Below are 144,179 nucleotides of genomic sequence, written 5' to 3' on the forward strand. Positions count from 1 at the left end.
AGTTTATGGTCAGTCAGAGCTTCTAACCCCCCCCCCCCCCCCCCCCCTCTCTGTAAAGCCCTGCTCTCCTCAATTGTTCCTGCTTTTGTCCTGCAAATGAGTGTGGGGGAGGAAACTGAACTTCTTCACACCCAAACCAGTTTCCTGTCAAACACTCACACGCATACTTTCACACCGAGGTTATTGCATCATGAGCAGATCTCCCACTAACAGCAGCACAACTCAAAGTTCTGTAATGAGCTCAAAATGGAGCCGCCCTCCCTTCTTCATCTAAGTCCAGAATGATCCATCTGTAGGCTGGATGACCTTCACAGATGCATCTGTATCATTGTTCTACATGTTACAAAAAAAATCACCCAAAAGTCAAAATTCATTAAAAAGGTTTAATAAATACTGAGGTAGTTGTAGTTATTGTTTACATTTGATATTCAGTCAACACTCTTGGCACAAAGTCTCAACACTCTCAGAGAAGTTCAGTCAGCTGTTTGGAGCAGACGAAACTGCTCTCCAAACGGGTCTTGAGTTCAGTTTAAGGCCTCATCCGGATCAACCGAGATCCTTTAGTTCCGCTTTGGGCCGGCTGCAGTCCCTGTAATGGGCCGCGGCCCACAGCTAGGCCAGCAGTCACTCACGCTCCTGCGTACAGACCGGACTCCTTCCTGGAGCATGGCCCTGTTTGGGACCTTTTAGGGCTCAGTGTCCCGGGTCTTCTTCCAGACCTGTCCTGGCCCTCATGTTGAAAAGTTTCACTCCAGTTATCTCGCCAGGGTGACCAGGGGGCTTCAACACGCTGCAATGATTCTCTGTGGCGCTATGGGGGAGGGGGAGACACCCAGCTCACTGCTGCAGTTCACATAGTCTATCAACACGGAGCATACAATGATCTGCTGTGCAGAGGTCCCTTGCTCCAGTTTAGCCTTCTTGCAGGGCAGAAAGTCCGGCTCCACGGCTGCTTTGCCCCCGTCTCTTCCTCGACTGTTGGGTTGGGACATTCAGGTCTACATTCTCCTTGTTTCAGCGCCGGGACGGCGTCTGTGCGTCATGGCGCAGCTCTGTGGGAGAACCAGTGGACTCCTGTTCGGGGAGAGGAGCCTGGAGTCCCGGCTGAGCCTCGGCAGGATGCGGGATCTCTTCTTCCACTGAGTTCTGTTGGTCACATCCTGGTTCGGCGCTTTCTTCGGTCGCCTGGGCCGCGTGGTAAATATCCCGTGCGGATTTCATCACCATGGTCAGGAGCAGGCTCCGGTGGAGACGGAGACCCCCTCGTGGGTGCGCGAGCTGTACAGTTTCCCCAAAGCCACGACCATGATCCTCTTGGCCTCCGCGCTGACCTCCATGTCGCAGTTTGTTTTGAAACGAGTCCAAATACGGAAAAGGATGAGAATAGTGATAAGGGACTCTTCCCCCTTTGACTTCTTACACAGACACAAAACGAGCAGGCTGCAGGACAAGTACTTATCACCTCGGTGACGTCACGCACACAGCATCATTTGAAGTTGCCCCGCCCACCGGGCACATACCCGGTCATGTTGCTATTTCAAAACAGCCCTGAAACAACTGGTTGGACAGCTGAGAGTGAGCAGAGCTCTAAAATCAGATATGGAGGGGATTTCTAATGTGATCAATATCTGAGAACAAAAAGCAAACTGAATGACCTCAGAGGCGGGGAAAAAAAACAAGCAAGAAAATGACTTTAACAAACAACTAGAGCATGATGTCATTTGACTTAATTTGCTATTAAAGGGTAAAACAAACCCCTGTGTTCAAGAGAAACCCACCGAGCGTCACATCAGACTCAGACTGGAGAAAGGTCAGCTGCTGGATGCTCCACAGACACAGTTTGGATCTGCACCACATAAAAAGATAGACAACATGAAGAGTCTACATTTAACTCTAAACAACAACATGTATCATTTAAAGCAGGAAACAAAAGATGTGCATAGCTCAATATAAAGTGCTCACAACGAAGAAGGGTGCTTCTTAGTAAATAAAGAGCAGAATATAAATGTAGATATAATAAAGAAATGTAGCAGGAAATATTGGAGCCTGGTTTTCATACATCATGAATCATGTGACAGAAGCTTAAAACAGAATTACCTGTATTACAAGGTACGATTACACACACAAGGATCTCGTCTTGGTGCTTTTGGTGCCAAACAAACAAAGTAGAATAAAGGTGTAAACAGAAACACTCCTACTGTGAAGAAACTGAAATGTTAAAGCTTAAAACTGAACACAAAGTGAAACACATGAGCTGTGTAGGTGTGTGCACAGTGAAGGAAATATGACGCAGCATTAGCAGGAAGTAGTTAAGTCTAATGTGACCATAAATCTGATGTAATCACTGGGAGGTCTGGTGTCTCCAGGAAGCTTTAAAGGCACGTTTGAGGATGATTGACACTTTCTACATTTCATTTGATGAGTGAAAATTAGAGAGGCAGTAAAAGTTGAATCTGTGAAACATCTGTCAGTTTTCAGTCTTTCTCTCACAGCAGAGATCAACTATTCCTCCGGTGCCTTGAACAGTCACAAGCCCACCCATCCCCCACCGTGCTGCTTCCTCTGGAAGGAAATAAGAAAGGGAGGGGGAGGGGGAGGGGGGGGAGGTGTGGAGTCAGATGCCCATATTTAGCACATCCGGCTCCTGTGGCACAGTCAGAGGAAAACCCGTGACGTGAGGGAGCCCTTGTTTCCTGAAGCCATTTAAAGTAACAGCGCGGACGACTGCGTCAGGGTGGCTACTTCCTCCTGACCATATATGGGCAATGGAATCCATTCCTTTAGGATGCGCCTCATCGGAATCTGTGGAACATGTTTGTAGTTTACTGACGGTGTACAGAGTGTGATCACAGTCAGTGTGTTGCTGCAGCAGAGAGACAGACAAAGGCCGAGTTTTCCCTTTTGTTTCCTGAATCCCGGTGAACTTCCAGAGGAATGTGTGGCATGCAGGTGATCATGCCTGGTGTTTAAAATCTGCCATAGCAGTCAGAAATAGTTTGCTCCTCTCTCATTGGGTGGAAAAGATTAAAGTGAATATCTTCATGTTAACATATAGGAGAAGGGCAAAGAACAGAATCACTCTCTGTTAATGATGATGATGATAATCCTCTTATTTTCACCTGCTCAGTGTTTCTCCTCTGACTGGGACCTGACTTTGTTTTCTGACTTGTGATCAACAGTTTCCTGAAACTCTGCAGAGTTTCCTCCTCAGCAGAGTTCAACCCTGAGTGTGAAGAGGTAAACAGACTGCTGCTCCAACATCTCAGTCCAGTAAGGCAGTAAAGAGCGCCCTCTTGTGGTCGCACCGCGTAGTTGAAGCAAAGCGTTGAAGACTCGAGATCAAGAGGTGACAAAACAGTTTTACCTTCAGCCTTCATTCATTCACAGCCTGAAATAGTGTTTATTTTATTTTATTTTATTTTATTTTTTTTATATAAATATTTGGTCACTACTGTAGTTTTTCATGGTTCTAATTTAATCCTAATCCAGCACCTCGGGCGTCTCTGCCCCTCTGTCAGCGACATCATCAAATAAGATCTTCAGGACATTTAAACAGCTTCATTATCAAGACTGGGATTCAAACATGTTTTTACTTGTTGCGCTCCAGCTCATAGATTCCAAATATAAGGCCTTGAACATGTATTAATGACTGTTTACCACTAGGGGGCAGCATCACAACGCAAAAAGCAGACATGTAGATGCACTTTGAGCTTCTTAAAGGATGCATTTCTTTCTGTGTCATGTTAGAATCACCTGGTTCAGGGTGTTGATGGTGCAGTGGTTAGTGCGTGCGGCTGTCGTCCTCCAAGTGGTCCCCACCAGGTTCGAATCCCACCTGTGGCTCCTCTCCTGCATGTCATTCTCTTCTCTCTCTCCCTCCCTGATTTCTGACTCTATCCTATCTACACCTCCATCTTTTTTTGTTCAAGATATATTTAGGGGTTTTTTTTGTCTTTATTTGATAGGACAGTGGAGACAATATGACACCCTTTATTGTCCTCTTGTGGAAATGTGTCTTGGACTCAAGGTGCTGCTGCCATTCCTCTGCTTTAGACTAAGACCAGCAGAAAGCAGCATGAGAGTTCAGGTCCAGGTTCTTTGACATACACATGTACACATTCTGCACATCATGTGCTGCACAGGAGATTTTACAGATATTGTTTTTGCATGCTGTAGCTCAGAACGAGGTTGATGACGGTGAGTTGACACGTGCAGAAAGTTGCTTGATTGGGTGCAACAGGAACGCTCCTGTGTGACTTTGTAAAGTCTTCATTGGTCAAAGAACGTTTTGTTTTGTGTGCAGAGTGGATGTAACCATAAATCACATTACAATTAAAAATTAATACAGATATGGATAGCAGAAAGTGATGACAAAACATATTTAGCTTTTACCACCAGAGGGCGCTGTTGGCGTTCAGTGTCTCCTGTTCAATGTTGTGAGATGAAGAGAGGCAAACAGAGATGGCAGAAGCCAGACGGTGTTTTCCTCAGACATAATCAGTGACTTTGTTTTAGAGTAAATATTATTTATTAGGAACTGTGCTTCCTCAAAATGACAATAAATGACTCTTTTTTTTTTTGCATTCACGTCTTTATAATGTTTGAAAAATGTGCAAAAATAGAAGTGTGAGTCAACACTGAAATATCTGATCACAACTCGGAGGAAACGTGAGTGTGTATTAGAGGGTCATTGTAGAAACACAACTCATTTAACCACGTGGTCAGACAGAATGAGCTCTCTGTTTTGGGCCGTGATTTGAAGGTGTGGAGAGAGTTGACGTCACGGGTCGTTTGTGGGAGGCTAAAGGCTGGACGCCCTGTGGATGAGAGGCGGGCAGGAGGTGAGGTGAGGGGCATGGAGGTGGCAGAACGGAGGGTCCGAGAAGGACAGATGTGGTCTCTATGGAGCGGGTTCTGGTGAGGATCCGGGCTGCTGAGTTCTGGACTAGTTGGAGTTGATGGAGATTTTGATGGTTTTATTGTGCGCCTTCCTGGGTAGCGATCCAAGTCAGAGGAGCTGCAGGCGAGTGCTTGGGCCCCGAGACCAGTAGAGGGCCCCCAAGGACTGAAAAACTTAAAACCACAGGCTCAAAATGGACACACTAATGCAATACTGAATACTTGTCTAGTCCTCAGTATGGTCGAGAGGGGGGGGGGGTTTGTTCACCACCTTATTTGCCTCTATGAAGGTTTATTCTCTGATGGGCCCACTGCCCAACAGAAATGTAGTTTTGCTTATGTAAATTATGTAATCTGATTTTTTTTTTTCTAACTTGAAGTCAGACACTGACAAGACAAAAACAAGAAGATACAAAAAATAAAAAATCAGATTACATAATTTACATAAGCAAAACTACATTTCTGTTGGGCAGTGGGCCCATCAGAGAATAAACCTTCATAGAGGCAAATAAGGTGGTGAACAACCCCCCCCCCCCCCCCCTCGACCATACTGAGGATATACGGTCCACTGGACCTGGACCTGGACTCAAAACCTCCCCTGATCACAGGGACACGTTGTAAAGTATGTTTGTGCCCACATCCATCAGGCTCATCTATGAATTTATTTATTTATTTATTCTTAACACGTCTCTTTTAACTTAATTAACACACTTTTATTACAGTTCACAAATTAACTTGTGCATTTATTATTTATTTTTTTTAACACATATTCGACTCTTTATCGTCATTTATTAATAATCTGTCATGCAGCATTTGATACGGTGTACAAGCTGCACTTACTCAGTGCTCTTTGGCTGTTGATGTGTGATGAAGGAAGAAGTATTAGAGCCACATAAAGGAGGTTTTTTTGTTGTTGTTTTTTTTTGTCGAGATTGAAAGATTAAAGTCGTTATTTTAGTCTCCAGTTAGATCAGAAGAGGAGCTGCTGCCTGTTTAAAACATGAGGAAGATGGTGCATCTTGTGAAGTCTCACAGTGTTTACAAATCTCCTGCATGTAAAGTCCAGCGAGCAGTGATGTCATGGATGAAAGAAACATGACTGGGATGTTTTCTGACTGTGGGCTTCATGAGGCTGACAGCTGAGGGGAAGAAACGGTCCTGATGGAGCCTCTGAGAGTCTCAAACAGTCCACGTCCAGCTGAGTTTGAGGTGTTGACTCGGGTCCTGGAGGTGCACAGCTCGTGGAGATCACCTTCTGATTGGCTGCAGTCGTCCTTTGCTGTGGCTGCAGCGCTGCGGCGGCGGCTGCTGATGAGCCTCCTGCAGGAACAGACGGCTGACGTCACTCAGACTCTGGTGAGCATTAATTCATTTTATGCATAATTAAAGTTCCCAACGGACAAATATGATTATTTAATTTTTATCATTATAAAGTAGAAACACCGTCTCAGTTTAAGGCCTCGTCCTTCCCGCTGTATCTGCAGCTCATCATTTAGTTAACCTCGTGTTAACAGATTAACTAAAAAACTAATGAGTGATTTTTTTATCGTTAAATATTCGTTCTGTTGTAAATAAAACGTTTAGAGTCTTTGCACTAGTTTAGTTTTAATCCATTAAAGGCTCCAAACTAAGGCGGGGTCATTTCATAGAAAACCCGGGCTGCTCGTTGAAGCGTCACGGGGTGGCGTGTGACCTTGAAACCTTGATATGTAAAGTCGTCTATTTCAAAGATATGAGAGCGAAGCTGCAGCCAAATGAAGGCAGAAGCAGCTGTGAGCTGTGTGTGTGTTTATAAAGCATAACGAATGTAAACGCATCAACGCGTGCAGGTGTGTGTGTGTGTGTGTGTGTGTGTGTGTGTGAAGAGGAACGACGTGCACTTTTTTTATCAGCTGATTTATAATAACATTTAAATTAAAACAAAAACATCCAACAAGAAGCTTTTCAGTAAAAAAAAAAAAAAAAAAAGATTCACAAAGAAATTGTTACAAATCTTTTATTAAGATATTTATTATTTAATCCATGTCGACGTTTCTCTATGATTTGTATTTATTTATCTTACAGTCGTTAATGTGCAATTACCTTTGATAATGTTGGGTCACAGTTACAGGGCTTTCACAAAGTTATTGGCACTTGGAACACGGAGAGAGGAGGATGACAAGTACAGGATGTCCACTGGTGCTACGGGGTTACACAGGGAAAGGAGCAGGGGTCAAGACACGGGCAGACCAGATTCTGCACAGGTTGTGAAAAAGCGTCGTTTCTGGGTAAGTATATACCTCATGCTGCGAGTGCACAACAAACAATCTGACCTCTATGTGTGTGCGTCTATATATAATATACAGTATTTATCTATACATGTGTATTATCATATTTATATATGTACTGCTCAGTGACAGAAGGTTCCCCACGCCGCGCCGCACCTTCTCCGTCCACGTGTGTCGTGAGGTGTAAACGCATTCATGGGAAGGTGAACATGTTTCACTCCTGAAGATCCGGGAAGGAGAAATAAACCAGAGCGATCAAACTTGAGTAATACCCCTGATGTGGCGTAACCACGGTTACGTCTGCTGAACCCTCGCCCCCGCCGTTTAAAAGCGCTGCTCGTGACACACACCGACGGATGAGCTGATGGATCAGTGCTTAGAAACCCTGTTTTAGACGGCGCCTCGTTGTGAACGGGGTGACGGAGTAGCCCCGCCTCTGCGCCGCCCGTCGGAGGTAGCAACGGAGGCGTGACGGACTCTGTGGAAGACAGCGGAGCCAGCAGGAGAACAGCGCTGCGTGCATGTGGCGCCCCCTGCTGGGCCACAACAACAACAAAAATCACACACCGGCACGCCAACATCACGCCATCGTGTGGACGTGACGGTGCAGCGTCGTTGCGGGGGAAAAAAAGCTATCTGGATTGGTCAACAGACTCACAGTTGAATGGAGCCGGCGAGGCAGAGCGTGTATGTGAAGCTCCCACCGTGCGCTCACACGCCGGGACGCCATTCTGTCCCCGTCACAGATGCAGCGTGTGTGCGAGCACAAAGGCGTTTAAAGAGAACTGCGATCCGTCGAGGTGTTTCCTCACAAGCGCTGCCGAGTCAGCGGAGACATTTCAGCAGCGGCGGCGGCGGCGTGGCGTCGTTGAGGAGGTCACAGTGGAACGCAGTTACTGTCAGAAACCCGTGTGAGCCCTCGTTCTCATCTTTAATGACGAGTCTAAAAACAACCAGACACGTCTCGACTTGAGTTGCATGAATCAATAACAGTCCTCTCATGGATGAAATCCGAGCGTCTGCACCGCTTTTATTTCCGTTTTATGGGGCCGGAGTGTCGCTCGATTATGATGCAATACATCTACTTTAAACTAAGAGGTCCGGGTTTTCTGACTCCTCCTGGTCCCGACCTCTGAATCTGCCATTAAGCTGAATTCAGTTGAGATATTTTTCAAACCTAAAATCTGCTTTTCCGTGTCACAAAATGTGAAAACTTGTCACTAAAGTAGCAGAATAATTCCAAGTGTTAGGATGAAAACCACAGACTGTAAACACAAATGGACATCAGGTCTCAGCCTCCTGCCCGCGGCCCGCTCTTTAAACAGTCCATGGGAGAAACACACACAAGCTGTAACTGGAGTTTTGTAAACTTGACGAAAAGCCGCTCGGCGTATTTAGCATTAGCGCTCTGATTAAACGGCTGCTTTGCATCTGTGAAACACATGAAGGAAGTGAAACCTGAAACAGCTGCGTGAAACAGTCTTTGAAGAGGTAAGTGGGGGAGGGATGCTCATGTGGCATCTACAGTCAAATGCAAAGCTTACTGAGGTTTTGTTGGTATTACCCTTAAAATAATTCTTACTGCATTTTTTGATCTCAGTCCTCGGGACAAACTGCTTGTTTTGGATTTAATGAATGCGTTAGCTAGCATGCCTGTTCCACTAAAGCTGTCGTCAGAAAAAATAAACCTTTACAGGAATTAATCTGTCGTCTCGGAAAGCTTTCAGCTCACTGTAACTTGATTCGGTCCTCACTCAAACAATAACCCCCCCCCCCCTCCCCCCCGTACCGACCCGTGTCATCAACGTGCGACCACAAACACCGACGTTCACATAAAAAGGTCAGTTACCGACACGTCGTAAAAATCAGGTGCATCCAGCAACAGAAAGGAAGAACACTTGGGTTTACAACTCAACAGTCTGGTGGGTTATTTACAGTCGGGGGGGGGTGGGGTGGGGGGGGTTTGTGCCACTTGTCAAACACAGGCAGACATGAGAGTCAAATAAAAGAAAACAAACATCTAAAGGGCTTCAGGTGCTACACAACAACATCTCTGAAAAAGGTGCATGAACCGCTGGTTCTTCTCGTTAAGGTGCAGGAAGCTCCGCTCGACCTCTCACAGAAGGTGCAAAAATCATAGAGGTGGTGCGTCGGATACATGAATAAACGACATACTGAAACACACACACACACACACACACACATGATCGTACCATAAAGCCTTTTTGATTCAAGCGACCCCCCCCCCTCCCCCCCCCCCCTTCTTCTGCTTGTTCGTTTCAACTTAAAGGCACATTCCAACAGATTTCAGGAAAAGAGAAGAAACTAGCTGAGTGTTTGTCACATCATGATGACCTTCGTGTTTCTGCGGGCCGATGTTTAAGAAGAGGGAGGCAAACAGTCGGGCCGGCTCGTTCACTCTTAAATCTTCCTTTTCAGACGGCCGACAGACAGACGATGAAACGCTTTTAAATTTAGCACTTGTACCGCTCACTCCATCCCTCGCTTCTGTCAAGTGAGATAAAAATAAACAACTATGGGTCCTATGAGAAGACTGCTTTTATATACTGCTTTTTTGTTTTCTGCAAAAATAGCACTTTTCCTCTTTTTTTTTTTTGTTTGTTTTTTTTTCCTCCACAAGACCTCTTTCGATAAAACACGAAGATCGAGATTTTAAAACAATCCCTCTCACTCTCCTCGCTCACGCCGTCTTCTTGGCGTGGGCACTTGTATAAATATAGTGTATCCTCTAAAAATATGACCATCTGTGATAACCTGTCGCCCTTCAATTATCTTTACATCAGTAAAAAGCTCGTCCCTTCTCTCTGCTTCTCTTCTTTTTTTCAGACAGAAACAATTTTTGGAAAACCAAAGATGAGATGGATTTGTGTAAGACTGCACAGTGAAACACTCGGGTGAGATTCTCTGGTCTCGATAAAGGATGCAGGGTGAAGGTTACTTGCAGGTTGATGAGTGGAGGGTGCACGGGGAGGAGAACAGGAAGTCGTCTTTTACATTTTCACTCTACTTCGGTTCCCTTTCCCGACGCTGAAATACAAGTTGTCAGGCTTGCATAGAGAACACTGACACTCTGACACTTACATTCAATAAACTCTCCCCCCTCTCCACCCAGCCAGCTTTTCCTCGTCGGGCTGCACACGCAGCTCCCCCCACCTGCAGGGAATGTATTTAATATGCAGCCGTGGATGCGTTATACACCTTAAAAAGACAAGGGGAGGCGGAGGGCAGTTAGAAGAAAACTCAACATCCTCTGACTCCCTCCCTCTCCTCAACTAACTCCATCCTACAGTCATAAAGCAAGAATTTAAGTTTTCACGTCCTGGTTACGTCAGGGTGCCAACAGCTGTTGACCCCGCGGTGTGGTTCAGACAGTCACATGTGAGAAATCAGCGTGTGCCGAAGAGTGAGGAGGCAAGCTGGGGAATACTGGTACGTGTGTCACCAAATTTTCAACCTCCTCCTCCACAATGTTCAAAACAAGGGTCCTCCGTCCCCGCCCACGCCTGGTAGTGATTCACCTGAAGAGCCGCCAGACTCCATGCCCACGCCGCCAGCCGCCTCCAGGGAGGCGGGGTCGAAGGTCTGGTCCGTCCCCAGGGTGTCGTCCTCCATCTTGACTCCGTCAGGGAGGAAGGCGGTGTAGGCGTCGCTCTCGGCCATCAGCAGCTTCAGCTTGGGGATCCAGCTCTTGCGGACCACCCGGCGGGCGTTGGTGCACATGTCGGCTGCGATGGCGTTCATCTCGCTCTCTTTGAAGCTGGTGGCAAAGTTCTGGCAGTAAACTGATGAGAGGAGGGATGAAAGCATTTGTCATGAACGGACCGGACTCTGATGCTAACTTTTATATTTCTGAACATTTAAAGGCGATCCTCCTCGACCTGCAAAACTCTGCGTCTCGTCGGTTCAGGGATTAAACTCCCAAATGATTAACGTACAGACAAAATTCTTACAAACAGAAATGATTAAATCTGCCTGCTCAGACATCGATTCTAAAAGGAACGTTTGCAGGCAAAGTTTAACGCAAAATCACAAATTTAACGGACAGATTGAGATTATAATATCTGCAGATCAGATGCTGGTTCTGCTCTGATTTATAAACGCTGTGAGTATAATGATGTTTTCTGCATGGAGTATTGAACCCTCAGCTTTACAGAGCAAGCTGAATCACTGAAGCATGGAGCAGTCAGAGTCAGGAAGATGGCACCATCTAGTGGTCACCACATGTTGGTACAGCAGGCTGCTCATTATACAATCATCTCCTCTTTAAGGAGCCTTAAATGAAGACGTTTACCAATCTATCATTCAGTATGTGTTACATGTTCATGCTCAATGTCGAAGCATGCACATTCCTCCCGTGTACGTTACATCACATATATGTTGTTTGCATGTTTGAGGCTCACATTTGACCGCGTGCAGAACTCTGTTGTCCAGGGGTTTGCGGCTCGGGTCGTTGGTGGACGAGCGGATGCCAGTTCCACAGCTGTTAGCCAACGTGTTCCTGACGCATGAAGAAGAAGAAGGGTGAGTAACGCCGAAGCGAGGAGACAGAAATAGCCGTTTAATCCCGGCGGATAAAAGAAATGCATTGATTTCTGTATAAATACGAAGCTCAGCATCAAACAGCTGCAGAAATAGACGCAGACACACAGACCTGTCAAAGAAGGCGGCCAGCAGCCTCCTCAGCAGCACCTTGTGTCGGGTCCCTGCGCTCACATGACAGTTCATCAGCTGGGCTCTGGATATATACACAGAAGTACCTGCAAACACACACACACACACACACACACACAACAGGTTATACGTCTGATTCTGTCATCACAGCTGATCGATTAAACTTTAAACTAAGAGTGCAGATTGACAACAGCAGGCTGAATGACGTCCAGTAACACGGTTTTGTACGTTTCTTTTTTTTTTTTTGTCAGAAATAAACTCAACTAACAGGTATGTAACTCTAATCCAGCCTGTAAGGTATCACAGGACTTCCCTTACATAAACGCACTGAGTCACATGTGCAAGAATGCAGCATGCCGGGTCATCCGAGGACAGCTTCTTCTGCATGTCACTGGCCCTGTCCTGCTTAGAGTCCTTTTTATTTTGCATGATGTTGTGCAACTTGAATCAGGATGCAAACACTCTGTGCACGTTGTTGTGTGAAACTCAGATTTTACTGCAAAGTCGTCTGACGTACCTGAGACTAACTCGAGTTTCTCCGCAGGGTCTCCTTCCTCGTACAGTTTGGGGTGACAGCGGTTTCCGATCTGAGCGATCAGTTCGGCGGGGAGACACGTGAGATCCCTGCCTCTCATCCGTCCCCGTGTCTCCGTGTGGTCGGGCAGAGCTTCCACACGCTCCCCAGCAGCTGCACGAACACAACGCACGCACAAAACTTTTACCCACAAAGAAAATAAGAGCACACAATGCAGCGCCAGCTGAAACCAGAAACACACTGGATTACTGCTAAATCCCTAAAACCAGAATGAAATAAGCAGGCCTCTAAAGCTCAGAACAAACATCACGTGAACATAAAGACTCCGTCTCACGTTTATCACCTGTGGCTCCCATGTTGAGCATGCTGTACATCGTGTACATGTTGCAGATTTGCCTGTACTGCTCTTCAGCGCAGTCTTCCGTCCCTTCTTCCTCCTCTTCATCGTCATGGTAGCTGATGGGCGAGTCACTGGCGTAGGTGCTCAGGGTGCCGGGGCTGGCGCCCTCTGACACGCCGAGACCTGCTGCAGAGCTGCCGTTGGTGCCGGCGTTGCTGCTGAGCCCACCGCCGGCCACCATCCCGGCCAGGCTGGTCGCCGTGGCACCCATTCCCATGGCCAATCCGAGGCTTCCAGGACTCTGGATGGCGCTGCCACGCACTGCCTCCTGGGAATAACGAGCCGCCTTCCTGGCCCCTCCTCCTCCCGAACCCATCCCTCCTCCGTCTCGGCTGCTGCCTCCCTCCCACAGCCTTTTGGCGACAGGAGTGCAGACCACGGAGTAAGGAGTCGCTGCTTCTGGCTGGCTCGCTGGGTGCTCCGTCTTCACTCGGGACACCAGAGAGAGCGGCGTGACGCAGGACGTGGGTCGGGCTGCACCATTACCGGTCTGTGTTACAGGACTCTGGGGCTCAGAAGGAGGAGCCTCTTCAGCCTGGAGTCCCTGAGAGTCACAGCTGGGGGAGGAGACCTTGAAATGGACAGAAATAGAAACTTGATATTAGCATAGAGGCTGAGCTGAAGAATCCTTCAGTTTGACAATTCAGCAACTATTGGGTCAGATTTCTCTCAGATTTGAAACAGTTATTAATGAATTTCCGTTCAGCTTTCCCAATGATTAATGCAATGCAACAAAAGCCTCCAAAACTTTTATTCCCAGGAGGGATTTAAAGGTTCCTCAGGTCCAATGCTCCGTGAATTTCCATCAAGTTGTTTACACCCGTGAAGATTAGGGACTCCCTGAAAATACTTTTGGGGGCGGGACTTTCAGAAAGTTCATCCCCTCCAGCAAGGACCTTTATGCAGGCTTAAAGATCTTTAGCTAGACCCGGTTAGCAAAGGTGAAAATGCACTTTATACCCTTAAGAACCTGAATCACACTATGAGGTTATTAGGTCAGTCATACAAAGCAAACAACAGACTTTTATTTTCTCTCTGCAGATGATCCTTACTTTCAGGAAGAACTCGGTGCCCTTTTCCATGATCTGTTGGATCTGCAGGAAGCCTGCAGTGTACATGAGGAGAAACTGGTCCCCCACTGTCATGCTGAGACGGCCCGTGTAGCAGAAGGATAAAATCTGCTGGAAGCTCTGCGGCTGCACAGCTGAAGGAAGCTCCACGACAGTCGGGCTGCTTTCACTGCAGCCAACTCCTCCGTTATTGCTGCTGAAAAGGTCCCGGAAATAAGAACTGCTCGCAGCCAGAACGGCTCGATGGGCCTGCCACAAAAGCAAACGAGCAAAGTGTTTGTTAGACTTCATGAGCGTAGAGCAGAGTTTGAATGTTAACTGTAGGAGTGGTGACATCAAACGATTCCTGAACCATTTAGGATCGGCGCTTTTTGGATTTGGTGTGTGCTCCATTGATTCCCATTTTATCAAGTTTAAAAGCGCTTTTTAAAACCTTCCAGGTCCTTCCGTTATTATTACCTTATTTTAAATGGAGAAATGTGGCTCAGACTTGAACCCTAACCACTACAGCCACGGTTCACGGGGCGCTAACTGTCCATTTGTTTTCATCTTTTGAAGGTAAATTCCTTTGAACGTGCATTTCCTTTGTTTCCCTCTCTCTTCTAATCAAGGTTTGAGATGTGTTTTTAATACGCTCATCGATGCAGGAAATCGTCGTGTAACCGCAAATCCAAAGATGCATCTTAAGACGAGAGGTGGGATATGACAGTAGTGTGTATTGTAACAAAACCAAACCATCAGTTTCAGTGTGAAAACAGAGGAAGAATGTCGAAACAATCGGAGAGTTTACGCCTCACAGTGAAACATCACACACGATGCATCGACCTCACAGTGAGGAAATTAAAACAGAAACGACTTTTCACACCTGCAGAAAACATCCTGATGTTTCCAGGAGGAGCTCGATGCGCGAGGAGCTCCTCCTGCAAGACCCCGAGCATTTCTAATGCAGCACGTGCGAGTGGGCTGCTATTGTCTGGAGCATTCAGCCAATGGGAGGAGGGAATGACGTCCCCACCATGTGACTCGGGTCGCTGCATTGACTGTCTGCCCACGACCACTTCGATCTCGGTGCACGTTGTTTAACTGTTTTCTGTTCGTCAGTGTTTTGTTGATGTCATGACTCCTACAGACCAACCTACCGAGGAAGCTAAAGATCCACGCTGTAAGGTGCATGTGTGAACGGTCAGGTGCAGAAATGAGCTCGATAGATGTGAAAAAGTCAGTACAGTCAAAACTCCCTGATACTGAAGCTGCCTCCTCATTACCTTGAAGGCGTGACCTTTGACCACCACGGAGACGTCACAGTAGAGGCCCTGCAGCCGCTGCTCATTCAGACACTCTAAGACATTGTTGCCGAAGTTTGGGATCGCCATCTGGAGGGTCTGGGCCATGGTGCGCCAACGCACACCACCAAAGGGTCTGTACGGGGAGAGAAGAGCAGCCAGGTGAGAAAAAAGATGAAATAAGGGACAGCGTCACATCCCGACCTGCGTGTTTGTACGACACCGGGTTTTAAACAGAGGGGTGGTCGATGTTTAAACCCAGGGTCAGCAGGTTTAGTTTCATTCTGTAATTCGGGTTCGACACACAGTATTAGTCGTGGTGATTAAACCAGATGAACTTGTAATCTCACACGGCGTTGCAGTGAAAGCTGCATCGTGTCGAGCAAGAGATGTTTAGAAATCCTCACCAAGAAAGCAAAACAGAAAAAACTAAACACACTGGGGAACTTGAAAAGACGTCTTCGGATGTCCTCTGAGATTTTAATGAGCTGGAGGACAGGAGTCAGGAAATTCAAGCTTCAACCGCAAATCAGTATATTTTTTTAATTTGCTCATAATCTGTGTGTTAATCCATGACTGTTGTAATCTTTATAACGTCAAACATTCAGATAAAATGATCAATATGACACCCAACCTACAAAAAAACTTCTTCAAATGTGATTCCATGTGGTGTTAAATAATTCCCTCCTGCTTTCTCCCTGCAGTGCACGCTTATTTTCCTGCAGCAGAATTATGTGCAACACATATAATATACATATAATATGTAAGTATAATTTTAACTCTGCGACATGCATCATCTCCTCTTACTTCAGTGCAAGTAGATTGCAGCTGTGGACACCTGCATGTTTGAGCACTTCATGGTGAAGCATGTTTGAAGTTTTATTGATGCTAAGAGCGGGAAAGAGGGGAGTGGGCATGGTCGCCTCACCACTGCCGCCCACCGAACAACCAAAAGAATCTCCATTTACTGCAAAAAAAAAACATTTAAGAAGACGGACCAGCGTCTCTGAATTTAAACCCAAATAGTCAGTTTTCATTTGATGCAGTCCTGGATTCATGGCAGCTCTTCACAGTTTGCCTCTTCATCTCGGGATGTTTGAGCAGGGGGAGCGGTCACGGGTGGGAAAACCTGGGCAGACCCGTTTAAAGCCCTCGTGTATACAGTGTTTTATTTGCTGCTATTGTCTTTGTGTAGTGGGGGTCGGCAGGCCATGTGGGGCGGGGGTGTAATGTAACAAGCCAACGTTAAATGACAGGAAGTGGAAGGGAAACAGACCTAAACAAAACAGGCGAGGAATGTTTAGCCTAACAATAAAATGGCCGACAGTCTTCAGCGGGCAAACTCAATCAAAACAATTCAAGTTTATGTTTTTATTAGCTCCAGTCCATTTTATTTGTCATTGTTTCCTCTATCTGAAAGAAAGGTAATCCTGAGTTTTATCCCTTGGCACGTCCCGCTGACAAAGGCCAGACACATTTCTTCAGCACGTCCCACTGAGGGATGTTGATATTTCAAACAAAGTTTTGTCGAGGCTTCCATGGATAATCTACATTGCATTAATCCTATACGTCACTCCCAGCCTCCCAGAAGTTGTTATTGCCAGGAGCAGGCTCAGTAAAAGCCTTTTTATTTTCTGTCTTCTATGAGCTATAAAATCCTGCTGTCCTTGGATAACTGGGTCACATTCTGTTATTCTATGTGCAAATGAGTGTGTGTGGCCTAAACAAACACCGCATAACATGTTTCCAGGCACTGCTCTAAAACAGTAAGAGGTAAATATACCCCTTTGCCCTGCATCCGCTTGAAGATTCCTATATTATGTCAATATAACTTGAATTTCCCTCGGGATCAATAAAGTATCTATCTATCTATCTATCTATTAAAGTGAATCAAAGCTCGACACGCCGAGAGCAGGCGGCCACATGTCCGCTGTCTTCTCACTACTTCATATCGTTTCTTTTATGACTCAGGGTTTGTATACGTTACCTTGTTTTCCCAGAATCACAGTGGGAGGAAGTAACTTTCTAAGTACTGGGACTTGACATGTATACGCATTAAATGCCCTCTGTACCCATAACGATCATATAACCTCCATAAAACTACACGGAGATAAGCACGCGTGTGGCATTTGCATCCACCAGAAAGCAGAACAGCAGTCCGGACCGTGGACTGTATATAAAGATGGACGGAGTGCATAGGTGCCTGGGAGTGAAGCCAGACAACTTAGAGCTCCCCTCGCCGACTGGTTGGTTGCTCTATAGGTCATAAGCCCCGCCTCCTCTACGTTAACAGATACATGTGTTGTGTAAGACGTTTCCACGCTGTATTGTGTTCTCGTCCTCCTTTTGATGGATGTTTGATCCATGAGACGTCTGTTTTCTGACCTGCACACCCTGGCTGAAAACATCGGGATACGTCCGCTTCCATCTCATTGTTATTCTGGCTTCATCCTGTTTTATGGGAGGAGGCCGAGACACGCCGTCCATTTATATACACAGCCTTCAGTCTGGCCTGTTTTCACATATGATGAGCACATCTATAAGCCTGCACTGTGCAAATGTGTGTATGCAATCTCGAGACAAAGCTCCTTTTCACACAGCTGCTTTACCTCTTTAAGGTGTTGCACTAATCTATGCAAAGCACACACACACACACACACACACACATATAATTGTAGATACCACACAGCGAGAATCTCCGACAACACGAGAGCAAACTGGTTGAAGCCCACCCTGGAAGAGGCACACAACCAACTTCGGTGTGCCTGACTGATGAGGGCAGGAGTGAGCCGCCCCATCATATCCAAAGCCTTTCATTTGGGACCTCGCCAAGCTCCGGGGTAAAGAGAAATGCTCTCTTTGTCTCTGTCTCACTCAAGCTCTCTCTCCCTCATACTAAAACACAGATGCGCACACACAAACTCAAACAAACCCACAAAAGGCACACTGAGTCACACACAGGCATTAGACAATACTGCTTGTTTACAGTTTGGCGAGCCGCAGTAAGCACACATGCGTGCACATAAAGACACACAGGCACAGAGCTGAGAGCAGGGAGTGTTTGCACAGTTTGTCCTGACAGTGAGAGAGAATGTGACTCTTGTGTGTGTGTGTGTGATTTTGCATGTGTGTCTTTTATGCACCAAGGAGGGGCATTGAGGCCTGCAGAGATGAGAGGGATCATCTCAGGTCCTTTATTCCATTAAATATATAGAGCGCAGCCATGTGAAAGAATCAAATTCACCCAAACTCACCCTGTGGCTCAGATCTCAAACCAACCATCCTGTGAGGAAAGTAGGTCAAACATACTCACAACATGCTTAAGACCAAAGACTTTTCATAGCAAGCCTTCACAGTGTTTTGTTAGCCTTCACAGAGCTTATGATGGGACAGCTGTCAACACACATTTCCAAATTTATACCGACTTTTCAGTTTGTCCAGTTGCCCTATTAAAAACAGCAACTTGCTTTGCTAAGAGCATGATTACTGTGGAGTCATTGGTGCAGCTGGCACACAATGCATTCCCTCTATAGGCATTTCCTGGTTTTAATGTGCTCATGCCTGCATGGCTGTGCTACTCCTATCAAGTCAGACACAACCTGCACACAGGCCTAGTTCTTGGCTTATTCTTACATAACAGGAACAATGTGAATATCAAAGAGCACTGACATCAAAAACTTCAGAACTCCACATAACTGGAGGAATACATGATGAGCGTCCCGACCCACAGTCTGATGCCGGGTAACGGGGGAGCAGACACGGGGCTCTGGACGCGCTGTGTGCCAGGCTACCCGCCGGGAGAGCTCCAGTGTCTGCTGGCAGCGGAGCCGGGACGCGGCAGGGGAGGGGGGGGGCGACACAGGATGGCAGCAAGCCCCGGTGATACCCGGGTGAGGGCGACGCTGTGTTCCTGTTTACGCGCCGTCTAATGACATGAACGCAAATCCATCTGAGTCATCTCCAGTAAAGTGATCTGTAGTAACTTCCTCATCTGTCCCCTCTAACTGTCAAAGCTGAAATGTTTGATGTCCTCTCTCCCATCTGCAGCGGGCCTATAGAGGTGGCTAATGGCTAAGCTAACAGCGCTGTTAAATATTTTTGGGTTGGCCCCGGCGCACCATCCACCTCATGCACGCTCAGCCACAGCTGCACAATGTCGCGCATTTCCGCGATAACACACACAAATACAAACGAGACACACTTACTGCCTGTGCAGGACGAGGTGGCTGCGCTGCGACGCCGGCTGTCAAGCTACAAATGTTGCTTATTTAAATATTTTGGTGATGGGGGAAATCGCTCCCCCTGCCATTCTCCATTCTACCGACATCAACAGGTCATCCCAGGACACGCAGCAGCTGAGGGCGAGCCAGACGGAACCAGTGCGGCACGGAGCGGAGGGGGGGGGGGGGGGGGTGAGGTGGTGGAGGGGTGGGAGCACAACAAGGCACAATTCTTTTACAACCGGCGCTCAAGAGCTGCCGTGCCAAAAAAACCTGACTGCCACCGCATTTTCGCATATTTCAGAGAGTGACTGCAAGAAATTAACCATTTAAGTACGAGCATCTCAGTGCAAGCTGATTATATGTCAACGTCTGTGATGCAAGAAAGTTTAGGACTAGGCCAAATACACAGCAGACTTTTCCCAAACCTAAACTGTCTGATGGACTTGTCTTAGTGTTCATCATCAACCCAAATCCAGAGCTCTAACTGAGGACACCAGCATAGACTCCTCATCCTCCTCCTCCTCCTCCTCGATCCTCCCGGTGGATCCTCAGACGACCCCGGCAGGGCGCCTCACGCAGCGGCAGACATGCACTCACCCCCTCGCTGGGAAGTCGCTGGTTCAAAGGAGGAGAGGCAGCGCTCTTTCTCCACGCGTTTCCTCGCTCCGGGCAGCCATTCAGTGTGAGCGAAGCGCCGATAGCAGAGACATGGAGGGCGGTACAGTATCCCAGGGGACTGAGGAGCACAGAGACACTGATCGCAAAGAGCAAAAGACCAGGAAGACACGCATGACGCGCTCGTCGATCAGTCTCATGTTCGTGTCCAGCGCACAGTTTGGAGGAAACCAAATCCCTAAAAGTGTTTGCGCATTGGCACCTCGGCAGCCTGCGAGAGAGCCGAATCTCACTCTTTCCTCTCTCTAATTCTCCCTCCCTCTCTCTTCTCCGCAAATGAGCGATAGATTTGGGAAAAGTAGGCCGTGTGTGTGTGTGTGTGTGTGCGCGCGCGTGTGCGTGCGCGTGTGTTCTTATTTAACTTGGATGAACTCAGCGCGCGCATATAAAGTAGGGATAAAGCCGCGCCTTCTTTGGCTGTAAACAAGTAAAACCTTATGAGAAAGCTGCAGGGTGCTATATGATGCCTATCATACACTTTCACCTGTTTTCTACTGATAAAGCCTGCAGAAACAGATTGCGCTCATTCGTGTTGTTTAGTGAATGAAGGCCTTACACCACAGGTCATACAATATCCACACATGGCATTATGTGCATGCATGTCCTTTGTGTAAATACAAGCATTTGATCACACAAAACTGGAGGTTCATCAGACCTTCAACTGTATACCTATAGATTTAGAAACGTCAAAGTTTATTTAAAGTATCACTAAAGGCATCACAGACTGAAAATGCTGTGTGACACTAACAGGCCATTTTGAGTGCAGCAAACAGAATCCCAATTTTGATTTCTCTTAACGACGATAGGGGCCCTATCGGAGACTTGATCAGTTATTTTCGTGCAGTTTGAATCTCATGTTCATTGTTCTGTATTCAGACTCAGAATATAAAGGTCAGAGGTCACAGACATCTCTTTGTTCCTAACTCAGATATTAAACAGAATATATTCCCTATAACATATAAGCTATACATGTTTTAGATCACTGTTTGCAATAAGTCGGAATTTGTTTTCAGTAACAAAAAAAAAAGAAGTTTAAAGGGAAATTATTCTGTAATTATATAAAGTCAAGCCTCAGTGCACTACAGACCAGGCCTAATAGGTCACATACATCCATTAGCATTGAACAATTAAATGAATGAAAATGCATTTATTTTAATTAAACCTGTTTAAGCGAATGTGAAAGTAAGGCTGGCTGCAGAAGCAAAGGAATTCACATACACACCCATTACAAAAAGCAAGTTTTTATAGGAGAAACTAACATGCATGGTTCAAAGAACTATAGATCTTATTAGCTCATGTTGGAAGACTTATTCAGGACTGCATGGTGGTGCAGTGGTTAGTGCTGTTACCTCACAATGAGGAGGTTCCTGGTTTGAATCCTCATCTGACAGTTCTCCCCATGTTTGTGTGGGTTCACTCCGGCTCCCTCCTATTGTCCAAACACATGCTCTTTGGTTAATAATTCCTTTATATTATTACAAGCTATCATACAGGTTTTATACATTAACAGCCTTTCTTAAATATGAGATTAAGAGATTGTTGTGATTATATATACTATGTTTATATGAAAAGCTTATAATTATCTGTGAAACTACTGCGAGATGTTCTCACACCTCTGTTGTTGCTTTCACAAGTCCAGTCACACATTTGCTTGAAACACCCACCCAGAAATGACAGAGGATATCCTGGAAATACTCAAGAGTAAAGAAAAATAATCTGTTGCTGCACTGGTAGTAAGTCTATGTTTCAATGGACTCACTGAAATCAAAGCAGACTCTCTTAGTTGCCTTTTGAAGGCACGTGGTCAGGTTTTAATTTCTCAATGCTGTACATTTCACATTGCAATTTATACAGAGGGATTCTGTCTCAGAGTATCTGCAGTGCAGCAGATACTGGGCATCAATTCTCTAATTAGCTGACAGGTATAGACTCCTTTTATTTGAACCATTATTGCTTGAAAATGCCCCATGTGATTTAAAGAAGGGAAAGCAAGTGCACACTGAAAATGTCATTGTAATAGGCAGGCTACTTATAGCAGAGAGTATAGGCTGTTTATGTTTGTTTAAAGTTTTGACTATTGTATTGTACTTATGTTTTTAACTTCCGGTAAATAAAAAGGCTTTGGTTCTTACTGTATATTCCTCCTATATATGTCCTCTGTCGTTCACATTACATAAACACTTGAAGTTGTTTTTTGTAGTTCTCATGTTTTACTATTCGATCCATTTTTTTAAAATTATTTTTGGTCATTTATTCTCACAGTGTATTTTTGTGTGTTTTAACCTTGTTCTCACGTTTTACTATTCTATCCATTTTTTTAAATTATTTTTTGTCATTTATTCTGACGGTGTATTTTTGTGTGTTTTAACCTTGTTCTCATGTTTTACTATTCTATCCATTTTTTAAAATTATTTTTGGTCATTTATTTTCACAGTGTATTTTTGTGTGTTTTAACCTTGTTCTCACGTTTTACTATTCTATCCATTTTTTAAAATTATTTTTTGTCATTTATTCTCACAGTGTATTTTTGTGTGTTTTAACCTTGTTCTCATGTTTTACTATTCTATCCATTTTTTAAAATTATTTGTTGTCATTTATTCTCACAGAGTATTTTTGTGTGGGCTTTATTGAACAGATCTTGATTTACAGATTCCACATAAAAAAGGGGAAAGATGAAAAAGAATGAAGATGATTTTGTTTTATTAATCTCCATAAAAACAAAGCGCAGCAAACGATCCATTCGTTTACATTGTGTGGACGTCCGTCTCCATGATCGTGTCACACGTTTCTCGTCGGACTGCAAACAATGTAGCGCATTAAGTTTTGACCGCGCGGAAGTTGATCGCTAATGAACGACCACACCTGAAGCCGTCTGTCATCACACTGTAGGTAAGTAGCCCATAATGTCCGAGACTAAAACAGATGTTTACATCGCATCTCTTTTTTTAAGAGCAGAAGAAACACATATATAAGGTTTTTATTTGTATTTTATTTTATTTTTTAATATAGTTGGGTCCAGAGGGGTTAACCGTTAGGCGGAGACGTTGACGGTTGGTGGAGGAGTTAGCATCTTCTGGTAAGTCAGTCACGTGATGGTTACTGACAGGCTACAAAGGTTTACACTGAAACGTTATACTGAAAAATATTTTTTTTTGAATAAAAGTCATGATGTGTGGTTTGTGTTAAACATGAGAAGATTTATAATCCAAGGTGTTGTCTTGGTTTTATTAAAGTAATTCTCAATTCAGTTACCCGCCTATATTTTATCTTCATAATTTTAACTTCTACTCTTTGTATGTGTATATATTTTTATATATATGTATATATTTTTACATATAGTATATGCATTAGGACTGTGTATGGAGTACGTTTATTAATCAGAAAAATTCATTTGTTAATCGCAATTAATTAAATTTTCATTTTCTGCATTTACTAAAAAGTAGTTAACTGGCCTGGTAGCTGTTGGGAAATCTGCCATGATTATCAAATATTTAGTTTTAAAAATCAAAAGAAGTTTCCCCCAAGTTGTCCTGTGAACCTCTGAGGAAGCAGCGTGGCATTGCTGGCATTGTCTGATCATAAACTGGTTAATGAAGGATTCTTAACTCCTTTTTTTTTTTTTTTTTGAAAGTCATTTAAAAAAATTCCCGTACAAAGAGCTGGACACTTACTCTGATTGTTTGTAGTCATCAGAGCTGAGTGTGTGTGGTGGGAAAGGACACCGACCAGCAACGTGGAGATGTGGAATTGGACCCTGACTCAAACATCCAGAGGTACACAAAGGTGTGTGTGTCTTTCTTGTTGCCTAATAGTCTCTATTCTATGCTTGATGTCAGCTGGTCAACAAATTATTCACATTTTAAAGATTATTTTGGTGTTTTTCTGCCTTTAGTTAGATAACAAGACAGTAGTAGAGAGCAGGAGCGAGAGCGAGGAATGACATGCGAGAAAGGAGCAACAGGTCGGATTCTGCTTGGACGAACATCGACTCCATACATGGTATGTGCACACTGACCACAAGGCTACCGGCGCCTCCAATGAATTATTAGGATATTAATTTGATTTTTAACTAGAACAGCATGGAGAGTCATGTAACTTTGGCCCCCTGAGCTGCAGCTTGAATACCTTGTAGGTGAATGAGTTCGTCTCAGGTTTCTCACTAGAAAACTTTGTAGCGAGTGGAGCATGTTTTTGTGTCTTCATATGTAGTAATGCTGCATAAAATAGATGCTTTATTCACCTACTGTCACCAACATAATATAATGGAAACTCCACCTTCCTGAAAGGTAAGTGACACTAGGTCTGACAGACACTCAGACAACAGTTGATGAAACTTCTGGATGACGTATTAAGCTTGAAATTCGATCAGATATTGAGCTTCATGTGCTTTATGTGTGACGTCTTTAAAAATCCTTCATCGGAAAACTTTAAGAACATTTTAACAAACAAATCACTTTCCGTGTATTTACCGTATATGTCTGACTTTGGCCGTTTGCAATGAAAATTTTAAAAAAAATACGCACACATCCCTCATTGAGTGCTGGATCCAAAAAACCTGAAAGGTAAGCAAAGCAATACAATACCCGCACACCTAGTGGCTCCTGTGAGAAGGATTTTTGTGAAGTGACGTTCTCAAGCGAACATGCTCTTCCTCCGACTCCCCGTCTTGCCCGTCTGCAACACACCCAACCTTCAATGGAACAAAGAACAGGAATTTCCAGGCGAGTCGACCCAGCTAGCTTGATAAAAGCTAGCTAAAACTACCCGAAATCATCTTCGCTACATGTCTCGCTGGGATTTTACACCTTTATCCGTCTGGAAGAAACTTATGGCATGTTCAGGTAAGTCGAGCAAGCTGGCTTTTATCCAACTGCTTAAAAGCCAGCTTGCTTTTCTCTGCAATCATAGAAACAAACAAAATGATACCGGCTGCCTGACTTAATCTAACAACCGTGATTCTTCATGATTTTTCATTTATTTTATGGTCTTGATATTGTCTCTCTCCCGGACTCGTCCTGCTATGATTACGGTCTTGACTCGATTTCGTTCCCTATGTTTCTCGATCTTGTCTCGTTCTTAGTTAGTGTGGTCTTGACTACAACACCATCTATAGCCTATAATGTTTATTTTAAGAAGCACCTGATAAATAAAAAAAACACCCACTACAAAGTAAAAACATAGCAGGGGTTCTTTTAATAACAGCGTACAGGCTCACTGGGGCGCTTAAATCTAACAGCTATCATTAATTTGACCTCTAACACACCTGTGTATTTGTCGAGTCAGATTGTATGTACCAGTTAATACAGCCTTGTTTTTATATTGTCGAGTTGTTTTTAATTGTGAGTACTCCATGCACTGGGTGTCTTTTTTTAAACAGCATTGTTGATGTTTTGTAGGAACCCCAAAATAAGACATGTCTCACCTACTGTGATGTGTTCACCAGCGACAGAAGATCAAGGTTGGTCTGTTTTTTTTTAAGTATCATTCATTTTCCTAGCTTTGCCTTTAACAGCTAATGTACATGTACGTTTGGTAAAATAAACGCTTGCTCATTAAATAACATTCCCTATTAAGAAGCCAACAGCATATAGCTAATATAGCCATTTATTTTAGCATTGGCCACTATAACCTCCATGTCGTCCATACTTTTAAGACAATGAGAACGCATTCAGGATTGGTGTATGACCAGGATGTTACTTTAAGTCCTGCATTATTACTTATCATTTTTATTGAATGACTCTAAATCAATTCTTTGTCTTTAATGTCTCTCTCTTGATTCTCTTGCTCTAAACCTGCATCATGTTTGTGTTGTATTTTTTTTAAAGAAAAATCTTCTCCTTAAACTTGGTTGTTAGCTTATCTTAATTATGTAAATCTTTTAAAGGCCTATATCTTTGTGTCGGGTTCAAGTCCAATATTGGAAAAGTTTCACAACCTCTGTCTCCCAAATAGATCACTAAAAACTAAAGTTCAAAGTCTCATTGGTTAAACTTTAGGAAAATGTGATTTATATTTTAGTGTTGTAGTGCTTTTCTCCCTGTCTAATCTGACATCAAGATAAATCTTTATTTTCAGAACAAGCCGACAAGAGGGTACATGTAGTATTCAGAACTCCACTGCTTCACATTCTGCATGTAAAACTGGAGGCTGCTCAGTAAAACCTCAGCCCTCTACTGATGGCCACTGGGCAGTTTGTGGTTGAGTAGCTGATTGGAGCTTCATCAGTAGTTGTAGGAAGAATATTTCTCCTATATGTGTGAGGATGTTTGGTTGTTACTTGTCACTGGTTTATGTTGACACAGCAAAGGGGTCAAGCAAGGACCCAGAGGGAGAGGGCTTGGCATTAGAGGATGGAAGGGGAATGGCAGTGTTAGACATGGAGGCACTCTTAAGACAGCCTGCTAGGCATGGTGTCCTGCTTTCCTGTAGCTGGTCCCTTGGCACTAAGACTGGCAGCAGCATGGAGGGACTCCATCCCAGCAACAGCGTCATAGATTTGGGCTGGCAGCCATGGGTTCCCTAGCCAATCAGGGCACACACAGTGCCAGATCACTCTAGAGGTAGCCAATAGTAAGCCTGGGTGTGCTTTGTGTCATCCCTCCCAGATGTGAATTCCTTCAGACCCACAAGGTACACAAATGCAGACACAGACATGCAGTTGTAACTCAAAGACAGAGTGTGCACACATTGAAAGTAACTGTATGTACAGGAAAGGTAACAAAAACAGTCTCTGTTTTTCAAGTGAATGTATTCCTGTGTCGTAGCATTTATTCAGTCCAGCTCAGAGCTGACAGTATCTTGAAATGACTTCTCAACTTGCCTTGCACAAACAGGACGCAGCCCACTACTGCTGTATGTGGAGCTTTGTCTCACTCTTGTGGACAATCTGAGTAATACTGGAATGCTGATACTATGAAACAAATATACTGCATTATTAGCCTATCATCAGGGGAAATGATTTGCAATTAAAACATTTCTTTTTTTTATAAAGCAAAGACATTATTGTCAATCTTTGTTTCCCATTTGTGAATCTTTATTTCTCAATATAATACAAATGATACAATTTCAATTTCAGTTTTTTATTTATTAAGTGATTAATTATTACATGCATTAGGTTATACAAGATCTAATTTATAATTGGCATGTGGAAAAGTAATGAGCAGTTGTATGTAACATAACAATGGAAAAAATTGTTATTCCACTAAAAGATTAACAAGACCAAAAACTTTAAAAAATGCTCTGAAGTGAAATTCAGCTTGACATTTTATCTGTCCCTTGGTCATCTTAATTTAGTCTGAAATGGAAAAAACAAACAAAAAATGGTAGTGGTTAAAGATGTGAGAAAGTTATCACTTTATTACAACAAGTTACAGTTAAACACCCAAAAGACTAAAAATTACTGGAATAAACAATTTAAAAATTGCAGAGATGTATGGATAACCTAAGCAATACAAAATACTAGAAAATGAAACCTAACAATGCTGTGTCTGGAATCAGTCCCTTTTCACTATATCGTGAATACAAAATGTTGTACTGGTGTCCAAATTCTGTGATCAGCATGATCATACCGTATATAGTCCACTCATTGTATCCCACAATGCATTGCAAAATTAGTGTACAGATGCGCAATACATTTTTTTGTTGCAATGATATGTTTCACTATATATTCAGAATTAAATATTTTGTGTAGTCATTCAGTATAATATAAGTTTTCAATGAAATTGATGTCATTATTTACTGTTGTTATTATTGAACATCAGCTGGAGTTAAGACAACAATGACATCACTGCCAGTGAGTCAGCGACTAGTGTCCTGAATTTCTTTTTTATATTGCTGAGTGAGTGCACTATATAGTCCACGACATGTAAATCACTATTTATAGAGTAGGGGTAAGGAAAGAGTGTGTGATTTCAGACAGCCCAGAACTTCTAAAACTGCTGTTGCTTACCTTAAACAAGGTGGCAAAGACACCATAGACGACGGAGATGAGGAATAAAACGAGAAATGTTAAAGCCATAAACCAGCTCTCCTCGTCTTTGCCCTGGATATTTTCAGCATGCACAATATCCTCCAAATAATCACAGCTCCCCAGTACGTCTGTGAAAGAAACCAAAGGAGATTTGTAAATCAATTACTAACAATTATCAACTCATAAAAGTACACAAGTTATTTTTTCATTAACTGATAAATCTGGCGAAGGTTATCTGGAACAGGTATTTTATATTTTCATAGAAAACAATTGATATTTCTGTAAGAAGTCAGAATCAGAACATTTTTTAACCTGGGCAGGCTTTTCTTTTTTTTTTTTTTTTTAGTCAGTAGCTACTAGGGATTATTCCCCTGAAGTCAATTAAAGTATTTGTTTTATAAATGTTCTTCTGTGGCATTTTTTCCATTATTGACAAGACAGCTAAAGACAGACATAAAATGTGGGGAGGAGATAGTGGAGACATGCACCAAAGGGATAGGGCTGGGAATAAACCTATGACGTGGATGTCTCTGTTGTGCAGGATGTGTCAAGAATAAAAGCCTCTGTACAACCCAAACATATGGAGTTCCAGCATACTGTGTAACTTATAAGTTATAAAAGCTGTAAGATACCCAGGAAGCCTCAAGTACAAATTCGTAGGCTCGAGACCGTTTCACTACAGTATAAAGAATGACATTATACTGCAGTCCTGCTTGATATATAATAAACAGCTTACCAAACACATCCGTTATACTGCTTTCAAGGGGCATTTCGGATGACTCATGTCTGACAACACAAGAATATATGGACTCCTCGTTCATTGTTTTGGTTATATTTAGTCTGCTGCTCATTGAATAAGTGCTGCTCCCGGTGTACTTCCATGCAGGGCTGTTTGTGTAGCCAGTTGAAGGAAGTCTCTGGCCATCTTTTCTCCAGTAAACTATGATATTGGATGGGAAAAACTCAGAAACCAGACATGTAAGTGTGAGGGAGTGTGACATGGTAGACTGAGAGGCACTTGGTTTTATAATCCTCACTGTTGGTGGACTCATGTCTGGAAAAACACAAAACACAAAAGTTATCACTTAAACCTATGATATTTGCGCAGCCATTGTAAGTTATGTTTTATCATAAGGCTTGCCTTTTTGAGCTATACTGAAGAATTTTGGAATTGACAAATGGCTATAAGTGGTTAAGAACGAGGTAAATCCATGTTTGAAAGTATAGCTACCTTTGCATTTGTTTATATGGTCACTGTAGCTCAGCTTGGAACAGGGGTGCTTTCCTTCACATGAAACTGTTTTAAAAGAGTTCCAGTCCTCTGCTGACACGTTTAGGAAGCTCCGCATTGTTTCTGTACCGTTGCTGTGACTCACTGGTAGCTCTATATGGGCACGATGGGTATAGGTGTTTCCATCTACTTTCCAGAAGATGGAAATGTCTTTTAGAAAAGGGCCAACCAAAAGACAGGTGACAGTCACTTGTCCTGTGTTCTGATTCTCCTGGAGTTGTGGTCCCTGAATATAGACTCCAACTGATTGAGATGCGGCAATAACTAAAAAAAAAAAAGACCATGTCATTAATTGGGGGAATATGCTCTATCAAATGGTAAATCTGGAAATAATATATTATATAATAATTGACTTGAAGGTTATTCAATTATGCTTTAGTCAACTATTGGATCATGGATTGTGGTAGCTCTTTTTACCTGAACAGACGCTGATCTCCTTTTGAATATTTTTCTTCAGCATTCTGTCAGAGACTTCACAAGTGAAGCTTTTCCCCTTTTTCCACTCAGTTTGAGGAACAAGAAGTCGGCTGGTTACTGTCACTCGTCCATCTGCACCCATGCTGATGTCATAGCTTGAAGGAGGTTTTTGCTGAGATTCAGAGGACCATTTGATTTGAGGGTCAAAGCCCCATCCAGAGCATGACAGTCTCTGTTGTGCAGACTCTTCACCTGGGACCAGTAGGAGCTCCACTGATGGGTCCACTGTACAGGAGATGAACCAATGCATCAGACAATCAAGCTATGCTAGATGGAAAATTATAACAGATTGAATTACCATAGTAGGAATAGTTAGTCCTCTCACCAAAGATATTGCCAGTGGAGTTTGATATAGAACTTCCAGAGAAACCTTGGTTTACTGTGCAGGAGAAAGTTGTGTCTTTCTTCCAGTGTTTTTTAGGCACAGAGAAGAATCTAATGATTGAATGTGGTCCTGTGGTTTGAGACAATTCAACAATCTGTGTCTCAATAATATCCACATTAGCCTGCAAGGTGACAGATAGATCCCTGGAGTCGAGCTGTGTGATGTCACACTCCAGTACAGCGCTGTCTCCCTTCAGCAAATGTGGGAGAGATCTTCTGATCTGAATCGTTGGAGCTGTGCTTGATCGCACTGGAGAAACAAAAAAAATGTTTTTCCTACTTTGCTATAAAAAGAAAAACATTGCATTTTCATGTTCTAAAATCCACTTACCTGCAACAGCCACAGTCCTCTCAACATATTTGAAGCACTTGTGCTCAGCTTTACATGTTATAGATAAGAGTTCTTTCCATTCACTTAAAGGAAGAGTCACTTCACTGATTACATGACTTTCATTTCCAGTCTTCACTGAGCCTCGTTTAGTTTCTGATCCGTTCATCAGCCACGTCACCGTTGCATCAAACGCAGTGCGGACCAAACATCTAGCTGTAACCTCAGATTCTGCCATCATTGCTGTCTTGAAGCTGGGAGTTTCCAGGTGAATGGAAGGAGGGATGGTGGAACATGCTGTGAAAGTCAGAGGAAAAAAGGACCATTATTAAGATTGAATCCTGAGCCACCTTGACATTTTTAAAACTGTTGTCTATGCATGATAAGACACTTCAAAGGATTGTCAAATGGTTTTTAGCCATTCAATTAAAGTGTCTCCACTTAATTTTACCTGAACAGATGCTAATCTCCTTTCTGACATTTTTGTTAAGAGACCTGTCAGAGACTTCACAAGTGAAGCTTTTCCCCTTTTTCCACTCAGTTTGAGGAACAAGAAGTCGGCTGGTTACTGTCACTCGTCCATCTGCACCCATGCTGATGTCATAGGTTGAAGGAGGTTTTTGCTGAGATTCAGAGGACCATTTGATTTGAGGGTCAAAGCCCCATCCAGAGCATGACAGTCTCTGTTGTGCAGACTCTTCACCTGGGACCAGTAGGAGCTCCACTGATGGGTCCACTGTACAGGAGATGAACCAATGCATCAGACAATCAAGCTCTGATAGATGGAAAATTATAACAGATTGAATTACCAAGTCATAATAGAAATAGTTAGTCCTCTCACCAAAGATATTGCCAGTGGAGTTTGATATAGAACTTCCAGAGAAACCTTGGTTTACTGTGCAGGAGAAAGTTGTGTCTTTCTTCCAGTGTTTTTTAGGCACAGAGAAGAATCTAATGATTGAATGTGGTCCTGTGGTTTGAGACAATTCAACAATCTGTGTCTCAATAATATCCACATTAGCCTGCAAGGTGACAGATAGATCCCTGGAGTCGAGCTGTGTGATGTCACACTCCAGTACAGCGCTGTCTCCCTTCAGCAAATGTGGGAGAGATCTTCTGATCTGAATCGTTGGAGCTGTGCTTGATCGCACTGGAGAAACAAAAAAAATTGCTTTTCCTACTTTACTATAAAAAAACATTGCATTTTGATGTTCTAAAATCCACTTACCTGCAACAGCCACAGTCCTCTCAACAGATTTGAAGCACTTGTGCTCAGCTTTACATGTTATAGATAAGAGTTCTTTCCATTCACTTAAAGGAAGAGTCACTTCACTGATTACATGAGTTTCATTTCCAGTCTTCACTGAGCCTCGTTTAGTTTCTGATCCGTTCATCAGCCACGTCACCGTTGCATCAAACGCAGTGCGGACCAAACATCTAGCTGTAACCTCAGATTCTGCCATCATTGCTGTCTTGAAGCTGGGAGTTTCCAGGTGAATGGAAGGAGGGATGGTGGAACATGCTGTGAAAGTCAGAGGAAAAAAGGACCATTATTAAGATTGAATCCTGAGCCACCTTGACATTTTTAAAACTGTTGTCTATGCATGATAAAACACTTCAAAGGATTGTCAAATGGTTTTTAGCCTTTCAATTAAAGTGTGTTTCTCCACTTAATTTTACCTGAACAGATGCTAATCTCCTTTCTGACATTTTTGTTAAGAGACCTGTCAGAGACTTCACAAGTGAAGCTTTTCCCCTTTTTCCACTCAGTTTGAGGAACAAGAAGTCGGCTGGTTACTGTCACTCGTCCATCTGCACCCATGCTGATGTCATAGGTTGAAGGAGGTTTTTGCTGAGATTCAGAGGACCATTTGATTTGAGGGTCAAAGCCCCATCCAGAGCATGACAGTCTCTGTTGTGCAGACTCTTCACCTGGGACCAGTAGGAGCTCCACTGATGGGTCCACTGTACAGGAGAGGAACCAATGCATCAGACAATCAAGCTCTGATAGATGGAAAATTATAACAGATTGAATTACCAAGTCATAATAGAAATAGTTAGTCCTCTCACCAAAGATATTGCCAGTGGAGTTTGATATAGAACTTCCAGAGAAACCTTGGTTTACTGTGCAGGAGAAAGTTGTGTCTTTCTTCCAGTGTTTTTTAGGCACAGAGAAGAATCTAATGATTGAATGTGGTCCTGTGGTTTGAGACAATTCAACAATCTGTGTCTCAATAATATCCACATTAGCCTGCAAGGTGACAGATAGATCCCTGGAGTCGAGCTGTGTGATGTCACACTCCAGTACAGCGCTGTCTCCCTTCAGCAAATGTGGGAGAGATCTTCTGATCTGAATCGTTGGAGCTGTGCTTGATCGCACTGGAGAAACAAAAAAAAATGTTTTTCCTACTTTGCTATAAAAAGAAAAACATTGCATTTTGATGTTCTAAAATCCACTTACCTGCAACAGCCACAGTCCTCTCAACAGATTTGAAGCACTTGTGCTCAGCTTTACATGTTATAGATAAGAGTTCTTTCCATTCACTTAAAGGAAGAGTCACTTCACTGATTACATGAGTTTCATTTCCAGTCTTCACTGAGCCTCGTTTAGTTTCTGATCCGTTCATCAGCCACGTCACCGTTGCATCAAATGCAGTGCGGACCAAACATCTAGCTGTAACCTCAGATTCTGCCATCATTTCTGTCTTGAAGCTGGGAGTTTCCAGGTGAATGGAAGGAGGGATGGTGGAACATGCTGTGAAAGTCAGAGGAAAAAAGGACCATTATTAAGATTGAATCCTGAGCCACCTTGACATTTTTAAAACTGTTGTCTATGCATGATAAGACACTTCAATGGATTGTCAAATGGTTTTTAGCCTTTCAATTAAAGTGAGTGTCTCCACTTAATTTTACCTGAACAGATGCTAATCTCCTTTCTGACATTTTTGTTAAGAGACCTGTCAGAGACTTCACAAGTGAAGCTTTTCCCCTTTTTCCACTCAGTTTGAGGAACAAGAAGTCGGCTGGTTACTGTCACTCGTCCATCTGCACCCATGCTGATGTCATAGGTTGAAGGAGGTTTTTGCTGAGATTCAGAGGACCATTTGATTTGAGGGTCAAAGCCCCATCCAGAGCATGACAGTCTCTGTTGTGCAGACTCTTCACCTGGGACCAGTAGGAGCTCCACTGATGGGTCCACTGTACAGGAGATGAACCAATGCATCAGACATTCAAGCTATGCTAGATGGAAAATTGTAAGAGATTAAATGACCAAGTCATAGTAGGAACAGTTAGTCCTCTCACCAAAGATATTGCCAGTGGAGTTTGATATAGAACTTCCAGAGAAACCTTGGTTTACTGTGCAGGAGAAAGTTGTGTCTTTCTTCCAGTGTTTTTTAGGCACAGAGAAGAATCTAATGATTGAATGTGGTCCTGTGGTTTGAGACAATTCAACAATCTGTGTCTCAATAATATCCACATTAGCCTGCAAGGTGACAGATAGATCCCTGGAGTCGAGCTGTGTGATGTCACACTCCAGTACAGCGCTGTCTCCCTTCAGCAAATGTGGGAGAGATCTTCTGATCTGAATCGTTGGAGCTGTGCTTGATCGCACTGGAGAAACAAAAAAAAATGTTTTTCCTACTTTGCTATAAAAAGAAAAACATTGCATTTTGATGTTCTAAAATCCACTTACCTGCAACAGCCACAGTCCTCTCAACAGATTTGAAGCACTTGTGCTCAGCTTTACATGTTATAGATAAGAGTTCTTTCCATTCACTTAAAGGAAGAGTCACTTCACTGATTACATGAGTTTCATTTCCAGTCTTCACTGAGCCTCGTTTAGTTTCTGATCCGTTCATCAGCCACGTCACCGTTGCATCAAACGCAGTGCGGACCAAACATCTAGCTGTAACCTCAGATTCTGCCATCATTGCTGTCTTGAAGCTGGGAGTTTCCAGGTGAATGGAAGGAGGGATGGTGGAACATGCTGTGAAAGTCAGAGGAAAAAAGGACCATTATTAAGATTGAATCCTGAGCCACCTTGACATTTTTAAAACTGTTGTCTATGCATGATAAAACACTTCAAAGGATTGTCAAATGGTTTTTAGCCTTTCAATTAAAGTGTGTTTCTCCACTTAATTTTACCTGAACAGATGCTAATCTCCTTTCTGACATTTTTGTTAAGAGACCTGTCAGAGACTTCACAAGTGAAGCTTTTCCCCTTTTTCCACTCAGTTTGAGGAACACGAAGTCGGCTGGTTACTGTCACTCGTCCATCTGCACCCATGCTGATGTCATAGCTTGAAGGAGGTTTTTGCTGAGATTCAGAGGACCATTTGATTTGAGGGTCAAAGCCCCATCCAGAGCATGACAGTCTCTGTTGTGCAGACTCTTCACCTGGGACCAGTAGGAGCTCCACTGATGGGTCCACTGTACAGGAGATGAACCAATGCATCAGACAATCAAGCTATGCTAGATGGAAAATTATAACAGATTGAATTACCAAGTCATAGTAGGAATAGTTAGTCCTCTCACCAAAGATATTGCCAGTGGAGTTTGATATAGAACTTCCAGAGAAACCTTGGTTTACTGTGCAGGAGAAAGTTGTGTCTTTCTTCCAATGTTTTTTAGGCACAGAGAAGAATCTAATGATTGTATGTGGTCCTGTGGTTTGAGACAGTTCAACAATCTGTGTCTCAATAATATCCACATTAGCCTGCAAGGTGACAGATAGATCCCTGGAGTCGAGCTGTGTGATGTCACACTCCAGTACAGCGCTGTCTCCCTTCAGCAAATGTGGGAGAGATCTTCTGATCTGAATCAATGGAGGTCTTCCTGCAGGCCCTTTATGATACAGAAAAAGCACAAAGCAGAATAACATGTCAAGAGTTCTTAGTTTAGCACAATGCCCTACAGGCGATGACCTGTAGTAAGTCATATTTGTGATTAAAATGTTTATTTTTCTGAGCCTATATACCTGCAACAAATGTTGTAACTTCAGTAGAGGAGAAGCAGCGATGTTCAGCTTTACATTTCAGAGACTTCAGTCTTCGCCAGCTGCTTGATGGAACGATCAGAGTGCTTATTATATGACTTGCATTAGTGATCTGGTTGATGCGTTCTTTGGCGGGAGGTTCCACATCCAGCTGCCATGTCACAGTGGCATCCAGACTAGTGCGGACTGAACATGTTGCTTTGATGTCAGACCTTGCCCTCATTACCGTCGTGAAGCTCGGGGGTTGTACATGCATGTCAGGAGGGGTGCTTGGAACAACTGCAGGAAAAACAAGCATTCAGTCTGATTCAAGCTGCTCAATTTGCTACAGCGGGACTTTTAAATCAAAGGGTTCAGGAAATGCAGCTTTCATATTTTGTGCGACACATACTTACTTTGACAAACGCTTATTGTCTCTGTATATTCTTTGTCGTTGTGAGTCGCCTTGCATGTATAGCTTGAGCCTTTGGCCCACTCCTTGCTCTTTGGCTCAATCTCACTGCTAAAAGTAAATCTCTTTTCCACTCCCTCCATGGTCTGCAGCTTCCTTTCACTTGGATTGATCACTAGAGGTTGTTTGTCCTGCTGCCATTTCACACTAAGTTTATCTGGAAAGAAGCCACTCAAGGTGCAGATGAGTCTGACCCCTGAAGTTTTGATTTCACCTTCCCAGACAGGTTGTAATGTGATGTTTGGAGATACAACCCGTGGTGCTGTAATACAGAAAACAACATTTTATGACTTGCTTCCTTCTATTGCATTTAAGCATAAAAAGCAATATGAGCTGATTTTATATAAGTAGTGATACATACCTCCAGTTAATCAGGTTTGTCACAGTGCTAAGTGTAATATCCTTTTTTCAGGCTAGATGGCAGAGTTGTACCTTATTAAATTGTATCTTAAAAGTTACGTGGAGATAAGGCTGGGAGTGTGTTGCACAGATGTTGCAGTATGACAGGGCAAAGGGGTCAGGGTAAGCAGCAGGCGGAAGCATTGAGTAACAACCAGCTCTCAAAAAAGCATCGATTTAGAGAAGTGAAACAAAGACAAGAGCAACGGAGCATCACTGAGACCAGGTGTGAGGTGTGGTTATGCCAGTAAAAGAAACAGAATTCACATTTAAATATCTCATATCATTTTACTTGCATGATAAAGTAGGTTTCAAACGTTGCTAAAGGTTTAATAATAGATTAAAGAACCTGAGCAAGTGTAAAATGTTCACATTTATGTATTTAATATCTCATGGGTTGATGAAAAGATTCTTGAAAATTGATTAACAGAAAAGCAATTTATTACATGGAAAAACAAATTACACAAATGCAGATTGTTCATAACAAGATATTGTACCAAAGATTATTATGGGATAGTATTGATAAAGAATGAAAACGGAAAAAAAATTGCTGGTTTAATGTCAATAGTTAATATTTAAAAAATATCATTATGACATGGCTTTTTGTTATAAAATAAATGATGAGGATTACTTACATGATACTTTGAATTTATGCAATAACACTGTGAAAAATATGTTCAACAGAAAGTTCACCTTGTTTCATTTAACCTGAAAAGACAAAAGAAACAATCATTAAAAATGCACCACAATGATTACATCCCTACACAACAAAGTATTACTTTTGGATTTTAAAAGGGCCCTTGGTTATTTTTAGTGATATCTACATCTGTTTTGTATGAGCAATTTTTTTTTTTTTTACAGTATTAATGCTTTTCAAATGAATTGAATCAACACTGATTTGACTTTCGTTCTTTCAGCATCTTTTTTCTCAGACAAGTGCTATACACTGTCTAATGTATTATCACTTTTTCAGTTAAGCCTCAGTAAATGGACGAGGGATTCTCAATCTTAGCCCTGAACAATTACCATGAATTTGGCTGCAATCACTTTGGGGATTTATTACCAATAAAAAAGTGATATGTAAATGATAGTGTAGTCGATGTTAAATAGTATTTTAGTTTGCTTTAGAGTGTTTATTTAAATTCTTTGACAACACCAAGAGGTTTAGCATTCTTTTTTTCTGGTTAAATGAAATCAGTCCATGATTACCTTGAAAGCAGTAGTTGCAATGGTGAAAAGCAGAGTAATGAGGAAGAGAAAGATGAAGGTAAGGGCAGTTTCGACCATGTTGTCTTTTTCTGCCTCCAAAGCATCGCTCCATTGTTTGAAGTCTGCATGAGGTTAAAAACAATTATTGAGTTTATACTGACTTTTACAACTTTGAGACAATGACCAATTTCTGCTGTTGTCTAAAAATCTCTTAATTTACCCAGTAGTGTTTGGTCTAGGCCGTACTAACCTTGACCAAGACATGGAGACCAGAGTGCTCAGAGACCAAGAAATTAAGGGATGAAAATCGATTTCAAAACAGAGACCAAGGAAGGCCATGACCAAGACGACAAGAGCAAGACCATAAATATCAATGAAATATAATCTTATGTGCAGGGGGAGCCGAAACACCAGGAAGGTATCGGCCATGACCGGGGGTTAAAAATCCAATTAAGAATGAATTTAAATTTCTTCAAATAACCGTTATCGCGTGGAAAAATAGCACTTTTGGTCTTGACTAGTCCTGATTTAAAATCCTGAGTCCGCCCAGTCTGGGGGCGGGATAAGACGCAATAAAAATACTTAATAATAATTACGAGACAAGATTTTTAAAAACTGGTCTTGAGATCAGACTACAACACTATCTACTTCGAAAATATGTTTCATAACTTTGTGGTAAGACTGGAGTTAATCAATGAGTTAATTAATCCCACAATAAATCAGTAAAAGACAGTACTGGCATCTTTCTTGTCATCAATGTCACAATCAGGAGATCATGTTAATTAAAGAGGCCTCTTGTTGATCTTGAATTGCTTTTGAAAGACCACTATTTTTTTGTGTGGCTTGTCTTTTCAGTCAGGTTATTGGTCACTTAACGGCAGTACCACAGACCTGCATTTAGACCTCAAGTGATCATCTCTTGTTTGGGGTGCAAGACCCAGCAGATAAAACATGCATACACACACACAAAGACAAGTACTACACATACTGTGAATGCATATCTACAAACAGTGTAATATGTTAAAATATCACTAGCCTAAACTCTGCAAGTGTTTGTTGTTCTACTGAATACAGTATCTTTTAATTACATTTAATTTAGTTTAAAGTTGATACTTTGATTTGTTGTTATTGCAAACAATGCTATAAATCTGCTGAGTTGTTAGCCTGATTTTTGTTTGGATAGCACAGTGACAGTACACACATAACAAACATGTAGCTTGAAATCCTGAGTAAGTAAAGACGTGGACAGAATGCAACATAAATCGACAGAGTTCAACCTTTTTTTTTCTTTTTATTTTGCATTTAAAGACAAACACAATGTCAAATCACAAGCAACAAACAACAGCAGACAGATGAAGACAAAAAAAACGTCTACTGAGCCTTGCACGTTTCAGGGACATTCATGTTGAGGTTGACCAGGTTGATGTTTTTAGAGGATTTGGACCCAATGGACCTGACAATAGCTTTAGTTGTGTTAGTCAGAGACTCATGGTATACTACACAACTGAACACTGCATCACTCTTGTTCCACTGCTCGAAGCTGAGTGATAACTGGCCATATGCCGAATAGGATCCTTGGTTTAATACAGGTTCTGTTGTATGGAACTTGTACTGTGAGTCTGGTTCCTCATCATCAACAAGCCAAGACACATAAACCTCTTTGGGGTAGAAGTCTTTCACATAGCAAGACAAGGTCACCATTTCTTTTCTAGTATGTTCTAATGGAGGCATCATGAACACTGATGGACGTTGAATCTCTCCTCCTGCAAGCATGAGAGAACAATTAAACCTCCTGCCAAAAATTCAAGAACATGCTTTTCTAATGGAAATCTCTACTACTAATCCCACCTAAAAAGATCATCAAACCATTAACAGCATCAACACACAGTATTTTAGTGCATGACTAATAACTTTCTTACCAATATTCCTCTCAAGCTGTTTCTTGATGGGGTCAGTATACTCAGAATGTGCAACATTACAGATGGGCTTAACCCCACGGCTCCATTCGTCAAAGGACATATCAAGGGGAACTCTGAATGTGCCTTGACGTCCTTTGCTGACAGTTGTGGAGGCATCAGCCATGTCCTTTCCTTGCTCGTCTGTCCAATAAATCTTCTCTGCAGAGGGCTTATTTATCTTGACTTCACACACTAGTTTTCCTTTTCCTTGTACAAACAAGTCCCCCATTGACGGTGCTTCGATATTGATGTCCACATCTGCCTGAGGACATACGCCACCTTTGAGAGAGGCATAAGGGAGAATTATTACAAAGAAATGGCTAAAACAATGGAGATAAACAAGGAATCTGATCACAATTTACTCAAAGTGCATAATTTACTCACCATTAGTGCACAGCTCGTAGGTCACAGAGGAACTCTTGTTCACATTATCTTTCCCCTTAAACTGGCATACATACGTGGTGTCTTGAGTCCACTCGGTGGCTGGCACTGAGAGGAAACTTGCTGAACTGTACAGAACTGTTCCATTCTGTGTCTTTCTGTCGCTGGCAGGAGTATTGACCACATACATGCCATGGGGGACTACATGACCGTTTTTCAGCCATTTGAACTCATGCTGCTTTGGTGAAAAATCTTTGGCAAGGCATGAGAAGGAAGCGAAGTCTCCCTCCTCTTTTGAGGAAAACACTTTAAGAGTTGGCTCCTTAATAAACGGCGCTGTAAAACAAAGATATACACAAATATATGTTTGCGCAAGCAGGGAATCAAACGTACAAAGATATAGTATATGCAGAAGCCATTTTTGCAAAATGCAGTTGACTTCGACGTTAACTGAATTTGATTTTTTGACTTTGGGCATCTCCTCAAATGACCACTTTGAAACAGAAAGACTCGGGAGGAAAACAACATTTCTAAACAGCAGAGCTTTAACGCTCACTTCTGCATATACATTTACTGCCCCAGCAAGCAAACATGGATCAACCCAAAACTTAAATTATCAGCATACAGGTCAATCTATCTGCATAACTATGATTATGCAGATGGATAGAAACAAGCATGGCACATTGCAATGGTATGATTTTAGACAAGTGCAGAGAACATGCAGAATATTAGTAAGAAGTCAAATAGACCGAGTCAGCAGCAGAATATGCATGAGAAAGTGTTAGCCTTGTTATTTCACCTCACTCTTTCGTTTACCTGCGAGGTCCATTAATTATTAAAGTAAAACTATTAAAGGATATTTTCCACTATCTCGCATTAAAAAAATTTTTTTGTTAATGTTATTATCTCCTTTGATTTATATTATTTTGAATTATTTCTTTAGTATACTGACAGAATTGGGTTAAAGAATACACCAATAAGTTGCACAATTATTTAATTTGCTCTTTGTAGTAGAAGTATTTGTAGTAGCATTGCTATTATAATCATTACAGTACTATTGTAGTTCTTTGTAAGTGAACAGTAAAGTACAGATCTTCCTAATCTACATGATTATTTTTTAGGCAGATTTTTTTTGTATTTTCTATCTATATTGCATTTTCATAGTAACACTGTAATACTTTAAGTTAAACTCAAATAATTATTTGATACTATGTCCATACACATTTTACAGATCACAGTGAGCCTATCATGTACGACAATTTTTACTGCATATACATTTCTACCAATGCAAATTTAAACAACATAAAAAAAAACGAGTTTTAAAAAGCATAATAATTTACGTTATCTCTGCCATCTTAACCTGCTACATTTAAAAAATAAGCTGCTTTAAGATATTTATATGACTTAACAGAAGTCTTACGTGCAAAGATGAAATTCCCCTGTCCTTGTCCCGCTGTGTTTGATGCGATGCAGTTAAAGGGCTGCTTTGCTTCCCAGTCCTGTTTGGCCACTCTGATTTGACTGACTCCTGAATAAACACCATTCTTCTCTACTGGAGGATACTGGATGAAGTCCGTCAAGGCAGTGCCAGCTTTATTCCAAGAGTAAGTCACAGAGGAAGGCGAGAAGCCAGTGGCAAGGCAGCCAAGGGTAACTGTGGCAGCGTCAGACCCGCATTGGATCAGAGGAAACACGGTTGGTTTGGATGTAGCGGCTAAAATAGAAAAAACAAAAGAGCAGGAAAAAAATGCTGAAATAAAAATGAGTCATTATAGAAATCCATCATCAAACATAAGTTGCAGATTAAGACAAGTTGGCTAACTTTCAACAGATGGCTTAAAGCATTACATTGATGAATACATTTGCGCACCTTTATCTGATGTGGAAATGATGCTCCATATTGTTCTTCCATCTGAACTCCTAGCTGTCTTTTTGACGTTATATGAAACAACCTTCCCCAGTAATAGGTTTTTTGTGGTTTTCCTGTTTGATTTTTTGATTAAATTTTTTTTATTCTATAAATCAGACTAACCGTTCTGAGTTATTTTTGAAACTGACTAGATGAAGATGTAAATTCATTGAACTCACAGCTAATGTCTTTGGTCATAATTATTTGTTTGTAACACATACTTCTATTGAACATAAGCAAATAATTTAGGGATTAAATTATTCTTACCTTACGTAACGGTTACAGCACAAACTATTTAAACATACTTTACTTTTAAAGTGATTTAAAATCCCAGGTGCAATTACCTTAAATGTAACTTAAAAAATGACATTTTTGCGTCGCGAATCTTACCTGATGTCACTGTTACCATAGTGCCTCTACCCCAGTAGTCGAAAGCATCCCAGTTATCACAGTAAAGAAAGTCAAAAAGGACTTGTCACAAAAACCTATCACTGTAATATGTCACATCCTCTTGTCGAACATTTTGATATCGGCGACAGTGAAACATTTAAAACTGAACTCTTCAGCCAGGAGTCTTAAGTCTTGCACAAACTCTATATCCAGCTACAAAAAACTGTTTGCTGATTTATCACTGACCACTTTCCCGTGACCACGTCAAAAAGATCTCATTGCATCAGTAATTGGATAAGATATGTTAAATGTTAAAGATACATACCTGAAGTTACAGTGACCATGGTGCCTTTACCCCAGTAGTCAAAAGCCTCCCAGTTATCACAGTAAAGAAAGTCAATAAGGACTTGTCACAAAAACCTATCACTGTAATATCCCACAACCTCTTGTTGAACATTTTGGTATCAGCATCAGTAAAAAAATTTAAAATAAATAAAATGCATCTTTGAATAGAAGTAGTTTAAAACTGAACTCTGCAGCCAGGAGTTTGAAGTCTTTCACAAACTCTATATCCGGCTACAAAGAACAGTTTGATGTTTTATCGTTGGACAATCACATCAAAAAGATCAAATTGCATCCGTAATTGGAGAAGACATTAAATCAAACAATGTTAAAGATACATACCTGAAGTTACAGTGACCATAGTGCCTTTACCCCAGTAGTCAAAACCGTAGCCCCAGTTGTCACAGTAAAGAAAGTCAATAAGGACTTGTCACAAAAACCTTTCCCTGTAATACCACAACCTGTTGTCGAACAATTTGGTGTCGGTGTCAGTGAAAAATATGAGATTAAAAAATGCATCTCTGAATAGAAGTAATTTAAAACTGAACTCTGCAGCCAGGAGTTTGAAGTCATTTACAAACTTTATCACCGGCTACAAAAAAACATTTGGCTGTTTTACTGCCGGCCCATTTCCCGTGACCATGTCAAAAAGATCAAATTGCATTAGTAATTAGAAAACACATCAAATTCAGAAATGTTAAAGATACATACCTGAAGTTACAGTGACCATGGTGCCTTTACCCCAGTAGTCAAAAGCTCCCCAGTTATCACAGTAAAGAAAGTCAATAAGGACTTGTCACAAAAACCTATCACTGTAATAGCCGACAAACTCTTGTCGAACATTGTGATATCGGAGACAGTAAAAAAATCTAAGTAAAATTTGCGTCTTTGAATAGAAATAATTTAAAACTGAACTCTTCAGCCAGGAGTTTGAAGTCTTCCACAAACTCTATACCCGGCTACAAAAAACAGTTTGCTGTTTTATCATCGCTTGATCACATCAGAGATGTCCCATTGTAACAGTAATTGGATAAGACACTAAATTCAGAAATGTTAAAGATGCATACCTGAAGTAACGGTGACCATTGTGCCTTTACCCCAGTAGTCAAAAGCGTAGTCACAGTTTGACAATTTATTAACCACGGCATACAAAAACCTGTTCTCAGTAATCTACCTGTTCAAGGCTTTGTAATTTCTTGTTTTAAAATTTTACACCTTTTACATTTGTATATCTACCTCTGAAAGCATCAATAAGAACATAGATTCAGGCATGCTTTCCACCACATAACACAATTAACATACAGTATTGAAGGACTAAATTGACTTATTGGTGCTTAAAGTAATAGAAAAATCTGATTTTAAATACAAACTGTTCAAAACAAAGGGTTGACTTACCTGATGTGATGGTCACCATCGTTCCTTTTCCCCAGTAATCAAAAACACCGTCACAGTGTTATAGGTCGCAGCATTTATCATGCAAAAAGTGAACCAACTACTGAAGTCGTTATCTAAATTTGTCTGTGTCATCACCGCAATTTCATGATGAAGACTAAAAAGGTTTTTACCTGTTGTGACGGTCACCATCGTTCCTTTTCCCCAGTAGTCAAAAGCAGCATCACAGTGTAAGAAGTCATCACATTCAACATACAAAAACACACCTTAATGAAGATCCTCATGCCTCTGAGATCTAAATATGTGAAATAATACAGCATTTTTTACTTTCTTAAAAATGATGACCAAAAGAGCCTTTTTTTACCTGCTGTGACGGTCACCATTGTTCCTTTTCCCCAGTAGTCAAAGTAGTAGTCACAGTGTTATAAGTCAACACATTCCACATACAAAAACACACCATGACATTCTTCATGGTACTAAGGTCTTAATATGTTATATTAAACAGTACATTACAATTTCTTAAATATGGGAACAGAAAAAGCCTTTACCTGCTGTGATGGTCACCATGGTTCCCTTTCCCCAGTAGTCAAAAGCACCGTCACAGTGTAATAAGTCAACACATTCAACATACAAAAATACACCATGACGATGTTCCTCATGCCACTCAGGTCTTAATGTTATAATAAACAGTATATTACAATTTCTTAAATATGAGGACAGAAAGAGCCTTTTTTTACCTGCTGTGACGGTCACCATCGTTCCTTTTCCCCAGTAGTCAAAGTAGTCGTCACAGTGTAATAAGTCAACACATTCAACATACAAAAACACACCATGACGATGTTCCTCACACCACTGAGGTCTTAGTGTTACATTAACCAGTGCAATTATTATATTTTCAATATGACGACAGAAAGAGCCTTTTTTTTTTTACCTGCTGTGACGGTCACCATGGTTCCTTTTCCCCAGTAGTCAAAGTAGTTATCTATCACAATTTACTGCAAAAATCCTCTAGCGCTTGTATCATCAAATAAATCGATGTACTTCATCAGTAAACCAGTCTATATACTTTTGTTTACCCTAAAGTACATGCTGAAGATTGTAAGTTGGTTTAAGTACACAATAAATCAATATACATTGAATAAAAAAATCTAAATATTCGACTACATTCATTAACGTGTATTTGGATTATTACTTACCAGAAGTTACTGTGACTTGGGTCCCTTTCCCCCAGTAGTCAAAGTAGCCATCACAGTGATACTTTACAGTCTGCTTGTAGTATAAAAACTAAACATGTTATTTAATCAATGAAAAGCTAACATGTTCCACTGACAAAAGCTATTCCCACAGTACCATTTATTAACCACGTCCCTAGAGATATTTATTTCCTGTGGGTTATATAATATTAAGTGTGTTTGACAACGGTTGGTGTTCACTTCCTCTTTATCATATTTTCCTGTCTCAGGTCCTAGTTGTGCATTATGGAGCTAACAAAACCAGAAACCTATTAAGTTTTTGGAATGAAATTAAACCTGCAAATGTGTATGATTTTATACCAGTTATAAATAATAAAAATAAAGTCTTTGCATATATCTAATGAATTTCACATAGCTAATTCAGTCAGCAACACTATCCATACTTTTGATATCCTCTGTTCTAGACCTTAACTTAGGTTAGGATAGCGTACAATCTTCAGTCTTGAACACATCTTGGTTCCTTAATTACTTGATGTTGGAGGACTCTGGTCTCCGACTCTCTTGAGCCCTGTTTCCACCAAGCGGTTTAGTTTTGTTCGTCCTGGTACGGCACGCATTTTGTGGCTTTTACATAGGCTAAAGCCAGGAAAGATCCCCAAATTACTGACCCGTACAGTCTTACTTTTTGGTACCCTTCTTTTGGGGTGCCAAGAATATTGATCGACCCTAAAAGGTGGAGCTAAACAATGCAGTCTGTTGATTGGTCCCGTAGACAGCAGTATTGAAAGACAAACAACGCTATAAAGTCACGCTATTACAAAGCTGATGTGGCTATCGGCATCTGGCTTAGACGCCAAACAGGGCACGATTGGAAAGGGCTGTGGAAACGCAAAACAGGATCAGGCTTTACCGAACCAAAACTGTACTGATCCATGCCGGACTGCTTAGTGGAAATGGGGATTTGGTCTCGGTTAGTGTCTTGACTACACCTCTGTTCTTTTCCCTAAGCTGCATTATTAACAGTCCAATTAGCAACTTGGGAAGCACCTATGTGTTCACATCAGAGGCACTTTTATAGTTTAATAAAGGTTGACGAGATGGTTGGATCAAGATGTTGGACAGAACATGTAACCTCGTCCTGACTCAGTTCAAGCACTCTGTTTTATTTCGCAATTGCCCAGAGGCAGGAGATCTGCAAAGGGCCCATAGCCTCTCTGCCCCCGTCACATTAGCTTTTCACACGGTACCATTGCATACGCCTTCTCAGATTCTGTGGTAGTGGGAGCTCTGATGTTGGTGGGGTTTGGTGGGCAGCAGATTTCTGGAGGGGCACTTGTAGTTGTTGCCCAGGGGCATGTTGTTGCGTTATTTGACCCTGCTTTAATGGCTCCCTATTGATTTTAATATTCTTATAAAGGCACCACATGGGCTGGCCCCTTCCTATATTTCTGAGCTTTTTACCCCTGATGAAACAGGACTCTGTCTGAGATCCTCTGGTAGAGCTCTAGATAGATAGATAGATAGATAGATGATAGATAGATAGATAGATCCATCCCTCCATCCATCCATCCATCCATCCCTCCCGACCGAGGGAAATTCAAGGCATCCAGTAGCAGTATACAGACAGGCAGGACACAAGACATTAGGTACAATACACACCCGCTGTCCCCCTCCCCTCAGTATACAATAATCCCCATACAAGATTTAGCAGCCTCTATGTGACTAAGAGTAAACATAATTACAGGTTAAGCCTGTGCAGTTAACATTAGCATTGGATTCAAACTTGTATAGCATAATGTACATAACCTGTGAAGGAGAGAAAACATGTGCTGATTAAAAGAGACCTGTAAACAGTTAAAGAGCCTTAGAAACAAAAAGTGCTGACCTTCTAGAAACAAGTGTTGTTTGTGCATGTACAGAGGTAGTGCCAGAGGTGTGAGTACAGTCATTAAACAGTCAATGCAGACAGTTAGGGATGCAGATTGGGCCATTAAAATGCTCAGCAACATAAAGGAGCAGTGATTAGCATTAAGTGTCCAAAAAAATAAGGTGAAACCAGCATTAAGTGTCCAAAACAATAAGGTGAAACCAGGAGTGATAGGGTGATTGTCCAATGTTCAATGTCAGTGCTTATTTCTGAGCTTTTGGCTTTTTGTCCCAAGTTTCCGTTCAGTAAGTGGATGAGGAAGCACCTGCTGTGGTGGAGGTTTCCTGTGTTTTACATAAATAGTAACCATAAGTCCAAAGCGTGCGGAAATTTCCATAATCGGTTTGAGAGTGTCTCGTTCATGTCAAATCTCAAAATGTATGAGAATTTGTTTAAAGTGCATTATAAGTGTTTGTTAACAAATATGTGTTATAACATTGTATTAATGATGTTTGAGCATTTGTTATCCTTATGTATTTAAGCTCTATAATTAAAATGATCTACTGTCTGTCTGTTCTATTGTTTGGTTGTTGAAAGTTTAATTTGCTCTTAAAAGTACGGGAGAGAAATAGCTTTACTTCGGGTTTTTAGAATAAAGTTTGAAAAATTACAATTTAAAATTAGGTGAGATATTTAAATTCTTCAGGGTCTGAAAAGTCTGAGCCTGGATTTGTAAATATCTTCTCCTCTTCCTTTTCTTTGTATACCGTTAAGTACAGACAGGTTTTTGTATTACCATTTATCACTGTGCCCCCCCATTACACAGTGTTGCACACTCATACAAAAACCTCTGCCCAATACAGTGTGTGGTAACTGTGTACTGTATAATCCTTCCCACTTTATGCAATCTAACCCCGATGTACTTGTAAAACACAAAAAAAAATTTAATCTTCCTTTGAGCCTTATAATTTCTTAAAACAATGGATAATCACAGTTTCACTTCACACATTAGCTTCACTGCTAGTGAAATTGATTATCTTGAAATTGTAGGGAAATGCATAGTTGGAAGAGTAAGCTAATATACATAATAGACTTTGTCTCATTAAATATGACCAATTATTCAGTGGCTTTCAAACGGGGACTGTGGCTATTAGGTGTGGGAGTTTTCAATAATATATGATGAAATCATGAAACAGATATATTTATACAGCCAAGGTCAGACAACAACAACACACCGCTGACAAACTTTTCATGTTAACAGTTTTTGCGTGTATTCTTTTTCAAAGGTACAACCTACAAATTGCTTTTATTTGGATTAACTGTTAAAAAGACATTACCTTGACTTGTAAATAGAGACATTTTTTTCAACTTCATAGAATCACATTTGCTTTTTAACAAACAACATACACTTGGCTCCAATCCATATGTAGCTCTGATGTTTAAGGTGTCTCATACATACTGTGTATTATGAGACACCATTTATTTTAATGGTATATTTACTAAATTACCAAGATGAATGATTTCATGAAAACTCGTACTAACAGAAGAAGGCATTTTGTGAATGCCTTCCTCTGTACAGTTTTTGTTTGTAGCTGGAAGTTGTCTGACCAGGTGGTTTAATCTTCAACTCCATGAGAAAAACTTTTTTTTTTTTTTTTTTGGCCATGGGATTTATCACTGTGGTCGCCATATCGCACTGTGATATGAGACCATCCAAAAAAACTACACTGTACACTGACGCACACATGCTTTAACTTAAGCCAGTGTGGGTTTTTTTTTACATCTATATAATGAATTTAAAAGGGATCAGCAGGTTGAAATATTCCAATGAGCTGTTTTTGTTCAATAATTATGGAACTTAAAAAAGTGTAAATACAAATAAAGAAAAGGATGAAACTTAATGGTGTCTAGTGCTAAAACCATGGACAAAACACATCCATACTTTTGTGAGTAACATTATCATTCTGGTGTACTTGGCTTATTGGGCAGTTGCTTTTAAATTTCTCTTCTCTTTTCGTTTTAATATTTTTTCTTTGTATAGGTAGCTTATTCTTGCGAAAGCATTGCCTGAGGAAATGAGCCTGGCCTTGATTTATGAATATCTTCTCCTTTTCTGCAGACAAGTTGACTGTGTGCTTGTTTAGTTGAGAATAGGTTTTTGTACAACCACATATCACAGTGGCTCCCACTCCATACACGTTATTAAATGCTCGTACAAAAACCTTAGCCTCATAGGGTGCATGGTTTATAATGTTTGTACTGGAGAATCTACCACAGTTCCTTTTTTCTGTTATACCACAACATTATGATACAACTTTGTACTTTTGTAAACTTTCATTTGTGTAAGAACACATTATTGTCCATTTTACCTTAGAGTCGAATTGTTTGGCTGCAGAACGTAGCGTCACCCACTTACTCGCTTGTGTGACAGCATTTTATGAGTCTCTCAGCTGATGGAGGTTTTTGTCATTGAATGTATCACTGTGGCTGCTGCTATAGTCTACACTGTGAAATAGCTCCATACAAAAACTGTGCTCTGCACACTGGATATCCCATCAAACAAATTCCAGCAATTTAAAAGTAGCACTTTTCATTTTTGTTAAACAACAAATATCATAATCTGGTTTGGGTCCGTGTCTAACATTTATTGCAATCCATTCAACCGAACCATAACAATGAGCTGTAAAATAATCGAACAGCAGCAGGAACCACTAATCAGCCTTACAACAGGAGGAAAAAATGGGACAACACATAGCCTCATACATCACACACACTTTGCAATCTATACAACCTTCTCCCCTCAGACCACAGATACAGATTTCTCACCTTCAGGACTGTTGTCAAAGTTTTTTCCCACATCCAATAGACCCATGAATGGCTGATCTATTTATTTTAAACACCACTCTATTTAACCTTTCTTGACCTTATTCATTCACCTATTTATCAAGTTCACAAACTTCAATGCTTTCCTTCCCCACCCTAGATTTTTCGTTTTAAGCAATATTTAATCAATTTTATTTTATTTATTCTAATCTGTTATGCATCATTTGTTATGTCTTACAAGCTTCACTCGCTCAGGAATCTTTGATTTCACTTTGGATGTTGATAAGTTTGTGGTTTGTTTTTTTGGTGCTTTGCTGTCATTCCTGTGAGCTGTGCACACTGCTGCTTTTTCCAATTTATACAATTTAAGCAGCAGCAGCAATCGTGGAATTTTTGCTTACTCTTTGAACTACAGTATTCGGTGTCCCTTTTAAGCCTGATTAGCGTCCTGGGTGCATTGATGGGAAAGTTTGTCTTTTGGTCTGTCCATGTACCCAACTCTGGTTCTCACAGTCTCGTAATAATAATTTAATGGATTTGAATGATCCTCTGGTCACATGTTCATGTTAACCAGAGGATCAAGTTAAAATGACTTTGCTGATCACTGTTTATTAAAATTCCACCTGAAAGGTAATGCTTTCTGCTTTCTATGTTGTAATTCAACAACTGCTTGTCAAATTGTCCTTTTTGGTACACGCACATGTGCTAAATAAAGGCCATTAATTGCATCATGAAAAACTAAAAAAAGATACATTAATCATAGAAATTTAAAAAATCACTTAAACAAACTTAACAATCACAGAGAAGACTAAATACAAATACAAGTTAAAAAAAAAAGTGCACACAAGATAGATCCAAATGAATGTCTGGTTTAGGTTGTTAGGTTTTCGTCACAGGGTGCATCACTGTGGTTGTTATAATACACTGTGATATGACTCAGTTCAAAAACTCCACCCTGTAGACTCGCTTTCTCGATATACAGCAGACACATTTTCTTCTGTTCAATTTTTTTTTTTTAATTTCATCATATCTTATCACTTATGTTAAGCATCATTTAGCCATTCAATGACACTTTTTTAAGGATATATTTTTTCTTTTTGTCCTTTTTTGTATGCTGGCTATATTTTGCTGAAGCCAAATAATTTCATAATTGTATATAATCTTTATATACATAATTCTTTTTACAAGAAAAAGACTGTTGTGTCTGTTGAGAGGTTTTTGTATTGGTGTAAAACACTGTGACCCCCCGTGTACACAGTGAAACACCACAGCACAAAAACAGGGTGGCTTTGTTATCCTGTACTGCAGTGCACAAAGAAACTACTCCGGTTATAATTATTTAAATAATTCAAAACTATCACAAGCATTTTGTGAGTATCCAATCTGGTTTTTATTAAATTACGTTTCTCAATGTTCGGGATAGCTATTTAATTCTGGACATTAAAACTGTTAACTCTGTTAAATCTGTTTCTTAGTCCCAGCTAACGCCAATAACTACAGTGACTAGAGTAAATGGCAAAGTCTTTCCAGACTCTGTTTTCTTTTGAAAAATGTTATGCATATTAGAAATAAACATTGTTGAACAAAAAAAAAAAATAGGAGTGATTGATTCTCTGCTTGTTTTAATCTAATATTTGAAACTTCAATTTGTTTATCCTCTTAAAATTTTTTTTTTTTTTAAGAACTTTATTAAGAAAAAGTTGAACTCTCATCTAAAGCTCAACATGATGAGTCGAGTTGCTGCAGTTCACTTTGGGATATTTTCTTGCTCGGTGCCTTCTGCCTGAACTGCTTCTGGTACAATAAGTTTCTTTTTTTTACTCATGAATCCCAATTTATATGTCATAGAAATGTAAAAATGTCTCACAATGTTAGAAAATTCCTTATTCCTAAGCTATTGAATAGTTTTTTACATTTTTTAGGTTAACTGAATCAAGACAACATATCATTTTATGCGTTTGCCACTAGATGGCAGTCTTTGCTTATTTTTGTCAACTTTAAAAAACAGCTTGCATGTGAAGCATCTCAACCTCAGCTGCTAAAATAATCTTTCCACACCCAACCTAACAGAAGTCAACAACAGGAGCATCAATCATCCCCCCACCACATTTCCCTTGGGATGGGGATACAGAGCACCGCAGGTGCAGAAGAGCCCACCGTGGGAAAAGCCTGATCCTTGCTGTTCAAGCTGCCCTGACAAAATGCCTCGTTCAAAAGACTGTGTTTTGGTTATTAACTGTAATTTGGTGGGAATTGTCTGTTGGAAAGAAATTGCGCAAAGTCAAAAGGATACAGTCTGAAGTCTCTAAAATGTTCTCCTGTATGTCAATAAGCTGACATTATTGCAGTTATTTACAAGTCAAGTGTAATAAAGAAATTTGTTGTGAAGAAAATGGTGGTTTAGACACTTAATGTTAACTCTTGTTACTAGCCTTAAACACTCTTACTGTTTTTTGTAGATTGCATCCCCGTTCAGTTTGCTAAAAGAATGTAAGAAGATAAACAAGAAAATAAAAGAATGATACAATAAAAAGACAAAAAACAAGAAAAGTGGAAATAAGGTATAAGATAAGTTTTTTTATTTTATTTTTGTGTAAAATGCATTTAACCAAAACATTGCAGACATAAAATACATAGTATTTTTTAGACTTTAGACTTTGCTTTATTGTCCCCAAGGGGAAATTCTTTTCCAATATACAATACATTTAAGGGCTGGACGCCAACAGAAGAATAACAGGGGAACAGAAATAGAAGACAGCAGGACATTCAGTGCATATAGTTATGAAAGGAAAGCTGATCAGCATTATGTCGGCCTGTTGTTGAGGGCTGCAGGCACTAGGCTTTTGCCATATCGCACCCTCCTGCACAACAGGGACCTGTAACTGTGTCCGAAGGGCATGATGGTGAAGTGGCAGTTGAGAGTTGAGTGCGTGTGTGATGTCCAGTGCTATTGTGCGTGCAATGCGTGAGATGGCCTTTGAGTTGAGCTCTGACAGAGTGGGTGTGGGGAGACCAATTAACTTGGCTGCAATGTTGTTTGGCAATTTTAATTGTAATTTGTAATTACAAACAAATATCAACATGTCCTGAGTCACCGAGCAATAAGTCATTTGTCAAAGCATCTGAAGCATTGTCCTCCAACACCTTCAATCTACTTTTAAAGAGATTTTAAAGACACCAGCTCCCCCAGACACAGATAACCCTGATGGAAAATGGTAAATGGACTTGAGCTTGCATAGTGCTTTTCTAGTCTTCAGACTACTACTGTGTAGGTCACACCTACACATTTTCACACTGATGGTAGAGACTGCTGAGTGAAGTGTCCTTTGGTATTAACTAATCCCATTCATACACATTAAAATGCAACCAACAAACCAGCGAGAGCAACTTGAGGTTAACTGTCTTGTCCAAGGACCCGGACAAGTAGCTGCAGGAGATGAGGATCAAGCCCCCGACTGTCCAGTTTAGAGATGACCGACTCTACCGCTGAGCCTGTCCACAATATTTTTCTGGAGAGTTGTCATGGGGGGGCAGTGTCTACTGTGTACACGTTTGCCTTTTCATGCTTGGATACATGTTGGTTTGCAAATTTACTGTATGCAGTGGAGGATGAGTCTCTCACTTCGAGGAAGTTTATTTCTAGCTCAGACAGTTTCTACAAAGTTTCAGTGCCACAGGTGTGGTCCCAGAGGTGCACAGAGAAAGGGGAAGCGACTCTCTGAAGATGATATCTTTAGCAAAGCCAGAAAATTAGAAAACCCTTCTGAACTTGATTGACATAGACATTTGCAACGGTTAACTTGATGTGGGGTTATTTTTGATGTTCTTCGATTCCGTTGTTGTCCCTCGAAATATGACAATATCCTCAAAAGCTTTTCAACACTGGCACATCATCATTTATAGTCAAGGTCGCCCAAAATAGGGGGAAAGGGAAAGCTTTTGTATGGTGGGCCTATTATGATTACGTTTAACATTGTCCATCCTCATTTTAAGCAATATGTACAGATTTTACTCAACATTACTTATTGACACAACTAAATTTGACATTTTATTTTGTGTTGTTTGTATCAAAATGCTATCCCCCTATTATTAAAATGGGACGAGCCTTTTATTTTGAAATCTTTATGTTCTGTGCAATCGATTGAATTTAAATATTAAGCCAGCAATGTTGGACTGTGGATTGCCATGCCAGGACCTGGACAAAAAAGAGAGACAGCGAGGGCATTTGCTGATTAGCTTTTTTCACTCTTCTTCAAAAGCTGATCACTAACTGCTGTCACTAACGCTGCAGATCCAACACGTTTATCTATATTACTAAGTAACATCTGTGGAGAGTCTTTTTACAAAGCCTTTCAGGGGTCCAGTCATTTCTGGTTTTGGTTTATATCTTTAAACAAAAACATATGAGATATCTAAAATGTAAAGACATGAAAATCATGGCTTACGTTACAGAAAATACACTTTAATAGAGTTTTTAAACAGCATGTATGACAGTTTTTATGATTAAAATATACAATAGTTTGAAGCTTGTACACTCAAAAGAAATACCGAAAATCAAATGAAGACATTTACTTGTCTGTGTTGTGTATCCATTCCATCAATTATTGACTCCTTATCTGAAAAATAAAGTAAAACAATAATTAACAATACATGACTTGAACTTGTCAAAGACACATTGTTGAACAGTGATTTGAATAGTCATTTCTAACTGGAGTTCAGCTGGCAGGAGATTTAAATGAAATTAGGTCCATTTTTAAGATAGACAGTGTTGGCTGATAGATTTTATTGATTTTTTATTGGGTATAAAATTGATTGGAAATTTTCATTGCACTTAATATGAATTTGCATCAAAGGTTCCAGGATTGCCCCTCGACAGAATAACATGAGTTCATCAATTAGCTTTGAAGATTTTTGGTTAAATATTATGTGCCTCATCGTAGCATTTTAAAACGATACAGTCCGACATGTTTCCCATTCTTATTGATAAAACAGAACAACTTAGCCAACACTAAGAGCCTGTGTCCACTAACTCAGTCCTTTTTTTTTTTTTTTGTAGATTTATATTATTTACGTCACTGACATCGATTTGATAAATATGGTAAAAAAAAACTGTAGATTGTAAAGATATATAACTTGGTAAAACGAATGTGTAAAAAAAGCCTTCACATTTACCTTGACCAGGCTGATTATCATGCTATAGAGGAGAGAGGAAATGAAGAGGAATATGAAAGAGGAGGCTGTGGACCACAAACTGCTGAACTCGTCCTCTTCAGCGGCATCATCTAAACCACAACTCGTTATTGACCCTGAAGGGAAATATAAGAGGAAGGTATTGGTGGTTAGATAAGAGGGGTGTAAGTGTGTGTGTGTATGTAAAGAAAGTCTTGTACATTATGGAATAGTGCATACACACTAACATTTATATCGTAATGTTGCATTGTGAAACAGCATTATAAAAACCCCTGCTGTTTAATGCTTGTTCTGTAATTTATTTGATTTTATAATTCATTCATGAACATGCAACAAACTTTTTCTCAATGCAACATTTATTTGAAACACATAGCACACGTGTCAGGCTGTTAGATCACTTGACAAAGACAGATTAAAACAACATTTTATGACAAACAGAACAAAATCAAGACATTGAATGTTAATTTTTGTACAAAGACAGACACTGGTGACATCACAGGGTGCTAACATTACATATTTTGCAAACGCGGACAGAAGAACACATAAGCACAAAAAAAAACATAGCCAAGTCTTCTATTTTTTACATTCTATGGAGTTATTCTGGGCCTTAGACACGGTACTTGAATTCATGGATTTATTGCTGCCAGCAGGCCAGACGTTGCACTCAAACTGGTAATTGTTCCACTTGTCCTTGGTTGTGTAGTAAATACTTGTTACTGAGTAGCCTTGTTGGGTCTTCTGGGATGGGAAGTTAATGCCATCAACATAGTTTCCAGTCTTTTGTATGATATACTCAGACCAGGCGATGTAGTAATCCTGCTGTTCAGGACTGGAGACCAGACACACCAGAGTGACCTCGTCTCTGATTTCCTCCTCTGGGAGGACATGAACCGTCACTTTTGGTGTCCCCCCATCTGAAAGAGAAATCGGTTTTAGTGAAGGATGTTAATTTACAAGATTTATAGTCCTGCGTCTCCATCACTCGGTAACATACCTCTGTGTACAGTCAGTTCTTGATTTACTGGGGTCATATTGTCTCTCATGGCAGAACATGTTACTTTGTTGACCCTCTGCCACTCAGAGAGACTGTGAGTCAACGTGCTGATTTTGCTCCGCTGACCATTGTTGCTCACAGTAATGTTGTCAGACACCATGTGACCATTAATTTGCCAAGTTATTTTAACTTCATTTACAACATCACTGTCCTGTCCATTAACGATACATTCCAACTTCACCAGGTTGTTGTTGAACAGTTCTTTGGGACTTGGTTGGTTCAGTACCACTTTGACAGCAGCTACAAAAAAAGAGAGTTTGAGGAATTCATCCGGTATCACCTTGAACAGTTGTTCACAGTTTATTTGTAGTAAAAGTACAGAAGCATTACCTTTTGAGACCTTCTTCATATGTGTTGTTCCTTTGTGTTTCACCTCACATGTGTACACGGCTTTACTGTCCCAGTCTGTGTTTCTCACATTCAGAACACTAACAGCAGAAAATGCTTCTCCAACTGATTGAGGGGGCCAATTAGTGAAGCCAGTTTCTTCATTTCCATTTTTCTTCCATTTTACCGTCAAGTCTTCAGGGTAAAAATTCTCAATTGAACACACCAGAGCCTGAGTGTCTCCTCTTGGCACAGATCCCAATGTTAACTTTAGAAGGAGTGGGATTGCTTTTGAATTTGTAGGTGGGAAAGAGATGGAGATATTTTTAGATCTCAGATATATCGGAAATAAACTAAATTAGAATTTTGGGATAAATGTAAAAAACTTGAATACATATATAGTAACCCAAGAACAATAAAATTGATATGGATGAAGTAAAAGCTTAAAAATCCCCACCTTTCACGTTGACACTTTCGGATCCTCCAGGGTATGTTAAAGAACAGTTAAAAGATTTCCCTGACCTCCAGTCAGATTTGGATACTTGGGCCAGACTAAGACCTGTCAATTTGTTGTCAATAACAGCTGTAGTATATTGTGCAGAAATGACATTCTTCCCACTGGCATCCGTCCACTGGAAAGTACTCTTTGGGTTGAAGTCATGAGCCAGACAACCGACAGTGATTTCATTTCCAGTCCCAGAGCCGCATTGAACCACAGGGAACAGAGTCGGTGCAGCTCCTTTAGAAGAGATTTAATACGGTTAAAATAAAATGAATATAAACTACTGTTTATTATCTCAACTACCTTTTTTAAACAGTGATTAGATTCTTTGATGACAGAATTATAAACGAGAGACCCAAAGTGCTCTTTAGTTAGATCAATCAATCACAGTGTCAGAGTAAAGGGGCTGCCCAAAGCGATAGCTCTTGATCTGGTGGGTGGTCGCTGTCTTGCTCAATGGCACTTGCACCGCTCAAACTTCCAGACCAATTTCCAGACTTTGACTCTCAGGTTCCCAACCCAAGTCCCTACAGACTGAGCTACTGCCGCCCCATCTCAAAACTATCTCACTATTATAAATCCTTTATTGATTTGTTTTACCCTGCCATTTTTTTTTGCTTTACATGTTTTATATAATTTTTTTTAATACTGAATATTAGTCGATGTAGTATTTTAAATAAACGTGTTGTCTTTATTAAAACTTACATAATCGTGGACACCAGATTCTCTGTCATAGCTGGAGAAAGTAGGTATTATGAAAACCCATTCCTTTTACCTAATTTCTTGTCGGGGGAAAAAAACTATATTTTTTTAACATTAACTAATAAAGAAACGGCTACTGATTAAATATAAATGTTGATCAAATGGATGTCAAAAATCCTCACACCTTGAAACTTTTTAAAATTGTTGAGCCATCTTGCTTGGTCAAAAAACAAATATAAGACAATATCTTGAAAACAATATGAGGAAATCTAATATACACTATTTTTGTTTGTGTGATCAACACAAGTCAACGGATTAGATTAGAGGTAAACATACTAATGAAAAAAGCTTACAAGCAATTATTAATGAACTTTTCCAAGACCGCAAGATATCATGAATGTAACTAATTTATATTTAGTTTGTATTAAAGGAGTATTTAGAATATTTGTGTGGGCCGATTGTTTAATAGTTGAATTTCTCAAATTCGACGATCAACAATTCAACCTTCAGTGCAAAAATAAAGTCCTACGAAAGGTCAATTTTCCTGCGATTAACTTGATATTTATATTATACTTTCACACAGAGACCTTCTATTGAAACACAGAAACTTAAATATATCTCAGCTCAACGGTAGTCTTACCACTCATCATGCAGTATGAGGTCTTGTGTATATCCAGAAAATAAAAAGTTGGTGAACGTTAATGTGGGTAAAAAATACTGAGTTCTTCACCAGCAGCAGTTAAAATCCAGACAAAATGATGTTTACATAAAACAAGGTACTTGCCTAGAGTTTTAATGCCAAGAAAGCCGTTTTCTGATGCTTTCAAGGAAACAGCTGCATTACCAACCAACTGTCTCTGCTAACTGTAAACTTAAACATTATGAACGAGTCCAACTTCTCAAGCATCAAAATCAGTTTAAAAGAAAGATAAATATAGTAATCACTAAGAATGATGTTTTTAAAGTGACTTACCTGAACTCACGGTGACTGCAGTCCCTTGACCCCAGTAGTCAAATGCATCACAGTGTTACATCTCAACTCAATGCCTAAACAAAAACCTAAAGAACCAGAAAAAAGACCTTATAAAAGGTTTGAAATCCACCAAGTCCTGATCAGTTGCAAACTCTTTTGTCCCCGGATTAACATGTTTGTTTTGACTCTTAATGACTCTTTTAAGGTTGAGATTTACAAAGAATAACACTTACATACGTGAACTACCTACGACTTTAAACAATGAAAAAGACAACTTTTACCGAAAAATCTGCTTATGAAAACCCTTCCACATTAGTTTCCTTTTAGTTCAAAGTGAGATATTTTGTCCTGTCTTCTTTTGTCCATTATTAAAAAAGAAGAGTTTAAGATTGTTGCTGTCAGGTTTTTGTACAGCTCTACATCACAGTGCCCCACCCCATAATCACCGTGATAAAGACTCGTACAAAAACCAAACACAGTTTCCTGTATGGAGCATCAGGAAGCATTTATTATTAGCAGCTGGTAACAATCACATTATTTAAATTCTGTATTTTTCTTTATCTTTCAAATCATTTTTTGTTATAAATCATTGTGATACATTAAATGTATGCATTTTAATCTGAAATTTTGAGAAACAAGACTTCAGATGATAGTGAATAGAAAATTATTCTTTTTCTTTAATGATCGATGATATTCCTTTAACTAAAGCGTCACAATCTTTTATTTTAGCAATCTATGTTTGTTAAAAATATATTTCCTTTTTTCGAAATTTCAAAACAAATCATCAAACATTTTGTAATGACAATTAAAAATGTTGCAAGTTTGCATGGGCCTTAAGTACTTTTGAGAGATCAATCATGAGTATGGCAGCTGTGGCTTCGTGGGAGAGTTGGCCGTCTCTCAACAGAAAGGTTGGGGTTTGAGCCCTCAGCTCCTGCAGCTACATGTCTGTGTCCTTGGGCAAGACACTCTATTTCAGTGGCATGTTACGTCTGATGGTCACTTTACATGGCACCTTTGCCGTCAGAGTGTGAATGTGTTGTTGGGACCTGCAGTGTAAAAGCGTTTTCAGTTATCATTAGACTAGAAAAGTGCTATACAAGCTCAATTCCATTTTCCATTTTCTTGTGTTGGTACTGTTTCCGAAGTGCAGCTAAGCCTCATGAGGGCAGATTGTTAAAGAATGATGTATGAATTCAATTTATGGTGGCGGACAACGTACGATCAGGACATGGCATTTATAAAAGGGAGAATCTAAACAAAAACTTCAGTCAATCACAGTTACATCTGCAGCAGTTTTTGTAAAGCTTTCTTACTTCCTGTTTCACTGTGGGGCTCTGGCACAATAATAAACAGCAGAGTCTTCAGTTGTCAGGCTGTTCATGTGCAGATACACCTGGTCCACATTGTTGTCTCTTGAAATGGTGAAGCGATTCTTGACCAACGTGGAATAATACTTATCACTTCCACTTGGAGCAGAAATGTAGGAAACCCACTCCAGTCCTTTTCCTTCAGCCTGTCTGATCCAGCTGATACGTGCAGCATCATCTGATATTCCTGTGTATGTACAGGTGAGCTTGTGGGATTCTCCAGGACTTTTCACCACCGGTTCAGACTCAGTCAGAGTCTGACTGCGCACCACTGTGGAGAAAAACAGACTGATCAGAACAGAACCACACAAATCCTGACCGAAACCAAAGAGTATGTGTGCGTATTTACCAGAAACTGATAGCATGAGAAATGTGAAACACCCGGATAAAGTCATGGTGTACTAGTCTGGTTGTTGGATTGGTGGGTCCTCAGTTTGCAGAGAGATTAAAAGCATTGGAAGAGAGGAAGATTTGCATGTACCCACCTCACAGAGCTAAAAATGAAAAGCATGAAGATTCAACGTCAGCTTTAACATCATTTGACTGGTGCACAGTCGGACAGATGTTGCTTCCTCTTCTCTAGAGTCTTGCTTGTGTTGAACTTACTCTCTATGTTCGTTTCTTTGGAAAAAAGTGTACATAAAAGTTAGATTCTGCTTCATCTTTCTACACCAGATGTGTTTTTTAATGAATAGAGTTTTCAAGACAGGTGAGACATGAAGCACACATGAATGATAATGTACTTGTCATTGTTTAATTCATTTTAATGTGCAGCATGTTACATCAAAGCCATGTTTAAAAGACGGGAGTGGTTTCTGTTTTATGATTCTGGTTGAAAAGAAGGATCTGTTCTTTGCTTTCATAAATGTGGGGGTCATTTTAATTAGTGTTTGATATTTGTCATCACAGCATATGTCTTCTCCTTTAGCGGATCCTGTCTTTTGCTGAAAAAAGTTGTTTTCTGATAAAAGAAATCCTCCTGCTGTCTTTAAACTGTCAAAAGATCGCTCATGAATATTTGTTAGACAATGTAAACAAGTGCTAGTTTGGCAGAGTGTCTTATATTTCCTTGCCCAACTCACACCATTTGGCTGCAGTGGATGGGTTTACAAATGACATCAAATTGACATGAAATTTAATCAATCTAATTCCTGATCATCTTATTTTATTTTGGACGTTCAGAGGAACATTACTTTCAATCCGTTTAATAATCAGCCAAAAACTCCTCACAGGAACTTAAAATACACTCCTGCATTATCTGTTGTGGTTCTTGTTGTGATTGTTTGTAGGACATGATTGATATAGGACTTTTGGGGCCAACACCAATATTAATATTAGGAAGAGAACAAATCCGATACTGATATTTTGGACTGTATTTTAAAAAAAAAATCTATTTTCTATTTGTAGAGCTGGATAGATAAAGATATAGATTTACAAATATATTGTGTTTATTCCCTAAATGCAGTGATAAGTCTTCATTACTTGACTCTTTTAAGAGTAATCATTCTTATTGTGATTCCTATAGCACCCTCTGCTGGTGAAATAGAACTGCTGATGTAATACAATAAAACTCAAACTAAAATGCTATTTGACTAGCGTTGATATAGACGCATATCTGCAATAAGATTAGCCAATACTGATAGTTACTTGATATTCTAATATTGCCCATATTATTGGCTGAATTACTCTGTTGTGTTGTAATTGTTCCACTTTCTCTGCCCAGCCAGGTTTCTTCCTCTCTTGTATCTGTTGCCTTATGTTGCTGACACTGGATTTCACACTTGCACTATGATTTATGCTGGATCTGTTTCAATAACATAACTAAGTGAAACTGTAGACCTTTCTTGTGTTCCCTTTTTTGTTATCCTCATGTTTCATGTTTCCTGTTTTACTTTGATACATACCCCGTGTCTCGTTTCAGATCCTTTCCTTTCTTCCTCTCCTCATGTGTCTCAACTGTGTCTAGCTGTGTCCTCTCCCCTTAAGAACTTAATCTCCTAATTTCTCTGTGTTCATCCTCCTTTGATGTGAGTTTGTCTCTTTTCTTTGTGACAGTGTCCCAGTGATTCTTAGTGTTTTGTCTCTGGTTAGCCTTTTTCTGAGCAGTTTTTTCCTTTTCTTATTTTGACCAGCCTTGTTGCCTCAGTTTTTGGATCCCTCTGCCTGTGCTCGTCGGATTTCTGTGTACTGACATTTTCTGATTAAACAGACGTTGAATTTCGCTCTACGTATTTTAGAGTTGTGTATTTTGGGGTCTCAGTTTTATGGTTCTGTCTGACATCTGCTCTTTTTGAGGTGTCATGCGATAAGTTGGTAATTATTTGGTGGTATTTCAAAATAATTGATTGTTGTTAATGATGGAAACCTTGTAACATAGATAAGTGATATTAAGGCTTTACAATTTAAAGTTGAACAATTATCTCTACGTGAACAAATAAATTCAAAGTAAACTTTACATCTTAAGCGAAGCTACAAATCCTTTGAGAACGATGGGAACAACACGGAGAACATGACAGCTATTTTGTGACTTCTTTTTAGTCATTTTAATCAGATACAGCCATAAAACTCTGGATTTCTCTACTCTGTCAGCGTTGTGTACCTGCGTGCTTGTGCTCGTGCATTAAGTGTACCATGCCCAAGCCCAGCTCTCTGAAGTGTGTCAAAGTTAACGAAGTGTACGGAACAGAGCGGAGCGGACACACTTGGTCAAACAAACTGGACATTGGGGGTGAAGTTTGCTTGACAAAGTACAAACTGCCAGTGTGACCACACCCTCAGAATCTTGCGTTGTCTTGGGTGGTACATAAAATCAACAACTCTTAGAATCATGGTATGAAAGAACAGATGTCATTGAGATCACACTGCTGATTCTCTGTGGAGGTTTTTGTGCAGCTGCTTCACTGTCCTCACTCACTGTGTCTTCACGAGCACAGAAGTAAACAGCAGAATCTGCTGCAGTCAGAGTCTGGATCTGGAGGAACTGAGTGCTGCTGGACACATCTTCTGTCATGCTGAAGCGACTTTGAAAGGAGTTTGCATAGCGAGGAGAATTGTTGCCAGTGTCCATCCTCCCAATCCACTCCAGAGCTCTCCCTGGTTTCTGTCGGATCCAGTGGATATAGTTGCTCGTCATGCTGTATCCAGATATGATACATGACATCTTCACTGTCTCTCCAGGTCTCTTCACCTCAGAGGCCGGCTGCTCCAGTCTGATCTCGCTCCAAACTCCTGTCAACATAGAAATTTTGATCAGTATCAACAAAACTTATAAACAGGTTGAACATCAAAACAATCAGAATCAAAGCAGGATTGATTTTCTCACCATGAATAGTAACTACAAGTAATAAACTCCAGATATTACTTTTACCCATTCCTCTGTTCAGTGATGTCTGATCTCAGATTTAAAAAAATGTTCAGAACTGTCTGATTGATCTGCCTCAACTTACTGACGGAGTGTTTATAAGAGAGGATGAGTTTGCATAGACCTCCCTCTACAGGATAAAAAGAGAAACTGTGACTGATACATTTACATAAATAGAGAATCTCTTCAGCAACAGAGCAAACTCTGACATATCACAGTCATGACAAAACTGAAACTGAAAAACTTTGTTTTTTAAATGTTTTGTCTTTTTTGACGATATACTGAAGGAGATGTTGTAGCTTATGTGTGTGAGACTGGGAGCTACATTGTTAATGTATGTATGTTATCAAATGATATGTTTTACCCCATTCAATAAACACTAAATTAAATGTTTTTGGGAGCATTTTTTTAGATCAAAATACACAAAATAATTTATAAATATTTTGGAAAATGAGAGCTTCTCTGTTTTTTTCTGTACTGATGTAACATCAGGATAGGAGTCAGTGTTGGCCTGGACGTGTGGACGTTTGTGGGTCTTGATTTTTCATCTAAGTGGTGAAGCCTAATTACAAACTTCTACAATTATTCTGACAGGGAAAGTATGTATGTGCTTCATTCCAGTTTAATTTATTTTGAAATGTAATTCAGTAAAATGAAGAACTACTGATATACATGTGGTTGACATTAGTAGTGTAAGAGAGAGGACCCCTTGATGTAGAGAGTAATAACTCATACATCAGGTCTCTCATTTTCTCGTGACTTTGTACCTGAATTATTTTGTATGTTTAGTCTCTCTATCTTGGTTTTTATGTTACGGGTTGTGTCCCTGTTTCTAAATTGAACGAGCTCCATAGGTTCACTAGACATAAATATCAAAGGATTTTACAAAACTACTGAACCCATCCCTGTCAATGAGGTTTCTGGTGAAATGCTCAGAGTAATGTTTGACATGTTATGTTTTTGTACAGCGTTACTTCCTCTTGTGTCACTGTGGGTCTCTGGCACAATAATAAACAGCAGAATCTTCAGTCTTCAGACTGTTCATCTGCAGATACACCTGCTGTCTGCTGTCGTCTCTGGAGATGGTGAACCGGCCTTTGACTGAATTAGAGTAGAATTTTCTGTCATTGTCCTTCTCAATCCAGGCGATCCACTCCAGTCCTTTTCCAGGAGCCTGTCTGACCCAGCTCATATGGTAGCTCCTCATTGTGAATCCAGAGGCTGAACAGGTCAGTGTGTGGGATTCTCCAGGCCTTTTAACCACTGGTTCAGATTGTGTCAGAGTCTGACCATCAACACCTGAAGAGACAGAAAAGAAAACCATCAGATGTGACACTTTCAGAAGACTTTTTCCAGTCAAGATGAGTGATGATCATCACCTGCCCAGCAGACAGTAAAAAGCAGCAGTCCTGTCCTATAGTCCATCATGTTCAAGTGTGTGTCCACTGTCCTCTGTCGTCCTCTCAGCACTCACATAAGTAGAGGAGGAACACATCACAGATTTGCATTGACTCCTCCTCAGAGAGAGAAAGGAAAATCATTTCACTTGGATTTTTCTTTTTTACTTTTGGACTTAGATTCTAAACTTGTGTCCTTTCAAGATGTTAAACTTCAGATTTTCAGTTATTCAGTAAAAACACAAAGCAGAATAACACTTAGCTCCACTTTTTGACTGTTAGGGAACATACAGTTACATCTGTGATCACATGTACCAATAATATTCACATTTAACAGGATGTTAATCCTCATCATGGTCTCTGATGGTGTCTTCTATTCTCAACATTCACTGAAGGATTTTGTCACATGGGTTTCAGTGTGCAAATTAACATGATAATCTATTTTTCTAAAACTTTGATTAAATAACATCAGCATGGAGGGAACTCAAGACCTCTTGTCCACTTAATAATGTGAATGTAGTCCTGATAATCAGATATACTGTTGAAAACAACGGTATCTTCATATTGTCTTAAAGCTTTTTTTTCTCTTCTCTTTAAACGTGTTCTGGTGTTTATTATGTTTAATGATAATAATAGATTTTATTCATCTTGTTTTTAAAATACTCATTAACACTTTACAGAATCACAAAAAGTTTTTTTTCAGTGATTTGAATTGTGGCAGGTCGGTACAGTCTCAGGTGTGTTTGGAGAGAGATCCAGAGGGAGAGGGGCAGCAATGAGAAAGTTTCTGTTCCCCTGGTTCAGTGCTTGGTGTTCATCATTATTGGTGTGAGGGCTCCTCCTCTGGTGGCTTCATGTTACTGCTGTTCAGGCTCTGAGGGGTTTTTGTTCAGCTCTACTGATGGTTTGTGTCACTGTGTCTCTCCTGGCACAGTAATACACTGCAGTGTCTGCAGGCTGCATATTCTGCCCGTTTAGAGTCACTGTTTTTGTGGAGGTGTCCAAGTCAATACTGAACTTGTTCTTCAGTGAATCTTTGTAGTAGGCAGCTCCAGTGTCTCTCATTCCAATCCACTCCAGTCCTTTCCCTGCAGGCTGTCTGATCCAGGCTGTGTAGTAGGTGCTAACAGAATAAGAGACCTGACAGGTGATTGTCAGACGCTGACCTGGCTGCACAGTCACAGAGGCTGGCTGTGTCAACTGTTCACCCTTCACGCCTGTTAAAAAGATAACATGTTTAGTCAGAAATGATCAAGTGAAACTGCAGAAGAAGAACTGTTGACTTTGACAGATGCAGACAGACTCACATCCAGCTGCCAGCAGCAGCAGCAGAGCTACAGAAAACATGGTTGATGTTGAAAGTGAGGTGCTGTGAACTCCACTGACGGCCTGATGGGAAGTTTTTATAGCTGAGTAACAAGGAAGCTCACTGAGTTTGCATACAATCAAACACATGAAGCGTCAGTGATGGTCTGACTGGAGCCAATCGAGTCAGAGAGGCAGGTCCTAGTTTAGACTATGACATTCAAAATGTTATAGTCATGAACGTCAGAAAATTTTCATTGAAGACACTGTTTTCATTTGTATGTTAGACTTTCAGCATGTGGGATCCAAAGCAGAGATGCTGAATTGTTTTCTGGTCCAAGAGTAAACTGTCATCAACTAAAAATCTGAATTAATAGAAATTAAAAGCTGTAGAACTACTTATCTACGTCCTGTTCTTTTAGAGTGATCGGCCATAGATCGAAAACAGATAGAAAATTATCTTTTATTTACTTTATAGCATTAAGAAATGATTTTGATAAATCATGAAAACTTCTTTCTATTTTTTTTCCTGGTCATGCTAAACTTGATGTCCGATGTCACCTTCTCAGCTCAGTTGCTCGATTGGGCATCCTTTATGGTTATAGATCTTTTTGTACTGGTCAGAGTTCAACCCCTGATCCTGAAGCAGTCCCATAATTTCCTGTCTGTCTAAAGATGTCCTGTCTCACAAAGACCAAGAAACCCTTTCATAAAACTTCTGTTCCTACTAGCTATATTCAATTGATTTCTGTTTGTTGTCTTTGTTTAGGAAAAGACATGGAAAACCCTGCATGTATAGAGAAGTACCGTAAATTCCGGACTATAAGCCGCTACTTTTTTCTCACACTTCGAGCACTGCGGCTTCTACTCCGGTGCGGCTAATGCATGGATTTTTTATGGGGGACAATGAGCTTCTGCCGCAAAAACATTTGACTTCGTCACGTCGGATCTTAATATCAGTCATTTTGCGCTTCATGCACGCACCCTCATCATGGAAAACACACGGAGAAATACATATGATGCAGCTTTCAAGTTAAAGGCGATCGAGCTGGCTGTCAAAGAAGCTAACAGAGCTGCTGCACGTTAAGATGACACTGACAGCGACAACAGAGACTGAGGAAGTGAGTAATGAAGTCATTCTGAGGCAGTGAATGGATGGACTTTTTCTTGTGAAATATATTACGGTCATCTTTTTCATCAGCCGTGTTGGCTAGGCTTCGTATTGTAACGGTTCATGTTGTAAAGTCAGTAGTTGATAATGTGTTCATAATTCCGATTATGTGGAGAGTCAGTGAATGCACCAGCGAGAACGTGTTGAGTGGCTGTATGAGAGAACGCTGGGGGAGAGAGTTGGATTGTTACGGCAAGTTATGTGTTGTTCTCTGCTGTAAACGGCGTGGTCACGGCCGACAGTGATCGGGTTATTAAGTTATTATTTGAACGCTCTCGTCGTCCTTTAACGTCCGTACGGACGCTACAGTATTTGCGGATGTTACCAGTAGCCTACGTCTGTGTAAATAGCTCTTGTTATAGCGTGGACACCTGCGGCTTATAATCAAGTGCGGCTTATATATGTACAAATACATTTATTTACTTATTTTTAGCCGGTGCGGCTTATATCCAGGTGCGCTCAATAGTCCGGAATTTACGGTAGTATTTATAGTTAACAGAGATCCACCAGGTCGTGAAGAAAAATCTCTCTGCACTTCTATATAATCTGTTGGATTCTTGTGTTCGTGTTGACATGGTCTTATCTGAGTAAATATAACATCGTGTTAGACCCTGACTGACGTCAAACATTGATGTAAATGTCATAAGTTTAAAATTAATTTTAATGAACCCTGTGTGAAGAGGCCCTGATCATGAATACTGAAAACCATTTTTCGTTCATACCAGCAGTGTAGTACGATTGGTACTGGAACATCTGTCAATCCACACCTTTACTTCTTCTTATTCCAGGTCAGGTTGCGATGGCAGCAAGTTCATTAATGTAAGTCAACCCGGACTTCCCTCTCCAGCTAGTTTTCCAGCAACTCCTGAAGGATTGCTAGGTGTTCTCAGGCCAGACAGGATATTTAATCCCTCCAGCGAGCTCTTGGTCTACCCAGGGGTGTTATTCCAGTTGGGCATGCCCCGCAAACCTCAACTGGGACTCACTCCCCACCCATAGAGAGCAATCTACCTTCATCGCACTGAGCTGTAAACCGCCCCAATGCCTGCTGGAGGTCCCAGCATGAGGAAGCGAACAAAACTACATCATCTGCAAAAAGCAGATTCTGAGGCCTCCAAACTAGAAACCCTGGATAATGTTTGATAGTTTTAAGTGATGTAGTGAAAAAGAGGAAGTCGTTTTTGTACGACTGTCCTGCTCTTGTCTCTCACTGTGACTCTCTGGCACAGTAATATACTGAAGTGTCTTCAGTCTTCAGACTGTTCATCTGCAGATAGAGTTTACTGCTGGAGTCATCTCTGGAGATGGTGAATCTGCCCTTGACTGATGAGGAGTAATAGATATAAGAACTGGATTTGTATATATAAGCGATCCACTCCAGTCCTTTTCCAGGAGCCTGTCTGACCCAGCCCATATAGTGGTTGCTGAATGTGAATCCAGTGGCTGAACAGGTCAGTGTGTGGGATTCTCCAGGCCTTTTAACCACTGGTTCAGATTGTGTCAGAGTCTGACCATCAACACCTGAAGAGACAGAAAAGAAAACCATCAGATGTGACACTTTCAGAAGACTTTTTCCAGTCAAGATGAGTGATGATCATCACCTGCCCAGCAGACAGTAAAAAGCAGCAGTCCTGTCCTATAGTCCATCATGTTCAAGTGTGTGTCCACTGTCCTCTGTCGTCCTCTCAGCACTCACATAAGTAGAGGAGGAACACATCACAGATTTGCATTCACTCCTCCTCAGAGAGCAACAACATCTGACTTCTGTCTTGGATACTTTAAGTTGAAAGGTCATCAGCTGTATCATGTCAGCAGAGTGAAAGCAGAGATGAACTTGACAATAAGAAAAGTGTTGGACTGTTTCATCCACACATTGAGGTTTTTTTTTTTTTTGATGGGTAAATTATGATGCATGCTTAGAACCAAATATTGGCCAAATATTTTTGCTAAAGTCTTTGATATTTGACAATTTCTAAATCTGTGTGCAGGATGAATTCCTGTATTTTCTAATAAATATCACTCAGTTGAACTCTGTTACTTTGGATCAAACAAAAGCTGCAGTGAAACGTAAACATTTGTCATCCTCTATGCAGTCTCTTTCCAAAGTGTGTAACACAATGAGGTTGACTTGTCCTCTCATGATGGATCTTTTCTTCTGATACTTTATTAATCTTTTTTGCATCAGTTCCTCTTTTTATTGTCATGTACACTTTAACTACAGACTGTTTGTGTCACTCTGAACTGTCATTTTTGGTGTGAGGGCTCCTCCTCTGGTGGCTTCATGTTACTGCTGTTCAGGCTCTCAGGGGTTTTTGTTCAGCTCTACTGATGGGTTGTGTCACTGTGGATCTCTGGCACAGTAATACACTGCAGTGTCTGCAGGCTGCATATTCTGTCCGATTAGAGTCCCTGTGTTTCTGGAAGAGTCCAAGTCGATACTGAACTTGTTCTTCAGTGAATCTTTGTAGTAGGCAGCTCCAGTGTATCTCATTCCGATCCACTCCAGTCCTTTCCCTGCAGGCTGTCTGATCCAGGCTATGTAGTGGCTGCTAACAGAATAAGAGACCTGACAGGTGATGGTCAGACGCTGACCTGGCTGCACAGTCACAGAGGCTGGCTGTGTCAGTTGTTCACCCTTCACACCTGTTAGACAGAGAACATGTTTAGTCAGAAATGATCAAGTGAAACTGCAGAAGAAGAACTGTTGACTTTGACAGATGCAGACAGACTCACATCCAGCTGCCAGCAGCAGCAGCAGAGCTACAGAAAACATGGTTGATGTTGAAAGTGAGGTGCTGTGAACTCCACTGACGGCCTGATGGGAAGTTTTTATAGCTGAGTAACAAGGAAGCTCACTGAGTTTGCATAAAATCAAACACATGAAGCGTCAGTGATGGTCTGACTGGAGCCAATAGAAGAGTCTGTTCAGTTATAAGTTTCATTGTTAAAATCACATGAGTGATTTCAGGATATCTAAAGATTGTTTTTTTTTTCTTGAACTGATGTTGAGTTCATTATTGGTCTGATGGCTCCTCTTCTGGTTACAAGTGCCCACTAGAATATATACTGTGTGTTTCCATCAGTGATGCTTTTTTTTGTCATTATCTGAGGACTCGTTTTTACCATCTTTAATTTCTCATGTTCAGATTTCATAAATATTGTCAGGTTAAAGTTCATTCAGCTTCTCTCTTCTGCTGCTAATCCAGAAACAGAACCACAGAATTATTGTTTCCTGCAGATAAACATCTTCTTTGGTTAATCCAATCCCTCCAGGCCCATATTCAGAATTTCTATCTGAATTTGCAGAATTTCTATCACACATAGTTCTTAGCAGTGATAGAATAATTGTTGTAGGTGATTTCAATATCCATGTGGATGTTGTTAATGACAGTCTTAGCACGGCTTTCATGTCTCTATTGGACTCTATTGGCTTCACCCAGGGTGTAAACAAACCTACTCATCGATTTAACCACACCCTGGATCTTGTTTTAGCTTATGGTATTGAAATTAACAGTCTGTCGGTTTTTCTGGAAAATTCTCTGATGTCAGACCATTTCCTAATAACTTTTGATTTCTTTTTACCAACCTTAACTCCTCTTAATAAAAAAGTGCTCTCTAGAAATTTAAATGATAATGCTGTAGCTAAATTTAAGGAAGCTATTTCAGCTGCCTTTGTTTCTGTTCCATCCCCTAACCTAGTTGAAAACTCCTATAATCACTTTAGTCCCTCTAAGCTAGATCAGTTTGTAGATAGTGCGGTGGATTCACTGAGACTTACTCTGGATTCAATCTCCCCCCTAAAACAGAAGCCAATCAAACGACAGAGATCAGCTCCATGGTACAATTTAGAAACCCGTACTCTAAAACTAACGTCACGTAAATGTGAAAGAATTTGGCGCTCCACCAAAACGATAGAATCTCGTTTAATTTGGCAAGATAGTCATAATAGATATATGAAAGCTCTACGGCAGGCCCACACGGCCTATTACTTGTCTCTTATTGAAGACAATAAAAACAACCCTAGATACCTCTTCAGCACTGTAGCCAGGCTGACCGAGAGTCATAGTTCATTTGAGCCATCTATTCCTTTAGCCCTTAGCAGTAATGATTTCAGCAGCTTTTTTAATGATAAAATTCTAAACATTAGAGACAAAATTAGCAACTTACTACCTTTACTTAGTGCAGATTCCTCCTATATTTTCGATTCGGCAGAAACTGCTCCAAATTCTGATACTAACCTCGAATGTTTTTTTCCAATTAACCTCGCAGAACTAAATTCGATTATTTCTGCGTCTAAACCGTCAACTTGTCTTTTAGATCCAATCCCAACCAAGTTGTTTAAGGAAGTCTTTCCTCTAGTTAGCAGCTCCATACTAGATATGATCAATATATCTTTAGCGGCTGGTTATGTACCCCAGTCATTTAAAGTAGCTGTAATTAAACCGCTCCTTAAAAAGCCTACTCTTGATTCAGGAACTCTAGCTAACTATAGACCTATATCTAACCTTCCTTTTATCTCCAAGATCTTAGAGAAAGTGGTAGCTAATCAGTTGTGTGATTTTCTCCACAACAACAGCTTGTTTGAGGAGTTCCAGTCGGGATTTAGAGCTTACCATAGCACTGAGACTGCACTAGTTAGAGTAACAAATGATCTTCTGTTAGCCTCAGACAGGGGACTTCTATCTGTGCTTGTCCTGTTAGATCTTAGTGCTGCTTTTGACCCAATTGACCATCAGATTCTGTTACAGAGACTAGAACAATTGCTTGGAGTTACAGGGACTGTAACTACTGACTATTTATCAGACAGATCTCAGTTTGTGCATGTTCATGATGAGTCCTCCTTGTACACCAAAGTTAGCCATGGAGTGCCTCAAGGATCAGTGCTTGGTCCGATTTTATTTACATTATATATGCTTCCTCTAGGTAGTATTATGAGAAAACACTCCATGAACTTTCATTGCTATGCAGACGATACTCAGCTCTACATAGCAATGAAGCCAGAAGACACCAACCAGCTTCGTAAACTAGAAGCCTGCGTCAAGGACATCAGGACCTGGATGACCAGAAACTTCTTACTGCTCAACTCAGACAAGACTGAAGTTATAGTGATTGGTCCTAAGAACCTTAGAGAGACTTACTCTGCCGATATGACGGCCCTTAGTAGTATTAGTGTAGCCTCTAGTACCACTGTTAGGAACCTAGGAGTTCTGTTTGATCAGGATATGTCCTTTGATTCCTACATTAAACAAATTTCAAGGACAGCTTATTTTCACCTTCGTAATATCTCTAAGATCAGGCAGATCCTGTCACAAAATGATGCTGAAAAATTAGTTCATGCATTTGTTACCTCCAGGTTGGATTACTGTAATTCTATTTTAGCAGGGTGCTATGGTATATCTCTAAAGACCCTCCAACTCGTCCAAAACGCTGCAGCTCGTGTTCTTACTAGAACAAGGAAAAGGGACCACATTACTCCTGTATTGGCTTCTCTCCATTGGCTCCCTATAAAATCTAGAATAGATTTTAAAATCCTTCTGCTCACCTACAAAGCTCTAAACGGTCAGGCACCATCGTATCTTAAAGAGTTAATTGTACCGTACTATCCGACAAGAACATTACGTTCCCAGAATGCAGGCCTGCTTGTGGTGCCTATAGTCTCTAAAAGTACTATGGGAGGTAGAGCCTTTAGTTATCAGGCACCGCTCCTTTGGAATCGTCTACCAGTCGGGGTCCGGGAGGCAGACACACTAGGTACTTTTAAGAATAGACATAAAACTTTTCTTTTTGATAAATCTTATAGTTAGGGCTGGCTTAGGACCAGCTCATAGTTATGCTGCTATAGGCCTAGACTACCGGGGGAACTGGCACCAGGATCTCTTATCTCTCTCTCCCTCTTTCTCTCCCAGCTTTCATATCTTATTACTGCTTGTCTCTATCTTTATATTCTAACCTCTCCTTTTGAGCTCTCTTAGGTTCCTTGAGCTCTCTTAGGTTCCTTGGGACTGTTGGTGAGGATGGCCTGCCCAAACAACCCCCCCCCCTCCCCCCGAGGATGGCCTGCCCAAACCCCCCCCCCAACCTATCCCATCCTATTCTTCTTTCTGCATCTTGCCCCATCTCCCCCATCCCATTTTCAAGCCCAGCTCAGTTTAGCAGATGGCTGTTCCGTCATGATCCGGGTCTGCTGAAGATTTCTGCCTGTTAAAAGGAAGTTTTTTCTTGCCACGCTATGACGGATTAAGCTGGGCTCTTGTAATATAGCCATCAGTAAGGTCCTTTACCTGCTTTATGTAAACACAACAATGAGCATGGTCTTGTTACCTGCTCTTTTGTTAATGTTAACAGACAAACAGTAAGGTCCTTTACCTGCTTTTGTAAAGTGTCTTGAGATAACGCCTGTTATGAATTGACGCTATATAAATAAAGATTGATTGATTGATTGATTGATTAATCCAATAAACTGCACATGTATTATTTCAGTTCCATTTATTTCACTTCATATCAAAACATTTGTATTTGTGCAAATATGTCCTACATGTATTACAATTAGAAATACTCTTTTAATCTCTGGGGACGTATTTTGCTGTTACAGTTGGTTTTATTCATATTATAGCATTAGCAGTCATAGTAATACAGCAGCCATGTGTTTGAATCCAAGCTTTACCCTTTGCTGCTTGTCATCCTCCACTCTCTCATCCCAACACTTCTAAAGACAAATTAAATAACCATTCAGCATGTCATGTTTGTTTAAATCATTATTACAAACAATTGATTCCAGAGTTCAGGTTTGGCAGGGATGATTGTAAAAAGGGGAACTTGTTTTTGTACGACTCTCCTGTTATTGTCTCTCATTGTGGGTCTTCTCACACAGTAATACACTGCAGTGTCTTCAGGCTGCATATTCTGCCCTGTTAGAGTCACTGTCCTGGTAGATGTGTCTGTCCTGTAGCTGAATTTGTTCTTCAGAGCATTATTTTGGTAAAAGGCTCCACCACCCAACCTATGACAGATCCAGTCCATCGTTTTCCCTTCACGCTGTCTGATCCAACCTGTTGCATAGCTGTTATCAGTCAGAGAGTAACCAGAGACCTGACAGGTGAGGGTCAGAGACTGTCCAGGCTGCACAATCATTGAGCCTGGCGTGATGAGATCAATACAGTTCACACCTGTGGAAACACAAATCAACATAATCTCCATCATTCATCTGATTATTCTCTGTGTGTGATGTGATCATTAGTTCTAAAGCTCCTTACATGATCCAGCTGTCAGCAGCAGAATCAGAGCTGCAGAGAACATGGCTGATGATGAAGCTGATCTGATGTGAGAACTTGAAGCATCAACACACCAAGTGGACTTTCTTATAGAGCAACAAGAGGAGGCTAATTTACATACACATAGGATGGTAAATCAGCTGATGTTTATTCAAATCATTCAAACTCCTGATAAAATTCACTATTACTTCATATCTCACAATTAATCAGGGATATTGATTTAAACAATATTTAAGTGATGATGTTATTACAATAGTTCATGAAGCCTGAAGACTGTTTGTCTCTCTCTTTACTGTAACAGTAACATGAAGTTAAAATCATTAGTTGTGTGAGGGCTCCTCCTCTGGTGGCTTTAAGGAACAAGTGTTCACAAGGGGAGAAACTCTGTTTATCATTAATGACACTTGGTGCTCAGATATAGTGAAGATATTAATTGTGTTTTATGATGATGATGAATGAAGTTGATGACTTGATTGAATGATACCTGAATAAGACTTTAGTATTTGGTCAACACTCAGAGTTTCCTCAACTGATTGTTAATCACATAAAATATTGTCAATAAACGGGTTATAAGTGTTCCCAGTGATGGTTGTAAAAAGAGGAAGTAGTTTTTGTTCAGCTCTACTGATGGGTTGTGTCACTGTGAGTCTCTGGCACAGTAATAAACTGCAGTGTCTTCAGTCTTCAGACTGTTCATCTGCAGATACAGCTGCTGTCTGCTGTTGTCTCTGGAGATGGTGAACCGGCCTTTGACTGAATTAGAGTAGTAGATGCTAGCACTGTCGTATCTGATAATAGCAATCCACTCCAGTCCTTTTCCAGGAGCCTGTCTGACCCAGTTCATCCAGTGGTTGCTGAATGTGAATCCAGAGGCTGAACAGGTCAGTGTGTGGGATTCTCCAGGCCTTTTAACCACTGGTTCAGATTGTGTCAGAGTCTGACCATCAACACCTGAAGAGACAGAAAAGAAAACCATCAGATGTGACACTTTCAGAAGACTTTTTCCAGTCAAGATGAGTGATGATCATCACCTGCCCAGCAGACAGTAAAAAGCAGCAGTCCTGTCCTATAGTCCATCATGTTCAAGTGTGTGTCCACTGTCCTCTGTCGTCCTCTCAGCACTCACATAAGTAGAGGAGGAACACATCACAGATTTGCATTGACTCCTCCTCAGAGAGAGAAAGGAAAATCATTTCACTTGGATTTTTCTTTTTTACTTTTGGACTTAGATTCTAAACTTGTGTCCTTTCAAGATGTTAAACTTCAGATTTTCAGTTATTCAGTAAAAACACAAAGCAGAATAACACTTAGCTCCACTTTTTGACTGCTAGGGAACATCCAATTACATCTGTGATCACATGTACCAATGATATTCACATTTAACAGGAAGTTAATCCTCATCATGGTCTCTGATGGTGTCTTCTATTCTCAACATTCACTGAAGGATTTTGTCACATGGGTTTCAGTGTGCAAATTAACATGATAATCTATTTTTCTAAAACCTTTGATTAAATAACATCAGCATAGAGGGAACTCAAGACCTCTTGTCCACTTAGTAATGTGAATGTAGTCCTGATAATCAGATATACTGTTGAAAACAACGGTATCTTCATATTGTCTTAAAGCTTTTTTTTCTCTTCTCTTTAAACGTGTTCTGGTGTTTATTATGTTTAATGATAATAATAGATTTTATTCATCTTGTTTTTAAAATACTCATTGACACTTTACAGAATCACAAAAAGTTTTTTTTCAGAGATTTGAATTGTGGCAGGTCGGTACAGTCTCAGGTGTGTTTGGAGAGAGATCCAGAGGGAGAGGGGCAGCAATGAGAGAGTTTCTGTTCCCCTGGTTCAGTGCTTGGTGTTAATCATTATTGGTGTGAGGGCTCCTCCTCTGGTGGCTTCATGTTACTGCTGTTCAGACTCTGAGGGGTTTTTGTTCAGCTCTACTGATGGGTTGTGTCACTGTGTATCTCTGGCACAGTAATACACTGCAGTGTCTTCAGTCTTCAGACTGTTCATCTGCAGATACAGCTGCTGTCTGCTGTTGTCTCTGGAAATGGTGAACCGGCCTTTGACTGAATTAGAGTAGTAGGTGCTACTACCATCGCTACTAATATAAGCGATCCACTCCAGTCCTTTTCCAGGAGCCTGTCTGACCCAAGCCATATAGTGGCTGCTGAATGTGAATCCAGAGGCTGAACAGGTCAGTCTGTGGGATTCTCCAGGCCTTTTAACCACTGGTTCAGATTGTGTCAGAGTCTGACCATCAACACCTGAAGAGACAGAAAAGAAAACCATCAGATGTGACACTTTCAGAAGACTTTTTCCAGTCAAGATGAGTGATGATCATCACCTGCCCAGCAGACAGTAAAAAGCAGCAGTCCTGTCCTATAGTCCATCATGTTCAAGTGTGTGTCCACTGTCCTCTGTCGTCCTCTCTGCACTCACATAAGTAGAGGAGGAACACATCACAGATTTGCATTGACTCCTCCTCAGAGAGAGAAAAAGGAAAATCATTTCACTTGGATTTTTCTTTTTTACTTTTGGACTTAGATTCTAAACTTGTGTCCTTTCAAGATGTTAAACTTCAGATTTTCAGTTATTCAGTAAAAACACAAAGCAGAATAACACTTAGCTCCACTTTTTGACTGTTAGGGAACATACAGTAACATCTGTGATCACATGTACCAATGATATTCACATTTAACAGGTAGTTAATCCTCATCATGGTCTCTGATGGTGTCTTCTATTCTCAACATTCACTGAAGGATTTTGTCACGTGGGTTTCAGTGTGCAAATTAACATGATAATCTATTTTTCTAAAACTTTGATTAAATAACATCAGCATGGAGGGAACTCAAGACCTCTTGTCCACTTAGTAATGTGAATGTAGTCCCGATAATCAGATATACTGTTGAAAACAACGGTATCTTCATATTGTCTTAAAGCTTTTTTTTCTCTTCTCTTTAAACGTGTTCTGGTGTTTATTATGTTTAATGATAATAATAGATTTTATTCATCTTGTTTTTAAAATACTCATTGACACTTTACAGAATCACAAAAAGTTTTTTTTCAGTGATTTGAATTGTGGCAGGTCGGTACAGTCTCAGATGTGTTTGGAGAGAGATCCAGAGGGAGAGGGGCAGCAATGAGAGAGTTTCTGTTCCCCTGGTTCAGTGCTTGGTGTTCATCATTATTGGTGTGAGGGCTCCTCCTCTGGTGGCTTCATGTTACTGCTGTTCAGACTCTGAGGGGTTTTTGTTCAGCTCTACTGATGGGTTGTGTCACTGTGTATCTCTGGCACAGTAATACACTGCAGTGTCTTCAGTCTTCAGACTGTTCATCTGCAGATAGAGTTGACTGCTGGAGTCATCTCTGGAGATGGTGAATCTGCCCTTGACTGATGAGGAGTAATAGATATAACTGGATGTGTATATATAAGCGATCCACTCCAGTCCTTTTCCAGGAGCCTGTCTGACCCAGCTCATCCTGTAGCTGCTGAATGTGAATCCAGAGGCATAACAGGTCAGTCTGTGGGATTCTCCAGGCCTTTTAACCACTGGTTCAGATTGTGTCAGAGTCTGACCATCAACACCTGAAGAGACAGAAAAGAAAACCATCAGATGTGACACTTTCAGAAGACTTTTTCCAGTCAAGATGAGTGATGATCATCACCTGCCCAGCAGACAGTAAAAAGCAGCAGTCCTGTCCTATAGTCCATCATGTTCAAGTGTGTGTCCACTGTCCTCTGTCGTCCTCTCTGCACTCACATAAGTAGAGGAGGAACACATCACAGATTTGCATTGACTCCTCCTCAGAGAGAGAGATAAATAAAAGTATATTTTTGGTGGGTGGATGGGCGGGAACTCTCCTTGTATAGTTTACATGTATTATGTTAATTTCTTATTAATTCTTCGCTTTCACGTCTAGAAATGTAATGAAATCTGATATTTAATAAGAATATTGCTGAACTAATTACTAGCCTTTTTCTGAGCAATGTTTGTCTTTTCTTTTCTGACCAGCCTTGTTGCCTCAGTTTTTGAATACCTCTGCCTGCGCTCGTCGGATTTCTGTGTACCGACATTTGATGATTACACAGACTTTATATCAATGTTTTATAGTTGTGTATTTTGGGATCTCTGTGTTATGGATCTGACTGACAACCTCCTCTTTTTGTAGTGTTATGTGATAACTTGGTAATTATTCGGTGCCATATATAAAGAAATTGTTTTTATTATTAACAATGGAAATCCTGTAACACAGATGAGTGATCTCAGGGATTTACAATTAAAATTGAACAATTATCTCTACACAACAATGTTTCTGCAATGCTTCTCAGAATTGGTTGAAGGTGCATGAAATCAATAACTCTTAGTATGATAATATGAATGTTTCTCCCTCCGAGGTCTTAATCAAGGCTCAAGTCGTTCGGTTTTGATCACAGACATTTATTTAGCCACATCTTCTTCACGTTACCAACGATGCCAAAACAGTGCCAAGTAAGGCCGTCAGAACTAATCAAATAAGCAAACAGAACTTACAGTTAGTCTGACATCCAACAAGAAAACACATTGATTTCACATACATATCAGAAATAATCATACCTCATTGGCCTCAGAAACTCCAAGGGAATAAAGTTTCTTTCAATCCGAGACTCCATTAACGCCTTCCACATCAAACACTTCAACCGGGACAAAAAATATGTTCCCCACTCAATATACATGGGTTTGTAACCAAAATAAAAAAGGTACATGAACTTGCATAAATTAACCCAAAGACGTACCTTTTTTAATCACATTTTGTGTACAATATGAACTTCTGTTTATGCATTGTATTTATTTATCTTCACCAACTATGAAAATTATGAACCAAATACATCATTCTATCAGCAGCTACAATGAAAGAACAGATGTCATTGAGATCACACTGCTGATTCTCTGTGGAGGTTTTTGTGCAGCTGCTTCACTGTCCTCACTCACTGTGTCTCTACGAGCACAGAAGTAAACAGCAGAATCTGCTGCAGTCAGAGTCTGGATCTGGAGGAACTGAGTGCTGCTGGACACATCTTCTGTCATACTGAAGCGACTTTGAAAGGAGCTTGCATAGCTAGGAGAATTGTTGCCAGTGTTCATCCTCCCAATCCACTCCAGAGCTCTCCCTGGTTTCTGTCGGATCCAGCTGATATAGTAGCTCGTCATCTTGAACCCAGATATGATGCATGACATCTTCACTGTCTCTCCAGGTCTCTTCACTTCAGAGGCCGGCTGCTCCAGTCTGATCTCACTCCAAACTCCTGTCATCATAGAAATTTTGATCATTATCAATAAAACCTATAAACAGGTTGGACATCTAAACAAGCAGAATCAAAGCAGGATTGATTTTCTCACCATGAATAGTAACTACAAGTAATAAACTCCAGATATTACTTTTACCCATTCCTCTGTTCAGTGATGTCTGATCTCAGATTTTAAAAAATGTTCAGAACTGTCTGATTGATCTGCCTCAACTTACTGACTGAGTGTTTATAAGAGAGGATGAGTTTGCATAGACCTCCCTCTACAGGATAAAAAGAGAAACTGTGACTGATACATTTACATAAGTAGAGAATCTCTTCAGCAACAGAGCAAACTCTGACATATCACAGTCATGACAAAACTGAACCAGCCGAGATCACAAAACATAGTTTTTTTCGTAAGTGATAATCTCTTTCTGATTATTATTTTTTTTTTATCTTGACGATTTACAAAAGGGGATATCGGCTACAGTGGAAGTCTGCTTGGGTGAAAATCACACAACTCTTCCTCGTCTACATGCATCACAAAAATGGTTTGTGATGTATTATGTATGTAGTTTGACATAGGCGTCTGCTCTAAACTTGTTCAATAAGCCAACCTGTTGCATAGTTATGATCAGTCAGAGAGTAACCAGAGACCTGACAGGTGAGGGTCAGAGACTGTCCAGGCTGCACAACCACTGAGCCTGGCGTGATGAGATCAATACAGTTCACACCTGTGGAAACACAAATAAACATAATCTCCATCATTCATTAGATCTTTATTTGAGTCTAAGGTGATTAGTAGTTTTAAAGCTCTGCAGAGCATCCAGCTGTCGGCAACAGTATCAGAGCTCCAGAGAACATGGCGAACATTCAGTGATCATCTATAGGGGCCAAATAGTACAAAGTTTAACCAAGCAGTAAATGTTTTGTTCATAGAGAGACATTTTAATGGAATATTAATCAGTGTTCATCACAGGAACTAAACATGTCAGTTTTATATTGTTTTGTCAGTTCATAAAACAATCAGAGGGCAGCACACAAACAAACCCTGACCCCCCCTCTCAACCTTTGAAGACCCATCATTAAGACGGGAAAGACTGCTATTTTGTTAGTTTAGTTTTATGCCTGTTTGTGGTTCTTATTGTTCGTCCACCTTAGAAAGCGAGACAATTGTATGCTAATTGTACACTGCAATAATTCTCAGTTTTCTCTTTGCTGTTTATCAAGAGTTGAAATTATGTTGGGTTTAAGAATCCTTTCCAGGATGTTTGATTTCAGAGGTGTGGACGTTTGTGGGTCTTGATTTTAAATGGGGTAAAGACTAATCACAAACGTAAAATAATTTCTGGCAGGGAAAGTGTCTGTCCTTTATTCCTGATGAATTTGCTTTTTGAAATGTCATTCAATAAAAGGAAGAACTATTTACATACTTCTGCTTTACATTAGCAGTGTAAGAGAGAGGAGCAGTAAACCACTCCATTTCATAGAGAGCAAAAAATTCTATCCTCATTTTTTGTCATGACATTTTACCCAAATGAGTTGTTTGGTTTAGTTAGTCGATTTTGGTTTGAGTCTGGATGTCAAGGACTTTATGCCTGATTTTACGACTTTATGCCTGATGGTGAATTTTGTCTCATTTTACAGTGTAAACCCGCTATTTTTTTCTTATTTTTAGAAATGGCAGAAGTCCAATTGAGCTCCATCTATCCACTACACATACAGTAAATAGCAAGGGATTTTGTACAGCTGTTTAACCAATTTCAGTCACTGTGGTGACTGGTGTCTGGCACAATAATAAACAGCAGAATCTTCAGTCTTCAGACTGTTCATCTGCAGATACAGCTGCTGTCTGCTGTTGTCTCTGGAGATGGTGAACCGTCCTTTGACTGAATTAGAGTAGTAGGTGCTAGTAACATCAATAGTTGAAACCCACTCCAGTCCTTTTCCAGGAGCCTGTCTGACCCAAGCCATCAGGTGGCTGCTCATTGTAAACCCAGAGGCATAACAGGTCAGTGTGTGGGATTCTCCAGGCCTTTTAACCACTGGTTCAGATTGTGTCAGAGTCTGACCATCAACACCTGAACAGACAGAAAAGAAAACCATCAGATGTGACACTTTCAGAAGACTTTTTCCAGTCAAGATGAGTGATGATCATCACCTGCCCAGCAGACAGTAAAAAGCAGCAGTCCTGTCCTATAGTCCATCATGTTCAAGTGTGTGTCCACTGTCCTCTGTCGTCCTCTCTGCACTCACATAAGTAGAGGAGGAACACATCACAGATTTGCATTGACTCCTCCTCAGAGAGAGAAAAAGGAAAATCATTTCACTTGGATATAAATTCTTCACTTTTGGACTTAGATTTTCCACTAATGTTCTTTCAAGATGTTCAACTTACAGTTTTCAGTTATCCAGGAATTAACACAAAGCAGAAAAACACTTAGCTCCACTTTTTGACAGTTAGGGAACAAACAGTAACATCTGTGATCACATGTACCAAAATTATTCACATCTAACAGGAAGTTAATCCCAACCATGGTCTCTGAAGGATTTTGTCACGTGGCTTTCAGGATATTGAAGTACAAAAATGTTATTGAATTTTCTTTATCTCAAAGTTTGATTTTAAAGTGAACTTGTGGTTAATATGTATAATAATACTGATAATACATTTGATTCATATTGTGCTTTTGAAAACACTTATTGATACTTTTTAGAATCACATTAACAGGAAAAGACTTTTTAATGGTTCAAAAAGAAACATAGAAATTAATGAGTGGTTAAACATTTTTCTTAGTGATTTGAATTGTGGCAGGTCGGTACAGTCTCAGGTGTGTTTGGGGAGAGAGATCCAGAGGGAGAGGGGCAGCAATGGGAGTTTCTGTTCCCCTGGTTCAGTGCTTGGTGTTCATCATTATTGGTGTGAGGGCTCCTCCTCTGGTGGCTTCATGTTACTGCTGTTCAGGCTCTGAGGGGTTTTTGTTCAGCTCTACTGATGGGTTGTGTCACTGTGGCTCTCTGGCACAGTAATACACTGCAGTGTCTGCAGGCTGCATATTCTGTCCGTTTAGAGTCACTCTGTTACTGGAAGAGTCCAAGTTCATACTGAACTTGTTTTTCAATGAATCTTTGGTATATGTGGTATATCCCACACAAGCGGCTATAATCCACTCCAGTCCTTTCCCTGCTGGCTGTCTGATCCAGGCTGTGTAGTAGCTGCTAACAGAATAAGAGACCTGACAGGTGATGGTCAGACGCTGACCTGGCTGCACAGTCACAGAGGCTGGCTGTGTCAACTGTTGACCCTTCACACCTGTTAAACAGAGAACATGTTTAGTCAGAAATGATCAAGTGAAACTGCAGAAGAAGAACTGTTGACTTTGACAGATGCAGACAGACTCACATCCAGCTGCCAGCAGCAGCAGCAGAGCTACAGAAAACATGGTTGATGTTGAAAGTGAGGTGCTGTGAACTCCACTGACGGCCTGATGGGAAGTTTTTATAGCTGAGTAACAAGGAAGCTCACTGAGTTTGCATAAAATCAAACACATGAAGCGTCAGTGATGGTCTGACTGGAGCCAATAGAAGAGTCTGTTGTCTGTTTTTATTTGCAGAGTGAAAAGATGACTGGAAATCATCTCTGCTTCACATGTGCTTCAACTCCTGAAAATAAATGTGTATTGTTTTGGTCGAGGATGTGTTATCTATTTATCTTCAGCTTTTTTTCCTGTATTGTCTCTACAGCATGGTCTGGAAATGTAGAAACGAACTTATGTTTAATATGATCATTTCCACATTCTGCTTTTTCCTCAAATTTTCCCTCCCTTTGTCCCAACACACCTTTGTTTCATTTTCAATCAGTCCTACGTTTATATATACACACCTGTGTTTCCACCAGCCCTGTCATTGTGTCCTGAGTGTGTTTATTCATTTCAGCCATATTTTCAGTTTTTTCTTTGTTAGGTTTTTAACTTTTTTGGAATCTTTTCAATTTTGCCCCCGTTAGATTTTTCTCTCCTTGTTGTCTGTCTCTTTCTATTTGAACTGACGACATTCGATGAATGAACTTCCTAACTGTTTTTGTGTCCTGGACTTTTCTCTGCATCTGATTGTGGTTTTGAATTACTTCACAAAATAACCATCACCTTGAACTTACAGACAACTGTGAGCAGAATCTGTCAAAGTGAGAAATGATTTGACACTCTGGGACCAATCACAGTAAAGTAATACCCCCGGACCATGATGTATGTAGGACTCTGATATTGACTCGATCGCTTGTTGATATTTGTATTTCTGACTTATAATCCAAGTAAATTTTTATAATGTGATGCTGAGACAGCCAAATGTTCCCAGTGATGGTTGCAAAAAGAGGAAGTAGTTTTTGTTCAGCTCTACTGATGGGTTGTGTCACTGTGAGTCTCTGGCACAGTAATACACTGCAGTGTCTTCAGTCTTCAGACTGTTCATCTGCAGATACAGCTGCTGTCTGCTGTTGTCTCTGGAGATGGTGAACCGGCCTTTGACTGTTGAGGAGTAGTAGATGCTACTACCACCACCATTACTAATAGCAGCAATCCACTCCAGTCCTTTTCCAGGAGCCTGTCTGACCCAAGCCATCCAGTGGCTGCTGAATGTGAATCCAGAGGCTGAACAGGTCAGTCTGTGTGATTCTCCAGGCCTTTTAACCACTGGTTCAGATTGTGTCAGAGTCTGACCATCAACACCTGAAGAGACAGAAAAGAAAACCATCAGATGTGACACTTTCAGAAGACTTTTTCCAGTCAAGATGAGTGATGATCATCACCTGCCCAGCAGACAGTAAAAAGCAGCAGTCCTGTCCTATAGTCCATCATGTTCAAGTGTGTGTCCACTGTCCTCTGTCGTCCTCTCTGCACTCACATAAGTAGAGGAGGAACACATCACAGATTTGCATTGACTCCTCCTCAGAGAGAGAAAAAGGAAAATCATTTCACTTGGATATAAATTCTTCACTTTTGGACTTAGATTTTCCACTAATGTTCTTTCAAGATGTTCAACTTACAGTTTTCAGTTATCCAGGAATTAACACAAAGCAGAAAAACACTTAGCTCCACTTTTTGACAGTTAGGGAACAAACAGTAACATCTGTGATCACATGTACCAAAATTATTCACATCTAACAGGAAGTTAATCCCAACCATGGTCTCTGAAGGATTTTGTCACGTGGCTTTCAGGATATTGAAGTACAAAAATGTTATTGAATTTTCTTTATCTCAAAGTTTGATTTTAAAGTGAACTTGTGGTTAATATGTATAATAATACTGATAATACATTTGATTCATATTGTGCTTTTGAAAACACTTATTGATACTTTTTAGAATCACATTAACAGGAAAAGACTTTTTAATGGTTCAAAAAGAAACATAGAAATTAATGAGTGGTTAAACATTTTTCTTAGTGATTTGAATTGTGGCAGGTCGGTACAGTCTCAGGTGTGTTTGGGGAGAGAGATCCAGAGGGAGAGGGGCAGCAATGGGAGTTTCTGTTCCCCTGGTTCAGTGCTTGGTGTTCATCATTATTGGTGTGAGGGCTCCTCCTCTGGTGGCTTCATGTTACTGCTGTTCAGGCTCTGAGGGGTTTTTGTTCAGCTCTACTGATGGGTTGTGTCACTGTGGCTCTCTGGCACAGTAATACACTGCAGTGTCTGCAGGCTGCATATTCTGTCCGTTTAGAGTCACTCTGTTACTGGAAGAGTCCAAGTTCATACTGAACTTGTTTTTCAATGAATCTTTGGTATATGTGGTATATCCCACACAAGCGGCTATAATCCACTCCAGTCCTTTCCCTGCTGGCTGTCTGATCCAGGCTGTGTAGTAGCTGCTAACAGAATAAGAGACCTGACAGGTGATGGTCAGACGCTGACCTGGCTGCACAGTCACAGAGGCTGGCTGTGTCAACTGTTGACCCTTCACACCTGTTAAACAGAGAACATGTTTAGTCAGAAATGATCAAGTGAAACTGCAGAAGAAGAACTGTTGACTTTGACAGATGCAGACAGACTCACATCCAGCTGCCAGCAGCAGCAGCAGAGCTACAGAAAACATGGTTGATGTTGAAAGTGAGGTGCTGTGAACTCCACTGACGGCCTGATGGGAAGTTTTTATAGCTGAGTAACAAGGAAGCTCACTGAGTTTGCATAAAATCAAACACATGAAGCGTCAGTGATGGTCTGACTGGAGCCAATAGAAGAGTCTGTTGTCTGTTTTTATTTGCAGAGTGAAAAGATGACTGGAAATCATCTCTGCTTCACATGTGCTTCAACTCCTGAAAATAAATGTGTATTGTTTTGGTCGAGGATGTGTTATCTATTTATCTTCAGCTTTTTTTCCTGTATTGTCTCTACAGCATGGTCTGGAAATGTAGAAACGAACTTATGTTTAATATGATCATTTCCACATTCTGCTTTTTCCTCAAATTTTCCCTCCCTTTGTCCCAACACACCTTTGTTTCATTTTCAATCAGTCCTACGTTTATATATACACACCTGTGTTTCCACCAGCCCTGTCATTGTGTCCTGAGTGTGTTTATTCATTTCAGCCATATTTTCAGTTTTTTCTTTGTTAGGTTTTTAACTTTTTTGGAATCTTTTCAATTTTGCCCCCGTTAGATTTTTCTCTCCTTGTTGTCTGTCTCTTTCTATTTGAACTGACGACATTCGATGAATGAACTTCCTAACTGTTTTTGTGTCCTGGACTTTTCTCTGCATCTGATTGTGGTTTTGAATTACTTCACAAAATAACCATCACCTTGAACTTACAGACAACTGTGAGCAGAATCTGTCAAAGTGAGAAATGATTTGACACTCTGGGACCAATCACAGTAAAGTAATACCCCCGGACCATGATGTATGTAGGACTCTGATATTGACTCGATCGCTTGTTGATATTTGTATTTCTGACTTATAATCCAAGTAAATTTTTATAATGTGATGCTGAGACAGCCAAATGTTCCCAGTGATGGTTGCAAAAAGAGGAAGTAGTTTTTGTTCAGCTCTACTGATGGGTTGTGTCACTGTGAGTCTCTGGCACAGTAATACACTGCAGTGTCTTCAGTCTTCAGACTGTTCATCTGCAGATACAGCTGCTGTCTGCTGTTGTCTCTGGAGATGGTGAACCGGCCTTTGACTGTTGAGGAGTAGTAGATGCTACTACCACCACCATTACTAATAGCAGCAATCCACTCCAGTCCTTTTCCAGGAGCCTGTCTGACCCAAGCCATCCAGTGGCTGCTGAATGTGAATCCAGAGGCTGAACAGGTCAGTCTGTGTGATTCTCCAGGCCTTTTAACCACTGGTTCAGATTGTGTCAGAGTCTGACCATCAACACCTGAAGAGACAGAAAAGAAAACCATCAGATGTGACACTTTCAGAAGACTTTTTCCAGTCAAGATGAGTGATGATCATCACCTGCCCAGCAGACAGTAAAAAGCAGCAGTCCTGTCCTATAGTCCATCATGTTCAAGTGTGTGTCCACTGTCCTCTGTCGTCCTCTCTGCACTCACATAAGTAGAGGAGGAACATATCAGAGGTTTGCATTGACTCCTCCTCACATGGACTGATTCAACATGAATCTTGTTTTCTCTCTGGTTCAGCTGGAACTGAAACGTTGAATGGTTTTGCATGATGTGATTCAATGTCTACATGAGGCTAAAGTTTTGTGTTTGATGACCTTCATTCAATCATGATGCCATCACCATCATGTTTGCCAGAGTCCCGATGCTTATGCCACTTCCTTTTTCTTCCCTCTTTATTTTTTTGTCTCTCATTTAGGGATAATTCTCCTTGATTTTTCTATGTTGACTTGCATTGATGAACTCTGTCTTTCACAGTAATAATAAACGAAATATTTAGCAGGGCAACATCAGTCGTCATAGATTTTTTCTGAAAGTACTTAAAAAACATGAACAATGAGGAGCAAGTGATCATTTGTTTATTATCAGGAACTGCTTGGAGGCCAGAACTTTTCAAAGTGAGAAGTAAATCAAGGATCTGTGACCAATCGGGATAGAGCAAAGCCTGACCATGGTCTACGATATTTAGTCAATAACTACATAGAATGTTTGTAACTGAAATTAAAGTTGGTGATACAGCTGAATGTTCCCTGTGATGGTTGTAAACAGAGGAAGTTGTTTTTGTACGTCTCTCCTGTTATTGTCTCTCACTGTGGGACTCTCACACAGTAATACACTGCAGTGTCTTCAGGCTGCATATTCTGCCCTGTTAGAGTCACTGTCCTGGCAGACGTGTCTCTCCTGTAGCTGAACTTGTTCTTCAGAGCATTATTTTGTCGAAGTCCGCTTGTACCCCACTGATGAGAGATCCAGTCCATCGGCTTCCCTTCACGCTGTCTGATCCAACCTGTTGCATAGCTGTCATCAGTCAGAGAGTAACCAGAAACCTGACAGGTGAGGGTCAGAGACTGTCCAGGCTGCACAACCATTGAGCCTGGCGTGATGAGATCAATACAGTTCACACCTGTGGAAACACAAATCAACATAATCTCCATCATTCATCTGATTATTCTCTGTGTGTGATGTGATCATTAGTTGTAAAGCTCCTTACATGATCCAGCTGTCAGCAGCAGAATCAGAGCTGCAGAGAACATGGCTGATGATGAAGCTGATCTGATGTGAGAACTTGAAGCATCAACACACCAAGTGGACTTTCTTATATGGCAACAAGAGGAGGCTAATTTACATACACATAGGATGGTAAACCCGGTGACGATGTTTATTCAAATCATTCAAACTCCTGATAAAATTCACTATTACTTCATATCTCACAATTTATCAGGGATATTGATTTAAACAATATTTAAGTGATGATGTTATTACAATAGTTCATGAAGCCTGAAGACTGTTTGTCTCTCTCTTTACTGTAACAGCAACATGAAGTTAAAATCATTAGTTGTGTGAGGGCTCCTCCTCTGGTGGCTTTAAGGAACAAGTGTTCACAAGGGGAGAAACTCTGTTTATCATTAATGACACTTGGTGCTCAGATATAGTGAAGATATTAATTGTGTTTTATGATGATGATGAATGATGTTGATGACTTGATTGAACGATACCTGAATAAGACTTTAGTATTTGGTCAACACTCAGAGTTTCCTCAACTGATTGTTAAACACATAAAATATTGTCAATAAACAGGTTATAAGTGTTCCCAGTGATGGTTGTAAAAAGAGGAAGTAGTTTTTGTTCAGCTCTACTGATGGGTTGTGTCACTGTGACTCTCTGGCACAGTAATACACTGCAGTGTCTTCAGTCTTCAGACTGTTCATCTGCAGATACAGCTGCTGTCTGCTGTTGTGTCTGGAGATGGTGAACCGGCCTTTGACTGAATTAGAGTAGTAGATGCTACCACTACCACTACTAATGTAAGCGATCCACTCCAGTCCTTTTCCAGGAGCCTGTCTGACCCAGTTCATATTGTAGCTCCTCATTGTGAATCCAAAGGCTGAACAGGTCAGTGTGTGGGATTCTCCAGGCCTTTTAACCACTGGTTCAGATTCTGTCAGAGTCTGACCATCAACACCTGAAGAGACAGAAAAGAAAACCATCAGATGTGACACTTTCAGAAGACTTTTTCCAGTCAAGATGAGTGATGATCATCACCTGCCCAGCAGACAGTAAAAAGCAGCAGTCCTGTCCTATAGTCCATCATGTTCAAGTGTGTGTCCACTGTCCTCTGTCGTCCTCTCTGCACTCACATAAGTAGAGGAGGAACACATCACAGATTTGCATTGACTCCTCCTCAGAGAGAGAAAAAGGAAAATCATTTCACTTGGATATAAATTCTTCACTTTTGGACTTAGATTTTCCACTGATGTCCTTTCAAGATGTTAAACTTATGGTTTTCAGTTATCCAGGAATTAACACAAAGCAGAAAAACACTTAGCTCCACTTTTTGACAGTTAGGGAACAAACAGTAACATCTGTGATCACATGTACCAAAATTATACACATCTAACAGGAAGTTAATCCCCATCATGGTCTCTGAAGGATTTTGTCAAATGGCTTTCAGGATATTGAAGTTCAAAAATGATATAGAATTTTCTTTATCTCAAAGTTTGATTTAGAAGTGAACTTGTGGTTCATATGTATAATAAAACTGATAATACATTTGATTCATATTGTGCTTTTTAAAATACTTATTGACACTTTTTAGAATCACATTAACAGGAAAAGACAAAAAGAAACATAGAAATTAATGAGTGGTTAAAATGTTTTTCTCAGTGATTTGAATTGTGGCAGGTCGGTACAGTCTCAGGTGTGTTTGGAGAGAGAGATCCAGAGGGAGAGGGGCAGCAATGAGAAACTTTCTGTTCCCCTGGTTCAGTGCTTGGTGTTCATCATTATTGGTGTGAGGGCTCCTCCTCTGGTGGCTTCATGTTACTGCTGTTCAGGCTCTGAGGGGTTTTTGTTCAGCTCTACTGATGGGTTGTGTCACTGTGTCTCTCCTGGCACAGTAATACACTGCAGTGTCTGCAGGCTGCATATTCTGTCCGTTTAGAGTCACTGTTTTACTGGAAGAGTCCAAGTCGATACTGAACTGGTTCTTCAGTGAATCTTTGTAGTAAGAGCCTCCAGTGGATCTCATTCCGATCCACTCCAGTCCTTTCCCTGCAGGTTGTCTGATCCAGGCTGTGTAGTAGCCGCTAACAGAATAAGAGACCTGACAGGTGATTGTCAGACGCTGACCTGGCTGCACAGTCACAGAGGCTGGCTGTGTCAGCTGTTCACCCTTCACACCTGTTAAACAGAGAACATGTTTAGTCAGAAATGATCAAGTGAAACTGCAGAAGAAGAACTGTTGACTTTGACAGATGCAGACAGACTCACATCCAGCTGCCAGCAGCAGCAGCAGAGCTACAGAAAACATGGTTGATGTTGAAAGTGAGGTGCTGTGAACTCCACTGACGGCCTGATGGGAAGTTTTTATAGCTGAGTAACAAGGAAGCTCACTGAGTTTGCATACAATCAAACACATGAAGCATCAATGATGGTCTGACTGGAGCCAATAGAGTCAGAGAGGTTCCAGTATAGACTATGACATACAAAAAGGGATAGTCATGAACGTCACAAAATAGTCATTGAAGAAACTGGTTTCTTTTTATATGTTAGACTTTCAGCATGTGGGATCCAAAGCAGAGATGCTGAATTGTTATCTGATCCAAGAGTAAACTGTCATCAACTAAAAATCTGAATTAATAGAAATTAAAGGTGTAGAACTACTTATCTATGTCCTGTTCTCTTAGAGTGATGGGCCAAAGATCGAAAACAGATAGAAAATTATCTTTTATTTACTTTCTAGCATTCAGAAATGAGTTTGATAAATCATGAAAAATTCTATTTTTTGTCCTGGTCATGCTAAACTTGATGTCCGATGTCGCCTTCTCAGCTCAGTTGCTCGATTCGGCATCCTTTATGGTTATAGATCTTTTTGTACTGGTCAGAGTTCAACCCCTGATCCTGATGCATCCCATCATTTCCTGTCTGTCTGAAGATATCCTGTCTCACAGAGACCAAGAAACCCTTTCATAAAACTTCTGTTCCTACTAACTATATTCAATTGATTTCTGTTTGTTGGCTTTGTTTAGGAAAAGACATGGAAAACCCTGCATGTATAGAGAAGTAGTATTTATAGTTAACAGAGATCCACCAGGTCGTGCAAAAGAATCTCTCTGCACTTCTATATAATCTGTTGGATTCTTCTGTAAGTGTTGACATGGTCTTATCTGAGTAAATATAACATTGTGTTAGACCCTGACTGACTGCCAAATGTTGCTGTTTTCATGACATTTCAGCAAATGTGGCCATATTTAAGTTTTTAAATATAGACACATTCAAGAAGAGCAAGCGTCAAACATTGATGTAAATGTCATAAGTGTGGGAAATTACCTAGACGTTCAGGAGACACCTCTGAACAGAGGTGTCAGAGAGCCACAGGAGGGCCTCCTCCTTCGCAGACAACACCATACGAATGTAAATGTTATTTCATTATCACAGTCACTGTCTCCAGACAGACAGAATACACTAAACTTCAAACAACCATTGTAATGTAGAGAACACCATTTGTTTAAGTGTAAGGTCACCTCCCCATATCCCTCGGTATTGTATAAAAGGACTTGAAATGTAAAGGTTAGACAGAAGATGCTCTGGCCTCTCCTCCGTGCTGCACGTATTAAACCAAGAGATCTGATTCAAGCGCAGCCGTGAAGTTCTTCCTTGAGATTTAGCAACTCTCCACCTCGCAAAGGGGAATTTCCACGACATTATGGCGACAACAGGATGGGATAGACGTTTCGCTGATTGCTACCTGAGACTGATCTGAAGGAAGCTGCCGGCCGGGGAAAATTCCGCTCCGACAAACGGAGATTTTGGATCCCACCTGACGTCAGGTACAGGGTGCAGACAGCGGACGCTCTATCTAAGTGAGTACGGCGTTTGAATCATTTGCTCAATTTGTAAAAACCTAGGTAGCTGAAACGTAATTTAAGTCCTTTGGGGTGGTTTCAGTTATGCATTTCGGGTCCATATAGTTTTTATGGACGCCTTGCCCATGTAATACCGGTTTTGGAGGTTTATGTTGTATGTTGTGTGTTTAAAGGCTCAAGTATAGAAGCGTATGTCCATGTAAAACCTGGGTGGTCTTGGAACTTTATGTTGTGTGTTAAGTATGTCTTAAAACGAGAAAAGTTAAGAAAAAGAATAAACGAAAAATGAAACTAAAATATCTAACGAACAGCACAAGGCTGTCTGCACTTAAAGAATAAAACATGCGAAACAACGATTATTATAGATATACAAGGCCCCACTAAAATAAAATGGGCGTATGAGTGATAATCAAAAATAAAAACTTTTTTGCGACATTCAGTGTCTGGCATGCAGATTGTATGCTATTGAGGTGCGTTGCTCGGAACTTATGTGTCGTACAAACCACCTGGCTGAATTAAGTTTGCGCAAAGTTTTAGTGTGTGTTTGATAAGATCCAACCATACACTGTATGGGAAGATCAGTGTGATTGTGTGGTCTGTGTGAGTGATAAGCCCATTGAACGTTTAAGCACATCTGTCCCAGTGAGTCACTGAAAAACATGGGGAATAAAACCTGGAATTTAAAAATGCTAGATAACCCTCTTTCAGGTCCTGCTAAAATAATGGCAGAAAAATGGAGGGAAAGTGTTGTTAAGGATGTTCCACTTTGGCACCACCAAGGGGAATTTCCACGACATAAGTTTGAAATTGATTTTAATGAACCCTGTGTGAAGAGGCCCTGATCATGAATACTGAAAACCATTATTCGTTCATATCAGCAGTGCAGTACGATTGGTACTGGAACATCTGTCAATCCACACATTTACTTCTTCTTATTCCAGGTCAGGTTGCGGTGGCAGCAAGTGCATTAAAGTAAGTCAACCCAGACTTCCCTCTCCAGCTAGTTTTCCAGTAACTCCTGAAGGATTGCTAGGTGTTCTCAGGCCAGAAAGGATATTTAATCCCTCCAGTGAGCTCTTGGTCTACCCTGGGGTGTTATTCTAGTTGGGCATGCCTGGCAAACCTCAACTAGGACTCACTCCCCACCCATAGAGAGCAAACTACCTTCATCGCACTGAGCTGTAAACCGCCCCAATGCCTGCTGGAGGTCCCAGCATGAGGAAGTCAACACAACTACATCATCTGCAAAAAGCAGATTCATAGGCCTCCGAACTAGAAACCCTGGATAATGTTTGATAGTTTTAAGTGATGTAGTGAAAAAGAGGAAGTAGTTTTTGTGAGACTCTCCTGCTCTTGTCTCTCACTGTGAGTCTCTGGCACAGTAATACACTGCAGTGTCTTCAGTCTTCAGACTGTTCATCTGCAGATAGAGTTTACTGCTGGAGTCATCTCTGGAGATGGTGAATCTGCCCTTGACTGATGAGATGTACTGAATAGGAGAACTGGATGTGCCTATACGAGAAATCCACTCCAGTCCTTTTCCAAGAGCCTGTCTGACCCAGTTCATATAGTAGCTGCTGAATGTGAATCCAGAGGCTGAACAGGTCAGTCTGTGGGATTCTCCAGGCCTTTTAACCACTGGTTCAGATTCTGTCAGAGTCTGACCATCAACACCTGAAGAGACAGAAAAGAAAACCATCAGATGTGACACTTTCAGAAGACTTTTTCCAGTCAAGATGAGTGATGATCATCACCTGCCCAGCAGACAGTAAAAAGCAGCAGTCCTGTCCTATAGTCCATCATGTTCAAGTGTGTGTCCACTGTCCTCTGTCGTCCTCTCTGCACTCACATAAGTAGAGGAGGAACACATCACAGATTTGCATTGACTCCTCCTCAGAGAGAGAAAAAGGAAAATCATTTCACTTGGATATAAATTCTTCACTTTCGGACTTAGATTCTAAACTAAAGTGTCGTTTTCAGATGTTAAACTTAAGGTTTTTCAGCCATTCAGCAATAACACAAAGCAGAATAACACTTAGCTCCACTTTTTGACAGTTCGGGAACATACAGTAACATCTGTGATCACATGTACCAAAAATATTCCCATCTAACAGGACGTTAATCCCCACCATGGTCTCTGATGGTGTCTTCTATTCTCAACATTTGTGGGAGGATTTTACCACATGGGTTTCAGGGTATCAAAGTACAAAAATGGTTTTAAAATCTCCTTTTCTAGCCGTTTGATTGAATAATATCAGCATAGAGGAAGTTCAAGACCTCTCGTGCAGTTTTTGTAAATGGTGCAAGAAATTTGTATTTCGTGCTGAAAATGTTTTTTCTCAGTAATTTGAATTGTGGCAGGTCGGTACAGTCTCAGCTGTGTTTGGGGAGAGAGATCCAGATGGAGAGGGGCAGCAATGGGAGTTTCTGTTCCCCTGGTTCAGTGCTTGGTGTTCATCATTATTGGTGTGAGGGCTCCTCCTTTGGTGGCTTCATGTTACTGCTGTTCAGGCTCTGAGGGGTTTTTGTTCAGCTCTACTGATGGGTTGTGTCACTGTGGATCTCTGGCACAGTAATACACTGCAGTGTCTGTAGGCTGCATATTCTGTCCGTTCAGAGTCACTCTGTTACTGGAAGAGTCAAAGTTGATGCTGAACTTGTTCTTCAGTGAATCTTTAGTATATGTGGTATATCCCACACCACCTATTATAATCCACTCCAGTCCTTTCCCTGCAGGCTGTCTGATCCAGGCTGTCCAGTAGCTGCTAACAGAATAAGAGACCTGACAGGTGATGGTCAGACGCTGACCTGGCTGCACAGTCACAGAGGCTGGCTGTGTCAACTGTTGACTCTTCACACCTGTAGATGAAAACATGTTGAATATTGAGTCAGTATGTTCAGAGTCATTGTGCTGTGATCATACTGTCAGTGAGTCTGCCTCAGTGAGACTCACAGGATCCAGCAGCCAGCAGCAGCAGAGCTACATACAACATGGTTGGTGTTGAACCTGACATGATGGAGCTTCTCTTCTTCTCTGACTCACAGCGTGATGTCGAGTTTTTATATCAGACTGTGAGGAAGTTCAATTTGCATCGAGACAGCCTTGGCTTGCCTCAAAGAAAGGGTGATTTGTCTAAAATATTTTGTCTGGTTCTGAGATAGTTAGCGCTGATCTTAGATGGTTTTGTTGACATTGTAGATAAGTTATGTATCTTTTTTATATCCGTTTTTGCTATCATTAACTCCCAATCATGATTTGATCATTTCACCAATAGATATTTTGAACATGTTGTCATAGTGATGTCAATCTGTGTCTATGACTAAATACAATTTGCTAGATATGTTTTTTTCTTTTCTATCAACTGAGCCAAGGACCCAAAAAACCTAAACTATCTTTGCCCTTTACTCAAATTCCAAGTTTGAATGCAGTCAATGCTGACATTCGGTTTGAATCACCAGTACTTCAGGATCAGTCACAGTCCAGGACTCGAGTACTGAAGCACTGAATATAGGATTTATTTGTAAACATCAAGATATTTTGATAAATCGTATTTATTGAAATAAAGTAGTTTTACTATCAGTAAAATTCTGACGAGAGAGAAACTCAGGTTGAGACATCACCAGCTTCAATGAACTGACAGTCAGCAGGTCACAAAGCTTTCTAATGTCTCCATGATTATAAACCAAAAGTTAGGCCCAACCCACCGAGTCAACTGCTGCTGAATGTTTCCTTCTTTTCTTTGAGTATTAAGAGACTTTGTCACAATGCTCTGCCCTTCTGTTTGATCTTTTATCGCCCTCTGTTGGCCTTTGTTAAAATGCCTTTGGTCAGTTTTTATTTTTCTGCTGGCCTCTTTTATTAGTGGGGAAATCTCCCACAGTAATTCACAGCAGTCTATATGTCCTTTTGGTTGCATCACTGCAAAAAGTTCCATCATGTTCTTTTCTGCAGGTCGTCTGAACATGCTCATTGTGCAGCAGTGTTACTCTGACCCACCGCTCACTTAGACACAGAACACTTGATCTGCATGGTGCCTCTTCACTCGAGGTGGGCTTCGGGTTTACATACGTTTTCTTTTTTACAAGGCCAGTGTGTATGGACATTATTGCCAGGATGAAATTGTTGTTGTGTAAACAGGGTCTACTATCAACAATTTGTGTTAAGTATGTGCGGAAAATACAAATCCTCAGAGCGTTGGTATTTTAATTCTCTTCCTGTAAAGAAATACAAAATCCAGTCCATCGGTTTCCTCCACTTCCAGAATTACTGAATAAGATCAATACACGTATCACCTATGGAAACACAAACCAACAATATCTCAATTAATCAATTTAATTATTAGTAAATAAGTCTTTATTTATATAGATTGTCTGTCCAGGTGGGTTTTTAGATACTTGTTGAAAATGTCCAGAGATTCAGCAGATCCGAGGGGTTGTGGGAGTTAATTCCAGAGAGTGGGGGCTACAATAGCGAAGGCACGATCACCTCATGTTATTTTTGTTTCATGTCTTTCTGATGTGTTTATAAAAGTTTAAAATCTCATGTCAGGGTGCAGCTGTGAGCATCAGTACAGAGAACATCAATGATGGTGAAGCTGAAATGAACTTCTGTCCTCTGTCATACAAATGCTCAAACACAAACTTTTAGGCTTCCTAATTTACACTAATGACAGAAAATCATCTTAAACTAAAAAGTCATTAAATGATTCCAAACAAGGATGAACTGTAAAGATGTTTCCCTTCATTTAAAACTTTTTAACATTTTAGTTTAACAAGCTGTGGATGAATACCAGATATGCACAGACAGTGTGACATGTTAGGTTTTTGTACAGCGATGCTTCCTCCTGTGTCACTGTGGGTCTCTGGCACAATAATAAACAGCAGAATCTTCAGTCTTCAGACTGTTCATCTGCAGATACACCTGCTGTCTGCTGTTGTCTCTGGAGATGGTGAACCGGCCTTTGACTGAATTAGAGTAGAATTTTCTGTCATTATCCTTCTCAACCCAGGCAACCCACTCCAGTCCTTTTCCAGGAGCCTGTCTGACCCAGCTCATATGGTAGTCGCTGAATGTGAATCCAGAGGCTGAACAGGTCAGTGTGTGGGATTCTCCAGGCCTTTTAACCACTGGTTCAGATTGTGTCAGAGTCTGACCATCAACACCTGAAGAGACAGAAAAGAAAACCATCAGATGTGACACTTTCAGAAGACTTTTTCCAGTCAAGATGAGTGATGATCATCACCTGCCCAGCAGACAGTAAAAAGCAGCAGTCCTGTCCTATAGTCCATCATGTTCAAGTGTGTGTCCACTATCCTCTGTCGTCCTCTCTGCACTCACATAAGTAGAGGAGGAACACATCACAGATTTGCATTGACTCCTCCTCAGAGAGAGAAAGGAAAATCATTTCACTTGGATTTTTCTTTTTTACTTTTGGACTTAGATTCTAAACTTGTGTCCTTTTAAGATGGTAATCTTCAGATTTTCAGTTATTCAGTAAAAACACAAAGCAGAATAACACTTAGCTCCACTTTTTGACTGTTAGGGAACATACAATTACATCTGTGATCACATGTACCAATGATATTCACATTTAACAGGAAGTTAATCCTCATCATGGTCTCTGATGGTGTCTTCTGTTCTCAACATTCACTGAAGGATTTTGTCACATGGGTTTCAGTGTGCAAATTAGCATTATAATCTAATTTTCTAAAACTTTAATTACGTAACATCAGCTTGGAGGGAACTCAAGACCTCTTGTCCACTTAGTAATGTGAATGTAGTCCTGATAATCAGATATACTGTTGAAAACAACGGTATCTTCATATTGTCTTAAAGCTTGTATTTCTCTTCTCTTTATACGTGTTCTGGTGTTTATCATGTTTAATGATAATTATAGATTTTATTCATCTTGTTTTTAAAATACTCATTGACACTTTACAGAATCACAAAAAGTTTTTTCAGTGACTTGAATTGTGGCAGGTCGGTACAGTCTCAGGTGTGTTTGGGGAGAGAGATCCAGAGGGAGAGGGGCAGCAATGAGAGAGTTTCTGTTCCCCTGGTTCAGTGCTTGGTGTTCATCATTATTGGTGTGAGGGCTCCTCCTCTGGTGGCTTCATGTTACTGCAGTTCAGGCTCTGAGGGGTTTTTGTTCAGCTCTACTGATGGGTTGTGTCACTGTGTATCTCTGGCACAGTAATACACTGCAGTGTCTTCAGTCTTCAGACTGTTCATCTGCAGATAGAGTTTACTGCTGGAGTCATCTCTGGAGATGGTGAATCTGCCCTTGACTGATGAGGAGTAATAGATATAACTGGATGTGTATATATAAGCGATCCACTCCAGTCCTTTTCCAGGAGCCTGTCTGACCCAGTTCAAATACAAGCTGCTGAATGTGAATCCAGAGGTTGAACAGGTCAGTGTGTGGGATTCTCCAGGCCTTTTAACCACTGGTTCAGATTGTGTCAGAGTCTGACCATCAACACCTGAAGAGACAGAAAAGAAAACCATCAGATGTGACACTTTCAGAAGACTTTTTCCAGTCAAGATGAGTGATGATCATCACCTGCCCAGCAGACAGTAAAAAGCAGCAGTCCTGTCCTATAGTCCATCATGTTCAAGTGTGTGTCCACTGTCCTCTGTCGTCCTCTCTGCACTCACATAAGTAGAGGAGGAACACATCACAGATTTGCATTGACTCCTCCTCAGAGAGCAACAACATTTGACTTCTGTCTTGGATACTTTAAGTTGAAAGGTCATCAGCTGTATCATGTCAGCAGAGTGAAAGCAGAGATGAACTTGATGATGAGAAAAGTGTTGGACTGTTTCATCCCCACACAGAGTTGGGGTTATTTTTTATAGGTAAACAATGATGCATTATTGGAACAGCTGAGCAATATATTTATACATATTTAAACCATAGAGGTGTGATAATTTGATTCAAAATATTTATCTTTTTGGGAATGTCTCATACTTCTAAAAGGATTATGAATCTTTTTCCAACAGTTCCCCTTTTTATTGTCATGTACACTTTAACTTTAGACTGTTTGTGCCACTGATCTGGTGATATTGTTACGGTACACTCACGTGTGAACAATTTCGGACCCAGACGCACAACTCAGAGACAGATAGCGGTGTAACGAGTCGTTTTAATAAACAACTAAATAAACAATGTACAGTGAAAAGTGCAAAGTCCTCGCTCTCCAGTGAGCGGTGAAATCCCAGTGACAGTTCTCAATTACCAAACGCGTGAGGTGAAGGCTTGAACGGAAGAGCAGCAGGCAGGCAAGCAGGAGTGAATATTTAACTGCTGATGAGCAAGGAAACAAACACGATGAGTTAAGCACAGGAATCTTCAACTAATAAACCTTTTTTAACAAAGTTCAGGATCCAAGATACTAGTTCCCACTTGTGTTGACAATAATCCGACAGGGACTGACAGTTGAGCTCAGGCTTATATACTGGGGTTGATGAGAACGAGCTGCACCTGCTGCTGCTGCTGCAGACCGGGGGAGGAGACACAGGAGGAACAGACAGACATGGGGAAAACAGACAACACACACACACAAGTGGGAGGGCACTAACAGAACCAGATCATGACAGATATGGTCATTATTGGTATGAGGTATCTTCCTCTGGTGGCTTCATGTTACAGCTGTTCAGGCTCTGAGGGGTTTTTGTTCAACTCTACTGATGGGTTGTGTCACTGTGTCTCTCTCACACAGTAATACACTGCAGTGTCTGCAGGCTGCATATTCTGCCCTGTTAGAGTCACTGTCCTGGTAGATGTGTCTGTCCTGTAGCTGAATTTGTTCTTCAGAGCATTATTTTGTCGAAAGGTTCCACCACCCCACCTATGACAGATCCAGTCCATCGCTTTCCCTTCACGCTGTCTGATCCAACCTGTTGCATAGCTGTCATCAGTCAGAGAGTAACCAGAGACCTGACAGGTGAGGGTCAGAGACTGTCCAGGCTGCACAACCATTGAGCCTGGCGTGATGAGATCAATACAGTTCACACCTGTGGAAACACAAATCAACATAATCTCCATCATTCATCTGATTATTCTCTGTGTGTGATGTGATCATTAGTTCTAAAGCTCCTTACATGATCCAGCTGTCAGCAGCAGAATCAGAGCTGCAGAGAACATGGCTGATGATGAAGCTGATCTGATGTGGGCTCGTCTGTCCTCTCACTGATGCTCATACACACCACTTATTTATATAGCAACACATGGAGGCCAATTTACATTTAGTGGGTTGTAAATCAACTGACTTGGGGAGGTGTTCTAGTGTTTCCCTTCCGGTTCCCTCGTTGAAAGGAAAGTTGGAACTGCAGTCATATATACTTAATTTAAATCATGTCATGATCACCATTTCATATAAATTCGGAAACAACTTCATTAAATTAGTTAATGAACAACGTTTCTGGTGGTGATGTAAATAGCATTTGATTCTGACAATTGTCAGTGTAGTTTTTATGGTTTTTCAAAGGTTCAGACTTTTAAAAATTGTATAAATTTGAACAAGGAAAACTACAGATGGAATATCTGAAACATTTTTATTAAGTTTTAATACTTATTATTGTCGGATAAAGACTGTTAACAAGACAGAAAAACTGTAAACCAAGATCAAGGAAGAATTATTCTGCTTAATATAAACTAAAACTAAAGACGATAAGACACCATCTCATCCTCATAACACCAACAACTGTGTTGCAAAGCAGACAAGGTCTCAGGATCTCATTACCCACATTTAAATCAGTCACTTTGAATACATGTAAGTTACGTTTGTTCCCTTTTGTGTAAATGAGCAAATCAATCATACTATATATAAATTAAATTAAAAGGTTATATTTGATTGCAACGTTGGATTATTCTACAACTGTATATTGTTAACCACAAATGTACAAACACTGACTAAAATAAATGTTCAGTGTTTGTTGTAAAAACAGGAAGTAGTTTTTGTACAGTTCTTCTGTTATTGTCTCTCACTGTGGATCTCTGGCACAGTAATACACTGCAGTGTCTGCAGGCTGCATATTCTGTCCGTTTAGAGTCACTGTGTTGCTGGAAGAGTCAAAGTTGATGCTGAACTGGTTCTTCAGTGAATCTTTAGTATATGTGTTATATCCCACACCACCTATTATAATCCACTCCAGTCCTTTCCCTGCAGGCTGTCTGATCCAGGCTGTAGCATAGCTGCTAACAGAATAAGAGAGCTGACAGGTGATGGTCAGACGCTGACCTGGCTGCACAGTCACAGAGGCTGGCTGTGTCAGCTGTTGACTCTTCACACCTGTAGATGAAAACATGTTGAATATTGAGTCAGTATGTTCAGAGTCATTGTGCTGTGATCATACTGTCAGTGAGTCTGCCTCAGTGAGACTCACAGGATCCAGCAGCCAGCAGCAGCAGAGCTACATACAACATGGTTGGTGTTGAACCTGACATGATGGAGCTTCTCTTCTTCTCTGACTCACAGCGTGATGTCGAGTTTTTATATCCGACTGTGAGGAAGTTCAATTTGCATCGAGACAGCCTTGGCTTGCCTCAAAGAAAGGGTGATTTGTCTAAAATATTTTGTCTGGTTCTGAGATAGTTAGCGCTGATCTTAGATGGTTTTGTTGACATTTTAGAAAACTTATGTATCTTTATTATATCCGTTTTTGAAACAGGTGTGATTTTTTTTTATCATTATCTCCCAATCATGATTTGATCATTTCACCAATAGATATTTTGAACATGTTGTCATAGTGATGTCAGTCTGTGTTTATGACTAAATAGAATTTGCTAGATATGATTTTTTCTTTTCTATCAACTGAGCCAAGGACCCAAAAAACCTAAACTATCTTTGCCCTTTCCTCAAATTCCAAGTTTGAATGCAGTCAATGCTGACATTCGGTTTGAATCACCAGTACTTCAGGATCAGTCACAGTCCAGGACTCGAGTACTGAAACACTGGATATAGGATTTATTTGGAAACATTAGACATTTTGATAAATCGTATTTATTGAAATAAAGTAGTTTTACTATCAGTAAAATTCTGACGAGAGAGAAACTCAGGTTGAGACATCACCAGCTTCAATGAACTGACAGTCAGCAGGTCACAAAGCTTTCTAATGTCTCCATGATTATAAACCAAAAGTTAGGCTCAACCCACCGAGTCAACTGCTGCTGAATGTTTCCTTCTTTTCTTTGAGTATTAAGAGACTTTGTCACAATGCTCTGCCCTTCTGTTTGATCTTTTATCGCCCTCTGTTGGCCTTTGTTAAAATGCCTTTGGTCAGTTTTTATTTTTCTGCTGGCCTCTTTTATTAGTGGGGAAATCTCCCACAGTAATTCACAGCAGTCTATATGTCCTTTTGGTTGCATCACTGCAAAAAGTTCCATCATGACCTTTTCTGCAGGTCGTCTGAACATGCTCATTGTGCAGCAGTGTTTCTCTGACCCACCCCTCACTTAGACACAGAACACTTGATCTGCATGGTGCCTCTTCACTCGAGGTGGACTTCGGGTTTACATACGTTTTCTTTTTTACAAGGCCAGTGTGTATGGACATTATTGCCAGGATGAAATTGTTGTTGTGTAAACAGGGTCTACTATCAACAATTTGTGTTAAGTATGTGCGGAAAATACAAATCCTCAGAGCGTTGGTATTTTAATTCTCTTCCTGTAAAGAAATACAAAATCCAGTCCATCGGTTTCCTCCACTTCCAGAATTACTGAATAAGATCAATACACATATCACCTATGGAAACACAAACCAACATTATATCAATTAATCAATTTAATTATTAGTAAATAAGTCTTTATTTATATAGATTGTCTGTCCAGGTGGGTTTTTAGATACTTGTTGAAAATGTCCAGAGATTCAGCAGATCTGAGGGTTTGTGGGAGTTAATTCCAGAGAGTGGGGGCTACAATAGCGAAGGCACGATCACCTCATGTTATTTTTGTTTCATGTCTTTCTGATGTGTTTATAAAAGTTTAAAATCTCATGTCAGGGTGCAGCTGTGAGCATCAGTACAGAGAACATCAATGATGGTGAAGCTGAAATGAACTTCTGTCCTCTGTCATACAAATGCTCAAACACAAACTTTTAGGCTTCCTAATTTACACTAATGACAGAAAATCAGCTTAAACTAAAAAGTCATTAAATGATTCCAAACAAGGATGAACTGTAAAGATGTTTCCCTTCATTTAAAACTTTTTAACATTTTAGTTTAACAAGCTGTGGATGAATACCAGATATGCACAGACAGTGAGACATGTTAGGTTTTTGTACAGCGATGCTTCCTCCTGTGTCACTGTGACTCTCTGGCACAATAATAAACAGCAGAATCTTCAGTCTTCAGACTGTTCATCTGCAGATACACCTGCTGTCTGCTGTTGTCTCTGGAGATGGTGAACCGGCCTTTGACTGAATTAGAGTAGAATTTTCTGTCATTATCATTCTCAACCCAGGCGATCCACTCCAGTCCTTTTCCAGGAGCCTGTCTGACCCAGCTCATATGGTAGTCGCTGAATGTGAATCCAGAGGCTGAACAGGTCAGTGTGTGGGATTCTCCAGGCCTTTTAACCACTGGTTCAGATTGTGTCAGAGTCTGACCATCAACACCTGAAGAGACAGAAAAGAAAACCATCAGATGTGACACTTTCAGAAGACTTTTTCCAGTCAAGATGAGTGATGATCATCACCTGCCCAGCAGACAGTAAAAAGCAGCAGTCCTGTCCTATAGTCCATCATGTTCAAGTGTGTGTCCACTGTCCTCTGTTGTCCTCTCTGCACTCACATAAGTAGAGGAGGAACACATCACAGATTTGCATTGACTCCTCCTCAGAGAGAGAAAAAGGAAAATCATTTCACTTGGATATAAATTCTTCACTTTTGGACTTAGATTTTCCACTAATGTTCTTTCAAGATGTTAAACTGATGGTTTTCAGTTATCCAGGAATTAACACAAAGCAGAATAACACTTAGCTCCACTTTTTGACAGTTAGGGAACAAACAGTAACATCTGTGATCACATGTACCAAAATTATACACATCTAACAGGAAGTTAATCCCCATCATGGTCTCTGAAGGATTTTGTCAAATGGCTTTCAGGATATTGAAGTACAAAAATGATATTGAATTGTTTTTATCTCAAAGTTTGATTTAAAAGTGAACTTGTGGTTAATATGTATAATAAAACTGATAATACATTTGATTTATATTGTGCTTTTTAAAATACTTATTGACACTTTTTAGAATCACATTAACAGGAAAACACTTTTTAATGCTACAAAAAGAAACATAGAAATTAATGAGTGGTTAAAATGTTTTTCTCAGTGATTTGAATTGTGGCAGGTCGGTACAGTCTCAGGTGTGTTTGGGGAGAGAGATCCAGAGGGAGAGGGGCAGCAATGAGAAAGTTTATGTTCCCCTGGTTCAGTGCTTGGTGTTCATCATTATTGGTGTGAGGGCTCCTCCTCTGGTGGCTTCATGTTACTGCTGGAGGAACTGAGTGCTGCTGGACACATCTTCTGTCATACTGAAGCGACTTTGAAAGGAGCTTGCATAGCTAGGAGAATTGTTGCCAGTGCTCATCCTCCCAATCCACTCCAGAGCTCTCCCTGGTTTCTGTCGGATCCAGTGGATGTTGTTGCTCGTCATGCTGTATCCAGATATGATGCATGACATCTTGACTGTCTCTCCAGGTCTCTTCACCTCAGAGGCCGGCTGCTCCAGTCTGATCTCACTCCAAACTCCTGTGGTCATAGAAATTTTGATCATTATCAATAAAACTTATAAACAGGTTGGACATCTAAAAAAGCAGAATCAAAGCAGGATTGATTTTCTCACCATGAATAGTAACTACAAGTAATAAACTCCAGATATTACTTTTACCCATTCCTCTGTTCAGTGATGTTTGATCTCAGATTTAAAAAAATGTTCAGAACTGTCTGATTGATCTGCCTCAGCTTACTGACAGAGTGTTTATAAGAGAGGATGAGTTTGCATAGACCTCCCTCTACAGGATAAAAAGAGAAACTGTGACTGATATATTTACATAAGTAGAGAATCTCTTCAGCAACAGAGCAAACTCTGACATATCACAGTCATGACAACACTGAACCAGCCGAGATCACCAAAGCATTTTTCACCAAAATGATCATCTTTTCTGGGTTTATTTTTTTATTTTGTCTTGACGATATACTGAAGGAGATGTTGTAGCTTATGTGTGTGAGACTGGGAGCTACATTGTTAATGTACGTATGTTATCAAATGATGTGTTTCACCCCCTTTCCATTGACACTGAATTAAATGTTTTCGTGAGCATTTTTTGAGATCAAAATACACAAAATATTTTATAAATATTTTGGAAGATGTGAGCCTCTCTGTTTTTTTCTGTACTGATGTAACATCAGGATAGGAGTCAGTGTTGGGCTGGACGTGTGGACGTTTGTGGGTCTTGATTTTTCATCTAAGTGGTGAAGCCTAATTACAAACTTCTACAATCATTCTGACAGGAAAAATATATGTGCTTCATTCCAGTTTAATTTATTTTGAAATGTAATTCAATAAAATGAAGAACTACTGATATACATGTGGTTGACATTAGTAGTGAAAGAGAGAGGACCCCTTGATGTAGAGAGTAATAACTCATACATCAGGTCTCTCATTTTCTCGTGACTTTGTACCTGAATTATTTTGTATGTTTAGTCTCTCTATCTTGGTTTTTATGTTACGGGTTGTGTCCCTGTTTCTAAATTGAACGAGCTCCATAGGTTCACTAGACATAAATATCAAAGGATGTTGTACAACTACTTAACCCATCCCTGTCAATGAGGTTTCTGGTGAAATGCTCAGAGTAATGTTTGACATGTTATGTTTTTGTACAGCGTTACTTCCTCTTGTGTCACTGTGGGTCTCTGGCACAATAATAAACAGCAGAATCTTCAGTCTTCAGACTGTTCATCTGCAGATACACCTGCTGTCTGCTGTCGTCTCTGGAGATGGTGAACCGGCCTTTGACTGATGAGGAATAGAATTTTCTGTTATTATTATACTCAATCCAGGCGATCCACTCCAGGCCTTTTCCAGGAGCCTGTCTGACCCAGCTCATATGGTAGCTCCTCATTGTGAATCCAGAGGTTGAACAGGTCAGTCTGTGGGATTCTCCAGGCCTTTTAACCACTGGTTCAGATTGTGTCAGAGTCTGACCATCAACACCTGAAGAGACAGAAAAGAAAACCATCAGATGTGACACTTTCAGAAGACTTTTTCCAGTCAAGATGAGTGATGATCATCACCTGCCCAGCAGACAGTAAAAAGCAGCAGTCCTGTCCTATAGTCCATCATGTTCAAGTGTGTGTCCACTGTCCTCTGTCGTCCTCTCTGCACTCACATAAGTAGAGGAGGAACACATCACAGATTTGCATTGACTCCTCCTCAGAGAGAGAAAGGAAAATCATTTCACTTGGATTTTTCTTTTTTACTTTTGGACTTAGATTCTAAACTTGTGTCCTTTCAAGATGTTAAACTTCAGATTTTCAGTTATTCAGTAAAAACACAAAGCAGAATAACACTTAGCTCCACTTTTTGACTGTTAGGGAACATACAGTTACATCTGTGATCACATGTACCAATAATATTCACATTTAACAGGATGTTAATCCTCATCATGGTCTCTGATGGTGTCTTCTATTCTCAACATTCACTGAAGGATTTTGTCACATGGGTTTCAGTGTGCAAATTAACATGATAATCTATTTTTCTAAAACTTTGATTAAATAACATCAGCATGGAGGGAACTCAAGACCTCTTGTCCACTTAATAATGTGAATGTAGTCCTGATAATCAGATATACTGTTGAAAACAACGGTATCTTCATATTGTCTTAAAGCTTTTTTTTCTCTTCTCTTTAAACGTGTTCTGGTGTTTATTATGTTTAATGATAATAATAGATTTTATTCATCTTGTTTTTAAAATACTCATTAACACTTTACAGAATCACAAAAAGTTTTTTTTCAGTGATTTGAATTGTGGCAGGTCGGTACAGTCTCAGGTGTGTTTGGAGAGAGATCCAGAGGGAGAGGGGCAGCAATGAGAGAGTTTCTGTTCCCCTGGTTCAGTGCTTGGTGTTCATCATTATTGGTGTGAGGGCTCCTCCTCTGGTGGCTTCATGTTACTGCTGTTCAGGCTCTGAGGGGTTTTTGTTCAGCTCTACTGATGGTTTGTGTCACTGTGGATCTCTGGCACAGTAATACACTGCAGTGTCTGCAGGCTGCATATTCTGCCCGTTTAGAGTCACTGTTTTTGTGGAGGTGTCCAAGTCAATACTGAACTTGTTCTTCAGTGAATCTTTGTAGTAGGCAGCTCCAGTGTCTCTCATTCCAATCCACTCCAGTCCTTTCCCTGCAGGCTGTCTGATCCAGGCTGTGTAGTAGGTGCTAACAGAATAAGAGACCTGACAGGTGATTGTCAGACGCTGACCTGGCTGCACAGTCACAGAGGCTGGCTGTGTCAACTGTTCACCCTTCACGCCTGTTAAAAAGATAACACGATTAGTCAGAAATGATCAAGTGAAACTGCAGAAGAAGAACTGTTGACTTTGACAGATGCAGACAGACTCACATCCAGCTGCCAGCAGCAGCAGAGCTACAGAAAACATGGTTGATGTTGAAAGTGAGGTGCTGTGAACTCCACTGACGGCCTGATGGGAAGTTTTTATAGCTGAGTAACAAGGAAGCTCACTGAGTTTGCATACAATCAAACACATGAAGCGTCAGTGATGGTCTGACTGGAGCCAATCGAGTCAGAGAGGCAGGTCCTAGTTTAGACTATGACATTCAAAATGTTATAGTCATGAACGTCAGAAAATTTTCATTGAAGACACTGTTTTCATTTGTATGTTAGACTTTCAGCATGTGGGATCCAAAGCAGAGATGCTGAATTGTTTTCTGGTCCAAGAGTAAACTGTCATCAACTAAAAATCTGAATTAATAGAAATTAAAAGCTGTAGAACTACTTATCTACGTCCTGTTCTTTTAGAGTGATCGGCCATAGATCGAAAACAGATAGAAAATTATCTTTTATTTACTTTATAGCATTAAGAAATGATTTTGATAAATCATGAAAACTTCTTTCTATTTTTTTTCCTGGTCATGCTAAACTTGATGTCCGATGTCACCTTCTCAGCTCAGTTGCTCGATTGGGCATCCTTTATGGTTATAGATCTTTTTGTACTGGTCAGAGTTCAACCCCTGATCCTGAAGCAGTCCCATAATTTCCTGTCTGTCTAAAGATGTCCTGTCTCACAAAGACCAAGAAACCCTTTCATAAAACTTCTGTTCCTACTAGCTATATTCAATTGATTTCTGTTTGTTGTCTTTGTTTAGGAAAAGACATGGAAAACCCTGCATGTATAGAGAAGTAGTATTTATAGTTAACAGAGATCCACCAGGTCGTGAAGAAAAATCTCTCTGCACTTCTATATAATCTGTTGGATTCTTGTGTTCGTGTTGACATGGTCTTATCTGAGTAAATATAACATCGTGTTAGACCCTGACTGACGTCAAACATTGATGTAAATGTCATAAGTTTAAAATTAATTTTAATGAACCCTGTGTGAAGAGGCCCTGATCATGAATACTGAAAACCATTTTTCGTTCATACCAGCAGTGCAGTACGATTGGTACTGGAACATCTGTCAATCCACACCTTTACTTCTTCTTATTCCAGGTCAGGTTGCGATGGCAGCAAGTTCATTAATGTAAGTCAACCCGGACTTCCCTCTCCAGCTAGTTTTCCAGCAACTCCTGAAGGATTGCTAGGTGTTCTCAGGCCAGACAGGATATTTAATCCCTCCAGCGAGCTCTTGGTCTACCCTGGGGTGTTATTCCAGTTGGGCATGCCCCGCAAACCTCAACTGGGACTCACTCCCCACCCATAGAGAGCAATCTACCTTCATCGCACTGAGCTGTAAACCGCCCCAATGCCTGCTGGAGGTCCCAGCATGAGGAAGCGAACAAAACTACATCATCTGCAAAAAGCAGATTCTGAGGCCTCCAAACTAGAAACCCTGGATAATGTTTGATAGTTTTAAGTGATGTAGTGAAAAAGAGGAAGTCGTTTTTGTACGACTGTCCTGCTCTTGTCTCTCACTGTGACTCTCTGGCACAGTAATATACTGAAGTGTCTTCAGTCTTCAGACTGTTCATCTGCAGATAGAGTTTACTGCTGGAGTCATCTCTGGAGATGGTGAATCTGCCCTTGACTGATGAGGAGTAATAGATATAAGAACTGGATTTGTATATATAAGCGATCCACTCCAGTCCTTTTCCAGGAGCCTGTCTGACCCAGCCCATATAGTGGTTGCTGAATGTGAATCCAGTGGCTGAACAGGTCAGTGTGTGGGATTCTCCAGGCCTTTTAACCACTGGTTCAGATTGTGTCAGAGTCTGACCATCAACACCTGAAGAGACAGAAAAGAAAACCATCAGATGTGACACTTTCAGAAGACTTTTTCCAGTCAAGATGAGTGATGATCATCACCTGCCCAGCAGACAGTAAAAAGCAGCAGTCCTGTCCTATAGTCCATCATGTTCAAGTGTGTGTCCACTGTCCTCTGTCGTCCTCTCTGCACTCACATAAGTAGAGGAGGAACACATCACAGATTTGCATTCACTCCTCCTCAGAGAGCAACAACATCTGACTTCTGTCTTGGATACTTTAAGTTGAAAGGTCATCAGCTGTATCATGTCAGCAGAGTGAAAGCAGAGATGAACTTGACAATAAGAAAAGTGTTGGACTGTTTCATCCACACATTGAGGTTTTTTTTTTTTTTGATGGGTGAATTATGATGCATGCTTAGAACCAAATATTGGCCAAATATTTTTGCTAAAGTCTTTGATATTTGACAATTTCTAAATCTGTGTGCAGGATGAATTCCTGTATTTTCTAATAAATATCACTCAGTTGAACTCTGTTACTTTGGATCAAACAAAAGCTGCAGTGAAACGTAAACATTTGTCATCCTCTATGCAGTCTCTTTCCAAAGTGTGTAACACAATGAGGTTGACTTGTCCTCTCATGATGGATCTTTTCTTCTGATACTTTATTAATCTTTTTTGCATCAGTTCCTCTTTTTATTGTCATGTACACTTTAACTACAGACTGTTTGTGTCACTCTGAACTGTCATTTTTGGTGTGAGGGCTCCTCCTCTGGTGGCTTCATGTTACTGCTGTTCAGGCTCTCAGGGGTTTTTGTTCAGCTCTACTGATGGGTTGTGTCACTGTGGATCTCTGGCACAGTAATACACTGCAGTGTCTGCAGGCTGCATATTCTGTCCGATTAGAGTCCCTGTGTTTCTGGAAGAGTCCAAGTCGATACTGAACTTGTTCTTCAGTGAATCTTTGTAGTAGGCAGCTCCAGTGTATCTCATTCCGATCCACTCCAGTCCTTTCCCTGCAGGCTGTCTGATCCAGGCTATGTAGTGGCTGCTAACAGAATAAGAGACCTGACAGGTGATGGTCAGACGCTGACCTGGCTGCACAGTCACAGAGGCTGGCTGTGTCAGTTGTTCACCCTTCACACCTGTTAGACAGAGAACATGTTTAGTCAGAAATGATCAAGTGAAACTGCAGAAGAAGAACTGTTGACTTTGACAGATGCAGACAGACTCACATCCAGCTGCCAGCAGCAGCAGCAGAGCTACAGAAAACATGGTTGATGTTGAAAGTGAGGTGCTGTGAACTCCACTGACGGCCTGATGGGAAGTTTTTATAGCTGAGTAACAAGGAAGCTCACTGAGTTTGCATAAAATCAAACACATGAAGCGTCAGTGATGGTCTGACTGGAGCCAATAGAAGAGTCTGTTCAGTTATAAGTTTCATTGTTAAAATCACATGAGTGATTTCAGGATATCTAAAGATTGTTTTTTTTTTCTTGAACTGATGTTGAGTTCATTATTGGTCTGATGGCTCCTCTTCTGGTTACAAGTGCCCACTAGAATATATACTGTGTGTTTCCATCAGTGATGCTTTTTTTTGTCATTATCTGAGGACTCGTTTTTACCATCTTTAATTTCTCATGTTCAGATTTCATAAATATTGTCAGGTTAAAGTTCATTCAGCTTCTCTCTTCTGCTGCTAATCCAGAAACAGAACCACAGAATTATTGTTTCCTGCAGATAAACATCTTCTTTGGTTAATCCAATCCCTCCAGGCCCATATTCAGAATTTCTATCTGAATTTGCAGAATTTCTATCACACATAGTTCTTAGCAGTGATAGAATAATTGTTGTAGGTGATTTCAATATCCATGTGGATGTTGTTAATGACAGTCTTAGCACGGCTTTCATGTCTCTATTGGACTCTATTGGCTTCACCCAGGGTGTAAACAAACCTACTCATCGATTTAACCACACCCTGGATCTTGTTTTAGCTTATGGTATTGAAATTAACAGTCTGTCGGTTTTTCTGGAAAATTCTCTGATGTCAGACCATTTCCTAATAACTTTTGATTTCTTTTTACCAACCTTAACTCCTCTTAATAAAAAAGTGCTCTCTAGAAATTTAAATGATAATGCTGTAGCTAAATTTAAGGAAGCTATTTCAGCTGCCTTTGTTTCTGTTCCATCCCCTAACCTAGTTGAAAACTCCTATAATCACTTTAGTCCCTCTAAGCTAGATCAGTTTGTAGATAGTGCGGTGGATTCACTGAGACTTACTCTGGATTCAATCTCCCCCCTAAAACAGAAGCCAATCAAACGACAGAGATCAGCTCCATGGTACAATTTAGAAACCCGTACTCTAAAACTAACGTCACGTAAATGTGAAAGAATTTGGCGCTCCACCAAAACGATAGAATCTCGTTTAATTTGGCAAGATAGTCATAATAGATATATGAAAGCTCTACGGCAGGCCCGCACGGCCTATTACTTGTCTCTTATTGAAGACAATAAAAACAACCCTAGATACCTCTTCAGCACTGTAGCCAGGCTGACCGAGAGTCATAGTTCATTTGAGCCATCTATTCCTTTAGCCCTTAGCAGTAATGATTTCAGCAGCTTTTTTAATGATAAAATTCTAAACATTAGAGACAAAATTAGCAACTTACTACCTTTACTTAGTGCAGATTCCTCCTATATTTTCGATTCGGCAGAAACTGCTCCAAATTCTGATACTAACCTCGAATGTTTTTTTCCAATTAACCTCGCAGAACTAAATTCGATTATTTCTGCGTCTAAACCGTCAACTTGTCTTTTAGATCCAATCCCAACCAAGTTGTTTAAGGAAGTCTTTCCTCTAGTTAGCAGCTCCATACTAGATATGATCAATATATCTTTAGCGGCTGGTTATGTACCCCAGTCATTTAAAGTAGCTGTAATTAAACCGCTCCTTAAAAAGCCTACTCTTGATTCAGGAACTCTAGCTAACTATAGACCTATATCTAACCTTCCTTTTATCTCCAAGATCTTAGAGAAAGTGGTAGCTAATCAGTTGTGTGATTTTCTCCACAACAACAGCTTGTTTGAGGAGTTCCAGTCGGGATTTAGAGCTTACCATAGCACTGAGACTGCACTAGTTAGAGTAACAAATGATCTTCTGTTAGCCTCAGACAGGGGACTTCTATCTGTGCTTGTCCTGTTAGATCTTAGTGCTGCTTTTGACACAATTGACCATCAGATTCTGTTACAGAGACTAGAACAATTGCTTGGAGTTACAGGGACTGTAACTACTGACTATTTATCAGACAGATCTCAGTTTGTGCATGTTCATGATGAGTCCTCCTTGTACACCAAAGTTAGCCATGGAGTGCCTCAAGGATCAGTGCTTGGTCCGATTTTATTTACATTATATATGCTTCCTCTAGGTAGTATTATGAGAAAACACTCCATGAACTTTCATTGCTATGCAGACGATACTCAGCTCTACATAGCAATGAAGCCAGAAGACACCAACCAGCTTCGTAAACTAGAAGCCTGCGTCAAGGACATCAGGACCTGGATGACCAGAAACTTCTTACTGCTCAACTCAGACAAGACTGAAGTTATAGTGATTGGTCCTAAGAACCTTAGAGAGACTTTCTCTGCCGATATGACGGCCCTTAGTAGTATTAGTGTAGCCTCTAGTACCACTGTTAGGAACCTAGGAGTTCTGTTTGATCAGGATATGTCCTTTGATTCCTACATTAAACAAATTTCAAGGACAGCTTATTTTCACCTTCGTAATATCTCTAAGATCAGGCAGATCCTGTCACAAAATGATGCTGAAAAATTAGTTCATGCATTTGTTACCTCCAGGTTGGATTACTGTAATTCTATTTTAGCAGGGTGCTATGGTATATCTCTAAAGACCCTCCAACTCGTCCAAAACGCTGCAGCTCGTGTTCTTACTAGAACAAGGAAAAGGGACCACATTACTCCTGTATTGGCTTCTCTCCATTGGCTCCCTATAAAATCTAGAATAGATTTTAAAATCCTTCTGCTCACCTACAAAGCTCTAAACGGTCAGGCACCATCGTATCTTAAAGAGTTAATTGTACCGTACTATCCGACAAGAACATTACGTTCCCAGAATGCAGGCCTGCTTGTGGTGCCTATAGTCTCTAAAAGTACTATGGGAGGTAGAGCCTTTAGTTATCAGGCACCGCTCCTTTGGAATCGTCTACCAGTCGGGGTCCGGGAGGCAGACACACTAGGTACTTTTAAGAATAGACATAAAACTTTTCTTTTTGATAAATCTTATAGTTAGGGCTGGCTTAGGACCAGCTCATAGTTATGCTGCTATAGGCCTAGACTACCGGGGGAACTGGCACCAGGATCTCTTATCTCTCTCTCCCTCTTTCTCTCCCAGCTTTCATATCTTATTACTGCTTGTCTCTATCTTTATATTCTAACCTCTCCTTTTGAGCTCTCTTAGGTTCCTTGAGCTCTCTTAGGTTCCTTGAGACTGTTGGTGAGGATGGCCTGCCCAAACAACCCCCCCCCCCTCCCCCCGAGGATGGCCTGCCCAAACCCCCCCCCCCAACCTATCCCATCCTATTCTTCTTTCTGCATCTTGCCCCATCTCCCCCATCCCATTTTCAAGCCCAGCTCAGTTTAGCAGATGGCTGTTCCGTCATGATCCGGGTCTGCTGAAGATTTCTGCCTGTTAAAAGGAAGTTTTTTCTTGCCACGCTATGACGGATTAAGCTGGGCTCTTGTAATATAGCCATCAGTAAGGTCCTTTACCTGCTTTATGTAAACACAACAATGAGCATGGTCTTGTTACCTGCTCTTTTGTTAATGTTAACAGACAAACAGTAAGGTCCTTTACCTGCTTTTGTAAAGTGTCTTGAGATAACGCCTGTTATGAATTGACGCTATATAAATAAAGATTGATTGATTGATTGATTAATTAATCCAATAAACTGCACATGTATTATTTCAGTTCCATTTATTTCACTTCATATCAAAACATTTGTATTTGTGCAAATATGTCCTACATGTATTACAATTAGAAATACTCTTTTAATCTCTGGGGAGGTATTTTGCTGTTACAGTTGGTTTTATTCATATTATAGCATTAGCAGTCATAGTAATACAGCAGCCATGTGTTTGAATCCAAGCTTTACCCTTTGCTGCTTGTCATCCTCCACTCTCTCATCCCAACACTTCTAAAGACAAATTAAATAACCATTCAGCATGTCATGTTTGTTTAAATCATTATTACAAACAATTGATTCCAGAGTTCAGGTTTGGCAGGGATGATTGTAAAAAGGGGAACTTGTTTTTGTACGACTCTCCTGTTATTGTCTCTCATTGTGGGTCTTCTCACACAGTAATACACTGCAGTGTCTTCAGGCTGCATATTCTGCCCTGTTAGAGTCACTGTCCTGGTAGACGTGTCTGTCCTGTAGCTGAACTTGTTCTTCAGAGCATTATTTTGGTAAAAGTTTCCACCATCCCGCCTATGAGAGATCCAGTCCATCGTTTTCCCTTCACGCTGTCTGATCCAACCTGTTGCATAGCTGTTATCAGTCAGAGAGTAACCAGAGACCTGACAGGTGAGGGTCAGAGACTGTCCAGGCTGCACAATCATTGAGCCTGGCGTGATGAGATCAATACAGTTCACACCTGTGGAAACACAAATCAACATAATCTCCATCATTCATCTGATTATTCTCTGTGTGTGATGTGATCATTAGTTCTAAAGCTCCTTACATGATCCAGCTGTCAGCAGCAGAATCAGAGCTGCAGAGAACATGGCTGATGATGAAGCTGATCTGATGTGAGAACTTGAAGCATCAACACACCAAGTGGACTTTCTTATAGAGCAACAAGAGGAGGCTAATTTACATACACATAGGATGGTAAATCAGCTGATGTTTATTCAAATCATTCAAACTCCTGATAAAATTCACTATTACTTCATATCTCACAATTAATCAGGGATATTGATTTAAACAATATTTAAGTGATGATGTTATTACAATAGTTCATGAAGCCTGAAGACTGTTTGTTCTCTCTTTACTGTAACAGTAACATGAAGTTAAAATCATTAGTTGTGTGAGGGCTCCTCCTCTGGTGGCTTTAAGGAACAAGTGTTCACAAGGGGAGAAACTCTGTTTATCATTAATGACACTTGGTGCTCAGATATAGTGAAGATATTAATTGTGTTTTATGATGATGATGAATGAAGTTGATGACTTGATTGAATGATACCTGAATAAGACTTTAGTGTTTGGTCAACACTCAGAGTTTCCTCAACTGATTGTTAATCACATAAAATATTGTCAATAAACGGGTTATAAGTGTTCCCATATAAGTGTTTTTGTTCAGCTCTACTGATGGGTTGTGTCACTGTGAGTCTCTGGCACAGTAATAAACTGCAGTGTCTTCAGTCTTCAGACTGTTCATCTGCAGATACAGCTGCTGTCTGCTGTTGTCTCTGGAGATGGTGAACCGGCCTTTGACTGAATTAGAGTAGTAGATGCTAGCACTGTCGTATCTGATAATAGCAATCCACTCCAGTCCTTTTCCAGGAGCCTGTCTGACCCAGTTCATCCAGTGGTTGCTGAATGTGAATCCAGAAGCTGAACAGGTCAGTCTGTGGGATTCTCCAGGCCTTTTAACCACTGGTTCAGATTGTGTCAGAGTCTGACCATCAACACCTGAAGAGACAGAAAAGAAAACCATCAGATGTGACACTTTCAGAAGACTTTTTCCAGTCAAGATGAGTGATGATCATCACCTGCCCAGCAGACAGTAAAAAGCAGCAGTCCTGTCCTATAGTCCATCATGTTCAAGTGTGTGTCCACTGTCCTCTGTCGTCCTCTCAGCACTCACATAAGTAGAGGAGGAACACATCACAGATTTGCATTGACTCCTCCTCAGAGAGAGAAAGGAAAATCATTTCACTTGGATTTTTCTTTTTTACTTTTGGACTTAGATTCTAAACTTGTGTCCTTTCAAGATGTTAAACTTCAGATTTTCAGTTATTCAGTAAAAACACAAAGCAGAATAACACTTAGCTCCACTTTTTGACTGCTAGGGAACATCCAATTACATCTGTGATCACATGTACCAATGATATTCACATTTAACAGGAAGTTAATCCTCATCATGGTCTCTGATGGTGTCTTCTATTCTCAACATTCACTGAAGGATTTTGTCACATGGGTTTCAGTGTGCAAATTAACATGATAATCTATTTTTCTAAAACCTTTGATTAAATAACATCAGCATGGAGGGAACTCAAGACCTCTTGTCCACTTAGTAATGTGAATGTAGTCCTGATAATCAGATATACTGTTGAAAACAACGGTATCTTCATATTGTCTTAAAGCTTTTTTTTCTCTTCTCTTTAAACGTGTTCTGGTGTTTATTATGTTTAATGATAATAATAGATTTTATTCATCTTGTTTTTAAAATACTCATTGACACTTTACAGAATCACAAAAAGTTTTTTTTCAGAGATTTGAATTGTGGCAGGTCGGTACAGTCTCAGGTGTGTTTGGAGAGAGATCCAGAGGGAGAGGGGCAGCAATGAGAGAGTTTCTGTTCCCCTGGTTCAGTGCTTGGTGTTAATCATTATTGGTGTGAGGGCTCCTCCTCTGGTGGCTTCATGTTACTGCTGTTCAGGCTCTGAGGGGTTTTTGTTCAGCTCTACTGATGGGTTGTGTCACTGTGTATCTCTGGCACAGTAATACACTGCAGTGTCTTCAGTCTTCAGACTGTTCATCTGCAGATACAGCTGCTGTCTGCTGTTGTCTCTGGAAATGGTGAACCGGCCTTTGACTGAATTAGAGTAGTAGGTGCTACTACCACCACCACTACTAATATAAGCGATCCACTCCAGTCCTTTTCCAGGAGCCTGTCTGACCCAAGCCATATAGTGGCTGCTGAATGTGAATCCAGAGGCTGAACAGGTCAGTCTGTGGGATTCTCCAGGCCTTTTAACCACTGGTTCAGATTGTGTCAGAGTCTGACCATCAACACCTGAAGAGACAGAAAAGAAAACCATCAGATGTGACACTTTCAGAAGACTTTTTCCAGTCAAGATGAGTGATGATCATCACCTGCCCAGCAGACAGTCAAAAGCAGCAGTCCTGTCCTATAGTCCATCATGTTCAAGTGTGTGTCCACTGTCCTCTGTCGTCCTCTCTGCACTCACATAAGTAGAGGAGGAACACATCACAGATTTGCATTGACTCCTCCTCAGAGAGCAACAACATTTGACTTCTGTCTTGGATACTTTAAGTTGAAAGGTCATCAGCTGTATCATGTCAGCAGAGTGAAAGCAGAGATGAACTTGATAATAAGACAAGTGTTGGACTGTTTCACCCACACAGAGTTGGGGTTATTTTTTATAGGTAAACAATGATGCATGATTGGAACAGCTGAGCAATATATTTATACATATTTAAACCATAGAGGTGTGATAATTTGATTCAAAATATTGATCTTGTTGGGAATGTCTCACACTATCAAAAGGATTATGAATCTTTTTGCATCAGTTCCTCCTTTTATTGTCATGTACACTTTAACTACAGACTGTTTTTGTCACTCTGAGCTTTTGTTTTAATCATTATTGGTGTGAGGGCTCCTCCTCTGGTGGCTTCATGTTACTGCTGTTCAGGCTCTGAGGGGTTTTTGTTCAGCTCTACTGATGGGATGTGTCACTGTGGATCTCTGGCACAGTAATACACTGCAGTGTCTGCAGGCTGCATATTCTGTCCGTTTAGAGTTCCTGTGTTGCTGGAAGAGTCAAAGTCGATACTGAACTTGTTCTTCAGTGAATCTTTAGTATATGTGTTATATCCCACACCACCTCTTATAATCCACTCCAGTCCTTTCCCTGCAGGCTGTCTGATCCAGGCTGTAGCATAGCTGCTAACAGAGTAAGAGAGCTGACAGGTGATGGTCAGACGCTGACCTGGCTGCACAGTCACAGAGGCTGGCTGTGTCAGCTGTTGACTCTTCACACCTGTAGATGAAAACATGTTGAATTATTGAGTCAGCATGTTCAGAGTCATTGTGCTGTGATCATACTGTAAGTGAGTCTGCCTCAGTGAGACTCACAGGATCCAGCAGCCAGCAGCAGCAGAGCTACATACAACATGGTTGGTGTTGAACCTGACATGATGGAGCTTCTCTTCTTCTCTGACTCACAGCGTGATGTCGAGTTTTTATATCAGACTGTGGGGAAGTTCAATTTGCATCGAGACAGCCTTGGCTTGCCTCAAAGAAAGGGTGATTTGTCTAAAATATTTTGTCTGGTTCTGGGATAGTTAGCGCTGATCTTAGATGGTTTTGTTGACATTTTAGATAAGTTATGTATCTTTATTATATCCGTTTTTGAAACAGGTGTGATTTTTTTTTATCATTATCTCCCAATCATGATTTGATCATTTCACCAATAGATATTTTGAACATGTTGTCATAGTGATGTCAGTCTGTGTTTATGACTAAATAGAATTTGCTAGATGTTTTTTTCTTTTCTATCAACTGAGCCAAGGACCCAAAAAACCTAAACTATCTTTGCCCTTTCCTCAAATTCCAAGTTCGAATGCAGTCAATGCTGACATTCGGTTTGAATCACCAGTACTTCAGGATCAGTCACAGTCCAGGACTCGAGTACTGAAGCACTGGATATAGGATTTATTTGGAAACATTAGACATTTTTATAAATCGTATTTATTGAAATAAAGTAGTTTTACTATCAGTAAAATTCTGACGAGAGAGAAACTCAGGTTGAGACATCACCAGCTTCAATGAACTGACAGTCAGCAGGTCACAAAGCTTTCTAATGTCTCCATGATTATAAACCAAAAGTTAGGCCCAACCCACCGAGTCAACTGCTGCTGAATGTTTCCTTCTTTTCTTTGAGTATTAAGAGACTTTGTCACAATGCTCTGCCCTTCTGTTTGATCTTTTATCGCCCTCTGTTGGCCTTTATTAAAATACCTTTGGTCAGTTTTTATTTTTCTGCTGGCCTCTTTTATTAGTGGGGAAATCTCCCACAGTAATTCACAGCAGTCTATATGTCCTTTCGGTTGCATCACTGCAATCATTCTGCTTTTTCCTCAAATTTTCCCTCCCTTTGTCCCAACACACCTTTGTTTCATTTTCTATCAGTCCTACATTTATATATACAAACCTGTGTTTCTACCAGCCCTGTCATTGTGTCCTGAGTGTGTTTATTCATTTCAGCCATTTTTTCAGTGTTTTCTTTAAGTTTTGAACTTTTTTGGAATCATTTCAATTTTGCCCGAGTGTGGTTTTGAATTATTTCACAAAATAACCATCACCTTGAACTTACTGAAAACTGAGAGCAGAATCTGTCAAAGTGAGAAATGATTTGACACTCTGGGACCAATCACAGTAAAGTAATACCCCCGGACCATGATGTATGTAAGACTCTGACATTGACTCGATCACTTGTTGATATTTGTATTTCTGACTTATAATCCAAGTAAATTTTTATAATGTGATGCTGAGACAGCTGAATGTTCCCTGTGATGGTTGTAAACAGAGGAAGTAGTTTTTGTTCAGCTCTACTGATGGGTTGTGTCACTGTGAGTCTCTGGCACAGTAATACATTGCAGTGTCTTCAGTCTTCAGACTGTTCATCTGCAGATACAGCTGCTGTCTGCTGTTGTCTCTGGAGATGGTGAATCTGCCTTTGAATGGATTAGAGTAGTAGATGCTACCACTGTCGTATCTGATGATAGCGATCCACTCCAGTCCTTTTCCAGGAGCCTGTCTGACCCAAGCCATCCAGTGGCTGCTGAATGTGAATCCAGAGGCTGAACAGGTCAGTCTGTGGGATTCTCCAGGCCTTTTAACCACTGGTTCAGATTGTGTCAGAGTCTGACCATCAACACCTGAAGAGACAGAAAAGAAAACCATCAGATGTGACACTTTCAGAAGACTTTTTCCAGTCAAGATGAGTGATGATCATCACCTGCCCAGCAGACAGTAAAAAGCAGCAGTCCTGTCCTATAGTCCATCATGTTCAAGTGTGTGTCCACTGTCCTCTGTCGTCCTCTCTGCACTCACATAAGTAGAGGAGGAACACATCACAGATTTGCATTGACTCCTCCTCAGAGAGAGAAAGGAAAATCATTTCACTTGGATTTTTCTTTTTTACTTTTGGACTTAGATTCTAAACTTGTGTCCTTTTTAAGATGTTAATCTTCAGATTTTCAGTTATTCAGTAAAAACACAAAGCAGAATAACACTTAGCTCCACTTTTTTACTGTTAGGGAACATACAGTATCTGTGATCACATGTACCAAAAATATTCCCATATAACAGGAAATTCATCCTCATGGTCTCTGATGGTGTCTTCTATTCTCAACATTCATTAAAGGATTTTTTCACGTGTTTCAGGTTATCAAAGTACAAAATTGGTATTAAAATCTAATTTCCTGAAAGATTGATTGAATGAGGTCAGCATAGAGAAGGCTCAAGACCTCTCGTGCAGTTACATATACCGGTATATATAGGTATTTTTATAGTGCTTTTTGAAATACTCATTGACACTATACAGAATCACATGAACAGGCACACACTTGTTTTAAATGATCCAAAAAGAAAAGTTCGAACTTAAACATAGAGCTGAAAATGTTTTTTTTCAGAGATTTGAATTGTGGCAGGTGGGTAGGGTCTCAGGTTTGTTTCGGGAGAGATCCAGAGGGAGAGGGGCAGCAATGGGAAAGTTTCTGTTCCCCTGGTTCAGTGCTTGGTGTTCATCATTATTGGTGTGAGGGCTCCTCCTCTGGTGGCTTCATGTTACTGCTGTTCAGGCTCTGAGGGGTTTTTGTTCAGCTCTACTGATGGGTTGTGTCACTGTGGATCTCTGGCACAGTAATACACTGCAGTGTCTGCAGGCTGCATATTCTGTCCGTTTAGAGTCACTCTGTTACTGGAAGAGTCCAAGTCGATACTGAACTGGTTCTTCAGTGAATCTTTGTAGTAGGCAGCTCCAGTGTATCTTATGCCAATCCACTCCAGTCCTTTCCCTGCTGGCTGTCTGATCCAGCCTGTGTAGTAGCTGCTAGCAGAATAAGATACCTGACAGGTGATGGTCAGACGCTGACCTGGCTGCACAGTCACAGAGGCTGGCTGTGTCAACTGTTCACCCTTCACACCTGTTAAACAGAGAACATGTTTAGTCAGAAATGATCAAGTGAAACTGCAGAAGAAGAACTGTTGACTTTGACAGATGCAGACAGACTCACATCCAGCTGCCAGCAGCAGCAGCAGAGCTACAGAAAACATGGTTGATGTTGAAAGTGAGGTGCTGTGAACTCCACTGACGGCCTGATGGGAAGTTTTTATAGCTGAGTAACAAGGAAGCTCACTGAGTTTGCATACAATCAAACACATGAAGCGTCAGTGATGGTCTGACTGGAGCCAATAGAAGAGTCTGTTCACTGTTTTTATATCTGCAGAGTGAAAAGATGACTAGAAATCATCTCTGCTTTACATATGATAACAGATATAATATATGTGATCATATTATGGATCAGATTGGTTGAAAGTTTTTACTAATATCTGGTGTTCATTCATTTTAAGATTCATCTTTTCAAAGACAGCAGCAACAATCAATAAATAGGTGATCAAGAGATGCTATTAGAAAGAACTTTTCTACTCTTATGTGATGTCAATCATGTTGTGTGGATGTGATTATATATAATCACTCATTAATCATGTTGGTGTACTATCTTTATATCATGAGGAATATTTTAAATCTTTACATGTTTCGACCACGTGTTGATCTCTATGTTTGGAGTTCAAACCAAATGTAGACACAGTTTCCCCAAACAGACACAAAGAATTTAATCAGCTGAATTGAATAAAATCATAAGTATTCTTTTGCAAAGTCTGCAAACATCACTACCAAAGAAAAACGTATTTTAATGATGGAGGTGGAAACTGAATTTTCATCTCTTCCAGTTAATCACAGTATCAGTGCTGAAAAAATACAAGTGTTCCAAGTGATGGTCGTAAAAAGAGGAAGTAATTGTCCTTCAGTTTTACTCATGGGTTGTGTCACTGTGGCTCTCTGGCACAGTAATACACTGCAGTGTCTGCAGGCTGCATATTCTGTCCGTTTAGAGTCACTCTGTTACTGGAAGAGTCCAAGTCGATACTGAACTGGTTCTTCAGTGAATCTTTGTAGAATGCGGTGGATCCATGTTTGTGACCGATCCACTCCAGTCCTTTCCCTGCAGGCTGTCTGATCCAGCCTGTCCAGTAGCTGCTAACAGAATAAGAGAGCTGACAGGTGATGGTCAGACGCTGACCTGGCTGCACAGTCACAGAGGCTGGCTGTGTCAACTGTTGACTCTTCACACCTGTGGATGAAAACATGTTAAATATTGAGTCAGTATGTTCAGAGTCATTGTGCTGTGATCATACTGTCAGTGTGTCTGCCTCAGTGAGACTCACAGGATCCAGCAGCCAGCAGCAGCAGAGCTACATACAACATGGTTGGTGTTGAACCTGACATGATGGAGCTTCTCTTCTTCTCTGACTCACAGCGTGATGTCGAGTTTTTATATCAGACTTTGAGGAAGTTCAATTTTGCATGTCGAACGACACTAACACACTGTACATAGTTAATTTATGTTTCTTTAGTAGACATGCCTTAGAGATTAGGGTTGTAGATGTGAGGTGAGCAGACAAGATTAAAAACAGTGTGCAAGCTTTACAAGATACTGATGAACGACAAATGAGAAGCTCAGAACACCAAAAACATGATAATTACAAACGCTGCAAAGCAGATTTTAACCCCGCTCGTCTAAACGAGGGAAAGATCCAACGAGATGACTACCCGCAGTGTTTGAAGGATTTAGAATGATGATTAGCATGTTAGAGCCAGCTGACGTGACCCAACATATTAAACATAGGAACAAAAACATATATTAGTCTTACTTATATTCAGAAAGAAAAACGAGGGAGAACATTCAGTATTTTCCTTGTCAGAGAATTTAAATGAAGGAATCATTTTTATACATTAACTTTGATCTTGTGAAAATCGTGAAAAAAGAAATCATGATAAGATTGTGTTGTGAAGACCATATCCTGATACTTATGTGGAGTGTAGGTTGTATTCATCTTTATGTGCACAGTCAGTTTCACATTCATTATTAGACCCCCAATCATCGTCTTTGTCAGTGCACCTTCACAACATTTAGAAGAACCACAAATCTTCCTGGGAGCTCCTGAACTCTCAGGCAGGGAAGCATTTCTGTACGACTCACATGAACAGGTCAATGTTTATTTTTACTCAAACAAAAAGAAAAATTAGTTATTAAAATCAATGGTGAAAATGTTTTTCTCAGTGATTTGAATTGTGGCAGGTCGGTTCAGTCTCAGGTGTGTTTGGGGAGAGAGATCCAGAGGGAGAGGGGCAGCAATGAGAAAGTTTCTGTTCCCCTGGTTCAGTGCTTGGTGTTCATCATTATTGGTGTGAGGGCTCCTCCTCTGGTGGCTTCATGTTACTGCTGTTCAGACTCTGAGGGGTTTTTGTTCAACTCTACTGATGGGTTGTGTCACTGTGGGTCTCTGGCACAGTAATACACTGCAGTGTCTTCAGGCTCTATATTCTGCCCTGTTAGAGTCACTGTTCTGGCAGACGTGTCTCTGCTGTAGCTGAACTTGTTCTTCAGAGCATTATTTTGGTTAAAGTTTCCACCACCCCACCTATGACAAATCCAGTCCATCGCTTTCCCTTCACGCTGTCTGATCCAACCTGTTGCATAGCTGTTATCAGTCAGAGAGTAACCAGAGACCTGACAGGTGAGGGTCAGAGACTGTCCAGGCTGCACAACCATTGAGCCTGGCGTGATGAGATCAATACAGTTCACACCTGTGGAAACACAAATCAACATAATCTCCATCATTCATCTGATTATTCTCTGTGTGTGATGTGATCATTTGTTCTAAAGCTCCTTACATGATCCAGCTGTCAGCAGCAGAATCAGAGCTGCAGAGAACATGGCTGATGATGAAGCTGATCTGATGTGAGAACTTGAAGCATCAACACACCAAGTGGACTTTCTTATATGGCAACAAGAGGAGGCTAATTTACATACACATAGGATGGTAAATCAGCTGATGATGTTTATTCAAATCATTCAAACTCCTGATAAAATTCACTATTACTTCATATCTCACAATTAATCAGGGATATTGATTTAACCAATATTTAAGTGATGATGTTATTACAATAGTTCATGAAGCCTGAAGACTGTTTGTTTGTCTCTTTACTGTAACAGTAACATGAAGTTAAAATCATTAGTTGTGTGAGGGCTCCTCCTCTGGTGGCTTTAAGGAACAAGTGTTCACAAGGGGAGAAACTCTGTTTATCATTAATGACACTTGGTGCTCAGATAGAGTGAAGCCAGTTATTGTGTTTTAAGATTAATATGAATTAAGTTGATGACTTGATTGAATGATACCTGAATAAGACTTTAGTATTTGGTCAACACTCAGAGTTTCTTCAACTGATTGTTAAACACATAAAATATTGTCAATAAACGGGTTGTAAGTGTTCCCAGTGATGGTTGTAAAAAGAGGAAGTAGTTTTTGTTCAGCTCTACTGATGGGTTGTGTCACTGTGACTCTCTGGCACAGTAATACACTGCAGTGTCTTCAGTCTGCAGACTGTTCATCTGCAGATACAGCTGCTGTCTGCTGTTGTCTCTGGAAATGGTGAACCGGCCTTTGACTGAATTCGAGTAGTATTGGCTACCAGTGTCAGTAGCAACCCACTCCAGTCCTTTTCCAGGAGCCTGTCTGACCCAGTTCATCCAGTGGCTGCTCATTGTGAATCCAGAGGCTGAACAGGTCAGTGTGTGGGATTCTCCAGATCTTTTAACCACTGGTTCAGATTGTGTCAGAGTCTGACCATCAACACCTGAAGAGACAGAAAAGAAAACCATCAGATGTGACACTTTCAGAAGACTTTTTCCAGTCAAGATGAGTGATGATCATCACCTGCCCAGCAGACTGTAAAAAGCAGCAGTCCTGTCCTATAGTCCATCATGTTCAAGTGTGTGTCCACTGTCCTCTGTCGTCCTCTCTGCACTCACATAAGTAGAGGAGGAACACATCACAGATTTGCATTGACTCCTCCTCAGAGAGAGAGATAAATAAAAGTATATTTTTGGTGGGTGGATGGGCGGGAACTCTTCTTGTATAGTTTACATGTATTATGTTAATTTTTATTAATTCTTTGCTTTCACATCTAGAAATGTAATGAAATCTGATATTTAATAAGAATATTTCTGAACTAATTACTAGCCTTTTTCTGAGCAATGTTTGTCTTTTCTTTTCTGACCAGCCTTGTTGCCTCAGTTTTTGAATACCTCTGCCTGCGCTCGTCGGATTTCTGTGTACCGACATTTGATGATTACACAGACTTTATATCAATGTTTTATAGTTGTGTATTTTGGGATCTCTGTGTTATGGATCTTACTGACAACCTGCTCTTTGTAGTGTTATGTGATAACTTGGTAATTATTCGGTGCCATATATAAAGAAATTGTTTTTATTATTAACAATGGAAATCCTGTAACACAGATGAGTGATCTCAGGGATTTACAATTAAAATTGAACAATTATCTCTACACAACAATGTTTCTGCAATGCTTCTCAGAATTGGTTGAAGGTGCATGAAATCAATAACTCTTAGTATGATAATATGAATGTTTCTCCCTCCGAGGTCTTAATCAAGGCTCAAGTCGTTCGGTTTTGATCACAGACATTTATTTAGCCACGTCTTCTTCACGTTACCAACGATGCCAAAACAGTGCCAAGTAAGGCCGTCAGAACTAATAAAATTAGCAAACAGAACTTACAGTTAGTCTGACATCCAACAAGAAAACACATTGATTTCACATACATATCAGAAATAATCATACCTCATTGGCCTCAGAAACTCCAAGGGAATAAACTTTCTTTCAATCCGAGACTACATTAACGCCTTCCACATCAAACACTTCAACCGGGACAAAAAATATGTTCCCCACTCAATATACATGGGTTTGTAACCAAGATAAAAAAGGTACATGAACTTGCATAAATTAACCCAAAGACATACCTTTTTTAATCACATTTTGTGTACAATATGAACTTCTGTTTATGCATTGTATTTATTTATCTTCACCAACTATGAAAATTATGAACCAAATACATGTTGCTTCTGTCAGCAGCTACAATGAAAGAACAGATGTCATTGAGATCACACTGCTGATTCTCTGGAGGTTTTTGTGCAGCTGCTTCACTGTCCTCACTCACTGTGTCTTCACGAGCACAGAAGTAAACAGCAGAATCTGCTGCAGTCAGAGTCTGGATCTGGAGGAACTGAGTGCTGCTGGACACATCTTCTGTCAAACTGAAGCGACTTTGAAAGGAGCTTGCATAGCTAGCAGAATTGCTGCCAGCATTCATCCTCCCAATCCACTCCAGAGCTCTCCCTGGTTTCTGTCGGATCCAGCTGATATAGTAGCTCGTCATATCAAACCCAGATATGATACATGACATCTTCACTGTCTCTCCAGGTCTCTTCACCTCAGAGGCCGGCTGCTCTAGTCTGATCTCACTCCAAACTCCTGTGGTCATAGAAATTTTGATCAGTATCAACAAAACTTATAAACAGGTTGGACATCAAAACAAGCAGAATCAAAGCAGGATTGATCTTCTCACCATGAAGAGTAACTACAAGTAATAAACTCCAGATATTACTTTTACCCATTCCTCTGTTCAGTGATGTCTGATCTCAGATTTAAAAAATTTTTCAGAACTGTCTGATTGATCTGCCTCAGCTTACTGACAGTGTTTATAAGAGAGGATGAGTTTGCATAGACCTCCCTCTACAGGATAAAAAGAGAAACTGTGACTGATACATTTACATAAGAAGAGAATCTCTTCAGCAACAGAGCAAACTCTGACATATCACAGTCATGACAAAACTGAACCAGCCGAGATCACAAAACATATTTTTTTTCGTAAGTGATAATCTCTTTCTGATTATTATTTTTTTTTTATCTTGACGATTTACAAAAGGGGATATCGGCTACAGTGGAAGTCTGCTTGGGTGAAAATCACACAACTCTTCCTCGTCTACATGCATCACAAAAATGGTTTGTGATGTATTATGTATGTAGTTTGACATAGGCGTCTGCTCTAAACTTGTTCAATAAGCCAACCTGTTGCATAGTTATGATCAGTCAGAGAGTAACCAGAGACCTGACAGGTGAGGGTCAGAGACTGTCCAGGCTGCACAACCACTGAGCCTGGCGTGATGAGATCAATACAGTTCACACCTGTGGAAACACAAATAAACATAATCTCCATCATTCATTAGATCTTTATTTGAGTCTAAGGTGATTAGTAGTTTTAAAGCTCTGCAGAGCATCCAGCTGTCGGCAACAGTATCAGAGCTCCAGAGAACATGGCGAACATTCAGTGATCATCTATAGGGGCCAAATAGTACAAAGTTTAACCAAGCAGTAAATGTTTTGTTCATAGAGAGACATTTTAATGGAATATTAATCAGTGTTCATCACAGGAACTAAACATGTCAGTTTTATATTGTTTTGTCAGTTCATAAAACAATCAGAGGGCAGCACACAAACAAACCCTGACCCCCCCTCTCAACCTTTGAAGACCCATCATTAAGACGGGAAAGACTGCTATTTTGTTAGTTTAGTTTTATGCCTGTTTGTGGTTCTTATTGTTCGTCCACCTTAGAAAGCGAGACAATTGTATGCTAATTGTACACTGCAATAATTCTTAGTTTTCTCTTTGCTGTTTATCAAGATTTAAAATTATGTTGGGTTTAAGAATCCTTTCCAGGATGTTTGATTTCAGAGGTGTGGATGTTTGTGGGTCTTGATTTTAAATGGGGTAAAGACTAATCACAAACGTAAAAAAATTTCTGGCAGGGAAAGTGTCTGTCCTTTATTCCTGATGAATTTGCTTTTTGAAATGTCATTCAATAAAAGGAAGAACTATTTACATACTTCTGCTTTACATTAGCAGTGTAAGAGAGAGGAGCAGTAAACCACTCCATTTCTTAGAGAGCAAAAAATTCGAACCTTATTTTTTGTCATGACATTGTACCCAAATGAGTTGTTTGGTTTAGTTAGTCCATTTTGGTTTGAGTCTGGATGTCAAGGACTTTATGCCTGATTTTATGACTTTATGCCTGATGAAGAATTTGTCTCATTTTACAGTGTAAACCCGCTATTTTTTTCTGATTTTTAGAAATGGCAGAAATCCAATCGAGCTCCATCTATCCACTACACATACAGTAAATAGCAAGGGATTTTGCACAGCTGTTTAACCAATTTCAGTCACTGTGGTGACTGGTGTCTGGCACAATAATAAACAGCAGAATCTTCAGTCTTCAGACTGTTCATCTGCAGATACAGCTGCTGTCTGCTGTTGTCTCTGGAGATGGTGAACCGTCCTTTGACTGAATTAGAGTAGTAGATGCTAGTAACATCAATAGTTGAAACCCACTCCAGTCCTTTTCCAGGAGCCTGTCTGACCCAGGCCATCAGGTGGCTGCTCATTGTAAACCCAGAGGCATAACAGGTTAGTCTGTGGGATTCTCCAGGCCTTTTAACCACTGGTTCAGATTGTGTCAGAGTCTGACCATCAACACCTGAAGAGACAGAAAAGAAAACCATCAGATGTGACACTTTCAGAAGACTTTTTCCAGTCAAGATGAGTGATGATCATCACCTGCCCAGCAGACAGTAAAAAGCAGCAGTCCTGTCCTATAGTCCATCATGTTCAAGTGTGTGTCCACTGTCCTCTGTCGTCCTCTCTGCACTCACATAAGTAGAGGAGGAACACATCATAGATTTGCCTTGACTCCTCCTCAGAGAGAAAAAGGAAAATCATTTCACTTGGATATAAATTCTTCACTTTTGGACTTAGATTTTCCACTAATGTCCTTTCAAGATGTTAAACTGATGGTTTTCAGTTATCCAGGAATTAACACAAAGCAGACTCGCACTTAGCTCCACTTTTTGACAGTTAGGGAACAAACAGTAACATCTGTGATCACGTACCAAAATTATTCACATCTAACAGGAAGTTGACCCCCATCATGGTCTCTGAAGGATTTTGTCACATGGCTTTCAGGATATTGAAGTACAAAAATGATATTGAATTTTCTTTGTCTCAAAGTTTGATTTAAAAGTGAACTTGTGGTTAATATGTATAATAATACTGAATATACATTTGATTCATATTGTGCTTTTGAAAATACTTATTGACACTTTTTAGAATCACATTAACAGGAAAATACTTTTTAATGGTACAAAAAGAAACATAGAAATTAATGAGTGGTTAAACATTTTTATCAGTGATTTGAATTGTGGCAGGTCGGTACAGTCTCAGGTGTGTTTGGGGAGAGAGATCCAGAGGGAGAGGGGCAGCAATGAGAAAGTTTCTGTTCCCCTGGTTCAGTGCTTGGTGTTAATCATTATTGGTGTGAGGGCTCCTCCTCTGGTGGCTTCATGTTACTGCTGTTCAGGCTCTGAGGGGTTTTTGTTCAGCTCTACTGATGGGTTGTGTCACTGTGGGATCTCTGGCACAGTAATACACTGCAGTGTCTTCAGTCTTCAGACTGTTCATCTGCAGATACAGCTGCTGTCTGCTGTTGTCTCTGGAGATGGTGAACCGGCCTTTGACTGAATTAGAGTAGAATTGGCCACTGCTATCGCCATAAATAAAAGCGATCCACTCCAGTCCTTTTCCAGGAGCCTGTCTGACCCAGTTCATCCAGTAGCTGCTCATTGTGAATCCAGAGGTTGAACAGGTCAGTCTGTGGGATTCTCCAGGCCTTTTAACCACTGGTTCAGATTGTGTCAGAGTCTGACCATCAACACCTGAAGAGACAGAAAAGAAAACCATCAGATGTGACACTTTCAGAAGACTTTTTCCAGTCAAGATGAGTGATGATCATCACCTGCCCAGCAGACAGTAAAAAGCAGCAGTCCTGTCCTATAGTCCATCATGTTCAAGTGTGTGTCCACTGTCCTCTGTCGTCCTCTCTGCACTCACATAAGTAGAGGAGGAACACATCACAGATTTGCATCGACTCCTCCTCAGAGAGCAACAACATTTGACTTCTGTCTTGGATACTTTAAGTTGAAAGGTCATCAGCTGTATCATGTCAGCAGAGTGAAAGCAGAGATGAACTTGATAAGAAAAGTGTTGGACTGTTTCATCCCCACACAGAGTTGTGGTTATTTTTTATAGGTAAACAATGATGCATGATTGGAACATTGGCCAAATGTTTTTGATTTAAGTCATTGAGATTTGATCATATCCAGGAGGAATACTAATTAGATTCTCAAACCATTTCATCTGACTCTTTACGATCTGGGCTCTTCTCCGAGCTCCTCCTAAATGTCTGAGCTTGTCTCCCTCTCTGTAGGCTCATACACTTCTTATAACTCATGACCATAGTTGAGTGTTGGAACGAATATTGACTGGTAAATCGAGAGCTTTGCATTGCAGTAGTCATAGTATTATTGTTTCTTAAAGTAATCTTTTTAACTCTTTAATCTCTACATTTGTTGTTTTCTGTCTTCATTATTTAATTGATGTTTTCATTCTGACTTCATTTCTAACTGAATCAGGTTTGTAATTAAGTCACCCAGATAGTTGTTCTTGTCTTGTGTTGACAGTTTAGGTTTTTGTCCTGCGATGCTTCCTCTTGTGTCACTGTGGCTCTCGAGCACAATAATAAACAGCAGAATCTTCAGTCCTCAGACTGTTGATCTGCAGATACAGCTGCTGTCTGCTGTTGTCTCTGGAGATGGTGAACCGGCCTTTGACTGAATTAGAGTAGTAGATGCTACCACTGGTATCACTAATAATAGCGACCCACTCCAGTCCTTTCCCTGCAGGCTGTCTGATCCAGGCATTCCAGTGATGAGTAGAAAACCCTGAATATGTGCAGGTCAGTGTGTGGGACTCTCCGGGCCTTTTAACCACAGAGCCAGACTCAGTCAGTGTTTGACCTTCAGTCCCTGCAGACATTAAAACAGCTCGTTAGATACTGTAACCAACAAGTTAGTCTGAAAACAATAGTCACTGTTCTTACCTGCCCAGTTTAGTGACAGGAGAAGAAAAATGACCAAGTACAAAGGTTCTGTCATGGTGAAAACTTTTGTCTTTGTCCGATCTACAGTGTGTGTCAGAGATCTCTTCCTTCACTCTGTTACACTTATGTAGCATGGTAATATCAGATGTTTGCATTGACTCCTCCTACTCAGAGAGAAAGTCCCAACATAAAGCATTATTTTGCATACATCTAGATTTATTTAAAACTGTCTTCCTTGGGAAAGTATCATTCTACCAAAAGTATTATGAAACTTTTTGCATCAGTTCCTCCTTTTATTGTCATGTGCACTCTAACTACAGACTGTTTGTGCCACTGATCTGGTGATATGGTCATTATTGGTGTGAGGGCTCCTCCTCTGGTGGCTTCATGTTACAGCTGTTCAGGCTCTGAGGGGTTTTTGTTCAGCTCTACTGATGGGTTGTTTCACTGTGGATATCTGGCACAGTAATACACTGCAGAATCTTCAGTCTTCAGACTGTTCATCTGCAGATAGAGTTTACTGCTGGAGTCATCTCTGGAGATGGTGAATCTGCCTTTGACTGTTGAGGAGTAATAGATTGGTGAACTGGATGTGTGTATCAAAGCGATCCACTCCAGTCCTTTTCCAGGAGCCTGTCTGACCCAGCTCATAACGGAGCTGCTGAATGTGAATCCAGAGGCTGAACAGGTCAGTCTGTGGGATTCTCCAGGCCTTTTAACCACTGGTTCAGATTCTGTCAGAGTCTGACCATCAACACCTGAAGAGACAGAAAAGAAAACCATCAGATGTGACACTTTCAGAAAACTTTTTCCAGTCAAGATGAGTGATGATCATCACCTGCCCAGCAGACAGTAAAAAGCAGCAGTCCTGTCCTATAGTCCATCATGTTCAAGTGTGTGTCCACTGTCCTCTGTCGTCCTCTCTGCACTCACATAAGTAGAGGAGGAACACATCACAGATTTGCATTGACTCCTCCTCAGAGAGATAAAAAATATAATTATATTTTTGGTGGGTGGGTGGTAACTTTTCTTGTTTTACATCTATTTTTTGAATTTGTGTTCATTTTCCTGTCTCTGCTTTAACATCTAGAAATACAAGAAAACCTAATATTTAATAAACTGTTTTTATTTCAACTTTTTAATAACTTTGACACAAGAATGACCACCATTTAACAACCGATACATGGGTAACACTTTGCATGAACCCACCACCTATTATTCATTATGCATTTAGGCTTTATAATAATCCTTATAAGTGGTTTTAAGCCCTCATAACAATGTTTGTGAATAGACAACCAACCACACTTCAATACACACTATGTGTTTGGACTGTGGGAGGAAGCCGGAGTACCCGGAGAGAACCCATGCACACACGGGGAGGCTCCTGTCAGATTGGGATTCAGACCAGCAGGGAGCTATGCTCTTAACGTAGATATGTGACAAGATTATATTTTTTACCCCACTCTATAAGCACAACATTAAATGTTTCCGTGTGCATTTCTTGGGATCAAAATACACGAAATAAACTATAAATATTAATTAAAAATGAATCTTCGGGCTTCCGGTATGGCACTTGGTTGAGCCAGACGTGCGGGGAGTAGCTCCGAGCATTTCCTAAACTTATATAGTCTGAAAGACCAAAACTTGTAAAACTTTATTGGATTTGTGGTTTGAAGTTGACTGGCTCTCTCTCCACCATGTCGGGCAAGAACAAAACGACCTCAGTGAGGGGGAAAAACGTGGCGTCTGCGGACCCCACAACGCCAACCGACCACACGGCTAACATGGCGGCGGACTCCGGGGGACCTTTGACTATATCCGAGCTTAAAGCCGAGCTGGAGAAAAACCGGGCAGCCATTTCCAGCGAAATCCAAGCCTCACTTTCGCCCATCCAGCTCGCCCTTGACGCTGTTCGCAAAAAAATTGAGGACTACGACCCACGCCTGGCAGATATGGAGGTCTCCCTGTCCGATCACAGCGACAGGCTAACTAGCTTGGAGAGGCTAGCGGCTACACTTCAAGCCGAGAACACGGAGCTGACAGAGAAGGCGGAGGACCTTGAGAATCGATCCCGTCGCAACAACCTTCGTGTGATAGGACTTCCAGAGGGCAGTGAGGGAAAGGCCGCTACCGCATTTATGTCCAAGTTCCTAGTCGACCTCCTCCAGGATGACAACTTTACCACCCCACCGGAGCTGGACAGAGCCCACCGAGCCTGGAGGGCGATGCCCGCTCAGGGAGCGCGACCCAGGCCAATTATTATGCGCTTTCTGCGTTATCAAGAGAGGGAGCAAGTGCTTTCAATTGCCCGTAAAAGGAGCCAGCTAATCTACAAAGGTAACAAGATTTTCATTTTTCCTGATTTAAGCACGGCCCTCGCCAAGAAGCGTGCCACTTTTAACCCCATCAAATCCAAGCTGTACCAGAGGGGAATCAAGTTTTCACTGTGCTACCCGGCCGTCCTGTGCCTAACACACCAACAGGTGGAGCGCAAGTTCCACACCCCAGAAGAGGCTGAACAATTTTTCACCAAGCACATGAGCTCCGACTGAGTTCAACATTTCACCACGGGACATCGCTGAAAAACGACGGGACTTCAGTTGTGGGTGGCCGACCTCTGGACGCGCGACAGGCTTTGACTGTATTCCGTGGACTGAGACCTCCAGTGCAGCGATCGGATCGGTGACGGGCTGCGGCGAGCCGAACGACTATCTCCAGCCTGCTCTCTGCGTTCGGGCTGGTACCGATCGGAACTTTAATCGAAATTCCAGCAATCAACGGAGAATTAACCCACCTTTTCACAGCGGACCTAACCCCGGTGGGGTTCTTTCTTTTGGACTTATTTGGACTCTGAACAGTCACCTTGATCTGACGACTGCTAAGGTAATTTCCTCACTGTTACTCGCTGTAGGGGATACATCTTCCTGAAACAACTCCCTGTATTATGCTGTGATCTCTATCTGAAATACTGTCCTGTGGCTAAGGGTAAAACACTTAAATGCTTTGCCATTGATCGTAGCTCCCAATTCCTCTACTAATACTGTTGCGCGCCCGGATGTTGTACTGCCTTCCGTGACATTATTTTGCCATTAACTTCGCCCTGTCATCTTGTTTTATTTCAGTGATTTCAGTGTGAATGCGCGGGTATATGTGTATACATATGGGGGTATGTATGTGTACGTAATTATGCATACACATTTCTGTGGCTTGATTCCCACATGCCCTTAGTACCCAAGTTATTGTTACTTATACATGGTCAGTATTGTAAGTTCAGGGGCTCTCCCCCCACGAGTTAGGCGGGATGGAGCTCTTAGCCAGGCTCTCCCGGAAGTTAGAGACATCCATTCATCTCCTGTTGGCTCCTGTTCCTGGGGCGGAATTGGAGAGCGGGGCCTGGGCTCTCGGGTCCCCTCCTGGGGGTCCGGTGCGCCCGCGGCTCCGTGGGCGGGGTAAGTGTTTTGGCTACAGTGTTTGGGATTGTAGCCCCTTCTCTGTTTGTTTATGTATTTTTCCTTTGTTCGAGTTTATGTCACTAAAGTTTATTTTTGCATCAGCTGTCTTTGCCAAAACATGCGACAATGTCACACCCAGTTGAAGGGCAAGCGCATGTGGGGGGCTACAATATCTTAAGCTGGAATGTGAGAGGATTGGGTCATGTTAATAAGAGAGCCAAAGTGTTCTCACACCTTAAGTCACTATCCGCAGATATTGTGTTTTTACAAGAAACACACATTAAACAGAATGCTAAAGGCAGACTTAGAGTCAGCTGGGTAGACCAAATATATCAAGCCAATTTTAATACCAAAGCTAGAGGGGTTGCAATCCTATTCAGAAAAAACATTTGCGACCCCAACGGCAGGTTTCTGATAGTCTCCGGTAAATTACATTCTTTACCTGTTACTTTTGTAAATATTTATGCACCTAATTTCGATGACCCCCAGTTCTTCCAGAAGGTCTTTAATGCTATCCCGAATCTCACAGATACTAATGTGATCATTGGCGGGGACTTCAACTGCACACTCGACCCACTCCTAGATAAACAACAATCAAAATCTCTCCAGAAGTCAAACTCAAGTATCCTCCTGAACACGCTAATGAATAATCTAAATTGTGTTGACATATGGTGACTCACTCACCCTAAAGACAGAGACTATTCCTTCTTCTCCCCAGTCCATAAATCTTATTCCCGTATTGACTATTTTCTGTTAGATTCCAAATTGTTATCTTATGTGGAAAAAGTAACATATCAGCCCGCTTTAATTTCAGACCACTCAGTTCTAGCATTAGTATTAAAAGTCGAAGGGCAGAAAACGCAGTGTCGGCAATGGCGTCTCGATCCCACACTGCTATCTGATAGGGAGTTTACTGAATACTTAAAAATACACATTTCCCACTTCCTCGCAGAAAACGATACTGGTGAGGTAAACGACTCTGTTTTGTGGGAATCCTTAAAAGTTGTCATGAGGGGCCATATTATATCCTACGAAGTCAATAAGAAGAGAAAAGAAAACAATCGACTTAAAGAAATAGAGCGCAAAATATTTACTTTAGAAAATTTGTATAAATCCAATCAGAGTGATGCCACACTCGAGTCAATTACTAAATTAAGATTTGAATATAACACCATCCTATCCCATCGAGTTGGCGTAATGCTTTTCAAAACTCAACAGCAATATTTCGAGCTGGGAGACAAACCTCACAGATTATTAGCGAGACAGCTGCGTCAGTCTCAAGCAAGCCGAGCCATCCATAAGATCAAAAACAAGAATGGCAAACTTACAACAGATCCGGCTGAAATTAACGAGTGCTTTGCACAATTTTATGAAGATTTGTACCAGTCCAAAAGCAAACCCACTGACACCCAAACCATGAATCAATTTCTAGAAAACAGCCACCTTCCCACATTAAACGAAGAAGCAGTTAAGATGTTGGATGCTGAGATTACCTTAAATGAAGTTAAAACTGCCATATCCCAATTTCCAAATAACAAAGCTGCCGGCCCTGACGGATTTGTCATTGAGTTCTATAAGACCTGCTTATCTACTGTTGCTCCACTACTTCTGCGCATGTTCAAACACTCAAAAGAAACATCTCAACTACCCCCCTCATTATACAATGCCAATATTACACTTATTTTAAAAAAAGATAGAGACTCACTGGAAATGTCCTCATACCGCCCAATCTCCTTACTACAAATGGAGATGAAGATACTTAGTAAGGTGCTTGCGAACCGGCTTTCCAGACACATGGCCTCAATTATACATCCGGACCAAACAGGATTTACTCCTGGTCGACACATATACTCCAACCTGCGCCGCCTCTTTAACATTATGTACCATAAACACGAAGAGGAATCAGTAGTAATTGCCCTGGACGCAGAAAAGGCTTTCGACCACATAGAATGGAAGTATATGCTTTCCACCCTACAACACTTTGGCTTCGGTAAAAAATTTATCCATTGGATAAGTATTATTTATGCCCATCCTCAAGCTTCCATAATTACAAATGGAGAGTTGTCAAAACCATTCCAGCTCCAGAGAGGTGTCCGTCAGGGCTGCTCTTGTTCCCCATACCTCTTCAATATGTCAATTGAAGCTCTAGCCTGTCAAATCAGAGCCAGTCATGATATTGCTCCAATTCAGGTTCATAACACATCGCATTCCTTATCTCTTTTTGCAGATGACGTAATTTTATTTTTGTCTCACCCAAAATCTTCAATTCCTCCGTTATTACAATTAATTGATACGTTCGGAACATTTTCAGGATACAAAATAAACTTCAGAAAGAGTGAACTGATGCCAATATCTGAAAAAGTAGACCTTGACTTCCTGCGCTCCACGCCTTTTAAATTAGAAAGTGAACAGCTTAAATACCTCGGCATAATAGCCACAATTGAAACGTAACATCGAATTTTGGAATACACTCCCTATCTCTATGGTTGGCCGTATTAATGCCATAAAGATGGTATTTCTCCCAAGACTCTTATATGTCTTTCAGTGCATCCCAGTATGTATCCCCCTCTTTTATTTCAAAATGCTGGACTCTATTGTTACACCCTTCTTGTGGAATAACAAAATAGCCAGAATTTCCAAAAACCACCTGTGTAAATATAAACGAGAAGGAGGCTTCAGCCTACCTCAGTTTAAATTTTATTATTGGGCAGCCAACCTGAATGTGCTATCCTTTTGGCGCAACTGTTTGTCTGCAAACGACCCACAAGCGAGTAGACCCTCATGGCTCCAAATGGAACTAGCTTCATGTGGTAGAACCTCTCTTCCAGCACTTTTGAATAACCCTGATAAGATCAAAATACCAGTACATATAAAAAACCCAGTTGTTCTCCATTCTCTTAAAATTTGGAAACATGTGCAGGCATTTCTCAACCTACCCAAGGTATACACAGATAGCCCAATTTGCCATAATCATGCCTTCTCTCCAGCCCTGACAGACCCAACCTTTCTTAAGTGGAAGGACAAAAACATTGTTACTATTAAAGATTTATACCATGGTGGCAAATTTATGTCTTTTCAACAACTTCAAGAGCTGCACGGCGTATCAGCAACACATTTCTACAGATACCTGCAAATCAGAAATTTTTTGAGAACCCATTGCACAAATTATAAGCACAAACCTGCACATGCCATGCTGGACAGCATTCTCAAACATGAACCCGGGGCAAAAGGATCAGTTTCCTTTTTTTATCATGTTCTACAATCCCATGTAAAATTACCTAATGACAAACTGAAAACTCAGTGGGAACTTGAACTGAATGCTGCAATCTCAGCAGAGTTATGGGAGAGGACCCTTTCGAACATACACCTCAGCTCTGTTAACGCTAGACACACCTTGATACAATTCAAAGTGGTACACAGACTACACTACCCCAAAGCAAGACTCCATGCCATATACCCTAACACTTCCCCGCTATGCGACAAATGCAAACAATACACCGGAACACTTGCCCACCAGTTTTGGTCCTTTCCTAAATTAGCCTCCTTCTGGACCCTTGTGTTTGACTACATATCAAAGGCATTTAACAAAATTATTACCCCAGACCCATTTCTTGCTATCTTCGGTTCAGTAGACTCAAACCCATGCGTTGATAAATATTTAGGCCAAGCAATCTCCTTATGCACATTGTTGGCTAAACGCCTTATCTTACAAATGTGGAAATCGGAAGCAGGTCCTTCATTCCAACAATGGCTCAGAGAATTGGGGAATATTTTGCACCTGGAGAGATTACGCTACAAACTGGCTAACAGAGAAAATGCTTTTATGAAAACATGGAAGCCTCTCTTGGATAAATGGCAGACCACCTCCAATAGATCCCCCCCTCACGCCGCCTCGCATTGCGCTTGAACCCTCCAGAACGGCATCTTAGACGACATTTATGTTATAGAGCTGTCCCAAACTTACTTTGTAACATGCTGATGCTTGTTTGTTTGTTTTTTCTTGTTTGTCTTCTTTTTGTTGTTTATTTTATTATTATTATTCTTAAAATTTAGTTTCCGATTGTTAGTTTTTCCATTTGTATAATTGTCAACGCTATTGCAGCCTTTAATCACTCTTATTTACTTTACATTTTTGCATGCCCATTATGTATGTCTTGTATTTTATGTTCTGCACTTATAAAAAACCAATAAAAAAAAGTTAAAAAAAAAAAAAAAAAAATGAATCTTCTCCACATTTTGTTCTGTACTGATAGAAGTGGAAGTCTGCCTGGACGTTTCAAACGCAATTCTTCCTTTAATACATCATGCAACAACAATGTTTGAATACACAAAGAACGCTCACATCATACTTATCGGAGTGTTGTCTTCATAAAGTCAACTTTATGTGTGGTCCAGTTGCATCGCTCTGGATTCTTTGAGCTGGTCTGTAGATAATTTGTGTCTCAGTGGATTGAAAGTAAGTAAGTTTAATTATCTGCTCTTATGAACGGGGATCCTTTCTATGATCCGACCTGTTTGTGGTTCTAATTGTACTTCCACCTTAGAAGGCAAAACAATTGTATCACTGCAGTAAGTATTTGTTTTTTATTAGAAAGAAATCAAGATGTGATAGTTATTGATATCAACTGATATGAAACATTTTTAGTCATATTGCCCAGGTCTAAGAATAATAGTATGAAAGAACAGATGTCATTGAGATCACACTGCTGATTCTCTGTGGAGGTTTTTGTGCAGCTGCTTCACTGTCCTCACTCACTGTGTCTTCACGAGCACAGAAGTAAACAGCAGAATCTGCTGCAGTCAGAGTCTGGATCTGGAGGAACTGAGTGCTGCTGGACACATCTTCTGTCATACTGAAGCGACTTTGAAAGGAGTTTGCATAGCGAGGAGAATTGTTGCCAGTGTTCATCCTTCCAATCCACTCCAGAGCTCTCCCTGGTTTCTGTCGGATCCAGTGGATATCGTTGCTCGTCATGCTGTATCCAGATATGATACATGACATCTTCACTGTCTCTCCAGGTCTCTTCACCTCAGAGGCCGGCTGCTCCAGTCTGATCTCACTCCAAACTCCTGTCATCATAGAAATTTTGATCAGTATCAATAAAACTTATAAACAGGTTGGACATCAAAACAAGCAGAATCAAAGCAGGATTGATTTTCTCACCATGAATAGTAACTACAAGTAATAAACTCCAGATATTACTTTTACCCATTCCTCTGTTCAGTGATGTCTGATCTCAGATTTTAAAAAATGTTCAGAACTGTCTGATTGATCTGCCTCAACTTACTGACGGAGTGTTTATAAGAGAGGATGAGTTTGCATAGACCTCCCTCTACAGGATAAAAAGAGAAACTGTGACTGATACATTTACATAAGTAGAGAATCTCTTCAGCAACAGAGCAAACTCTACATATCACAGTTATGACAACACTGAACCAGCCGAGATCACAAAAGCATGTTTTTTTCGTAAGTGATAATCTCTTTCTGATTATTATAATTTTTTAAATCTTGACGATATACAAAAGGGGATATCAGCTACAGTGGAAGTCTGCTTGGGTGTATATCACACAACTCTTCCTTGTGTACATGCATCACAAAAATCCTCTATTGGTTTGTGATGTGTTCTGTATATAGTATGATATAAGTGTCTGCTCTAAACTTGTTCGATAAGCCAACCTGTTAAATAGCTGTTATCAGTCAGAGAGTAACCAGAGACCTGACAGGTGAGGGTCAGATACTGTCCAGGCTGCACAACCACTGAGCCTGGCGTGATGAGATCAATACAGTTCACACCATCAACATAATCTCCATCATTCATAAGATCTTTATTTGAGTCTAAGGTGATTAGTAGTTTTAAAGCTCTGCAGAGCATCCAGCTGTCGGCAACAGTATCAGAGCTACAGAGAACATGGCTGATGATGAGCTGTCCTCCAGGATGAGGGATATAAATTGTCACAGCGGTATTGATGTGCTCTGCGCAATCAATCTTTGAATTATGCATGTATCAGAAAATTTGTAAATACAGTCTCAATCGTGCTTAATATATATTATTGAAAAACTAAGGTGAAGGGATATCAGAAGTAGAGAGAGATTGAGTATGTGAGAAACATCCTGAACTGAAAATGTTGCATTTTTTTGTTTTTGACAACAGTCACCAGTCAGTCAACAGTGAGAAAAGCAGATCTGAATATTTCCTTAGAACAACAGGCCTCAGAGCAACTTGACTCTGACTGCCATCAGGTGTTTTTATAGAAACTGTAAGGGAACACCATTCACATTTTTCTCTAACATTCAGTGATCATCTATAGGGGCCAAATAGTACAAAGTTTAACCAAGCAGTAAATGTTTTGTTCATAGAGAGACATTTTAATGGAATATTAATCAGTGTTCATCACAGGAACTAAACATGCCAGTTTTATATTGTTTTGTCAGTTCATAAAACAATCAGAGGGCAGCACACACACAAACCCTGACCCCCCTCTCAACCTTTGAAGACCCATCATTAAGACGGGAAAGACTGCTATTTTGTTAGTCAGTTTAGTTTTATGCCTGTTTGTGGTTCTTATTGTTCGTCCACCTTAGAGAGCGAGACAATTGTTTGCTAATTGTATACTGCAATAATTATTAGTTTTCTCTTTGCTGTTTATCAAGATTTGAAATTATGTTGGGTTTAAGAGTCCTTTCCAGGATCTTTGATTTCAGAGGTGTGGATGTTTGTGGGTCTTGATTTTAAATGGGGTGAAGCCTAATCACGAACGTAAAAAAATTTCTGACAGGGAAAGTGTCTGTCCTTTATTCCTGATGAATTTGCTTTTTGAAATGTCATTCAATAAAAAGGAAGAACTATTTACATACTTCTGCTTTACATTAGCAGTGTAAGAGAGAGGAGCAGTAAACAACTCCATTTCTTAGAGAGTATATACATTTGTTTCATATTGTGCTTTTTAAAATACTTATTGACACTTTTTCAATAAAGTATCTATCTATCTATCTATCTATCTTTTTAGAATCACATTAACAGGAAAACACTTTTTTAATGCTACAAAAAGAAACATAGAAATTAATGAGTGGTTAAAATGTTTTTCTCAGTGATTTGAATTGTGGCAGGTCGGTTCAGTCTCAGGTGTGTTTGGGGAGAGAGATCCAGAGGGAGAGGGGCAGGAATGAGAAACTTTCTGTTCCCCTGGTTCAGTGCTTGGTGTTCATCATTATTGGTGTGAGGGCTCCTCCTCTGGTGGCTTCATGTTACTGCTGTTCAGACTCTGAGGGGTTTTTGTTCAGCTCTACTGATGGGCTGTGTCACTGTGGATCTTTGGCACAGTAATACACTGCAGTGTCTTCAGTCTTCAGACTGTTCATCTGCAGATACAGCTGCTGTCTGCTGTTGTCTCTGGAGATGGTGAACCGGCCTTTGACTGAATTAGAGTAGTAGATATAAGCACTGTCATGTCTGATAAAAGCGATCCACTCCAGTCCTTTTCCAGGAGCCTGTCTGACCCAGTTCATAGAGTAGCTGCTGAATGTGAATCCAGAGGCTGAACAGGTCAGTCTGTGGGATTCTCCAGGCCTTTTAACCACTGGTTCAGATTGTGTCAGAGTCTGACCATCAACACCTGAAGAGACAGAAATGAAAACCATCAGATGTGACACTTTCAGAAGACTTTTTCCAGTCAAGATGAGTGATGATCATCACCTGCCCAGCAGACAGTCAAAAGCAGCAGTCCTGTCCTATAGTCCATCATGTTCAAGTGTGTGTCCACTGTCCTCTGTCGTCCTCTCTGCACTCACATAAGTAGAGGAGGAACACATCACAGATTTGCCTTGACTCCTCCTCAGAGAGAGAAAGGAAAATCATTTCACTTGGATTTTTCTTTTTTACTTTTGGACTTAGATTCTAAACTTGTGTCCTTTTAAGATGTTAATCTTCAGATTTTCAGTTATTCAGTAAAAACACAAATCAGAATAACACTTAGCTCCACTTTTTGTCAGTTTGGGAACAACCGATAACATCTGTGATCACACAAAAATTATACACATCAAACAGGAAGTTTATCCCCATCATGGTCTCTGAAGGATTTTGAAAAGTGAATTCGTGGTTAATATGTATAATAAAACTGATAACACATTTGATTCATATTGTGCTTTTTAAAATACTTATTGACACTTTTTAGAATCACATTAACAGGAAAACACTTTTTAATGGTACAAAAAGAAACATAGAAATTAATGAGTGGTTAAAATGTTTTTCTCAGTGATTTGAATTGTGGCAGGTCGGTCAGTCTCAGGTGTGTTTGGAGAGAGATCCAGATTTAGAGGGGCAGCAATGAGAAAGTTTCTGTTCCCCTGGTTCAGTGCTTGGTGTTAATCATTATTGGTGTGAGGGCTCCTCCTCTGGTGGCTTCATGTTACTGCTGTTCAGGCTCTGAGGGGTTTTTGTTCAGCTCAACTGATGGGTTGTGTCACTGTGTATCTCTGGCACAGTAATACACTGCAGTGTCTGCAGGCTGCATATTCTGTCCGTTTAGAGTGTATGTTTTACTGAAAGAGTCCACCTCAATACTGAACTTGTTCTTCAGTGAATCTTTGTAGTATTGGGTTGATACAGCTCTGCTACCGATCCACTCCAGTCCTTTCCCTGCAGGCTGTCTGATCCAGCTTGTGTAGTAGCTGCCAACAGAATAAGATACCTGACAGGTGATGGTCAGACGCTGACCTGGCTGCACAGTCACAGAGGCTGGCTGTGTCAGCTGTTGACCCTTCACACCTGTTAAACAGAGAACATGTTTAGTCAGAAATGATCAAGTGAAACTGCAGAAGAAGAACTGTTGACCTTGACAGATGCAGACAGACTCACATCCAGCTGCCAGCAGCAGCAGCAGAGCTACAGAAAACATGGTTGATGTTGAAAGTGAGGTGCTGTGAACTCCACTGACGGCCT

General features: G+C 40.6%; 3 protein-coding genes, 1 long non-coding RNA gene and 6 gene segments (V, D, J or C); 1 reads left to right on the plus strand and 9 right to left on the minus strand.

Annotated features, from left to right (window-relative positions):
- Nucleotides 1-375: 375 nt before the first annotated feature.
- Nucleotides 376-1,565, minus strand: ier2a (immediate early response 2a). Its single transcript, XM_079365988.1, is given in 4 exon segments — nucleotides 376-959; nucleotides 961-998; nucleotides 1,065-1,268; nucleotides 1,271-1,565. Coding segments are annotated over 4 exon segments (486 nt in total). The 5' UTR covers nucleotides 1,338-1,565; the 3' UTR covers nucleotides 376-782.
- A 5,316-nt stretch (nucleotides 1,566-6,881) lies between these two features.
- nacc1a (nucleus accumbens associated 1, BEN and BTB (POZ) domain containing a) lies at nucleotides 6,882-20,368 on the minus strand. Of its 4 annotated transcripts, none has more exons than XM_079365604.1 (8): nucleotides 19,967-20,368; nucleotides 15,129-15,282; nucleotides 13,846-14,112; nucleotides 12,728-13,364; nucleotides 12,376-12,546; nucleotides 11,839-11,944; nucleotides 11,588-11,685; nucleotides 6,882-10,969 (listed from the first exon to the last, which is right to left on the minus strand). In XM_079365604.1, the coding sequence occupies exons 2-8, from the start codon at nucleotides 15,252-15,254 to the stop codon at nucleotides 10,659-10,661; spliced, it is 1,716 nt and encodes a 571-aa protein (XP_079221730.1). In that variant the 5' UTR covers nucleotides 15,255-15,282; nucleotides 19,967-20,368; the 3' UTR covers nucleotides 6,882-10,658. The 4 variants fall into 4 exon arrangements, with proteins under 4 accessions (XP_079221730.1, XP_079221731.1, XP_079221728.1 ...); XM_079365605.1 differs by lacking the exon at nucleotides 19,967-20,368 and adding an exon at nucleotides 19,352-19,936; XM_079365602.1 differs by lacking the exon at nucleotides 19,967-20,368 and adding an exon at nucleotides 18,460-18,537.
- A 2,466-nt stretch (nucleotides 20,369-22,834) lies between these two features.
- LOC306837798 lies at nucleotides 22,835-24,048 on the plus strand. The gene is made up of 4 exons (XR_013780995.1): nucleotides 22,835-22,933; nucleotides 23,054-23,120; nucleotides 23,731-23,827; nucleotides 23,937-24,048. It is a non-coding gene; the product is annotated as an uncharacterized lncRNA (long non-coding RNA).
- Nucleotides 24,049-25,741: 1,693 nt separating this feature from the next.
- Nucleotides 25,742-38,011, minus strand: LOC306837799 (uncharacterized protein). Of its 4 annotated transcripts, none has more exons than XM_079365607.1 (19): nucleotides 37,549-38,011; nucleotides 35,885-37,047; nucleotides 35,472-35,768; nucleotides 35,030-35,338; nucleotides 34,640-34,924; nucleotides 34,188-34,481; nucleotides 33,797-34,105; nucleotides 33,407-33,691; nucleotides 32,955-33,248; nucleotides 32,564-32,872; nucleotides 32,174-32,458; nucleotides 31,722-32,015; nucleotides 30,945-31,643; nucleotides 30,497-30,790; nucleotides 30,107-30,415; nucleotides 29,722-30,006; nucleotides 29,245-29,568; nucleotides 28,750-29,067; nucleotides 25,742-28,141 (listed from the first exon to the last, which is right to left on the minus strand). In XM_079365607.1, the coding sequence occupies exons 2-19, from the start codon at nucleotides 36,021-36,023 to the stop codon at nucleotides 27,921-27,923; spliced, it is 5,550 nt and encodes a 1,849-aa protein (XP_079221733.1). In that variant the 5' UTR covers nucleotides 36,024-37,047; nucleotides 37,549-38,011; the 3' UTR covers nucleotides 25,742-27,920. The 4 variants fall into 4 exon arrangements, with proteins under 4 accessions (XP_079221733.1, XP_079221735.1, XP_079221734.1 ...); XM_079365609.1 differs by having other exon boundaries at nucleotides 30,945-31,229; nucleotides 31,335-31,643; nucleotides 35,885-38,011; XM_079365608.1 differs by having other exon boundaries at nucleotides 25,742-27,338; nucleotides 27,993-28,141; nucleotides 35,885-38,011.
- Nucleotides 38,012-38,819: 808 nt separating this feature from the next.
- LOC306837803 (Ig mu chain C region membrane-bound form-like) lies at nucleotides 38,820-44,071 on the minus strand. The segment is given in 5 exons: nucleotides 43,924-44,071; nucleotides 41,308-41,601; nucleotides 39,891-40,223; nucleotides 39,468-39,785; nucleotides 38,820-39,311 (listed from the first exon to the last, which is right to left on the minus strand).
- Nucleotides 44,072-53,079: 9,008 nt separating this feature from the next.
- LOC306837806 (immunoglobulin heavy constant mu-like) lies at nucleotides 53,080-60,649 on the minus strand. The segment is given in 5 exons: nucleotides 56,378-60,649; nucleotides 55,988-56,287; nucleotides 55,578-55,907; nucleotides 54,976-55,109; nucleotides 53,080-54,419 (listed from the first exon to the last, which is right to left on the minus strand).
- A 40,510-nt stretch (nucleotides 60,650-101,159) lies between these two features.
- LOC306837709 (Ig heavy chain V region XIG14-like) lies at nucleotides 101,160-101,601 on the minus strand. The segment is given in 2 exons: nucleotides 101,562-101,601; nucleotides 101,160-101,467 (listed from the first exon to the last, which is right to left on the minus strand).
- An 18,615-nt stretch (nucleotides 101,602-120,216) lies between these two features.
- LOC306837710 (immunoglobulin heavy variable 3-43-like) lies at nucleotides 120,217-120,978 on the minus strand. The segment is given in 2 exons: nucleotides 120,942-120,978; nucleotides 120,217-120,530 (listed from the first exon to the last, which is right to left on the minus strand).
- An 8,039-nt stretch (nucleotides 120,979-129,017) lies between these two features.
- On the minus strand, nucleotides 129,018-129,780 carry LOC306837712 (Ig heavy chain V region 914-like). The segment is given in 2 exons: nucleotides 129,744-129,780; nucleotides 129,018-129,331 (listed from the first exon to the last, which is right to left on the minus strand).
- A 13,920-nt stretch (nucleotides 129,781-143,700) lies between these two features.
- Nucleotides 143,701-144,135, minus strand: LOC306837713 (immunoglobulin heavy variable 4-30-4-like). The segment is given in 2 exons: nucleotides 144,096-144,135; nucleotides 143,701-144,005 (listed from the first exon to the last, which is right to left on the minus strand).
- Between the last annotated feature and the right edge of the window lie 44 nt (nucleotides 144,136-144,179).

The sequence above is a fragment of the Symphodus melops genome (genome assembly GCF_947650265.1).
Source record: "Symphodus melops genome assembly, chromosome: 17".
NCBI classification, from domain to species: Eukaryota; Metazoa; Chordata; class Actinopteri; order Labriformes; family Labridae; genus Symphodus; species Symphodus melops.

Excerpts from the sequence above, each read along its gene's own strand:
- nacc1a (XM_079365602.1), bottom strand. Across the intron at positions 13,365-13,845 it reads GCACCGAGTTCTTCCTGAAA|GTCTCCTCCCCCAGCTGTGA; the intron begins GTAAGGATCATC and ends GTCCATTTCAAG. Across the intron at positions 12,547-12,727 it reads GGGAGCCACAGGTGATAAAC|CTGCTGGGGAGCGTGTGGAA; the intron begins GTGAGACGGAGT and ends GTGTTCGTGCAG.
- LOC306837799 (XM_079365607.1), bottom strand. The coding sequence starts at position 36,023 with ATGGAGGGAGTGGAAAAGAGATTTACTTTTAGCAGTGAGATTGAGCCA. Across the intron at positions 35,339-35,471 it reads AGTTACAACATTTGTTGCAG|GGCCTGCAGGAAGACCTCCA; the intron begins GTATATAGGCTC and ends TGTATCATAAAG. Across the intron at positions 34,925-35,029 it reads CTCCACTGGCAATATCTTTG|TGGACCCATCAGTGGAGCTC; the intron begins GTGAGAGGACTA and ends TCTCCTGTACAG.